The 107,644-nt window shown below is 46.2% G+C and overlaps 3 protein-coding genes across 6 annotated transcripts; 2 read left to right on the forward strand and 1 right to left on the reverse strand.

Annotated features, from left to right (window-relative positions):
- Positions 1–8,567: 8,567 nt before the first annotated feature.
- PDCD2L (programmed cell death 2 like) lies at positions 8,568–23,741 on the reverse strand. The gene is made up of 8 exons (XM_040329130.1): positions 23,585–23,741; positions 20,240–20,416; positions 18,186–18,349; positions 15,073–15,142; positions 14,657–14,994; positions 11,625–11,738; positions 9,006–9,151; positions 8,568–8,903 (listed from the first exon to the last, which is right to left on the reverse strand). The coding sequence occupies exons 2-8, from the start codon at positions 20,339–20,341 to the stop codon at positions 8,773–8,775; spliced, it is 1,065 nt and encodes a 354-aa protein (XP_040185064.1). The 5' UTR covers positions 20,342–20,416; positions 23,585–23,741; the 3' UTR covers positions 8,568–8,772.
- Positions 23,742–27,708: 3,967 nt separating this feature from the next.
- Positions 27,709–63,571, forward strand: TRADD (TNFRSF1A associated via death domain). Of its 3 annotated transcripts, none has more exons than XM_040329132.1 (5): positions 27,709–27,809; positions 54,086–54,224; positions 56,497–56,774; positions 60,852–61,041; positions 62,955–63,571. In XM_040329132.1, exons 2-5 carry the CDS (start codon positions 54,095–54,097, stop codon positions 63,248–63,250), a joined length of 894 nt encoding a protein of 297 aa, XP_040185066.1. In that variant the 5' UTR covers positions 27,709–27,809; positions 54,086–54,094; the 3' UTR covers positions 63,251–63,571. The 3 variants fall into 3 exon arrangements, with proteins under 3 accessions (XP_040185066.1, XP_040185065.1, XP_040185067.1); XM_040329131.1 differs by lacking the exon at positions 27,709–27,809 and adding an exon at positions 28,109–28,210; XM_040329133.1 differs by lacking the exon at positions 27,709–27,809 and adding an exon at positions 49,868–49,968.
- A 16,630-nt stretch (positions 63,572–80,201) lies between these two features.
- On the forward strand, positions 80,202–106,885 carry B3GNT9 (UDP-GlcNAc:betaGal beta-1,3-N-acetylglucosaminyltransferase 9). Of its 2 annotated transcripts, none has more exons than XM_040329134.1 (2): positions 80,202–80,559; positions 105,237–106,885. In XM_040329134.1, the coding sequence occupies exon 2, from the start codon at positions 105,299–105,301 to the stop codon at positions 106,607–106,609; it is 1,311 nt and encodes a 436-aa protein (XP_040185068.1). In that variant the 5' UTR covers positions 80,202–80,559; positions 105,237–105,298; the 3' UTR covers positions 106,610–106,885. The 2 variants fall into 2 exon arrangements, with proteins under 2 accessions (XP_040185068.1, XP_040185069.1); XM_040329135.1 differs by lacking the exon at positions 80,202–80,559 and adding an exon at positions 82,277–82,318.
- Positions 106,886–107,644: the final 759 nt, after the last annotated feature.

Here is a 107,644-nt window from a genome sequence, read left to right on the forward strand (position 1 = left end):
ACTTTCCCGACGTGCATTGCGGCAAATGACGTCGCAAGGACGTCATTGGCTTCAAAGTGAACGTGAATGGTGTCCAGCGCCATTCACGATTCACTTACGCAAACAACGTAAAATTTAAACTTTGACGCGGGAACAACGGGTATACGTAGCATTGGCTGCCCCTGCTATTAGCAGGAGCAGCCTTACGCGAAACCCGACGGACGGAAACGACGTAAACTGCGTACGTAGGGCTCGCGTAACGTTGTGAATCGGCGTTAGTATGCAATTTGCATACTATACGCTGACCACTACGGGAACGCCCCCTAGCGGCCATCGTAAGAATGCAGCCTACGATACGATGGCATAAGAAGCCTTATGCCATTCATATCTTAGGCTGCAGTCGGCGTATCGAGGTTCCTGAATCAGGAGCATTCGATACGCCGGGGCAAGTAAGCAATTGCGCTGCATAACTATGGTTACGCAGGCGCAATTGCTCTTTGAATCTACCCCAGTGTATGTGTGTGTGTGTGTGTGTGTGTGTTGCCCCATAATCTCCTATTGCCCGGGGCCCCATGAGTTGTCATTCCGCCCCTGTTTTTACATTAGGGTGACCAGACATCCCTGGTTTCCGCGAACAGTCCCCGGATTGAGGACACTGTCCCTGGACCAAGTCTGTCCCCGGATGGCATTTGAACAGGGGCTGGGGCAATTTCAAGGAAGGATGTAGAATGGAAAAAAAAAATCTAAATTCCCCCCCCCGCTCCTACTAGTTTAGGGGGGTGTAATTTTTCCATTATCTGCGCCCCTTTCGCCGGTACCTGCTGATCTTTATATACAAAGGCAGAACAGTGGTCTGCCTATGTAAACAAGGCAGATCGCCGTTCTGTCAGCATGGAAGACACTGATCCCGTGTTCCTGCAAAGCAATCTGCAATCTTCCCTTAGTAAAAGCACCTCCCCCACAGTGAAAAAACACTTTTAGGCACACATTTAAAGTGGATGTGGAGTTTTTTTTTTTTATGTCACAATGTAGAGAATAAGATTTCCTATCATCTGTGCCCAGTCTTGCCACACAGAGTTAATCCAGCTCTGAGAAATCCTCTTTTATTATTCAGGGAAATAAAACAGACTTCCAGCTAAAAACCAAAGTCCTTGCTTGAGTGACAGGTTATTTTACATATCTCGTGCACTAGCTTGCAGACATACACAGCTTCTGTAAAAAGTGCTCAATTCACATCCCCCTCCCCTCTTCCCTCCAGCTCTATGTATATTCTGATGGCTGTTGCATTTTCTCATGGCACTGAACTGTGACTCACCCCATATTTTGAAAACATTTAATCAAAACACAGGGGAGGGGATGTGAATTGTGCACTTTTTTTCAGAAGCAAGGACTTTGGTTTTAAGGCTGCATTCACATCTAGACGGACGAAATCGCGGCGTTTTGTCACCGCAAATCGCGGTAAAAATAGCGGCGTTTTGTACCGCGATTTGCGGCGACAAAACGCCGGTATTGTCCGCCTAGATGTGCCCCAAGATGACCCCCTCTATGGAGATGATTGCCATCTCCTAGCCGAACGCTCGAAGACGCCTGAAAAAAAGGTCCGGGACCTTTTTTCACGCGGCAGGCGACAGGCGTCCGGCGTTCGGCGTGGAGATGTGAACCATCTCCATAGAGGGACATCTGTTTTCAGCCCTCTGGCGGCAGCGGCGTAGCGCTACAGGCGTAAAAACGCCTAGGTGTGAATGGGGTCTTATCTGGAAGTCTGTTAATTTTCACTGAACAATAAAAGAGAATTGCTCAGAGCTGGATTAACTCTGTGTGGCAAGACTGGGCACAGATGATAGGAAATCTTATACTGTACATTGTGACATAAACCCTTTTATTGCCCTAGATGTTATCCCCGTCACAGCCAGTGTCATTAGTGCAGTGACAGTGCATATTTTTTTAGCACTGATCGCTGTATTAGTGTCACCCGTTCTCACAAAGCGTCACTTAGTGTCCGTTTTGTCCGCCGCAATATCTCAGTCCAGATATGATTCGTTGATCGCCGCCATTACTACTAAAAAAAAAATATATGTTCCCTGATTTTATTTTAAAAATCTGGTCACCTTATTTTACATACCTCCCAACATTTTGAGATGGGAATGAGGGACACCTACTAACAAACGTATGTAGGCATTGGGCACGCCTCCTGCCACACCCCCTTAAAGGAGAATTAACCAAAAAAATAACGTTTAATCAAATCCACAAGGACTTTTTTTTACCACTACTATTCCTTTATATTGGCTTTTAACATGTACAAATGCAACAATTAAAACATTGGATGAAAGGTTTAGCTCTGGGAAACATTTTTTTTTTTTAACCACTTAAGACCCGGACCTTTAGGCAGCTAAAGGACCCGGCCAGTTTTTGCGATTCGGCACTGCCTCGCTTTAACCGACAATTGCGCGGTCGTGCGATGTGGCTCCCAAACAAAATTTCCCACAAATAGAGCTTTCTTTTTGTGGTATTTGATCACCTCTGCGGTTTTTATTTTTTGCGCTATAAACAAAAATAGAGCGACAATTTTGAAAAAAAATTCAATATTTTTTACCTTTTGCTATAATAAATATCCACCAAAAATATATAAAAAACATTATTTTTTTCCTCAGTTTAGGCCGATACGTATTCTTCTACCTATTTTTGGTATAAAAAAAAAAAATCGCAATAAGCATTTATCGGTTGGTTTGCGCAAAATTTATAGCGTTTACAAAACGGGATAGTTTTATTGCATTTTTATAAAAAAATTTTTTTTTACTACAAATAGCGGTGATCAGCGATTTTTTTCGTGACTGCGACATTATGGCGGACACTTCGGACAATTTTGACACATTTTTGGGACCATTGTCATTTTCACAGCAAAAAATGCATTTAAAATGCATTGTTTACTGTGAAAATGACAATTGCAGTTTGGGAGTTAACCACAGGGGGGGCTAAAGGGGTTATGTATGACCTCATTTGTGTTTCTAACTGTAGGGGGGTGTGGCTGTAGGTGTGACATCATCGATTGTGTTTCCCTATAAAAGGGAACACACGATCGATGACAGCGCCACAGTGAAGAACGGGGAAGCTGTGTTTACACACGGCTCTCCCCGTTCTTCAGCTCCGGGGACCGATCGCGGGACTCCAGCGGCGATCGGGTCCGCGAGTCCCGCGGCCACAGAGCTTTCGGACCGCGTCGCGTACACGCGCCCGCAACGTATATCGGCGTGAAGGGGTCCTTAAGTGGTTAAAGATAAAAAGTGCATTTTATATAGATCAGACCAAAATGAGGGACAAATGAGGAGGAGGAGGAGGTACAGGGGGGTATTGTTCCAAATCAGAGACAGTCCCTCGAAATCAGGGACAGTTGGGAGCTATGCTTTTAGACCCCTTTCACACTGAGGCACTTTTCAGGTGTTTTACTCTCTAAAAATAGCGCCCGAAAAGCGCCTCCCATGTGTGAAAGCCTGAGTGCTTTCACACTGGGGATGACATGTGATCACCGAACATGTGCAGGGGATTAAACTCCATTACATCTAGTATTAGTTATTGCACTTGCACTTGCCTTTCTTTATACCGTCGGATTTGCCGCGGGATTCGGCCGCTAGCGGTGCAATATTAACCCCCGCTAGCGGGCGATAAAGGGTTAATACCGCCCGCGAGGCGCATTGCGGGCGGTATTACCGTGGTTTCCCATTGTTTTAAATAGGAAGGAGTGGTATACATACCGCTCCAAAGTTGCTGCTAGCAGGAGATTTTTGTCTCTCCTGCCAGCGCATCGCCTCAGTGTGGAAGCAATCGGGCTTTCACATTGAGAAGGCTGGGCAGGAGTTTTTCAGACGGTATTTAGGCGCTATTTTTAGCGCTGTACCGCCTGAAAAACTCCTCAGTGTGAAAGGGGAGGTCAGAGACACAGAAAGACACATGGATTTCTTCAGAATAACAAAAAGCTAGGAATCTGCAAAAAAAACAAACAAAAAAAAGTTGTTCTAATCCTTGCAATGTACATAGATCCTACCCGCACAAGACTTGTCCACGTGCCCCCCCCAGTGAAATGAGAACATCAGGAGCCCCATTTCCCGCTGGAGCATAGGACCGGGTAAGTATATGTTTACTGGTCACCCCTGGACAAAACGAACAGTTAATCCATGCCGTGCGGCACAGCCCACTGCATGGGAAAACGTTTTTTTTTTACCTGCAGTGGGGCTGTAAGGCAGCCTTTGTATTTCAGGGGAACCCTTAAAATAATTTTTAGGTCTCTGGGAACCCCTTATAAAATTAAATCATGGGGGGCAGGTCAGTGGGAAAAAAACACTCCCCTTTGGGCTTGTTTAGACATTTTTGATACAATGGATGTCCATTACCTCACCTATCACATTAAAATGCATTACTGATGCGTTTTCATGCCAATAAATAACACTTTCCAGGTGCCTCCTCTCTGTTGGTCTTGTATTGTATGGATTCATGTACTATCATCTTGGCTAATAGTTTTTTCTAAATGCATCTTAAATGTTACCATCTAACCTAGGGGCATTTGAAGTATGCATGAATGGAGGCATTTGCAGACTGGTAAAAGCAAGAAAAACGCTACACGCTGGATACATTTTGGCATGACATAAAAATGTGAACATTTTCATTATGAACATTATCACCCACTGCAATGCACATAACTGACACAAATAGGTAGATTCACAAAGAGTTAGGCCGGCTTATCAGTAGATAAGCCGACCTAACTGTGAATCTACGCCGGCGTTTGATTAAGCGTATGCTCAAACAGAGATATGCTTAAACAAAGCCAAGATAGGCCGGCTTGCGCCGTTCTATCTTAGCTTGCAATGTTTCTGATGGCCGCTAGATGGCGCTTCCATTGCGGCCGGCGTAGATTATGTAAATGAGGGGATACGCCGATTCACGAATGTACGCCAGGCCTACGCTGTCTAATTACGTTGTTTCCGTAAGGGATAGGCCGCCTAAAGTTAGAGCTATGCTCTAGTGGCCTAGCCAATGTTAAGTATGGCCGCCGTTCCCGCCGCAAAATTCGAACGTCGTTTGCGCAAGTCGTCCGCGAATCGGGATTTACGTCGTTTACGTCCACGTCGAAATCAATAGGCCCGTACGGCATACTTAGCCGCAATGCGCACTGGGAAATGTAGTCGCCCGGCGCATGCGCAGTGTCAAAAAACGTGAGGTCAAGCCTCATTTCCATACAACACGCCCCCCTCCAAGTCATTTGAATTAGGCGCCCTTACGCCCGCTCGTTTGAGGCTACGCCGCCATAGATTAGCAGGTAAGTGGTTTGAAAATCACTACTAGCCTAACTAATTTACGGCGGTGTAGCCTAAACAGGCTAGGCTAGGCCGTCCTAAAGATAAGCCTTTCTACGTGAATCTACCCAAAAGTGTTGACAGGCGTTGGTAAGGCTTTAAAAAACAAACAAAATATCAAACAGACGAAATCCTGCTTTCGACCATAGTATAAACTTAGCCCTACAGTGGTGGTCAGAATGCACTCCCTTCCTCTAGACCAGCGATTTTCAACCTGGGGGTCGGGACCCCCTCGGGGGTCAAATGATGATTTGCCAGGGGTCAGCAAATCCTGGGCTGTTCCTAAACCCTGCACCACTCTCCCAGCCTTCTTGCGTCTGCCCAGCAGGGCTGTCTCTGGTGCCCACTCAGCCACTTCGCAGCCACCTAGTCAGTTCACGGCATGGCTGGGGGGGCAGAGACTAGAGGTCCGCTGACTGGTGAGGATTGTGAGGTGGTAGGGGCTGAAGGAGATCCTATCTCCTGATTTCAGCCGAGGGGGTCACTGCTACGAGACACCACAAAGTCGGAGACACATTGGGTAACACAACCTGTGATTATAGTTGCCATTAAAAGTCCCCACTACAGTTCTCCGATCAGCAGATGACCTTGATCAAGCGCACCTAAGTTGGCTGATCAGAACTCGCCACTCTACACCCCCCCCCAGCATTGGCACTCATCCCATTCCCCCTCCACCAAGGAGTAAGAGAAGGAATACAAATAGAGAATTCATGGAAGGGAGAGGAAAAAAGGGGGGAGGAAGAAAGAAAAAAGGGACAGAAAGAATAAGAGGAAAAAAAACAAGAAAGTCGGCTAGAGAGGGATGGGGGGGGGGGGGGGGGGACAAGAAATTAGGATAGCGAGAGCTGAAAGGGAAAGAAAGGAGAACAAAGAGAAAAAGAGTGATACATCCTAAAATCTACCATTTGAGGTTTTAATATTGTACGAGTGGCGAGGACTCAGGGAGCGTTAAATTTCCGTGTGTTAGGGCGCAAATTACTTGTCTTGCCTTGGGTGCTGACAACACACGCTACGAAAATAATTTTACTGTTAGGGGTCCTCCAAACTTGGGAAATTTTATCAAGGGGTCACGGCACTAAAAGGTTGAGAACCACTGCTCTAGACAGTAAAAAGATCACTGGTGTCCTGGCACCGAACCCAGAACCATCTAGGTACATCAGATGGGAGTTCAATCAACCACAACTCAAGGAACGCCTAGCAATGTCTGGGGAAACCCTAGGATTCCATGGAACTCTGGTTGAAAATGGCTGGTCTAAGGACATATTCACACTTGAGCACCCCATGTTTTTCGGCTTGAGCATTGTTGTTTTAGCAAACGGAAAGCTAGTTACTACAAGGAGGAGACTGTTAGTAGGTGTTAAACATGTTACACACATTTTTTCAGATGTTCTCACTTCAAGAAGAGTTCTGCTGCCCACAGAAAAAAAATGAAAAAAGTCAAAATACTGCAGCCGACTTTTAATATTGGGACACTTACATGTCCAGGGTTCCCATGATGTGCATGAGGCCTTCGGTGTAAGCAGAGACAATAGAATATTATGAGAATCTGAGTGTTGAAGTGCTTCTGGAAACACAATTCAAATTGCTCAAAGTGGTGGTTCTGGCACTTCTGTATACTTGTAAACAGGGTTGTCCCGATACCGATAATAGTATCGGTACCAATTATTTCCCTGAGTACTTGTAATCGGTGCAAATGCTCCGATGCTTCATGCGATACCTGGGCAGTCAGGGATGATCGGTGCGGCAGGGGTGGAGTTACAAGCACCGATCTCCCTGTATAGATTTCAATAAAGCCCCCCCCCCCTTTCAGCTGCTTTAGTGAAATCTATACATCGGTGCTTGCAACTCCCCCCGATGCCGCACCGATCACTGCGGACTGTCCCCTGCATCCTCCTCCAGTCCCCCCTCCGTGCTGCTCTCCCCCTCCACGCTCCGTGTCCCCCTCCATGCTGCTGCTCTCCCCCTTCGCGACACCCTCCATTCTCCTGCTCTCCCCCCTCCGCGACACCCTCCATTCTCCTGCTCTCCCCCCTCCGTGACACCCTCCATTCTCCTGCTCTCCCCCCTCCGCGACACCCTCCATTCTCCTGCTCTCCCCCTATGCGATCAGTTCTCCTTCAGTTCTGCTGCTCTCCCCCCTCTGCGCTGCTGCTTTCCCCCCTCTGCGCTCCGTTCCTCCTCCGTCCTGCTGCTCTCCCCATCTGCGCTCCGTTCCCCCTCCGTTCTGCTGCTCTCCCCCTCTCCGCTCTGTTCCCCCTCCGTTCTGCTGCTCTCCCCCTCTGTGCTCCGTTCCCCCTCCGTTCTGCTGCTCTCCCCCTCTCCGCTCTGTTCCCCCTCCGTTCTGCTGCTCTCCCCCTCTGTGCTCCGTTCCCCCTCCGTTCTGCTGCTCTCCCCCTCTGCGCTCCGTTCCCCCTCCGTTCTGCTGCTCTCCCTCTCTGCGCTCCGTTCCCCCTCCGTTCTGCTGCTCTCCGTTCCCCCTCCGTTCTGCTGCTCTCCCCCTCTGCGCTCCGTTCCCCCTCCGCTCCTCTCCCCCTCCGCTCCTCTCCCCCTCCGCTCCTCTCCCCCTCTGCGCTCCATTCCCGCTCCGCTGCTCTCCCCCTCTGCGCTCCATTCCCCCTCCGCTCTGCTGCTCTCCCCCTCCACGCTCCGTGTCTCCCTCCATATCCTCCTCCATTCCCTCTGTTCTCGATCTGTCAGGATGGAGAGCGGCGGTAGGAGCCGCTAAACCCGGCTCCTTCCTTTTCCGAATGAACAGAGTCAGTGATCACTGACTGTCTATTCACATAACTGAAACATTGTAACCTGTGTTTACGATGCTTCAGTTTATGAATGGAGCCTCTTTTAACTGTCCATTCATTTTCAGTGCAGCTGAGGCTGCTAAGAAAGGGACTGGGGAATCTGTGTCCTTAGTCCCTTTCTCTGTCTCAAAGGGGAGATGTCAGTGGTCTGTTAAAAACCCCGATATCTCACCAAAGCCCCCCCAACAGGGCTAAAGAAAAGAAAAATGCAATAAATAATAATAATAATAATAATAATAAGTAAAAAAAATAATATGTAAATTAAAACAAAAACAAACCGACAACATACACCCCCCCCTCCTAAAAAAAAAAAAAGCAAGCATTGTAAAAAGCATAACAAAAAATTGTAAGAAAAATAAAAAAAAATTATAAAAATACTGACATATGTGCCACTGTCACATGACATAAAAAAAGTAATCGGGACAACCCTAATAAAAAAAATTCAGATGAAATTCCACTGTAGCCTTGTTTGGGTGTAATAAAGACAATTTATATTTTGTCACAGAATTCCATAGGATGACATTGGTGGAATTTACACTTTGCTTTGAAAAATAAATATATTACTTGAAGGTAGAGTTTTTTGTACAATTCCCAAATAAATAGGTTGGCAATTTGTTCGTATAGTCAGTTTTTTCTTTCTATCCTGTACACTAGTTAAAATATTTCTGGTCTGGATCCTCCTGCACGATGCAGAATTCGTGTACTGGTGTCCTATCACTTGCTTCCCAACAGCTCCTCTCACAGGTGAAAATGAGAACTGTCCCAAACTCCAACAGTAAGTCTAAAAGAAAAAAAAAAAAAAAAAAAAAAAAAAAACTTTTGATAAATCACATCCAGGTATAGACAAATACAGTTGACAACCAATGTCACTAGACTAGCTTACCAGTTTTAGCTCCCTGTAGCATTGTTACAAGAGCTGGCATTAACTGGAACTCGTATACTCTTCTGCCCCCACATCGTGGACATGGCGGAGGCTGGGATGTGGCATCCAAGGGGCTTATACATAAAGGTTGGCCATTCCAAGAGTATCTGTAGATGGGGGGGAAAGGCATCTAGTATTTGGAAAAATGACAGCATGTGGAAAAACAAGCAAGTAGACTTTTGAGAGAGGGGTTATTCGGGTACCAACTTCAGTTCTTCCCTGCCTCTAGGCCACGTTTACTATGCTGCTACTGCTAACTATTACGTTTTTCTTTAGTGATGGTTTTTAGTTTTACATAAACTAAATTCTTGTTTTGTTTATTCAAACTTATATGACAAAACAAATATGATAAAGCAAGGGTTAGTTTGACACCACAGTAAAAGCCCAATCTCCAGGAATATAAAAAATCTCCTTCTCCCAGCACACTTAAAAGGGCTGTAAAAATTTGGGATTATATCTTTATGTTAATCCCTTACCTGTGCACATTTTTGTAACAACAAATTATGTTTTTGGGGCTGCTGTTATGTGGCTAGTACCTTTGTTAAGTGAAAAATAGTGATAAAGTGCCCACCCTACCGTACTATTTTATAAAACCATCATCATACAGTGCAGGAAAGATTGCAATATCATAAACAACCACTAGATGTCACTAGCGGATTACATGGAGGTCCGCCAATTTTTTTTTTTTTTAAAGTCAGCAGCTACAGATACTGCAGCTGCTGACTTTTAAAATAAGGACACTTACCTGTCCAGCGCTCCCGCGATCTCAGCACCGAAGCCGATCTCTGCCTCGGCTCCTTGCGGGCGCCATCTTCGGTAAGGGAATCACGAAGTGAAGCCTTGCGGCTTCACTTCCTGGTTCCCTACTGCGCATACGTGACTCGCGCTGCGCAATGCCACTGGTCCCTGGGGTGCCGGACATGGCGTAGACTCCAGATAATGCAGGGGGTCTATACCCAGAAGTGGGGCCAAATGTGACACCGGAGGGGGGAGGAATCCAAAAAGAGAAAGTTCAATTTTTGGGTGGAACTCCGTAGTACCATAAATTAACGTGCTAAACATAGTGCAATCGTATAAAAAACTCTAAAGTACTTGTAAAAAGATCTACATAAACAGAACACCAGATATCTCCAGTGGACTATAAATATTTAAAAAAAAAAAAAAAGTGCAGTGCCCAAAAAATGTATATATTGTAGAAAGGGGCAGCGACCAAAAGTTTCCAATGGTGCATAATATTCCATTGATCCAACAGTAAAGTGATTAAGGGTCTTCCTGTCAGCAACACCTGTCCAAATGTATATGACCCCCCCATTACAGGAGTCCTATACAGCAGAGAAAGAAAGAAAAGGAAAGAAAAGAGAGAGCGAGAAAAGAGAGAGAGAGAGAGAGAGAGAGAGAGAGAGAGAGAGAGAGAAAACAAGAGAAAGAGACAAAAAAAGAGAAAAAAAAAAAAAAAGAGAAAAAAAAAAAAAGAGAGAGAGAAAAAAAAAGAGAGAGAGAAAAAGAAAGAGAGAGAGAGAGAAAGAGAGAGAGAGATAGGGAAAGAGAGAGAGAGAGAAAGAGAGAGCGCGAGAAAGAGAGCGCGAGAGAGAGAGAGCGCGAGAGCGAGAGAGAGAGAGAGAGCGAGAAAAAGAGCGAGAGAGAAAAAAGAGAGAAAGGAAAAAGAGAAAGGAAAAAGAGAGAAAGGAAAAAGAGAGAAAGGAAAAAGAGAGAAAGGAGAAAGAGAGAAAGGAGAAAGAGAGTGACCCCTGATGACGCTGACGAAACGCGTTCAAGGTCGAGCGTGATATGTAACTTCCGCCCTTAGTGGAACGCAGGTGGTGTCCCCGATTCCACTTTCTTTGCATTTTAATGGTACTTGTTTCAAGTGGAAATTTTTAGTGCTGTATTTTTTAATAAACCATACGTACTTCACCATAGGAGATTGTTTCTTCCTTATATTGCCTTACTGATGTCTGGAGATTTGGTGGATTTTGATCCAATTTGCCTTTGGAGTTTTCCTGGCTGAGACGAACACCGGGAGTAATCTTTTGTCAATAGGCTGTATATGACTCCTGTAATGGGGGTCATATAAATTTGGTGAGAAGGCTGTTGTGACGGGTGCTGATGGAAGAAGACCCTTAGTTAATTTACTGTTGGATCAATGGAATCTTACGCACCATTGGAAAGAGAGAGAAAGAGAGAGATATGCCTCCATGTTTTTGCATAGGAGACTCGATCTAAGCCGTTTCTGGCTTTGAGACTCCCAACAGCCGGTGGACGTTCCGGATGGTCGCTCTGTTCTCCTGATGGGACAGGAGACTGGGGCAGAGCAGCGGAAATGGGGGGGGGGGGGATGAGGGAGCCCAGCCATGACGTCAATATCCGTGGCTGAGGCTTCCAGAAGAGGAAAAGTATACCTGTCAAAGACAGGTATCCCATCCCCCGTCCCCCCCGAAAGGTGCCAATTAATGCACCGGAGCAGGGGGGGGGGGGGGGGAATCTGATGAGCGGAAGTATTGTAATTTGATGTGCAATAACACGATCCCCATCTAAGGACATGAGACCCGGCATTTCTGGTCGTTTCAAAAGGTGAATAACCTGAGAATTTGTTGCTGGCAAGGAGCGATCTTCTTCAGGAACTTGTAGAACATGAGGTCTCGACTCTCCAGGTCACTCTTCTCATATTTCTCACCCACTCCTTTCACGTCACAGCTGCAGAATAACAAGAACGTGATATTTAGAAGAAAGGTATATTGGATGTTATCAAAAGGACTGTTTGTGTATCCAATGATAATGCTGCTACATGTACTGTACATGCAAACCTATGCAGTTCAAAAATCAAATAATTGGAAATTAAATACAGTATAGATACTAAACAATCAGTTAACCACTTAAGCCCCGAACCAAAATGCAGCTAAAGGCCCAGGCCAGATTTTGCGATTCCGCACTGCGTCGCTTTAACAGACAATTGCGCGGTCGTGCGACGTGGCTCCCAAACAAAATTTACGTCCTTTTTTCCCCATAAATAGAGCTTTCTTTTGGTGGTATTTGATCACCTCTGCAGTTTTTATTTTTTGCGCTATAAACAAAAATAGAGCGACAATTTTGAAACAAAATGCAATATTTTTAACTTTTTGCTATAATAAAAAAATTTTCCTCAGTTTAAGCCGATACGTATTCTCCTACCTATTTTTGAAAAAAAAAAAAAAAAAAAAATTCGCAATAAGCGTTTATTGATTGGTTTTCGCCAAATTTATAGCGTTTACAAAATAGGGGATAGTTTTATTGCATTTTTATAAAAAAAAATTTTTTTTACTACTAATGGCGGCGATCAGCGATTTTTTTCGTGACTGCGACATTATGGCGGACACTTCGGACAATTTTGACACATTTTTGGGACCATTGTAATTTTCACAGCAAAAAGTGCATTTAAAATGCATTGTTTATTGTGAAAATGACAGTTGCAGTTTGGGAGTTAACCACAGGTGGCGCTGAAGGAGTTATGTTTCACCTAGTGTGTGTTTACAACTGTAGGGGGGTGTGGCTGTAGGTCTGACGTCATCGATTGGGTCTCCCTATAAAAGGGATCACACGATCGATGCAGCCGCCACAGTGAAGCACGGGGAAGCCGTGTTTACATACGGCTCTCCCCGTTCTTCAGCTCCGGGGAGCGATCGCGAGGGGGCGGCTAGAAACAAATAGCCGCGCACTCATCCCGGATCGCTCCCTGACGATTTCCTACCGCCGCATGTACCAGGGGGAGTCCCGATCGGACCCCCGACCCGCGGAAAGGCAGGGACGTACATGTACGCCCATCTGCCTGTACGTGCCATTCTGTGGACGTATATGTACATGCGGCGGGCGTTAAGTGGTTAATGGATACAATAATGCATGAAGGCACCTGGAGGAGCAAGACTATGTTATTTCCACCAACAAGTGTCTCTTTCACACAACGCAAGACACTTTTATAGGTTAAATCTGAACTTTACCTCGAGGCTGGGTTCACATAGGAGCATGCAGCGGCTCACAGCTGGGGTCCGGTGCGTCCCCCGTTCAGGTCAGATTTCAAACCAAATTTTTTGGCCGAGTTCAGACCTGAAAACGGATGAAGATACACAGGGTTCCTACGCAAATCGCACCGGAACCGCTGCAAAGATGTGTGAACCAGCTTCATAGAGAGTCAGTCACAATCTCCTGCTATGCGAATTGGATGTAGGGAAACCAGCATCCGATTTGTGCTAGTGTGAACCCAGCCTAAAAGGAGAAGTTCTGCTTTATGTCCTCCTCTACTATATTATCATTTTTTTATGGGGGAGTGGGTCCCCAGTTTTGATAGGTACCCGCTTCCAGTGATCCAAGTTCAGCCTCGCCCACCCCCCTCTGCCCACAGCTGTCTTGGACACTTTAAAAGGCTACAGGATCATTTACACAGTGCAGCTCACGCATGTGCAGCAGGAAGCTGGGTGTGAAGCCACAAGGAGTCACAGCTTCCCTTAGTAAACATGGTTGGCAAGGGATACGGAAACCAGTAAAAAAAAAATGTTCCAGGTGAGGACAGTGCTGGATCCCTGGGCAGGTCCTTTTATTTAAAAAGTCACCTTTTGCTTTACCAAGTTAATCTTATATCTTGATATCTATTAGGATAGGGGCACCATTTTTCACTTCTAAACATTTTTTATTCATTTTTACCTTATATTATGTACTATACTCTTCTAGGCCTGTTTGCATCACTCAGTGTGGATCGTTAACCTGACCCACCTGTGATTATACCTTATCACCAAATATTTTACTTTGGCAGCTGTGTCCTTTCCATGCCCATTATTTAGGTCATGGGTTTCTAATACTAGCAGTCTATCCATCTAGTATTCTTTTCTTTTATTTAGACTGATGCTACATGTTATCAGCCCTATACAGGGTGAATTTATCACCCTCTTATATGTACATTTCTATATACTTTATGTATTTAAATATTTACAGATTTATACCTGGACCCTGCTGGTCGTCCTAGCACCCCATTACCCGCACTTTTCATAACCAGGTGGATCTGGCTTCCACTGGTCAAGGCCCAGTATTGCCCCTGCCCATCTCGCTGGGACCTATCGGTTGGCGTACATGCAATTTTGTTTTGGCTCAGTTGTTAACAGAATTGGTAAGCACACAGTTATTTTGTTTTACCTCCTTTTTGTTATCAAGACTATTTAATGGAATACAATGTATAATGTTATGATGGACTAATGGCGTATTTTTATGTCACACACAGACCACTAAATTCAGAAAGAATAAGTTGCAAGCCCTGACGAAGCACAACAGTGCGAAACTAGTCGGCAATCTGCATATGATATTCTATTTTCATTCTTTGTAATTATTTGTGGTCATATCCATACAAGTATTGTTTTATATGGAAATATTCTATATGTAAACTAAACTTTTTTGATATTTTTCTAAACATATGTGTTGGTGTGCTTACCTTAATACCATGAATAGCATCTCACTTAAAAATCCCTATATTTGGAAGAGAATTCCTCTCTACCTTATATGTGCTTTTGTTTTATATGTAGCTGCTGACTTTTTATTTTTGAGGTGATGATCCTCTTTTAAAGAGATTTTAAATGCACAAAAATGTGTGTCACCTCTCCGAATCCTCCACGAAGGATGCCTCTTTTTTCTCATATTCCTGTAGTAGCCGACGGGCATGATGCAGATCTGCGTCCCATTCACACTCTTCCTCTTCTGCCACTGCCATATAATAAGACCGAAAGATGTCACTAGAGTCACTAGACTGTACCGTCTGAGACGCATCAGAGAGTGAAAGGTTCTGGAGCTGAGATGTCCAGTCTGTGCATAGGCTTTCTGTGGGGTCGCTTGTTCCATGTGATACTGCCGGTGCCATCAGAGATTCTGCATCATTGTCATCCATTCCCCAGTTATCAGCCTCGTCACACCAGTCTGTAGTGACCATCTTGTTTTCCTGGACAGAGAAATCTAGTTGTAACTATAGGAGCCGTACAGCATACGCTTGTAGCAAAAAAATGAAGATCTTGATTACCTGCTGTGATGGGACCTCTGCGACTTGTGGCTGATGTCCTTCAAGGCTTTGGGATCGGAATGCCACCCAACTACGTGCAAAGAAAAAAAAAAAAAGGACAACATAAGCACAGGACAAAGAAAGACCACCAGAGCGAGAAAAAGTATTTGTAGCTGCTGACTTTAAAAAAAAATAAAAATAAATTGGCGGACCTCCGCTTTAACAATATACATTGCTTGATTTGTATTTTAAACATAAAGCAACAAAGAGGTCTTAGGAGATTCTTTCCTAGAGCAAAGAACATGAAAAATGTGCCACTGTGGATTATATTGTTTAAAGTGGTTGTAAAGGATTCAGTGTGCAGCTCCCCCCTAATACTTACCTAAGCCTGATCTTAATCCAGCGATGTGCACAAGACCCAAGGCTCTCCCGGGTCTCTCCTTCCTGATTGGCTAAGATGAAGCGGCAGGAGCCATGAGCTCCCGTTGCTGTCAATCACAGACAGTGAGGCGACAGTGGGGGGGTGGGACTGAGCCACGCTCTCTGGCCCGGATTTACATACATTGGCGCATATTTATGCCTATCCAATATATGCTACGCCGACGTAGCGCAGAGAGGCAAGCACAGAATTCACAAAGCACTTGCCTCCCAAACTGCGTTGGGTTCCCTCAGCGTAAGCCGTCGTAGGTGAAAGTGGGCGTGAGCCATGCTAATGAGGCGTGACCCCATGCAAATGATGGGCCGAGTGCCATAAAACGAACAGCGCATGGGATACAGTGTGCATGCTCAGAATCATGTCGGAACTACTCCCTAAGATACGACGGATCTATGCCTACGACGTGAACGTAACCTACGCCCAGCCCTATTCACGTACTACGTAAACAACGTAAAATACGACGGCTATGTTCCCTGGTCAATACCTTAGCATGAGTTGCGCCTCATATATGGGGAATAACTTTACGCCGGACGTACGACTTACGCAAACCGCGTATATTATGCGCCGGGCGCAAGTACGTTCGTGAATCGGCGTATCTCCCTCATTTGCATATGTGCATAGAAAATCAATGGGAGCGGCAGATGCGCCCAGCGTAAATATGCGCCCACGATACGACGGCGTAGGCAAGTAACGTCGGTCGGATGAAGCCTATTTTTAAGCGTATCTCAGTTTGTGGGCACGGCGCATAGATACGACGGCGCATATTTACACTTACGCGGCGTATCTCGAGATATACCTCCTAAAACGCCTTACACCGTCCACTGCGATTCACATTTCGGGTGGACAGTAGACACAGCCAAGTGTGAAAGAAGCCTTAAAAAGCAGGATATGGTTTTAAAACGCATAGCTGGTGAAATCATGGCAAGAAAAATAATGGCCACACAGCTAAGAAAGTTTTTCGACACAGTTCTGGGCAAAGACATGAAAACACCAGGGATGCACCAATACCGAGTATTTTCACAAGTACTCATGAAAATGCTCCGATTTCCAAAACAGATATTTTGCGGTGCGATTTGCATCCATGCAAGATGAATAGGCTCACGTTGCATTGCAAAGAATGACATTTGGTTTGAACAGGAATGTTGTGCGATCCCTGTCTGAATCGCATGCGGTTAGCACACTGCTCCTGTCCGAATCCAGACTGAAATCACTATGACAAGCCTGGGCTCACACAGGAGCAGTGCAGGGAAACCACATACAATTCAGACAGGAATCGCACCGCATTCTTGTTAAAATTGCATGAGATTCTTTGCCGTGCGATTTGAGCCCATTCATTTTATATTGGCGCAAATCCCACCGCATAGTATTGCTATTCAGTATTGGCGAGTACTTGATCTAAGGTATTGGTACACCGAGGCAGTTTTCAGGCATTTTAGTGCTACAAATAGCACCTGAAAACTGCCTCCCGTGACGCCCGAGTGCTTTCACAGTGGGGCGGTGCGCTTGCGGGACATTAGAAAAAGTCCTGCAAGCTGCATCTTTGGGGCGATTTGGGAGGGCTGTATACAGTCCTCCCAAACCGCCCCTGCCCATTGCAATGAATGGGCAGCACTTCCAAAGCGCCCGAAAAGCAATTCAGAAGCGTCGCAACATGGGCATTTTTTACCCCTTCTTTTGGGGTTAAAGCAGAGTTCCACCCAAAAGTGGAACTTCCGCTTAATCCACTCCTCGCCCCCTTACATGCCACATTTGGCATGTACCGTATTTATTGGGGTATAGCGCGCTCCCGCGTATAGCGCGCACCCCTAAAGTTGCCCCGAATTCCTGTGGAAAAAAGTTTTTTTGTACTTACAGTTTTGGTGTCTTTCGCGCGGCGTCCATCGGCGGCCTCGTCGGGTGCGGCTTCGGGTGTCCTCTTCGTCGGGTCCGGCGTCCTTCTGCGGCGTCCTCCCCGCTCGTTTCCCGCGCCGAGTTTGAATACTGCGCCAACATATACAGAGCGCAGTACACTCGAGTATAGTCCAGGACGTCAGCGCGAGAGGAGCCGAGACTGCCCGACTATACACGAGTGTACTGCGCTCGGTATATGTCGGCGCAGTATTCAAACTCGGCGTGGGAAAGCGGGTATCGGCGTATATCGCGCACCCACGATTTTGCCCTGATTTTCAGGGCAAAAAAGTGTGCAGTATACGCCGATAAATACGGTATTTTTTTTTAGGGGGGGTTGGGGGCTTCAGGAGGAGTGTCCCACTTCCTCCTTCCGCCGAGGGGCTGCTAAAGCGAATAGTCTAATCGCCTTTTGGCAGCCCCTCCCTGTAGGCGATCGCCTGGGACCCGTGACAGGTCCCAGGCGATCGCCTATCCAATCGGATGGCGCAGCGCCGCTCGCGCATGCGCAGTGGGTGCCCGGCCGTGAAGCCGAAAGCTGTCACAACCAGGTTCCCACACTTAGAATAAAGACGCCGGCCGGAGCAGGTGAGTGTATGTTTATTGAAAGCCAGCAGCTACAATTTTTGTAGCTGCTGACTTTTAATAAACATTAAAAATTACTGGAACACCCCTTTAAACGCGCCCTGCTAGCAACCAAAGGGTGCAGCTTAAACAGCGCTAAAAGTGCCTCTAAAACGCATGGCGCCAACGCACGGGTGGCCCCAGTGTGAAAGGGGCTTTACAGAAATCAGTTTTCAGGAAGTATTACCTTTCAGGTTTCCCCCAGCAGGACTTCCTTCTGCATGCAAATACATGGATGACACGGTGGAAGAGCGAGCCCTCCAGGGGGCAGTATACCTGTACAACATGACACAGGGGAGCGGAGCACAGAGGACAAGCAGGGAAGGAGAGCGTCACATGCGGCGGTGGGTCCTGTAAAAGAATCAAAATGATACATGGTAACCGTCATATCAAATACATTTTATAATCCACTTTATTAAACAAAAATGTGTTTCAAACTGAACTGAATAATGTCTGAAAATGCTGCACACAGACACATTACCTCCAACTGTACACAAAGTTAGGCCTCATGCACACAGAGGGTCGGCCCATCTCTTCCAGATTCCTGGCAGCAGCGCTTTTGGCAGAAAAAAAAATGCTCTACGCACGTAAACGTGTCTAGGTGAGTCAAGCACTTGGACGTGAATTCACTTTATTGGCCAGAATACAGTCATTTATTCTGGCCACCAAAATTAATTAACACGTCTAGTGTTAACGCAACATGTTGATGGGGACAAGGGCCTCTTCCCGGCAACCGTGGGGGGTGGTTGTGAATGCCTGCGGGCAGGGGACTTATCGGAATCTGAAAGTCCCCTTTAACAAAGGGGCCCCCAGATCCTGCCCCCTTCCATGTGAATGAGTATGGGGTACATTGTACTCCTACCCATTCACCCCTAATAAAAGCAGCACAGTGTAAATAACAACAAGAGATGGTTTTTTGACAAGTCCTTTATTAAAAGTGAAGAATGTCCCCATCATAGCTCCAACATGTCTTCTTTCTCCGGTTCCACCACTGCTGTGTTCTTGCTCCGATCTTCTCCACCGCTGACCCAGTTCTCCTCCGACGCTGCATTCTGCCTTTGTGTCATCTTCGATGTCTGCCAGTCCTTATATATCCATGAGGCGGTGCAATTCGGTGATGTTGCCATAAGTCTCTGCCCCTTGTGACGTCATGTGGCGTCACAAGGGGCGGAGTGTCAAGGCAACGCCACCGGATGGCCATGGCCCATAGCTATATAAGAACTTGCAGACATCGAAGATGACACAAAGGTGGGAGCCAGAATCGGAGAAGAAACGGGTCAGCGATGAAGACAGCAGCGAAAGAGAAGACCGGAAGAATAATAGAAAGACGAAATGTTGGAGCCATGACGGGGGACATAAGTCACTTTATTAGTGTCTTGTCAAATACGGTCTCTTGTTTTTATTTACATTCCACCCTTTTTTTTTTTTAAAGAGGTGAATACCCCATACTCATTCACACAGGATCTGGGGGCCCCCTTGTTAAAGGAGGCTTCCGGTAAAGCCCCCTGCCTGCAGACGCCCACAACCACCGCCCACAATTGTTGGGAAGAGGCCCTTGTCGCCATCAACATGGGGAAAAGGTGCTTTGGGTGGGGGGGTGCAGAGTTGCCCCCAAGCACCCCCCCCCCCCCATGTTGAGGGCATGCAGCCTGGTATGGTCCAGGAAAGGGAGGGGGCGCTCGCTTGTCCCCCCTTATCCTGCATGCTCGGATAAGGGTCTGGTATGGGATTTTTATTTATTTTTTCTTATGTTTATGGCGTGGGGTTTCCCCTTACAATCCATACCAGACCCTTCGGTCTGGTATGGTCTTGGGGAGGGGGACCACATACCATCTTTTTTTTTTCCTCCCCGTTTTGGCATTGGGTTCTCCCTTAAGATTCATATCAGACTCAAAGGGCTCCCGTTCATTGAAATTAGACTTGAAGTCACAGGGCAATATCGGATCGGAAGTCGTACGACTTTCATGTCGGATCAGTGTGAAGTCTTCCTATAATAAGACTCAGCTGGCAAGTTACAAGAAGAGACGTGTAATGGGCCTGCAGAGACATTTTCTGCATTCACACATGCAGAGAATATAGCCTGAGAACATTCTTTTTTTTTTTTGTCATTCGCATTAAACTAAATTTATGTGCAGTTTCAATAGACAAACAGCTACACACACATTTTATTTTAATAAATACACCCAGCCCCTTAGCATTTTACCAGCCCATTTATTATCTTTGATAGAACGAATCACTCACCGGCAGCCCACCTATCTTGCTGACATCCCAGGAGGAAGATTTATCTTCTAAAGCTGCATCTTTAAATCCCAGGAGGACCCTCTGCTCACTGGAGAGCGCCATCACATCAGACAACAGTAAAGCCACATTTACCAGAAATCTGTGCCATCCGTTTATCAGCCGGGAAACAGAATCACACTGCAAAGAAATCACATAATAAATATGAGATGATCAAAGCAGCAGCTATAGCAATTTATACCATAAGTACATACCGTGTTTCCCCGAAAATAAGCCTGGGTCTTATATTAATTTTGGCACGGTAGGGCTTATTTTCAGGGTAGGGCTTACTATTGTGCAGTCTTCTCTACCCCTCGCCCTCTCTGCCTGACAGGAATCCCCTGTGTGAAGTAAAGTAAAATGTATTGCGTCAGGTACCTTATTATAGCGCTGCTCCTGGCTTCCATAGCCTGCCTGAGCTCTCTTCCACGAGCCAAGCTTTGCAGAGGGAGGGGGGCCGACATCCCCCACTGACAGGAGGAGATCTGAGTGCCACTCTGGGCTTCCATAGCCAGTTTAAGCTCTCTTCGCCGAGCGAGGGGGGCGGACATCCCCCACTGACAGGCAGGAGAAGGAGATCTGAGTGCCGTTCTGGGCTTCCATAGCCCGCCTGAGCTATCTTCCACAAGCTGAGCATTGCAGAAGGAGGGGGGGTGGTCGATCCTGTGATACAGCCGTCGGCCATAGCCGCTTACTGTACCACTCGGCCCCGCCCCCCGGGAAGGCCGCGTCATTGGATGTGATTGACAGCAGTGCCAGCCAATGGCTGCGCTGCTTTCAATCAACCAATGAATGAGCCGAGAAGCCTGGCAGAGAAGCAAGCGCGTTCACGGCGCGGGACCAGGACTTTCGAGGGGTCAGGTAAGTAAAGGGGGACTCGGGGAGGCCGCTAATCCGCACCTTACTGCATAAAAAGGATTAAGGTGAAAAAACGTTTACCTTTACAACCCCTCCCGGTTCACACTGGTGCACTATGCGAAATCGCATGTGATTCGCACTGCAGTACAAATCACATGCAATGCAAATTCAGCCATACAGATAGCATGGCTGAATTTGCAGCGCATTCAGACCAAACTCGCACAGGACCTTTTTTAATCCGCACCAGAATCGGATCACATGAGTGTTCACAAGTGATCCGATTCCTGTCCGAATTGACAGTTCGCACTGTGATATGCAAACTGATTTGGGGGTGTCATTTTTTTATTGACACTCCCAGGCGTTTGCATAATGCCTTGCGAGTCAGGTGCGATGTGGAAACCCGTACTGGATTTGCAGGGTTGATGCATCGCACTAGTGTGAACCGAGCAAAAAAAGGTTTTTACCTTAAAGGAGTAGTCAAGCCTGACCTTGATTGGCTGGGCTTTTCCTCTGGGTCACCAGGAGTGCAACTCGTTATGCACTCCTGTGACCAGGTTTCAGCAGAGAGCGGTCTGAAGTCCGGCGTCTGCTCTCTGCTGACATCAATGGAATCAGTCCAGGCACCGCGTCAGCCCAACAATAAAGTCTGGATCCGCCTGGTGCCTGTCTTAGCAAGCCGCTTAGAAGGCCGCTCCACCGCTCAGTGCTCCATTGAGCGTGAAGGAGAGCTGCTGATTGACAGTCAGCAGCTCTCCTCTCCGGGAGCCATCTGCGGTGTTCGATCGCTCAGTTCTCAGTGCAGAGACAGCAGGGGACAGATGCAGCATCCTACCGAAGCTGCACCCACCTAAGTATAAAAAGAGGGGGGGGGGGGAACCATACTTCAATTTTAAATGCATTCTAACCTGCATATGTGTGAACCCCCCCCCCCCCCCCCCCAAATGTGCACTACACTGCTTAGCTGCACTATAAGGATTTAGATGGGTGGTTGGCGGAGAGCTTGTGGTAGAAACATGGATCACCACCACCCATCCTCATTCTTACCAGCTCTTTACCACCTACCCTGCCAGACCTAACTGCCAATCATAGGTGGAAGAGGCGTTCCCTACATATAAATGCCCCCCCCCCCCTTTTGATTGGCTGTCGTCTTTGACTGCTTCCCGGCAGGATTGCTCTGGTGATTTTATCTGAACACACCTCAGTTCCTCTCTAGTACCTGCTATGCTCTGTATTGTCACTACCGTATTTATCGGCGTATACCGCGCACTATTTTGCCCTGAAAATCAGGGCAAAATCGTGGGTGCGCGGTATACGCCAATACCCGCTTTCCCGCCAACAGTTTGAATACTGCGCCGGCATATACCGAGCGCAGTACACTCGTGTATCGTCGGGCAGTCTCGGCGCCTCTCGCGCTGACATCCTAAACGTACAGGACGTCAGCGCGAGAGTTCCCGAGCCTGCCCGACGATACACAAGTGTACTGCGCTCGGTATATGTCGGCGCAGTATTCAAACTCGGCGCGGGAAACGAGCGGGGAGGACGCGAGGATGCCGCAGAAGGACGCCGGACCCGACGAAGAGGACCCCCTAAACCGCAGACGGACGTCGGACCCCCGAAAGCCGTAGAAGGATCCGTACTCGACGAGGCCGCCGCGCAAGACACCAAAACTGTAAGCACAAAAAAACTTTTTTTCCACAGGATTCGGGGCAACTTTAGGGGTGCGCGGTATATGCGGGAGCGCGTTATACCGCGATAAATACGGTAATTCTCCTGGAGTTAACAATTGTTTACAATAGAGGGGCCAATTTACTAAAACTGCTAAATCTTGTGCAGCTCTGTATAGGAACCAATCGGTTTCCAGGTTTTAGCCTCTGTTCATAGCGGCGCGATTAGATGGGAGCCTATTGCCAGCAACAGGTGCCTCCCCATCGGTGCGACGCTGACTTTGCGGCACCGCACCGTTTCCCAAAAGTACTCCCTGCACTCGTTTTGGCAACTTTGGGGGGCGATTTCACAAGACGTGTGTAGGAACCCGCACATATGTCTTTCCGAAATCGGATTGAAACGCGGCTTTGAAATGGCGCGCTTTCAGCTGAACTCCCACGAATGCAAAGCCGTGATCAGTGTGAACGACGGCTAATTGTCAATTAATTACACACGCTGACGTTAGAAGCTGATTGGCTACCATGTACAGCTGCATCAGTTTAAATCTCCCCCTATGCCACAGGTGTCAAACTGGCGGTCCTCCAGCTGTTTTGGAACTACAAGTCCCATGAGCATTGCAAGGCTGACAGTTGCAAGCATGACTCCCTCAGGCAGAGGCATCATGGGACTTGTAGTTCCACAACAGCTGGGGGGGACACCCCTGCGGCCTATGCTTTAGCAAGCTGTCACAAGTCTATCACTGACACGTGACAAGTAAAATCTGACTTTTATTCTAAATGTGATTACCTGAAATTCCACTTCCTTATGAGATCAGCTGCAGCTTCCATCTAGCATGACCTGTGTGCAGCAGGCCTCATCCTGACCATGTGCAGCGTGTAGCAGGTCACACAAACTTCACAGTGCCACCTAACCTCCGCCCACCACGGCTAGCAGCCTCCTGATTGGTGCTCAGTTGACAGCTCTCCCCGTCTGTTTCTTTATTGACACAAAACTGGCCTATCTGGTTTGTCACGCTCAGACCAATCAGCGAGCGGTATGTAAATCTTTTCCTGCTTTTCACACGCGCTGGGCCCGGGGAAGTAGGCGGAGCCTTGTGTATTGACCCTTTCCTTGCTGCTGTGTACAGAGTGAAAGGAGAGCAGAGAGTGTAGAAAATCCTCCTGTGTGTGTACTGATCGGGCACTGAGCTGACTGCAATACAATTCACAGTAATGATTATTTCTAATACAACCATACACTGAATAGTGTTTTAAACCCACCACATACCTTACAATCTGATTGTAAGATCTACCAATAACTACTGTAGTGCCTGATTGGCTCGATCAGGGAAGTCCTCACATTATATTAGATTGAGATCCAAGGTTGATCGTACAGATTATCGCATGTATGGGCACCAATAAATGATCAATTTATTTTCCGATCTCATTGATTGGAATAATCGATCGATAGTTGACAACCAATAGGAAAGATATAAATGGGATTTACCATCATAAGGTATTGATGACTTCTCTGTTTCCACCATGTAGCCTTTATAATCTGATCGATCGAAATTCAATTGTATTCATGAATAAACTCAGTGCAGCTGCCAATAACCGATCGCTAGTCGATAACCAACAGATAAAATATAATTGGCATTTACCATCATAAGGTAGTGATGACTTCTCTGTTTCCACCATGTAACCTTATAATCTGATTGATCGAAATCCAATTGTATTAATTAATAGACTATCTCAGTGTAGCTGCCAATAATCGATCGATATTCAACAACCAATAGGTAAAATATAATTGGAATTTATCATCATAAGGTATCAATGACTTCTCCATGTAACCGCAAAACCTGATCGATCAAAATCCAATAATTTTCATGATTAAACTATCTCAGTGCAGCCGCCAATAATCGATAATGTTCTGTCCTGGCCGATTGACTCAGATTGATGGAATCCAATGTAAACAAAGTCGATGAGAGGGGAAGTTATGGTGTCAGGGTTGATGGATTTGATCCAATCACACATGGATGACATAATATAATTGAAGTGTGTATGACCACCGCTCGGTGTGGTGCACCACTGCATCCAAAACGCATGGGAAGTAGGTTATACGGTATTCAATGGCATAATTCACACCAGTGATTGCAGTTCCAGGACTTTCCAGTAACAGAAAAAAAAATGTGCATTTTTTTCTCCACTGGACTGTACTGGAACACAGTAGAACACATCAAAAACGCACTGGAATTGAAACAAAAAAAAAAACCGCACTGGAATGCATCAAAACACACCGGACCCCAGTACAGTGAAAAAAAAAGCATCTGGAATGTATCAGAAACGCATCAAAAACACACACTGGAACGTGCCAAAAACACGCATGCAGAAACGCATCCGCATTGGATCTTGAGTGCGTTTTTGTGGTCTGAACCAACCCTAAGGCCCCTTTCAGATTACAGCGGGAGCCGCGGTGGCGGTATAACGCCGCTAAAAATAGCGGCGCTATACCACCAGAATTGCCGCGGTAATCAGCCGCGCCCGCTAGCGGTGCGGTATTAACCCCCGCTAGCGGCCGATAAAGGGTTAATACCACCCGCAATGCGCCTCTATAGAGGCGCATTGCGGGCGGTATTGCCGCGGTTTCCCATTGTTTTCAATGGGAAGGAGCGGTATACACGCCGCTCCTCTCACCGCTCCAAAGATGCTGCTGACAGGAGATTTTTTTCTCTCCTGCCAGCGCATCGCCTCAGTGTGAAAGCCCTCCGGCTTTCACATTGAGTATGCAGCGCAGGAGTTTTTCAGGCGGTATAGCAGCGCTATTTTTAGGGGTCTAAGGCTCGATTCACACCTATGCATGTTGCTTTTGAACGTTTTTGCAGTGCTTTTTGCGGTGCTTGCTGCGTTTTTTGACTTGCGTTTTTACCGCGATTTTGCCGCGATTTGCGTTTTTTTCCCCATCAATTTTAATTTTTTTTACATTTACTTTAACAACCAGCTATAAACGGGTTAAAAAAATACGCAAAATCGCGGTAAAACCGCAGGAAAAACACGGCACTTGCATTTTGGATGCGGGTCCATTGAATTCTATTGCATGCAAAACGCTGCTTTTTGCAGGAAAAAAAAGTCCCCGACCCTTTCCAAAAACGCAAAGGCACAAAAAAGCATTGATGTGAACATGTTCCATAGGAACCATGTTAAAAAATGTCCCTGCTTTTCTGCAAAACGCAAAATGCACCAAAAAAACGCATTAGTGTGAATCGAACCTAATAGCCAGTTCACACCACATGCAGTCCAGTGCATTTTTTTCTGCATCAAAAACGCATGGAAAGTTGGTTTGTCCAATGGCATAGTTCACACCAGTGCGGTCAGTTCCAGGAAAAAAGGTAGAACGTGTTGCATTTTTCCTGCACTGGACTGTACTGGAACATTGTAAATTCCGATGCGTTTTTGATGCATTAAAGTCCAGTGCAGGAAAAAATGCAGCACGTGCTACTTTTTTTCCTGGAACTGACCGCACTGGTGTGAACTATGCCATTGATGAAATACATTGAGGGCCGGTTCACACCACAAAAACGCACTCCAGATCTGTTCCACATACATTTCTGAATGTGCGTTTTTAATTCCTTTTTAATGCGTTCCGGTGTGTTTTTGATGCATTTCTGGATGCATTCCAGATGCCTTTTCTTCTTTGTTCCTGTTTTTTTTTTTTTTTCACTGTACTGGGGTCTGGTACATTTTTGATGCATTCCAGTGCGTTTTTTAATGTGTTTTACTGCGTTCCAGTACAGTCCAGTGCAGGAAAAACGCAGCATGTTCTACTTTTTTCTCTGGAACTGGAAAGCCCTGGAATTGACCGCACTGGTGTGAACTATGCCATTGGAAACCATATAACCTACTTTCCACAATGCTTTTTATTAAGCGTCCTGGTGCGTTTTTGATGCATTTTACCGCGGTCCAGTGCTGGAAAAATGCAGCATGTTCTACTTTTATCACTGGAACCGGAAAGCCCTGGACCTGACCGCACTGGTGTGAACTATGCCATTAAAAAACATATATCCTACTTTCCATGCGTTTTTTGATGCAGAAAAAAAAACTGCACTGGACTGCACGTGGTGTGAACTGGCCTAAGACTGTACCAAAAACGCACCTCCCCCATTGAAATACACTGAAATTGCATCCAAAATGCAACCGCGGTTGTATTTTGATGTTTTTTTTTTTAAGTCATATGTTCATAGATGTATGCTGATCTCAGGCATCCAGCAAACACACTGGAAACGCATCAAAAATGCATATGCGTTTTTACTACATATTTACAATGGAGCAGTGCAACCTTAGCAGCCGACCAAAAAAATAAATAAAAATCTCTGGTTTTGGTTGCTTTCCTGTATTGGTTGTATAATGTTCTGCTGTGCGATGTCTGCGAACGATCGCTGGATTTGGTTTACATTGACTACTGACGTAGAAATCGGTTGAACGCTGTAGGTGACATCAGGGCCGCCATCAGGGGCGTACAGGCAGTACACCTGTAAGGGGCCCCAGATGGCAACCCCCTTTTTTAAAAAAAAAATAATTTTTTAATAAAATATATATTTTTTTAATATATTTTTATTTGATTTTTTATTAAAGGGCCAATATTTTTTTTTTTAGGGGTCCGGAGATCCCCAGGGCCCCAGATGACAACCCCCCTTTTTTTTATTAAAAAATGTTTTATATATATTTTTCTTTATTTCTTCTTTTTTTTTAAAAGGCCCCCCCCCCCCCGCGCGTTTCTTCATTTTCGGCAGCACCCCCCCCCCCCGGTTCTCTGCTCCAGGGGGCCCATGCCTGAAGCTGTGTAAGGGCCCCCATAATTCCTGATGGCGGCCCTGGGTGACATGCGTCTTCTGACTATTGTATAGGAGTGTTTATGGAAGTAGCTGTGCCCTGGCAGTGTGAGAGTTAAGTGGGCGGTGCCGGAGTGTCACTGGTCGGGGTGTGAGCTGCATGCAAGGACGGAAGAGGTTACCCTCTGCTGGGAATTGGGAAGACAGGTAAACAAGGGGTTAAATGAGTGTATATTGGGTGTGGGGTGTTCTCTGGGTGTAGACGGGGGGGGCTCTGCGACCGCTGGGATTGCGCGATTTCCTTCCTGCACGGTGCAGGTCATAGTATTATTATGTAGCCGGTGTTGTGTAGGGATCGCCCCCTATAGTCCCATCCAGCACTTTGTACAATCGGTGCTCCCTGTGGGACTAGAAGTTCCAGAAAGTTGAGATTTGTATATGAGGAATGTGATTGGTTGTCACCGCTCAGAGCGGGGGATCTGCAATCATGACTCAGGGATTCTCATGTATACACACCATGACTTCTAGGAACAATCACACCACTGTTAGACCTTTGGCACCTCTGAGATACGCTCTGTACGTCTATGGATACTCAGATTTCCGTCCAGGTAGGTCGTTGTATAAAACTCGCGTCAACCTACAGTATGCCTTGTCATATGGTGTGGGTTGTGTCATCTCACAGGTAAAGGTGATGATCCAATGGTTTCTAAGGCCCCGTTCACACTTGTGCGACTTGTCATGCGACTTTGGACACCCCATGTTTTCCTATGAGTAACATTCATATCTGTGCGACTTTAGAATAGTTCCTGCACTACTGTGGTCTGACTTTAATGCGACTTTGAGGTCCATAGATTTCAGTGTACCATGGGTGCTCAACCCGTGGCCCTCCAGCTGTTGTGGAACTACAAGTTCCATCATGCCTCTGACAAGTTCCTAATTTTTAGAAGGATTCGAATTTGAAAATTGATCGACTGATTCTAATTCTGTGTAAATAATATCTGGTAGTTAAGGAGCGGGCCGGAATGAGGGGGGGGCCTCGGCTTCCCCCCCATGTTGAGGGCATGTGGCCTGGTATGGTTCAGGAGGGGGAGGCGCTCACTCGTTCCCCCCACCCTTCCTGATCTGCAGGCTTGGATGTGGGTCCAAGATGGATTTTGGTGTTCCCCTTATTATTAGGTCTGGTATGCGTTTTTTTATTTTTTTAAATGCAGAGATTCTTTTTTTTACATTCAGCTGTCAAGGGTGAAACCCGCTGACAGCTGAGTCATTGGTTGTTAAGGACACGGCGGCTGGCTTCCCAGCCCGCTCCTTGGCAACCAGCTATTCTTTACACAGAATTTGAATCAGTCGATCAATTTTGAAATTTGGAATTTGTTATAAAATAAAGAAACCTAAAACATTTTTCCATTCTGCATAAGTCGCAACTGGATAGAAGTTGATTGGATTGTTTTGTTTTTCATCATATCACATAGTTTGGTCAGTGGTATCTAAAATGCGTCCTGTGTGATGGATGCAATCCTATGCTTGCCTTTATCTGGCCCTCTTCCCACTGACACCAATGATGAGGCACAATTCCTACCACTGACACCAATGATGGGGCACTATTCCTCCCACTGACACCAATGATGAGGCACAATTCCTCCCACTGACACCAATGATGAGGCACAATTCCTCCCACTGACACCAATGATGAGGCACAATTCCTCCCACTGACACCAATGATGAGGCACAATTCCTCCCACTGACACCAATAACGAGGCACAATTCCTCCCACTGACACCAGTGACGGGACACTATTCCTCCCACTGACACCAATGATGGGACACTATTCCTTACACTTATACCGATGATAGGACACTATTCATTCCACTGACATCAGTGATGGGACACTATTCCTCCCACTTATACCAAGGATGGGACACTATTCATTCCACTGACACCAATGATGGGGCACAATTCCTTCCACTGACACCAGTGATAGGACACTATTCCTCCCACTGGCACCGATGATGGGACACTATTTCCCCCACTGATATCAATGATGAGGCACAATTCCTCCCACTGACACCAATGATGGGACACTATTCCTTTTACTGACACCAATGATGGGACACTATTCATTCCACTGACACCAGTGACGGGACACTATTCCTCCCACTGACACCAATGATGGGACACTATTCCCCCCACTGATATCAATGATGAGTCACAATTCCTCCCACTGACACCAATGATGGGACACTATTCCCCCCACTGACACCAATGATGGGACACTATTCCCCCCACTGACACCAATGATGGGACACAATTCCTCCCACTGACACCAGTGATGGGACACTATTCCTCCCACTGACACCAATGATGGGACACTATTCCTTCCACTGACACCAGTGATGGGACACTATTCTTTCCACTGACACCAGTGATGGGACACTATTGATCTTTTATTGAAAAGAATCAAGCAACCAATTTTATACAAAAGTAAAAAACAAAACTATAGTACAAAACTTCAAACATAAATCCAAGGAATACACATCCAGGTTCAGAATATATACAATATATACACTATACACCACCACCAAAACATTACTACAAAACTATTTACACAAAGCAGCAGAGAGGGCCTAAGAGGCACAACCCGTCACCTATGTACGCAGCCATTTATCAAAAATGTATCAAAAATAATAATCTAGGGTGATAAGAGACAGACAGCCACACCCGGGAAAGACTCCTGGCAGTCAGGGAGGCTTGAAACCCCTCCACGCCTTCAGCCAAGCCCCCTGACCCCGCTTGTCTCTCTCAAGCCCCCGAATCTTCCCCACCTCATGCACAATGTCATACACCACCACCTCAACAGGAAGGATTTTTTGCCGAATGCTGACCTGACACCGTGCGTTCCAGGTGAAATAACGGACCACTAGGCTAACTAAAAAAAGTGTATCCAAACAAAAACCTCCACCGGTACTGAATGCTCCGTACACCCACTCGACATAACCCAGCCTGGAGAGGAAAGGAACACCGAGGGCCCGCCCCACCTGTTTGTACACTTCTATGTTAAAAGGGCAACGAAGCAGAAAATGGTCCATAGTCTCCTCCTCACCTGCACACTCCTCCCGAGGACAACTACGATCCACCCCACTGCGGAATTTCAAATTGCCCCGAACATAGAGCCTCCCATGAAAGCACAACCAGGCCAGATCCCTAAATTTAGGAGGTATTCTATCCAAATTAATTAGTCTCAACCCCACCCTCAAAACTGGGCCTGGGCAATCCCTTAAGGCCAGTGGGTCATGAAAGACTTCGCTCAAGACTCGACTCATAAGGTCTTTCCTCGGAACCGATCTGAGATCTTCAGCCGACAATCGCCACTGCCGCAGTAACTTCAGGCACGGAGCTACATAGGCTGGTAGCTGACCACGATGACCCCTGCGATTCTTCACTTGGCCACCTTCTTCCCAAAGTCGCAGAAAAGGACTAAACCAAGATCTAAATATGCCTGCCCATCCAGGAGGTTCCACTGCAAGCATACTACCAATGTTAAACTTGAGAAATAGCAGTGAAAAGAAAAGAATTGGGTTGACCATACCTAAGCCACCCTCCCTCCTGGATAGGTAGGTGACATTCCTCTTGATGGGGTTCAGTCTGTTCCCCCACAGCATCTGGAAGAACACACTACTGACCCTAGCATAGAGAGACACTGGCAAGATGCAGACAAAGCTGACATACAAGAAGATCGGAATCAGGTAAGTCTTAATCAGATCAACCCTTTCCCTCATAGATAACTTCCATCTCTTCCAGTTGACCACCTTAGCATTGGCAATTTCCAGTCTGCCTTCCCAGTTTTTGAGGCCATAATCGCCGGGTCCAAATTCAATGCCTAGTATCTTAATTCTTTCCCGGGGCACTGGAAAGGTGTCCGGGAGATCAAACCCCTCACCTTCCTTTCCCATCCAGAAAACTTCGCTCTTTTCCTGATTGATCTTGGAGCCTGATGCTTCAGAATACCATGATGTCAGAGAGACCACCTCCTCCGCCTCATCCGTCCCAGTGACAATCACCGATACATCGTCCGCATAAGCAACAACCCTCAATGGCGGCTCACCCGGGAGCCCCACTGGTACCCCACACAACATGCCGCTCTCTAGCCTCCTGATGAAGGGGTCGATTGCAAACACATAGAGCAGGGGACTCAGGGGACAACCCTGGCGCACCCCGGAGCCAACCTCAAAGGACTGCCCAACCCAACCATTAACAAGAGGGAAGCTTTCTGCCCCCTTATACAAGACTTTCAGCCAATCAACAAAACCACCCGGCAGACCGTACTTACTAAGGAGCAACCACAGGTACTCATGGTTAACACGATCAAAAGCCTTTGCCTGATCCAATGTCAGCAAATACTTTCCCCAGCCTGCAGCCCTGCACCGCTCCAAGGCCTCCCGGACAGCTAACACCGCTGTGAAGGCGCTCCTACCCTGGACCGAACAGTGCTGATGGCGAGAAAGCAAAGACTCTGCTACTGACGACAGGCGCCAGAAAAATATCTTCGCCAGTATCTTTCTATCGACATTAAAAAGGCTGATGGGGCGCCAATTCTCAATCATCGAAGGATCTTTACCCTTTGACAGAAGAATCACAGCCGAGTGCCTCATGGAAGGGGATAGCACCCCCTCAGCAAGACAACTGTTAAAAACCTCTACCAAATGTGGGGCCAGAATAGACTTAAAGGCTTTGTAGAACTCAGCCGTCAAGCCATCCGGTCCGGGTGACTTTTTGATGGCAAGCTGTTCAATTGCCCTCATCACCTCTTCAACTGTGATCTCCTCTGTCAAATTCATCAATGGAACATCTCCACCATTTAGACCTGGAGTAGAGTCCAAAAAGCTTTCCATCTTGTCACGGTCAAGCTCTTTTCTTCCAAGAAGGTCGGCATAAAAGGACCTCACGACCTCCAGAATCCCTGACCTGGACTTTGTCACGGAACCTGTACTGTCCTTAAGGCCAACGACCGCTTTAACAGCTACACCTTGTTTGCAGTTCTGGTAAGGGTCAGGCGAGTGGTACTTCCCATAGTCCCTATCCAGAACCAAAGAGGCATGCCGGTCATATTGACACTTCCTGAGAAGGAGTTTCACTTCGGAGATTGCCCCAGGATCTCCTCCTCTCGAGACAAGAATATCCAGCTTCCTCCGCAAACGTTGGTAGGTCATGTATTTATTAAACTGTGTTCTATTGGCTAGGCCCCTGAAGAATCCAGCGATCCTCTTTTTGGTCAGCTCCCACCACTCAGCCTTGCTGCTACAAAAGTCCAGGAGGGTCACCTGTGCCTGAAAGAATTCCTCAAAGGATTGTCTAACATGTTCTTCCTGGAGTAGAGTCGAATTCAATCTCCAGATGCCCTTTCCTCTCTGAGGGGCGTCTGAAGCATTCAGGGCCACAGATAGCATACAGTGATCAGAGAACTCTACTGCCAGCACCACTGGGGGTGAGAAAGCAGAGGCCTCCTTCAAAAAAAACCTGTCTATCCTACTCTGACTATTACCACGATGAAAGGTGAACCCGGTGTCATCCGGGAGGTGCGCAATGTGCACATCCACAAGACCAGCATCCCTAACCATACTATTTAAAAAAACGCTATCATATCCCAGCCTGTCCTTGAAGGCCTTCCTGTCCTTGGGCCTAGTTACTGTATTAAAGTCACCTCCAAAGACCACTTGCCGGGATGTAAAAAGAAATGGCTTGATCCTTGTAAAAAGGCATTTCCTGTCCCACTTTGTGTGCGGCCCATAGATATTAATTAGGCGCAGGTCCTGCCCTCCCACAAGGACGTCTAAGACCATACATCTCCCAATCTCCACCTCAATAACCCGCCGGACAGTTACCATGCCGGTTTTAAACAACACCGCCGTAAGGCTCGGCCGCAAGAGACCAGTAAGATGGACCATACCTCCACTCTCTCTTGGCCATATGAATATCTGCCAAGGAGGTGAGCCTAGTCTCTTGCAAAAATAAAATTTCAGCATCTAATTGGCTGAACAAAAAGAAGGCCATAGAACGAGCTCTCACTGACTTAATGCTGGCGACATTTATTGTCGCCACTTTTAACGGAGGGGGAACCGCCATTTGGGTTATTGGGTGGATTGCTTCTTAGCTCCCCTCTGCTGCTCATCACCAGAAGCCTCCCTCTTTCTTGAGGCCGCCTCCAACTCCATCTCTGACTCAGAGCTCAGCTCTGAAGAAGCGCCAGATGACGAAATGTCCCACCTAGAGGACCTACGACGGGTGGAGACATGCACCGGAGCTTCCCGTCCCCGTTCCGTCCTCACCGCCTGCTTCTTCCGCCGCCCAATCTTCCTTCTCTCCTCCAGGTACTTGAGGTCAGCCTCAGAGATGCCCTCATCCCTTGTTTTTTTCTTTGAAGCGACCTTTTTAGTACCCGCTATCACTCCTGATGGGGGGGGTAAATCCGACTTAACAGGGATAGACTTCTGGGGGGTAACTGACTCAGGGGGCACAGACTTGGAAGGTTCTGACACAAGAGGAGCGGGTACAGTAGGCTGGGGGGACACAGATACAGATACAGAAGGAGTACTTACAGACACAGAAGGGGTGGTCACAGGAACTGGGGAGGGAACTGGGGAGGAAACCGGGGAGGGATCCTGAGCAGGACCAGGGGGGTCGGTCACCGCAGCGGAGGATGGTACACCAGGGGCCTCCCCCTCCATCCTGTCCAGCCTTGACATCTCATCCACTACCTCCTTCTCCATATTGTGCCAGGCCTCAGGGCATCTGCTATAAGGGTGGCCAAGTCGCAGGCACAGGTTGCACCTGATCTTCTGGGTGCAGTCCTTGGCCATATGACCCTGACCCCGACACACTGAGCATATCAAGGCCGAACAGGAGGAGCTAAGGTGCCCCCTCTCTCCACAGCGGTGGCACAGCTTCGGCTGACCAGGGTAGAACACGGTCATCCTATCCCTCCCTATGAAAGCCGAGGAGGGCAGGTGACGGACAACATTTCCATCCCTGGCCAGCCTGACTGTTACCGACCATCCCCCAGTCCAGATGTTACGCTCATCTAATATTTTACTGGGTTTGGTCAAAACCTCCCCGTAGTTCCTCAACCAGACCTCCAGATCCCTGGCAGGGACGCTCTCATTGGTGAGGATGATAGTGATCTTTTTTACTGTTGACTGCTGCGAAATCGCAACTGGGGCCAGACTTTCCCATTCGGGTCTTGACCTGCACCGGGCCTCATATCGTTCCCAGAACAGGTCAAGACCCTCTGGCTTGGTGAAACTGACTGTATACTCTCGCGTCCCTGACACATGAATAAAAGCATAGAGATCGTTAACCCCAAAACCCATTTCTAGAATTAAATCCACCACTGCACGCCTTGCAGGGGGGATTGCACCACCTTCCCATTTCAAGATGACAACATTACGTCTTGGGCCCCCAGCAGAAGCCAGAGACCCAAGACCATATCCCGGGGGGCTCGAGGTGGTAACTCGTAGAGGAAAACCCTGCTTGGGGGCGGAGCTGCCAGGGACAGAGCGCAACACCTGAGCAAAAGTGGGTTTATTGGGGCCAAGACCCCACACTGAAGTCACTTTATCTGCATGAACAGAGTTAGTATTGTCCATGCCACCTGAAATGGGACCATTGTCGATCCCACCTGAAATGGGACCATTGTCCATCCCACCTGAAATGGGACCATTGTCCATCCCACCTGAACTGGGACCATTGTCCATCCCACCTGAAATGGGACCATTGTCCATCCCACCTGAACTGGGATGATTTTTATCAGTCACACACACATTCCCATCAGGAACAGTCACTGTTGCTGCTGCAGTACCAGCTGTGTCCTGATGCTGCACTGTGGAGTCCTGAGCAGCAGTGGGGCAATCAGCTCTGGTCTCAGCATCAGGAGGGTTAATGGGCTCTGCTGGGACTTGCAGTTCCTTCACAGGAATGTCATTTTTTAAACGGATCTCTTGCTGCATTGCAGCCTCAGCAGGCACATTATTACTGCATACAGTCTGATTATTAGGCACATTATCAGGCATGGTGCTAGATGGTACAAACACAGTCTTATTCACAACATGGGGCTTAGCTGGCTTTACTTTATCAGGTACATCATCTGCAATATCTTCATCATTGAAAACCATCTGATCCCCCCGCACAGGAGACTCCATTACCTGGATCACCCTCAGCATGCCTCCTGAGTCCTGGGAAGGCATTGGGGTGCTTACCTCTCCCTGGGGGGGCAGGGGGTCAGAACTGGGGGTCTCCTCCTCCTCCACCTCCATCTTTGTCACCTTTGCAAACCTCTTGTCGTTGCAGAACTTTTCCGTGAAAGGACCATCCCTTCCTTCCATTATGGCCACGATGGTCTCCTGGTGGTCCACACGGACCTTGGCCAATTGGATCTCTGGATCCATGGATCCGCGTTTCTGGCTATGCAAGCCTTCACGTTGCCTTCGCAGGCGCTTCAGCTCCGCACGTAGCTTGTACAGCTTGTCCCTCTCCCGGTTTAGGACTTTTATCCCGGCCACCACTCGCTCCCGAATGGCCTCCGAGCCTTCATCCACAACAGGGGCAGAGAGATCACCAGCTGAGGCTTGTAGAGGGGCAGGCATGTCAGCAGATGGCCCAGGAGATGGCTGAGAGCCTCCAGCAGGGGAGGCCCCGCTGCCCTCCATGGCTTCCCCAGAAAAGGGGCCAGGAGAGCTGGGAGAGATTTCCAGGCAACTCCCTTCTCACACAGCAGCTCCAGACACACCTTCCTCCTCACACACCTGTGCTCCAATGGTGGGTGGGGCACTATTCCTCCCACTGACACCAGTGATGGGACACTATTCTTTCCACTGACACCAGTGATGGGACACTATTCATTCCACTGACATCAATGATGGGACACAATTCCTCCCACTGACACAAGTGATGGGACACTATTCCTCCCACTTATACCAAGGATGGGACACTATTCCCCCCACTGATATCAATGATGGAGCACAATTCCTCCCACTGACACCAGTGATGGGACACTATTCTTTCCACTGACACCAGTGATGGGACACTATTCATTCCACTGACACCAATGATGGGACACAATTCCTCCCACTGACACAAGTGATGGGACACTATTCCTCCCACTTATACCAAGGATGGGACACTATTCCCCCCACTGATATCAATGATGGAGCACAATTCCTCCCACTGACACCAGTGATGGGACACTATTCATTCCACTGACACCAATGATGGGACACTATTGTTCCCACTTATATCAACGATGGGACACTATTCCCCCCCACTGACACCAATGATAGGACACTATTCCCCCCACTGACACCAATGATAGGACACTATCCCCCCCCCCCACTGACACCAATGATGAGACACTACTTCTCCCACTGACACCAATGATAAGACACTATTCCTCACACTGACACCAATGATAGGACACTATTCCCCCCCCCCACTGACACCAATGATGGGACACTATCCCCCCCCCACTGACACCAATGATGAGGCACAATTCCTCCCACTGACACCAATGATGAGGCACAATTCCTCCCACTGACACCAATGATGAGGCACAATTCCTCCCCCTGACACCAATGATGAGGCACTATTCCTCCCACTGACACCAATGATAAGACACTATTCCTCACACTGACACCAATGATAGGACACTATTCCCCCCCCCCCCCACTGACACCAATGATAAGACACTATTCCTCACACTGACACCAATAATAGGACACTATCCCCCCCCCCCCCCACTGACACCAATGATGAGGCACAATTCCTCCCCCTGACACCAATGATGAGGCACAATTCCTCCCCCTGACATCAATGATGAGGCACTATTCCTCACACTGACACCAGTGATGGGGCACTATTCCTCCCACGGACACCAATGATGGGACGTTTTCTACTCCCAGCTGGCCACGGTCTGGCCCCCCTAAAGTGCAACGGACAGTAAACTGGCCCTTTGTTTAGAAGGATTGGAGATCCCTTGGTTAAACTAGATTGTACAATCAGATTGTAGTGTATATGGCCACCTTTGGGTCTCATTCACACAGGTACTGACACCTGTAGTCTGTGAATGGGCTGTGTGGTTATGTGGCGTGAGCTGCCAGGTGCTGCATGCAAACAGCCCATTCAAGTCAATGGCCGTGCAGGTAAGCAGATCCAAATGCAGACAAGATTTGTTGGGAGCCACTCGCTTACACCCACACAGCTGTCAGATTGGGAGAAGCTGTGCCCATGCAGCCACTGCATCCCCATGGACTTGAATGGGCTTACGCTCGCAACACCTGCATGGCCAATATATGCTCTATGGGTGTCAGCAAGTATGAAGGTCTAATGCCGCGTACACACCATCACTTTATGTGATGAAAAAAAATGACGTTTTTAAAAACGTCACTTTAATTGACTGTGTGTGGGGGAAAACGTTGTTTTATGTCTTGTAAAAAACGACCAAAAAAAATTGAAGCATGCTTCAATTTTATGTGTCGTTTTTCAAAAGTGCACTTTTTACTTCACAGAAATTGACCGTTTGTAGCAAAAAACGTCGTTTTCTAAGACGTTTTTTCATCCACGCATGCCCAGAAGCTACTTATGAAGCGAGCTTCAATGGTAAAACGTGGTGAACGTAACCTCACTTTGCTAGAACATTGTGAGAAAACGATGGTGTGTAGGCAACTTCGTCTTTGAAAATTGAAGTTTCAAAAACGTCATTTTTTACTTCACAGAAAGTGTCGTTTTTTTTTCATCACATAAAGTGATGGTGTGTATGCGGCATAAGACTTCCCTCGACTTTTTTGATTAGCATGATTGTTCAAGGTCCATGTCTCAGAAAGTAGACCTTCATGTTGCAGCTGTCGACTCTAAGATAATGAGAACTAAGCGATCACATGACCGATGATCGCTCAATTCCCTGTCAGTCACCGGCTCTCTGCTCTTCCAACGCTCACTGGAGCCCCACAATGTGGAAGAGATGGGAGCAGCTGGGTCATTGATCAGCAGAGCCAGCTGTCAGTCAGGCAGCTTAGGGGATCTCGACAATATTGTCAGGATTCTTCCAGAGCCTGGAGCTGCTCCACCACATCAGCAATAGCCCGCTATCAGCTGACTCTAGGTTACAAAAGTAAATCTGACCATATGTGGATCAAAATTCAGATTTAAAGCCTGCTACACACTACTAGTGTTTTTTCGAAAAAAGGAGACTGCCAGCTCCGGTCAGAGTTGCTGTACTAACTATCTGATGTTAGTACATCAATCTCCCCCTGCTGAGCTATTGTGATTTGACAGCGAACAGTGCGTGTGGCCGAATTGTGAGTGGTATGCATGGAATGCAGGGGTCAGATATGGGGGGCGCCAAAAATATGCATAGCTGCGTTGTCAGATGGACATGGAGGGAGGACGGGCGCTTTGCATGACCTCACAGCTAGCCTTAGAGAGGTCATACAATGTATTGCTTTTCATTTGTCTCCTGAGGAACAAAACTCATTAATAAAAATGGAAATTTTTAATTCTATTTAAATTGACTAAGCTGTCCGTTATCTCTCCTCTAAACACATGCATCATTTTATACCACTCTACCAATGTCATTAATGTGGCACATGCTGTAAAGATTAAGGAAGTGACTTATGCCGCGTACACACGATCATTTTTCGGCATGAAAAAAAACGCCGTTTTTTTAGCATGTCCAAAAAACGTTGTTTTTCTAACTTCATCATTAAAAACGACGTTGCCCACACACCATCGTTTTTAAAAAATTATGAAAAAAGCGCGGTGACGTACAACACGTACAACGGCACTCTAAAGGGGAAGTTCTAATCGCCTTTGGGCTGCTTTAGCTGATTCCGTGTTAGTAAAAGACGATTCGCGCTTTTTTGTCTGTTATAGCGTGATGAATGTGCTTACTCCATTATGAACGGTAGTTTTACCTGAACGAGCGCTCCCGTCTCATAACTTGCTTCTGAGCATGCGCGGGTTTAAAACGTCGTTTTAGCCCACACACGATCATTTTTTACAACCCGAAAAACATCATTTTTTAAAACGACGTTAAAAAATGCAGCATGTTCGAATTTTTTTTTTGGTCGTTTTTCAGAAGCAGAAAAACTATGTGAAGCCCACACACGATCATTTTAAATTACGTTTTTAAAAACGTCGTTTTTTTTCATGCCGAAAAATGATCGTGTGTACGCGGCAGTGTTGCCAACCGTCCGTATTTTTACGGACAGTTCTTAAAAACTGGCACTTTTTTCCCCCGTTCGTAAACGTCCATAGTTGTGGGAATGTGCCAGTAAAAATAGCAGAGATATGTACGGCTTGGAACTGCGCTTGGAGATTGGAGGCAGGGGGTGATGGTGGCTGCGGTGGCACCGCAGAGGGGGATGGAGGCAGGGGGCAATGGAGGCAGGGGGCAATGGAGGCAGGGGGAGATTGGAGGCAGGGGGTGTTGGTGGCACCGCAGAGGGGGATGGTGGCACCGCAGAGGGTGGGGGATGAAGACAGGGGTTGTTGGTGGCACCGCAGAGGGGGGTGGAGGCAGGGGGTGTTGTGACTAAATAATTTGCCCTTATTATATCGAAAATAAAATAAATATGTTTTTTTACCTTAAAGCGGGAGTTCACCCATAAAAATAAAAAAAATATGTTTTTTTACCTTAAAGCGGGAGTTCACCCATAAAACAATTTTTCCCCTTAGATTCCTGCTCGTTTTGTCTAGGGGAATCGGCTAGTTGTTTTAAAATATGAGCTGTACTTACCGTTTTCGAGATGCATCTTCTCCGTCAGCTTCCGGGTATGGTCTTCGGGAGCGGGCGTTCCTTCTTGATTGACAGTCTTCCGAGAGGCTTCCGACTGTCGCATCCATCGCGTCACTAGTAGCCGAAAGAAGCCGAACGTCGGTGCGGCTCTATACTGCGCCTGCGCACCGACGTTCGGCTTCTTTCGGAAAATCGTGACGAGATGGATGCGACCGTCGGAAGCCTTTTGGAAGACTGTCAATCAAAATAGGAACGCCCATACCCGGAAGCGGCGGAGAAGATGCATCTCGTAAACGGTAAGTACTGCTCATATTTTAAAACAACTAGCCGATTCCCCTAGACACAACGAGCAGGAATCTAAGGGGAAAAAGTGTTATGTGCAGGTGAACCCCCGCTTTAATATCTACCTTAAATCACATTGCTATTTGCCTAGCGTATTTGTTTGTAGCCTAAATACTGAAATTTGCACCTAAAAATGTAATTTAATAACTTTTGTGAAATGCCAGTAAAAACGTGGCTGCGCCAGTAAATTTTGGGTGTCGTGCCGGTAAATTTCAATCTGGTAGGTTGGCAACACTGGTACGTGGCATTAGGCCATAGCTGACCTCGTTTTTCTTGTGTGGCAAAGTCAAGGTCTACATGGGCAAATTTACTTGTGCTACTGAGAGATTTTACAACTTGTTGACAAATCGTACTTTATCGGCCCAAGCGATTTCAATGTGTTGCAAATAAGGTGACTGCAAATAAGTTTTTATGTCACTCAACAGCAAAAGATTAAAGCCTGACTGCGGGCACAATGGAGTTACTTGTGTAAAAGCAGTTGAAGACTTTGTTTGCTGAAAAGCCACCTCCCTTCATAATTGTTATCCCTAAATCCTGCAAATCTCCAGTCACGGCACACTTGCCTGAAGAAACGGCCGCCCATCATCGACGCAGTATACAGTAAATATCTCCTAAACAGTGCACGTTTAGGAGATATTTACAATACCTTTAGGTAAGCCTTATTCTTGGCTTAACTGTAGGTACAAATGTCTCAGGGAGGTTTACAACCTCTTTAACTGATTGCCGCCCAGCCGCCGCAGTTTTACGGCGGCAGGTCGGCTCGGCTGTGCAAAATCACGTAACATTACGTGATTTCGCATTTCAGCCACTAGGGGCGCGTGCCCCCTGCTCGCACCTGGTGCCGCGCGCGTACCGGGCACCCGCGATCGCTTGTTACAGAGCGAGAACCGGGGAACTGTGTGTGTAAACACACAGCTCACGGTCCTGTCAGGGGGAGAAATGACTGTTCGTCTGTTCATACAATGTATGAACAGCGATCTGTCATTTCCCCTAGTCAGTCCCACCCTCCTTCAATTAGAACACACCTAGGGAACATAATTAACCCCTTCCTCGCCCTCTAGTGTTAACCCCTTCCCTGCCAGTGACATTTTTTACAGTAATCAATGCATTTTTATAGCACTGATCGCTCTAAAAATGATAATGGTCCCAAAAATGTGTCAAAAGTGTCCAAAGTGTCCGCCATAAGGTCGCAGTACCGATAAAAATCACTGATCTCCGCCATTACTAGTAAAAAATATATATTAATAAAAATGCAATAAAACTATCCCCTATTTTTTAGACGCTATAACTTTTGCGCACACCAATTAATAAACGCTTATTGCGATTTTTTTTTTTAATTTTTTTTTTTTTACGAAAAATATGTAGAAGAATACGTATCGGCCTAAACTGAGGAAAAAATTGATTTTATATATTTTTGGGGGATATTTATTATAGCAAAAAGTAAAAAATATTCATTTTTTCCAAAATTGTCGCTCTATTTTTGTTTATAGCACAAAAAATAAAAACCGCAGAGGTGATCAAATACCACCAAAAGAAAGCTCTATTTGTGGGGAAAAAAGGACGCCAATTTTGTTTGGGAGCCACGTCGCACGACCGCGCAATTGTCAGTTAAAGTGACGCAGTGCCGAATCGCAAAAAGTGACCAGGTCATTGACCAGCAAAATGGTCCGGGGCTGAAGTGGTTAAGTGAGGTCCCCACTGTTAAAGATGAACATGCACCCCATGACAATGTACACCTTCTCTGTAATTTGCATTTAGGAGAGACACGCTGAGCCTTGTCCACATCCACCAGTCCAGCGTATCACCGCTACCTCACTCCCAGTGACAGTATGGGGTCCCGCCATAGGCGACAAGGCTGAGGTCACTGTGGGGAAATACTTAAGCTTAACCACTTAGCCTCTGAAGATTTTCCCGCCTAACGACCAGGCCATTTTTTTTGCGATACGCCACTGCGTTGCTTTATCTGACAATTGCGCGGTTGTGCGACGGTGTACCCAAACAAAATGAGCTTTCTTTTGGTGGTATTTGATCACCCCTGCAGGTTTTATTTTTTGTACTATAAACAAAAAAAGAGCGACAATTTTGTAAAAAACACTATTTTGTACTTTTTGCTATAATAAATATCCCAATTTAAAAAACAAAGGGGCAGATCCACAGAGCAAGTACGCCGGCGTATCTACTGATACGCTGGCGTACTTTCAAATTTCGTATGTCGTATCTTTAGTTTGAATCCTCAAACCAAGATACGACGGCATCTGGGTAAGATCCGACAGGCGTACATATATTTGGTAAAATAAATCGCAATAAGTGTATATTAATTGCGCAAAAGTTATAGCCCCATTAAATAGGGGATAGATGTATGTCATTATTATTATTATTTATTTATTTTTTACTAATAATGGTGACGATTTGCAATTTTTAGCGGGACTGAGACATTGCGGCGGACAGATCGGACACTTTTGATACATTTTTGGGACATTTATAAAAAGCCACCGATTACTTTATAAATGTCGCTGCCAGGGAAGGGGTTAACACTAGGGGGCGAGCAAGGGGTTAACTGTGTTCCCTATGTGTGTTCTAACTGTGAGGGGGAATGTGGCTAACTAGAGGGGGAGAGAGATCATTGTTCCTACTTAGTAGGAACACACGATCTGTCTCCTCTCCCCTGACAGAACCAGGATTTGTGTGTTTACACACACAGATCCCGGATCTCACTCTGTCACAAGGGATCACGGGTACCCGACGGTCATCGCTGGAGGCGTCTTAAAGAGCCAACGTATAGCCACATCGGTTTGTGCAGTGGAGCCACCCTACCACAGGGGAGCCAACACCTGCCTTGGGGAGCCAACCTACTGCAGACCAGGTAGGAACAAAGTTTCAAAGGTGAAAACATGACAGAGTTCAAATGCACAAGAAATCGTTCCTTCAGTACGTCCGTCCCTATTCCTATGTGCTGCCCCAGTATGCCTGTAAAGGTCGAGTCTATGTATGATGAATAGGATCCATTAGTGGTATTCCGCATTTCTGGAATGTTCAGGGACAAGCCCCAGGTCCAGATGGCCTTCTACATGACGGTAGTACTAGCGGTAGGCGTCATCCCTTCACTCGCAGGTGCAGTTCTCCGATCCTCTCTCTTACAGCCTCACCTACTAGTGATTGGCTGGAGCTGTGATGACATCACTCACGTGTGCGCTCGGGTGCCGCCGGTCACACAACAGGGCCCTAAACAAATGGCACGAGCGTCCATTCCTTAAGTGTGCATGCATCGATCACGTCAGCGGCAGCGGCGTATATAGTAAATATCTCCCAAGCGGTGAACGTTTAGGAGATATTTACTACATACACGCACATGCGCACTTGAGGAACGGCCGCTCGTGCCGTTTGTTCAGGGCCCTGTGCCATGGCCGGCGGCAATCGCAGGTCTCCTAAACTTTTCTCCTAAATTGTGAAAGTTTAGGAGATATTCACAGTACCTACAGGCAAGCCTTATTATAGGCTTACCTGTAGGTACAATTAAACAGGAATACTTTACTTCCTCTTTAAAGCAGAGACCCTGGAAAATAAAATGGGAGTAGTTATAATTTTTTTATGTCATACAATATTTTTTACATTATTTTAAACCTTTTGTCTAACTACCCTGTATTTCATATCACATAGGGGATATGAAGTTTTCTTTAATGAGATACGAAGAGTCCTTATCCTGCATGTCTCACCCGCCCGCCATTTGAGCTAATGAAGTGTGGATTGCACTCCATTAGCTTCTTCTCCAGCCACAGTGGTTGGGTAAAGTAACAGCCAAACCCAAATGTGATGTAATGCATGTCGCTTCCGGGTTCATACTAGGTAGAAGAGATCCTTCCCCTCTACCTGGTAGCACCCACCGTGGGGTTCCTGGGCTTGCAGATAGGAGCGCTGAGCCTTAGATACATGACGGGTGGACGCTTGTTACATTTGCATGCTTTTCCCACTGCTGTAGCTATTATGCCGCGTACACACAATCATTTTTCAGCATGAAAGAAAACATAGTTTTTCAGCATGTCTAAAAAACAAAGTTTTCCCAACTTCATCATGAAAACGACATTGCCTACACACCATCGTTTTTAAAAAATGCTGTAGCAAAGCGCGGTGACGTACAACACGTACGACGGCACTCTGAAGGGGAAGTTCCATTCGCCTTTGGGCTGCTTTAGCTGATTCCGTGTTAGTAAAAGACGATTCGCGTTTTTTTGTCTGTTACAGCGTGGTTACTCCATTATGAACGGTAGTTTTACCAGAACGCACGCTCCCGTCTCATAACTTGCTTCTGAGTTTATTTTGTCGTTTTAGCCCACACACGATCATTTTTTAGAACCCGAAAAACGACATTATTTAAAACGTTAAAAAATGCAGCATGTTTGAAAAAAAAAATTGCTGTTTTTCAGAAGCTGAAAAATCATGTGAAGCCCACACACGATAATTTTAAATGACGTTTTTGAAAAACGACGTTTTCTCCATGCTGAAAAATGATCGTGTGAATGCGGCATTAGTCATTTACCAATTTATTGCCTGTTTCTTTGTTTATTAATGTAGGTATTTGGCCTCCAGAGTCTCATACCATGTGTCTTCCCTTGAAGTAAAGCTTTTGCTTTGTGCAGAAGTCATGCTAAACTCCAATTATGTAGAAGGTTGTAGCTGTGGTTTGGTGAATGTGGTCTTACTCGTAAATTAGGCCATAAAATGACTACGCTAAGGCTGATTCCAGGTATTATAGTGACATTACTTCCTTGTATTATTTGTTCTCGGCTCATGTTCACTCATTCTCCCAGGAGACATCCTTCTCTACTTGAAAAGACTTAAAGGGGTTGTAAAGGTTCATGTTTTTTCACCTTAAGGCATCCTATGGCCTATGCCTTAAGGTGAAAAAACACCTGGCAATCACTCGCCCCCCAGCCCCGCCGTTTTACCTACCTGAGCCAGTTCACCTGCTCTGTGCGTCCCTGGTGTCTTCTTCTCCACGGAGTCTCTGCGTTGATTGGATAGATTGATAGCAGCGCAGCCATTGGCTCCCGTTGCTGTCAATCAAATCCAATAATAACGCACCCGCCGGGGGCGAGGCCGAGTAGTACAGTCAGCATCTATGGATGCCAAGTGGCCCTGATCGTCTCGCAGCTCCTCCCGCAATAGCTAACCCCCTCTGGAAAGCTCTCTCTCTCTGGAATTTTTTTTCAAATGTTGGCAACTATGCCAGTTGGTGATCTACTAAGTAGGCTCGGTAGTCAGACTGGGTCTACGTTTGCAGAGTGGTCCAGCAGCTCCTCCGGGGGTAGTGCCACACATACATGCTTGGAAGCAATGCTCACCAAACACAACATTAGCAGAAGGTGCCCAAAAAGTGGCGCTAAAGAGCTGAAATACTACGTAGTACGTAACAACGTTTGTGTTTGTTGGCCGACAATTGTCTTCTCACAAAAGTCTGAGGCCTTGTCTGCAGAAAAAGTAAGAGGCCTAACTTTGGTCCCTCTGGATTGCACTCTGGTTTGATGCTCTGAAATAGTGGGTCAGCAAGCCCAGACCGAGATCTACCAGTCACCTGTCCAATCTACAGGTTGCTGACCCCCAATCTGGAGTTTCTAGTTCATAAATCTTTTCTGTCAGGAAACAATAACATCAGAAATACCTTTCTTGTTTCCCTTGAGCCTGAGCTTCTTTCCTTAGAATGACGTATGCCAGGCTGCATGTCGACAACATATTTCCTCAGGTCCCCTTTGTGGAAAATGAAGAAATATCTGAAGGTTACATAAAAAGGGTTGTGAAACTCTAACTTGCTGATCAATACAGATTAGGGTCAGGGAAGTTGTGGCTTTTGTGGAACTGCAGATTTTTGAAGTCTATTAGAGGACACTAGCTAAAAACCCTCAGGCTGACGAAGGCAAGCCATACATGAGGTAGCACCCTCCTAGTTAGCTTATCAGGATGTTAGGGAAATCTAGTCATTTTTGGGCTCTCTGTAATCAGTGGAGCAGTTGTTGATTGTTTTTGGCTGTTCTGGATCTCGCAGCCTGCAGGTGTGATTGCTCGCCTCTGTTTCCCAGGTACCGTATTTATCGCGGTATAACGCGCTCCTGCGTATACCGCGCACCCCTAAAGTTGCACCCCGAAATTCCTGTAAAAAAATTTTTTATATGATTTTATTACTTACAGTTTTGGTGTCTTCCCAGCGTCCATCGTCCGGTCCGGCGTCCGTCTGCGGCCTCGATGGTGTCCTCCCGGCTTCTCCAGCGCGCGCCTCAAGTCGAGTCCCCGCTTCCCACGCTCAGTTCGAACGCCTCCGCCGACATATACCGAGTGCAGTACACTCGGGTACATTCGGCAAGGCTTGGCTTCGCTCGCGCTCACGCTCTGTGACGTTTATGCGTGAGGACGAGCGAAGCCGAGACTAGCCGAATGTACCCGAGTGTACTGCACTCGGTATATGTCGGCGGAGGCGTTCGAACTGAGCGGGGGAAGCGGCTATCGGCGTATATCGCGCACCCACGATTTCCCCCTTATTTTAAGGGGAAAATAGTGCGCGATATACGCCGATAAATACGGTACTTCTGGAACATAGAGAATTGAGCAAGGCAAATGGACAACTTGAATATTTAGTGTGCCTCATCCAATCTAAAGTGCTGTGTGACCCAGGGGCGGATCCAGGGGGGGCAACAGGGCAATTGCTCCCCCCGAGAAAATAGTGAGCGGACCGTGTGGCCGTCGGGTGAGCGGACAGGCGGGCGAGCAGAGTGGACGAACTGGTTGGCAGACGGGCGAGCAGAGTGGGTGAGCACGTCGGTAGGCAGCTGGCAAGTGAGAGGAGCGGGCGAGCAGGTGGGTAGGCGGCCGGCAAGTGAACGGAGCAGATCATTATTCGGGCTAGCAGCTGCAACTTTACCCAAAAGGGGAAGTTCCGCTTTTCTGCCTTCTTACCTCTCCCACTTTTGGAATTTTATGTTTTGGAGTGAATGGGTACCAAGTTTTAACCGGTACCTGCTCCCACTCCTGCTCAGATCACCTAGCTAACCCCCACCTATTGCCCGCAGCCTTCTTGGCCACGATCCTGGAAGGCTGCAGGACCATTCATAAAGCGCAGTGCGACTCACACATGTGCAGTTAAAAGCTGGCTGCGAAGCCGCAAGGAATCACAGCCGGCTTCCCCCAAAGACGGGCAAAGGACCAGCTCAGGTGAGGACAGCGCTGGATTCCTGGACAGGCGAGTGTTGTGTGTTTTTTTTTTTTTATAAAAGTCTGCAGCAGTATTTGCAGATCATCTGCTGATCTGAGAACTGTAGTTGGGACTTTAAATGGCAACTCTAATCACAGGTAGTGTTACTCAATGGGCCAGATTCTCAAAGGGCTTACGACGGCGCAACGCCATTTGCGCCGTCGTAAGTCCTAATCTGGCCCGGCGTATCTATGCGACTGATTCTTAGAATCAGTTACGCATAGATATCCATTAGATCTGACAGGCGTAAGGCTCTTACGCTGTCAGATCTTAGATGCAATTTTTTTTCCCGCCGCTAGGCGTCGCCGACGTTGTTTTCCCCGTCGTCTATGCAAATTAGCTATTTACGCGAGATTCCCGAACATACGCGCGGTCGACGCAGTGAATTTACAACGTTTCCGTAGCTTTTGCGACGCGTAAAGTTGCCCCTGCTATATGAGGGGCAACCAATGTTAAGTATGGCCGTCGTTCCCGCGTCGAAATTTAAAAATGTACGTCGTTTGCGTAAGTCGTCCGTGAATGGCGCTGGACGCCATTTACGTTAACGGCGAAACCAATGCACGTCGGGAAATTTTAGGGACGGCGCATGCGCAGTACGATCGGCGTGGGAACGTGCCTAATTTAAATGATCCACGCCCCCTACCTGGATCATTTGAATTAGGCGGGCTTGCGCCGGAGGATTTACGCTACGCCGCCGCAACTTTGTGAATCAAGCACTTGCCCGTAAAACTTGCGGCCGCGTAACGTAAACGAGATACGTTACGCCGCCAGAGTTTTACTCCATTCTACGAGAATCTGGCCCATTGTGTCTCCAGCTCTGTGGTGTCTCGTAGCAGTGACACCTATGACAAAATCAGGAGCTAGGGTCTCCTCCAGCCCCTCCCACTTCACATTTCTCACAAGTCAGCTGACCACTAGTCTCTGCCCCCCCCCCCCCCCCAGGCCATGCTGTGAACTGAATGGGTGGCCAAGGGCCGAATTTTCATATAGTGTATGGCCAGCATTAGAGGCGTCTCTCTTCTCTTTTATACTCTGTAGCTCTTGCTGGATTTTACTTCTAATCCCCTTGTGGAGGCTTCCATTTGTAGATGGACGTTTTATGGTTACACAACACATTGCTATAATATTTTTTATATGGACTATAAACTGAAGGACTTATGAATAAATGGTTGTGGAACAAATCATTTGAGTTTCCATTATTTCTTATGGGGAAATTTGCTTTGATATACAAGTGCTTTGGATTACAAGCATGCTTCCGTAACGAATTATGCTCGCAGTCCAAGGTTTTACTGTACGTAAGTGGTCAAGTTTTGTGAGTGATTGCTTCAGCTCACATATGATCAAGGTGCGTCCTTTACCTTTATAGCTTGTCTTTACAGAGGTCCTTTTTTCCTCGAAAATTTGCAGGCTTGGCATGTATTCATCTTCTCTGGGTTAGCTGGCTGCTCTAATGAAATAAAGCCATTGGCATGTGGAGTAGAAGCCAAAACACACATATAAATGGAAAAAAAAAATAGAAATAAATGCAACACGTTTGCTTCACATGCATCTATTATCCTGCACACAGTCAGCTGTCATTTTACACACGTTTAGAAGAAGGAAAGCAATTTGTGAATAAATTAGGGCGCTCCGCCGTAGTCATATTACCTACAGGGCTCTGCGTTCTGTGGAATCTGGGAATGTCCGGCGTGATTTACAGGAAAAGGCGCGCCTTTCCCAGCAAGGAGATGAACAGCCAATTTGTGTTTATGAGCTGAGAAATTAAAGCGGACCTTCGCCCTCAAAAAAAAAATACTTTCCCTGCCTTCTCCTCACATTTGGATAATATTAATTATCAGCTTCAGCTTGTTCAGCTAACCTTTGAAAATGACAGCTAGAAGCTGATTGGTTGCCATGCTCCAGCTTTGATAACTTGCCTCTGTGTGTGTCAGTGGGGACAGACCGAGTGTCCACTCATTTGTTCAGAGGAGCTTGCAGTCTTTCTGAGGCCTGCTCCACCTAGAAAGGTAAGAAATAGTTTTTGTTTTAATTATTTTGCGGCATTTTGTGTGATTTGGAACACATAACAAACGTATAATGGGGTTTTCTCCAATTTGACTGCAAGGCCTCATTCACACTGGACATTTTTTTTTTATCTCTCCTAGACGTCTTTCCTCCTGGCAGCAGCGTTTTGGCAGTAAAAAATGCTTGACGTTTGTAAAAGCGTGTACAGCGCTGGTCTCCCAATGATTGGGGCGCTACTGTAAATTTAGGGGTGTCTGAGTCAGGGTTTAAAATAAAAAGTGCTCATATTTCGAAACTCGCAATCTGAGGTTCCACTGTAACATGTTTTGGCCAGAATAAGTTATTCTGGCTACTGAAATTAATTAACACTCAAACTCTAAAGCTGTCATCAGACAAACCGATCGTGTCTGATGAAAAAAGACAGATGGACGGTTTTCATCGGACAAACCGATTGTGTGTGGACCCCATCGGTCTTTTTTCCCATCGGTGTAAAAAAATAGAATATGTTTTAAATTTTTCCTATGGATAAAAAACCGATAGGAAATTCCGATCTTCTGTGTGGAACTCCATCGGAGGAAAATCCATGTATGCTCAGAATCAAGTCAACGCATGCTCGGAACCATGGAACTTCTGTAATAGAAAAATAGGGCGTTCGGTCAACCGATCCCCCAAAAACAAGGGAGAAATTGACTATCACGGTACAGGTTTGAATGATGTAAATTCAGATAGTAAAAAGATATAATTGTATTAAATACAAAATATAAAATCAAAAAAACACATGAACAAATACCTATTAAAATGCATGGTCGCATTCCATGTATATCACCAGCATAATGGTCCCCAAAGAGGGAGGATCACATTGGCATAGTTGTTCACGGAAAACATCTCAACTAGTCCTCTTTGGGGACTGGTGACGTCATCACCACCCCTGTGTCCGAACGGACGGGTTGTCTTTGGTTGTGTACGGCCGACACTCCAGATTTTAGGCGCTGTACTTTACATGTTGTGAGTTCTATGGATTTTATCTAATAAACCTCCAATGGATTTTACACTATGTGAAGATTCTTGCTCAAACCATAAGTGGGTCGAATTCGATATCATTTTCTTTCGAAAAAATTATCTAAGAATTTGTATTTGAATTTAGTGGGCTGCAGCAACAAACGATTTTCGTGCGGCCACCGAATTGGAGTAATCGGGCATGTTGAACATTTTTTGAAAATCGAACGATTTTCTAATCAATAATGGGAGAATAGTGTGAGAAATGTAATCGAAAAAGAAATGTCATGTGCAAGAAAAGGAAAATTCTTGCACATGCGAAAATGCCATCCGGCCGTCTGGGGGCCAGGGTGATGATGTCAGCAAGAGCAACTTAGCCACACCCGCTGTTCGCTGTTGCACGCTATGCGCACCACATTACTACTCTCCTTGGGGCACCCAAAGGTGTCCCAGGCCTCTAAAGTGTTCAAGTTTGGCTTGAAGAAAAGGTGGCAACCCTATGTAGGCTAGGCTGACCAGACGTCCCCGTTTTCCAGGGACAGTCCCTGGATTGAGGACACTGTCCTCGGACCAAATCTGTCCTCGGTTTTGTCCCCGGATTGGTGGCGCCACTTCTGCCACAGTAGCCATGGCACTATTTTCTATTTTTGGCTGCTCAGTCTCAGGCGGTGATCGCTTCCGCTTTTCCTGGCATTTCAGCTCCGGCTGGCCCCCCCGGGAGTCAGTTTGTATCGCCTCTGTTGCCCATCCCATCAGCACTAGCTCTTCCCTCACTCCGCCATCTGTCCAATCCAACACTCCGCCTCAAATTGGTGTCCACCCAAACCCGCCCACACTCCAGCCTCCTGCAAGCAATGCTTGCACTGTGCCCAGCCTACCTGGGAGACCAGCCTTTGAGGGGAGGCATAATAGGTAGGTGAGCCACCTACTCCGTGAACATCCTTTCACTCGACCTTTTTGCTTTGCCTCTTTTCCTTCTCATTTCATTCTCCCCCCCCCCTCTGCAAACGGGGGGGGGGGGGATTGTGCAGACTGGGGGAAGAGGGATTGTGAAAATTGGGGAAAGGGGGGATTGTGCTGACTAGGGGAGGTGGATTATACTAACGGGGGTGTTGTGCAGACTGGGGGGGGGGGAATTGTGCTGACTGGGGGAAGGGGGTGATTTTGCAGACTGGGGGGATTGTGCAGACTGGGGGAAGGGGGGATTTTGCAGATGGGGGGAATGGGCAGACTGAGGGTGAGGGGGGATTGTGCAGACTGGGGGCAACACAGTGCTCTGGACGGTGATCTGAGGGGAGGCCAGTAATGTACACAGTGCTCTGAACAGTGGTTTGAGGAGCCTGTAATGTACACAGTGCTCTGGACTAGGGATGAGCCGAACACCCCCCGTTCGGTTCACACCAGAACCTTCGAACAGACTGACCGTGCGAACATTTAGAACCCCATTGACGTCTATGGGACTCGAACGTTTGAATTCAAAAGGGCTCATTTTAAAGCCTAATATGCAAGTTATTGTCGTAAAATGGGTTTGAGAACCCAGGTCTTGCCCCAGGGAACATGTATCAATGGAAAAAAAAGTTTTAAAAACTGTTTGTTTTTTCTGGAGCAGCGATTTTAATGATGCTTAAAGTGAAAAAAAAAATGAAAAATTCCTTTAAATATCGTACCTGCTGGGTGTCTATAGTATGCCTGTGAAGTGGCACGTGTTTAGAACTGTCCCTGCACAAAATGAGATTACTATAAGAAAAAAGTAATTCAAAACTGCTTGTGGCTTTAATGTAATGTCTGGTCCCTGCAATATGGATGAAAATCATTGAGAAAAATAGCACAGACACAGACAGTACACACACCACGTAGCTTTAGGTGCACACTGCAGAGGACACGGGCAGTACACACCATGTAGCTTTAGGTGCACACTGCAGAGGACACGGGCAGTACACACCACGTAGCTTTGGGTGCACACTGCAGAGGACACAGGCAGTACACACCACGTAGCTTTAGGTGCACACTGCAGAGGACACGGGCAGTACACACACCACGTAGCTTTGGGTGCACACTGCAGAGGACACAGGCAGTACACACCACGTAGCTTTAGGTGCACACTGCAGAGGACACGGGCAGTACACACACCACGTAGCTTTGGGTGCACACTGCAGAGGACACAGGCAGTACACACCACATAGCTTTAGGTGCACACTGCAGAGGAAACGGGCAGTACACACACCACATAGCTTTAGGTGCACACTGCAGAGGACACAGGCAGTACACACACCACGTAGCCTTAGGTGCACACTGCAGAGGACACAGGCAGTACACACACCACGTAGCTTTAGGTGCACACTGCAGAGGACACAGGCAGTACACCACGTGAGAATACTGCAGCTAGCACAATCACCTGCCTGCCAGTAAATTAGGACGTGCAGATCTAGCTAAACTATACAGTGTATAAATATATATACAACACCTGGGATGCATATATATCCTCTACACACTGTAACTTTAACTGACTAGCCTGCCTGCCTGCTCTATCTACCTACTAAAAATGACACTCTCTCTCTCTCTCTGTCTTCTCTCTTTTAACCACCGCAACACACTACACAAGGCCGACCTGCAGGCGGCGTTTTATAGTGTGGGACGTGTACTAAACCCCCTGAGCCATAATTGGCCAAAGCCACCCTGGCTTTGGCCAATTATGGCTCTCCGTTTTTTGCAAGTTGTGATTGGCCAAGCATGCGGGTCATAGTGCATGCTTGGCCAATCATCAGCCAGTAAATTATGGGCCGTGAAACGCAACTCGAATTTGGCGCGAACGGCCCAAAACTTTCATAATTCGACGAACGATCGAACATACGATGTTCGAGTCGAACATGAGTTCGACTCGAATACGAAGCTCATCCCTACTCTGGATGGAGCTCTGAGGGGAGGCCTGTGCACAGGCGCAAAATATTTGAGGAAAATATGCTTATAAAATAGTTTTTTACCATTTGCCAAAAAAAAAAAAAAGTCTCTGGATTTCATTTTGAAAATAAACCAGTGTGAAATACCTGCTGAACCTGGTTATTTAGGGTTATATAAACAGACAAAGTAAATTGAATAAGCTTTCTGTTGTTTTGTGTCTTTCAGGCCTCTGAGATGGCGTCACTTCCCACCGAATGGATTGGGAGTGTTTACCTCTTCATGCATACTGATCCTAACTCTCTGTGTGCGGAGTACGACACCAATAAACCCTTGATGTACAAGACACTCTGGGATGCCTTGTCAGGTAGAACAAATTAGAGCCTGTTAGCTCAAAGGACTTTTTCACGTGGGAGTAAAAAATAGGCAGTTGAGACGCAGTTTTACTGCCCTCCAACCACCCAGCTAAATTCTGCCATGGCAGCCAGAGGGAGCGGCACAAATACATATATAATAAAGTTAAAATAGCTTGATCAGGTTTGATCTAGGTCAGTGTTGGGGGCAAAGAGTCAAAGCTCAGTGGCCTGGATTCATAAAGCAATTGCGCCTGTGTAACCATAGGTTAAACAGCGCAATTGCTTACTTGCCCCGGCGTAACGAATGCTCCTGATTCAGGAACCTCGTTACGCCGACTGCAGCCTAAGATATGCGACGTCATTTGCCCCAATGCACGTCGGGAAAGTTTCCAGACGGAGCATGCGCTCTACGATCGGCGCGGGAACGCGCCTAATTTAAATGATTTCCGCCCCCTACGGGATCATTTAAATTGCACACGCTTGCGCCGGGCATTTTGCCGGCGCGCCCACGCAATTTACGGAGCTACTGCTCCGTGAACCAAGGGCAGCGCAGCAAATTTGCGGGGGCGCAGGGCAAAAACGTTGCCCTGCACCTCCGTAAAAAATGCGCAATTCTACCTGAATCCAGCCCAGTGTATTTAGCTAGGATTTTAAAAACGTGCATTTTTTTTAATTTAGTATCAGTGTCAGTGGGGAAGATTTTACAGAGGCTGGGTTCGCACTATTGTGAATTGGATGCGGGTTTTCACATCCAATTCGCAATAGCAGGAGATTTTGACTTATCTCTGCAGAGGCTCCGGTGCGAATTTGCACAGAGCAATGTGCGTCTTTTGGTCCATTTCAGGTCCGGATTCAACCATAAATTCAGGCTGAAATCGAACCGGAAATGGTGAACGGGGACGCACCGGACTCCTGCTGTAAACCGCATGAGAAGATAGTGTGAACCCGGCCTAAACCTGGAGCACTCAGAATCTGGGGCAGCTGTGTATGGTAGCCAATCGGCTTCTAACTTCAGCTTATTCAATTAATTGGTGCAATATTAATTGGTCAAATCGCATGTCAATTCGCAGCCTATTGCCAGCAATAAGAGCGTCCCAATCGGTGCAGCGCCGACTTTGCGGCACCGCGCCGATTTCCAAAAGTAGTTCCTCCACTACTTTTGGTGACTTCGGGGGCGATTTCAATAAACATATGTGCATGAACCCACACAGATGTCTTTCAAGCAGACCCAAAGTCGGACTGAAATGCGACTTTGAAATCATGGGCGTTTAGATGAACTCGCCTTGATTTCAAACCCGCCTTCGGTGTGAACGAGGGCTTAAGTTCACCTTTGCAGGTAAAAAAATGTGCATTTATTATTTTTTGTTTTAAGAGCCTGTAAAGCAGGGGGGCTCAAACTAGTGGCCCTCCAGCTGTTGCAAAACTACAAGTCCCATGAGGCATTGCAAGGCTGACAGTTACAAGCATGACACCCACAGGCAGAGGCATGATGGGACTTGTAGTTTTGCAACAGCTGGAGGGCTGCCATTTTGAGACCCCTGCTAAAGCATTGCACCAGCGATCAGCAGAACGATGGTGCCATGCTGGTCTCCTGCAGACCTGTCAATGTATAGGCTTGCTGGTACCTCGTACGAGGAAGCCGATATTCGCTGACAGGAAGAATGAACTAGCACAGTGCACACAGCAGCGTGGTAGTTCATTGAAAACTACAAGCCGACAGCCCCAAAGGCTGCTGGACCTTGTAGTTTTCTATTCACAGAGCACAGTGAATGAGTGATGTGCCCAGGTGGGCGGAACCCTGAACAGCAGCATTTTTTTTTTTTATCATTATTTTTTTTTTTTTTTTTACATTTCCTTGTTTGAGGAAGCCAATATATGCCAACAGGAAGCATGAATGAACTAGTACAGTGCTCACAGCAGCATGGTAGTTCATTGAAAACTACAAGCCGACAGCCCCAAAGGCTGCTGGACCTTGTCGTTTTCTATTCACAGAGCACAGTGAATGAGTGATGTGCCCGGGTGGGCGGAGCCCCGAACAGCCACATTTTTTTTTTTTTTATTTTGCAGCTAGCGAGTGGAGAATATTTTTCTGCCACATGCATGCATGCCATTGAAGTCAATGTGGAACACATTTTTTTTATTTCCATTAACTTTAATGGAGAAACTTGCTTTGATATGCAAGTACTTTGGATTACAAGCATTCTCCTGGAACGGATTATGCTCGTAATCTGAGGTTCCACTGTATTTGGGTATCTGTTTTGAATTGTGCTTCTCTGGTTTTAGTATTTTCCAGAAATTCAAACTCTCCAGAGATCCTAAAAGTTCTTAAAAGTGACCGACATCTAATTCTCCACCTCAAGTTCAATGGAGAAGACACCTGTCTAGGATTTCTTCGAGATTACCGGGAGAGGAGGGTTCATCTGCACATACAAGAACAGCTGAGTCGTTGTTTAGGCATAGAGTCTCTACAGGTCTTTCTGGAGCTCAAAGTGGACAACATAAAGCTGGACATGTTCCTCGATGAGGAAGAAAAATGTCTGGGACACATTTACTCATGTAAGGTAATGTGAAAAACAAGGGCCATGAATACCTTTGTCGCATTAACGTCATTTGGATAGAGTCGTCTGTCACGTCTTTTCCTGTCTGTGTCCCCATTGGGGACATTCATCCTTTGTAATTATCCTGATGACCATTCTCTACAGGACCGAAATTTAACCACTTCCAGACCGCTGCATGTACATATACGTCGGCAGAATGGCACGGACAGGCACATTGGCGTACCTGTACGTCCCTGCCTAGACGTGGGTCGGGGGTCGGGACCCCCCCCCCCCGCTACATGCGGCGGTCGGATTCCCGCGGGGAGCGATCCAGGACGAGGGCGCGGCTATTCGTTTCTAGCCGCCCCCTCACGATCGCTCCCCGGAGCTGAAAAACGGGGAGAGCCGTATGTAAACACAGCTTCCCCGTGCTTCACTGTGGCTGCTGCATCGATCGAGTGATCCCTTTTATAGTCAGACCTAAAGCCACACCCCCCTACAGTTGTAAACACACACTAGGTGAACCCTAACTCCTACAGCGCCGCCTGTGGTTAACTCCCAAACTGCAACTGTCATTTTCACAATAAACAATGCAATTTAAATGCATTTTTTGCTGTGAAAATGACAATGGTCCCAAAAATGTGTCAAAACTGTCCGAAGTGTCCGCCATAATGTCGCAGTCATGAAAAAAATCGCTGATCGCCACCATTAGTAGTAAAAAAATAAATAAAACTATCCCCTATTTTGTAAACGCTATAAATTTTGCGCAAACCAATCGATAAACGCTTATTGCGATTTTTTTTTTTACCAAAAATAGGTAGAAGAATACGTATCAGCCTAAACTGAGGGAAAAAAAATTTATATATGTTTTTGGGGGATATTTATTATAGCAAAAAGTAAAAAATATTGCATTTTTTTCAAAATCGTCGCTCTTTATTTGTTTATGGCGCAAAAAATAAAAACCGCAGAGGTGATCAAATACCACCAAAAGAAAGCTCTATTTGTGGGGAAAAAGGGACGCCAATTTTGTTTGGGAGCCACGTTGCACGACCGCGCAATTGTCTGTAAAACGACGCAGTGCCGAATTGTAAAAACCCCTTGGGTCATTTAGCAGCATATTGGTCCGGTCCTTAAGTGGTTAAAGAAAATCCTATATTTTTAGTAGTTATTGAATAGAAGAGAAATCTTCCAATGAGGCCACTTGTTGTAGGAACAATTGTCTAGGAGAAGATTTACACTCCCTTACTATAAAGCGGAAATAAACCCACCCATAAAACTGTTTCATTTACGGCACGTGCCAGGAATGTAACACTCCCATTGGTTGTGCTCTCAACCAAACTGTCAAACCATCCAATGGCTGGTGTCATAACTGATCACATGTGCAGCATCATGGCAGTTGTAGATTAAACAGAGTCAAAGATGGCTGCTTCCTTGGCTGCAGCTGCTGACTTGTAATAAATGGATACTTACCTGTTCAGCGTGCCCGCGATGTCAGCAGCCGAGGCCGAGCAATCGCACGTCTGTCGGGTGCCCCCGCCGCCATCCTCGGTGAGGGAATCAGGAAGTGAAGTGTTGCGGCTTCACTGCCCGCTTTCACTAATGTGCATGCGCGAGCCACGCGGCGCGCCCTCACTGGTCTCCACTGTCTCCTGGGACCAGTGTGTTTCCCAGAAGATAGCGGGGGGTGATGCGAAGGGGCGTGACTCCCTTGGGAGTCTATTACCAGAAGTGGGTGCAAATACCTGTATTATAAAGGTATCTGCACCCCCCTCACCCCTGAAAGGTGCCAAATGTGACACCGGAGGGGGGAGGGTTCCGAAAAGCGGAGGTTCACTTTTTGTATGGACCTCCGCTTTAAGTGATTTCTTCTTCTGATGTGCTTACGGGACAAGAAGTAAAGGGAAACCCTTCCTTATGCTGGCCATAAACGGTTTGTTTGTTTTTCGGCCAGTTGGTGGGCACAGGGACAAGGACAAGTTTTGGAAATTTTCGGCCGAATGAACGATAAATTAAAAGGTTAATGTGTTTTCCGTCCAAACTGTTTGCACTAGGTATATGTGAAAAAACAAACAAAAATGGATTCATTTATGTCCACTGAACGATTTATCGGTCATTACATGATGGTGCTATCATTTGCTCTCGTGGCAAAATGTTAATTTTTCGAAAATGGGTTTGAATTAATATTCACTATTCTTACACTGATCCTTCTCCCAGCCAATCAGGAAGTGGGTCCTGAGACAAATCACCAGATTGGCTGAAAGGACATCCTAATGGATGCCTAGGAAGAGGAGGGATGAGACGCAAGGCGAAAGCCACCTTGATCCATAGGAGGATGAGATGCCCACTGCCCGTAGAAGCACTGCCCGCCTGGTTGGCCGCCATTGCTCTCTCCACTGCTCTATTCAACTGCTTGAGGGAAGACAGTCCTGTGTAAGCTCTAGCCATATCTGCATTGGAAGTGCAATCTCAGTTTTTAGGTTCACATTATGGTTCTTGAGACTTGTTTATGTAGATGGATCTGCTTGTTCATAGTCCTTTTAGGTCTTCTGCTATGCAAGCATGTGACCAAATTTATATTTTTTTGCAATAAACTGCTGCCAATCTCTTTCAGTCTTCATTTTAGGGAGGGTTCTCCTAAAAGTAGATAGCTGCCTTCGGTTTGCACCACAATTTCTTATTCCATAGAGCGATTGTAAAGATTACATTTATTTTTAATATATATATATATATATATATATATATATAATAAGCATGTTATACTTGCCTACTCTGTGCAATAGATTTGCACAGAGCAGCCCCAAACCTTCTCTTCTCAGGCCCCCCGCCGGTGCTCTTGGCTTCTCCTCTTTTCCAAGTATCCCCATAGCAAGCAGTTTGCTATGAGCGCACTCATGCGGGCTCGATTCTGAGCTGGACCGTTAGGTAGATTCACAAAGAGTTAGGCCGGCTTATCAGTAGATAAGCCGACCTAACTCTGAATCTACGCCGGCGTTTGTTTAAGTGTATTCTCAAACAGAGATACACTTAAACAAATCTAAGATAGGCCGGCTTGCGCCGTTCTATCTCAGCTTGCCATTTTTCTTTTGTCCGCTAGATGGCGCTTCCATTGCGGCCGGCGTAGATTATGTAAATTAGGGGATACGCCGATTCACGAACGTACGCCAGGCCTACACCGTCGCATTACGTCGTTTCCGTAAGCGATAGGCCGCCTAAAGTTATTCCACCTATGAGGTGGAATAACAATGTTAAGTATGGCCGCCGTTCCCGCAGCGAGGTTCGAATTTTTTACATCGTTTGCGCAAGTCGTCCGCGAATCAGGATTTACGTCGTTTACGTACATGTCGAAATCAATAGGCCCGTACGGCCTACTTAGCCGCAATGCGCACTGGGAAATGTAGTCGCCCGGCGCATGCGCAGTGTCAAACGTCAAAAAACGTGAGGTCAAGCCTCATTTCCATACAACACGCCCCCCTCCAATTCATTTGAATCAGGCGCCCTTACGCCCGCTCGTTTTAGGCTACACCGCCGTAGATTAGCAGGTAAGTGGTTTGTGAATCACTACTAGCCTAACTAATTTACGGCGGTGTAGCCTAAAAAGGCTAGGTTAGGCCGCCCTAAAGTTAGGCGCCCCTACGTGAATCTACCTATGTGTGCGTCCATTAGGGTTGCCAACTCATCCCTTTTAAACAGAACACATATTAATTACACAGGTTCTGTGGCTGATTAAGGAGGTAATTAAACTCACTTGGTGCCTTATTTGCATTAAATTAGCCTCAGAACCTGTGTAATTAATATGTGTTCTGTTTTAAAGGGATGAGTTGGCAACCCTAGCGTCCATTGACCTACACAGTGCAGCTCAGTTCTGCCCCCACAGGATTTGATTGGCAGCAGCAGGAGCCAATGGCCTGTGAGCAGAGAGAGAGCAGCGCTTCTGCTATGGGGCACAGTCATGGATCAAGATTGGGCTCAGAAAAGTATTTGGGGGGATCTGACCATGGAAGGTTTTTGCCTTAACGCATTCTCTGCATTACTTTTAACCTTTGCAAACACTTTACCACATACATATTTATACTGATCTAAAATGACATGTTTATATTTCAGCCAAGTTACGTCAAGGATGAAGACCTTGCTGAGCTGGAAGAAAACTTCATAAATTTATCTCTGGGATCCAGTCACTCCACACAGAACAGCACCTCTTCTACCTCTCCAATAGGGAACTCAACTCCTCCCCTCCCCCTCCGCTCAATCTCATCTGAACCAAGCACATTCCATTTCCAAGGACAAGATTATGGTAAGTAGAAATGCCAGCATGTAAAACGATTATTTCACTGAGCAATATGTTCTATTTTAACTGCGCTTGTTATTTCGGCTAACAATATTTCAGAGTGTTCAGATGACATATCTGAATATCACAATGTGTATAATCTTCAACCACTTCAGCCCCGGAAGAATTGGCTGCCCAATGAACAGCCCATTTTTTGCGATTCGACACTGCGTCGCTTTAAAGCGATCAGAAAAAAAATAAAATAATAAAAAAATGTAAAGCGTGCTCATGCGCAGATGCAAACTCATGCGTGAGTAGTACGCGCATATGCAATAAGGTATCATTGCGAACATTAGAATGGGAGCGATAATTCTAGAGCTAAAGCTCCTCTAACTCTAAATGGGCAACCTGTAAAAAAAAATGAAAGTAATGCCTATGGAGATTTTTAAGTATCGTGTGTTGCCATTTCACGAGCGCTTACAATTTTAAAGCGTGACATGTTATGTATCTATTTACTCAACGTTACATAATCTTTTATACATTATCAAAAATTGGGTTATATGTTGTGTCTTTTTGCATTAAAATTCATTAAAGCGCTGCATAAATTGACAGCGCAATATAAGTACCTGAAATAAATAAATAATAAATTAATTAATTAAAGTGTATTTTTTTCAAAGAAAAATAAAAAATGCTGCACAAATATCGTGTAAAATAAAAAATTGCAACGATAGCCATTTTATTCTCTAGAGTTGCTGCTACAAAAAAAATGAAAACTATACATGTAATGTTTGGGGGTTCTAAGCTATTATCTAGCAAAAATTGATGATTTTTTAACAAAAAGTACCAGAAAAGGCTTGGTCTTCAAGCGGTAAAAATTTTACATACTAAAACGGATTCTGACCCCAGAGTGCCTGACAGTAGGACCCAGAGTGGTCTTTAACCACTTGCTTACTGGGCACATACACCCCCTTCCTGCCCAGGTGACATTTCAGCTTTCGGCACTGCTTCGCTTTAACTGACAATTGCGCGGTCGTGCGACGTGGCTCCTAAACAAAATTGACGTCCTTTTTTTCCCACAAATAGAGCTTTCTTTTGGTGGTATTTGATCACCTCTGCGGTTTTTATTTTTTGCGCTATAAACAAAAAAGAGCGACAATTTTGAAAAAAAAAAAAAATGTTTTACTTGTTGCTATAATTAATAGCCCAATTAAAAAGAAAAAAAAAATTGTTCCTCAGTCTAGGCCGATACGTATTCTTCTACATATTTTTGGTTTGCGCAAAAGTTATAGCGCCTACAAAATAGGGGACAGAATTATTATTTTTTATTATTTTTTTTTTACTAGTAATGGCGGCGATCTGCGATTTTTTTTATTGGAACTGCGACATTATGGCGGACACATCGGACACTTTTGACACATTTTTGGCATCATTCATATTTATACTGCGATCAGTACACTAATTACTGTATAAATGTGACTGGCATTGAAGGGGTTAACACTAGGGTGTGAGGGAGGGGTTAAATGTGTACCCTGCATAGTGTTTCTAACTGTGGGGGAAGGGGGCTGACTGGGGGAGGTGACCGATCTGTGTCCCTATGTACAAGGGACACAGATCGGTCTCCTCTCTCCCTGACAGGACGTGGATCTGTGTGTTTACACACACAGATCCACGTCCTTGTCTCTGTAACCGGCGATCGCGGGTGCCTGGAGGACTTTGCGGCCGCCAGGCACGCGTATCGGCATCTCAGTGATGCGGCGGGCGCGCACCCCCCAGTGGCCGTATAAAGATGGCCTCCCGGAGATTTAGAACCACACTGCGGCCGTGTATAGTCGTACGCCCGTCGGCAAGTGGGTAAATCCATGGGAGTCATCCTCTTAGGACTTTCTTGTCATTTCCATTGACTGCTTTACTAATTTCATCCTCAATTTTTATTTTTACAGCTGACAAACCTCTGACTTCAGAACACCAACAGCGGTTTGCAAATTTGGTGGGCAAGTCTTGGAAGAAGGTTGGACGGTCATTGAAGAAAAATTGCCGGGCTCTAGAAGACCCCAAAATAGACAACCTGGCCTACGAATATGACAAAGAAGGTCTTTACGAACAGGCCTATCAGTTATTGCGATGTTTTATGGATGGTGAGGGCAGGAAGGCCACATTAAATAGACTGGTGGATGCACTCGTGGAATGCGAACTGAATGTAATAGCTGAGAAACTTTTGTCTTTGGAAGAAATCTGATTGGATTAGGAATCTCTATAAGAACCCTGCTTAGTTTAGTATATCGTTTTCTCAGATGTATAGAAGGTGATCTGGAGACCAAACCTCTGCTGATGCTCTATAGCAGGGGTCTCCAAACTTTTGAAATAAAGGGCCAGTTTACTGTCCTTCAAACTTTAGGGGGGCCGGACTGTGGTCATTGAAGGCAGAAAATTCCCTGGCATGGGCGGGAGTAAACAACGCAATAATCTTGGTGGTCCATGGGAGTAAAAAATTACATTATTGGTGTCAATGGGCAAAGTAGTTTCCCATCTCTAGTGTCAGTGGGAGGAATAGTGCCCCATCATTGGTGTCAGCGGGAGGAATCGTTTCCCGAGTGTCAGATAAAAGGCAAGCAAAGGGCCACATCCGGCCCACGGGCCGCAGTTTGGAGACCCCTTGCTCTACAGCACCATTGTCTCCGGTCAAGTATCACATCATGGAATTTTATTGGCTGAACAAAATAGTAAAATTTGCCATATAATTACAGTTTATTAGGTCGTTACATCATTGCATTGTTAGATTTTTTTATATTAGGTATGTGGGAAAAATCATTTTTATTTGTTTAAAATGTTTATTCTTTTATGAAAGCAACAGTTACCTACCGAATCTGTATATACCGAAGATGTGTCATAGCATACATCTAATGTCATGTACTTCAATATAGGAAAAGTTCCCTATGTATGATCTGTGTAACTGACATTCAGGATTATTTTTAAAATGTCTTTAATAAACATCAAGCGCACTTCTTAAAAAAATAATGAAAAGATGTATAATTATGACCACAAGTATATGAAACGCACAAACTTGTGTAGCCAGATTCTGGACTGGTCAAAATATTGCAGAGATACTGAAAGGGGTTGTAAAGGTTCGAATATTATAAAAAAAAAAAATATAATACTTACCTCCACAAAGGAGACGGTTGACACATAACTGCAGCTTGTCTTGGCTGTGCAGAGGCATACCTTCTCCCTTTGCAGGCTCTACTGGTGACTGGTTCTTTGCCCTCTGCCTGCCTTTTTTTGGGCAAAGCTTCTAAGCAGTGGTGGTTCGTCCATAGAGGGCGCTGGAGCGTCGCCCCCTCTGGCTCTCGCACAGCCACTGAAATACATAGATTCATGCATTGCATGAATCTATGTATTTTCGCCGCTGACGCCCACTATTCAGATGGCTGGATGCTGAGCGCCGGCCATCTGAATAACGGCAGCTGGTTGGCTGTGTGGAAGTGCCTATCAGTGCCAGCCCTCCGGCTGTAGTCGGCTTCCTGAATGCTTATCCTCGGGACGTACCGGTGGTACGTCCCAAGGTACTGGTACTGACTGACAGGCGTCTCAGCCACTGGTACTGACTGACAGGCGTCTCAGCCAACCAGGTTCACCAGTTATTTTGCTTCCGGTAGCCTGATTGGCTGAAGCGTCATCGAGGGCGGGAGAAGACATCAATGGACGGTAGAAGCACGGCTGACCCCAGAAAGGTAAGTGCGGGGGGGGGGGCTTTTCACAGGTCACAGTGGCAGCATTTTACTGGGCACAGTGGCGACAATTGCGGGGCACAGTGGCAACAATTGATGGCACATACAGGTCACAGTGGCAGCATTTTACTGGGCACAGTGGCGACAATTTCGGGCACAGTGGCGACAATTGCGGGGCACAGTGGCTACAATTGATGGCACAGTGGCTACAATTGATGGCACAGTGGTAACAATTGATGGCACAGTGGTAACAATTGATGGGCACAGTGGTAACAATTGATGGGCACAGTGGTAACAATTGATGGCACAGTGGTGACAATTGATGGCACAGTGGCTGTGTTTGATGGCATGGCACAGTGACTGCGTTTTATGGCGGACACTTTTGACGCTATTTTGGGACCATTGTCATTTATACAGTGATCTGTGCTAAAAAAAATGCACTGATAACTGTGTAAATGACACTGGCAGGGAAGGGGTTAAGTGTGTCCTAGGGAGTGACCGCACCGATTAGGACGGTGCCATTGCCGGCAATTGCCGCCTATTTCACATCAAAACGCACCAATTTGAACCAGGGCGTAATCATCATCAGATCTACTTCAGTTACTTGCTGTGACACAGCACGATCACATTTACACTTTCAGTTATGACAATGTAATGTTACCAACTGAAGAATCAAACAGAACTCCACTTTTAGAGGGGGGGGACAGTAACATTTTAAAGCACATTTTGTAAAATGACCACTGGACAAAAATATGTAAGAAGGTATGCCTTCTGTGTTAAACATCGATTGCACCTCTGTAATAAAAACATTAGAAATCTAAGGCGAAAAATACCAAAGTTTGGTAAGATGTGGGGTCATAGCGCCCCCTACCTGCTAATTGAAAGTAGTACAGGTTTCAGTCCACTAGCGTTATGATTTCACACCACATCCATTACATTTGGCCTGCATTGAGTTGACATGCGCTGACTATTTTATTTTATTTTACGTATAGTGTTCCATGGATGTGAATTTTTTAATGCTTTTAATAATTTTTAGATAACAAAAACATTAATTTCCTTGTGCTCTATGCAAATTCCATAGACCATGTCAGGAGCGAGCAAGAAATGGTGACTACGGGCCAGATTCACAGAAGAAATACGCCAGAGTATCTACTGATACTCCGGCGTATTTTCAAATTTGCCGCGTTGTATCTTAATTTGTGATTCACAAACAAGATACGACGGCATTTGGCTAAGATCCGACAGGCTTACGGCTTCGTACGCCTTCGGATCTTAGGCTGCAATACTTCGGCCGCCGCTGGGTGGAGTTTGCGTCGTTTTCCAGCGTCGGGTATGCAAATTAGCTTTTACGGCAATCCACGAAGGTACTCGCGTGCGTTACGTCGTCGCAAGTCGTTTTTTCCCGTCGCAAAGTTAAAGCGGGAGTTCACCCAATGATGATTTTTTTTTCTCTTTTCCCCTTAGATTCCTGCTCGTTTTGTCTAGGGGAATCGGCTAGTTGTTTTAAAATATGATCCGTACTTACCGTTTTCGAGATGCATCCTCTCCGTCGCTTCCGCGTATGGGTCTTCGGGAGCGGGCGTTCCTTCTTGATTGACAGTCTTCCGAGAGGCTTCCGACGGTCGCATCCATCGCGTCACTAGTAGCCGAAAGAAGCCGAACGTCGGTGCGGCTCTATACTGCGCCTGCGCACCGACGTTCGGCTTCTTTCGGAAAATCGTGACGCGATGGATGCGACCGTCGGAAGCCTCTCGGAAGACTGTCAATCAAAATCGGAACGCCCAGTCCCGCAGCCCATACCCGAAAGCGGCGGCGAAGATGCATCTTGTAAACGGTAAGTACAGCTCATATTTTAAAACAACTAGCCGATTCCCCTAGACAAAACGAGCATCCATCTAAAGGGAAAAAATGTTATGTACGGGTGAACCCCCGCTTTAAGTCTGCTTTTTCATGGCTTAACTTTACACCAGCCATGTTAAAGTATGGCCGTCGTTCCCGCGTCAAATTGAAAAAAAAAACAATTTCCGGCGTAAGTACGATACGCACGTCGCCATTCACAAACACGTCGGGGCGCCGTAATTCCGCGCAAAGCACGGCGGGAAATTTCCAAACGGAGCATGCGCAGAACGTTCGGCGCGGGAACGCGCCTAATTTAAATGGTACACGCCCCATTTGAATTAGGCGGGCTTGCGCCGGACGGCTTTACGCTACGCCGCCGAAAGTTTACACGCAAGTGCTTGGTGAATCGGGCACTTGCGCTGAAAACTTGCGGCAGTGTAACGTAAAGACGATACGTTACGCCGCCGCATTTGTACCTGAATCTGGCCCTACATTCTTACACACAGTGGGACCATGGAGAATGAATGTAGCCACCCTCTAGCAGGAAGTCAGATTACAGCACTAAAAATTTTTTTTTTTTTTTTGAGGAGGTTGACAGTAACAGATAACGTACTTGAATATCACTTTAACCTGGAGTTTAGTGTCACTTTTAGGCTGGATTCACACCTATGCAGTTTTAGTGCTTTTTTGCAGATTTGCACTACAGTCCATTTACCATGGTTTCCTATGGAACACGTTCTGTAGTGCAAATCTGAAAAATGCAAAAAGCACTAAAAATGCATTGGTGTGAATCCAGCCTGATGCCTTGTACACACGATCGGAATTTCTGATATTCCGACCGTGTGGGGGCCCCATCTGACTTTTTTCCATCGGAGTTCAGAAATAGCTCATGTTTTATTTTTTTCCGATGGAAAAAAATTCTTTCGGAAATTCTGATTGTCTGTGTGAAACTCCGACGGAGAAAAAAAACACGCATGCTCAGAATCAAGTCAAAGCATGCTCGGAAGCATTGAACTTAATTTTTCTCGACTCATCGTAGTGTTTTACGTCACCGCGTTTTGGGCGGTCGGAATTTGGTCTGACAGCGTGTATGCAAGACAGCTTGAATGGAATTCCGGGGAAAATTCCATTGGATTTTACCCCATCGGAAATTCCGATCGTGTGTACAGGGCATTAGACACAGTCCCTTCCCTGATCCAAGTAAGAAATAATTTGGCTACAACACAAGCATTAATACAATACAATCACTGTTTTTTATTTTATTATTCACATTTTTTATTATTAATAAACACCTGGGAGTTTATAGTTTGTCACCCTAGGTAACATACATACATAGGGCTAGATTCAGAAAGAATTTACGCCGGCGTATCTATTGATACGCCGGCGCAGGTTTGAATTTACGCGGCGTATCTTCTTTCTGTATTCAGAAAGCAAGATACGCCGAAATTAGGCTAAGATCCGACTCTCGTAAGTCTCTTACGCCGTCGTATCTTAGGGTGCATATTTACGCTGGCCGCTAGGTGGCGCTGCCGTCGATTTCAGCGTAGAATATGCAAATGAGCTGGATACGCCGATTCAGAAACGTATGTGCGCCCGGCGGATTTTTTTTTACGTCATTTGCGTAAGGCTTTTTCCGGCATAACGTTACTCCTGCTATATGAGGCATAGCCAATGTTAAGTATGGACGTCGTTCCCGCGTCGAATTTTTAAAATTTTACGTCGTTTGCGTAAGTCGTTCGCGAATAGGGCTTTGCGTAAATTACGTTCACGTCGAAAGCATTGACTATTTGCGACGTGATTAGGAGCATGCGCACTGGGATACGTTCACGGCCGGCGCATGCGCCGTTTGTTAGAGACGTCATTTACGTGGGGTCATTATTTACATAAAACACGCCCACCTCTTCTCAATTTAAATTCGGCGGCTTACGCCGACAGATTTACGCTATGCCGCCGTAACTTAGGGCGCTTGTTCTTTGTGAATCCAGCCCCAGCCTCACTAAGTTACGGCGGCGTAGCGTATCTTAGATACGCTACGCCCGCACAAACTTACGGTGGGCTTTCTGAATCTAGCCCATAATTTATAGTAAAAAGAAAATCCCAAAAACAGAACATCAGCATTTATACAATCAACCTTTGCAATAATTTTATCCTACTGTGCATACAGTGGAACCTCGGATTACGAGCTTAATTCGTTCCAGGAGAATGCTCGTAATCCAAAGTAGATGTACGAAATATAAAGTATAATCAGCGCAATATAAACACATAAAACAACAAGCAGCTGAACACTAGGATTCAATTAATAAAATTCCTGAGCATAAATATAAAGTAGATAGTGCAGCGCTAAAAATCCAATAATAGAAAGTCCATAGTAGAATCTTTTCTAAAAGTGACTGGTGATGGGTAAAAATCATGCAGGTGCTGTAGAGTGGTAATGAGTAGAAACACCTCCACCAATGGTAGTAATGGCCGCTCACCTCACCAATATGACCCTCTGTTAGATAAGGTCATAAACAGCATTCCCATAAGGGTATCTCCAAAGGGGGTTAATCCAGCAGTGATATGTGATAATCTCCAAAGGAAGGTCTCCGTCCGTACTCCTCAGCTCGCGCCTCGCTCCACAACCAAGCCAGACACGCCTCCCAGCGAACTGGGAGGCGTGTCTGGCTTGGTTGTGGAGCGAGGCGCGAGCTGAGGAGTACGGACGGAGACCTTCCTTTGGAGATTATCACATATCACTGCTGGATTAACCCCCTTTGGAGATACCCTTATGGGAATGCTGTTTATGACCTTATCTAACAGAGGGTCATATTGGTGAGGTGAGCGGCCATTACTACCATTGGTGGAGGTGTTTCTACTCATTACCACTCTACAGCACCTGCATGATTTTTACCCATCACCAGTCACTTTTAGAAAAGATTCTACTATGGACTTTCTATTATTGGATTTTTAGCGCTGCACTATCTACTTTATATCGTAATCCAAAGTACTCGCATATCAAAGCGAGTTTCCCCATTGAAGTCAATGAAAATGAAAATAATTCGTTCAGCATTGACTTCAATTGCATGCAATACCGCATGTGGCCAGAGGTGGGGGGGGGCACCGGAGAGCCTCGTAAACACTCGGAAAGGCCCGAGGACAGCTCAACTGACCTTGGGAACAGTGTTTTCGAGTCTTTCCGAGCATTTCCGAACAGCGCCGATCAGCTCCGCTTGGCTCCGGCACCCCCAAACCTCAGGCTAAACGCGGTACTGCACACCGAGTTAGGATTTTTTAAAATTTTTTGCTCGTATTGCGAAACGCTCGTTAACCGCGTTACTCGCAATCCGAGGTTCTACTGTACATAAAAAAAGAAAACACACACTTGTCCAACACGTGAGAAAGGAATATACAATAATTCTGTCCATATGGCTGAGCTTTGAGCGGATTTGATCCTATCGGGGTCCAATAAGGAGGTGAGCGCCATTGCACCTGGTGAAGGGAGCCCTTATTATGGAGTGCCGTTTAATTTATGAAACAGGTTTTTACACAGTGAAGTTTGCATTGCACTTTTTCTTATAAGAAGACTTTTTCAATCCATATCACATTCATTTATTTCATCATATGTTTTTTTTTGTTTTCATCACAATTATTGGACTTTGAATATTTGTAATCAGCATTATATTATAATATTTATGATGTATTGACACATTGTTTATCCCATTTATTTATTACTCAGTTTGTAGCAGCGCTATCACAATTCCTATAATATACCAACTTGTACTAGAATTATTGCTCTCGTGCCAACGTTAGCGGCGATACTTCACATGTGTGGTTTGACCGCCGTTTACATATGTGGGTCCGACCTACGTGTGCATTCGCTTCTGCAGGGATGGGGGCACTTTAATTGTTTTCCTTTTTTTTCTATTGTTTATTTATTGATTTTTTTTTTTACACTTTCCCATAAAACATTTATTTCTGATCACTTTCATTCTTTTAACAAGGAATGTAAACATCCCTTGGTATAGAAATAGGGCATGACAGGTCCTCTTTATGGAGAGATCTCTTTAAGACCCCACATCTCTCCTCTTGTCTGGAAAGCCTGAGAAAAAAAAAAATAGATCTCAGACTTCCCAGCAAAAAACAAAAATGTTACATCTGGCCTCCGAGGGTCATAGAGATGATCTGGGACCATCTACTCCGCAGTCAGCTCTATGGTAAACCACCACCAGTGGCAAATTTATTTTCTGGCTCACCAATCGCACAGGCGAGCCGGGAGAAGCAGCGGGACGGGAGGGGGGTGCCTGTAAACAGTGACGTTGCTATGGGGTGCGGGGGGGCGGGCCGCACTGGGTGACAGCTGCCAGAGGGGTGACACCGGGGCTGCCGCCCACCGCTACATGCTGTACTGTATTGCTTCTGCTTGCAGAACTGCAGCGGAGTGAGCAAGGCACCAAGCCTTGCGGGGAAGGCTGCCTGAAACACTCCGCCATCTTAAGCTGTCCCTCTGGGATCTCCAATATCTCCGGAGGCAGCCGGAGTTGGTGGGCGGAGCTGGGGGTGTGGCTGCCTCCTCCACTCCTCCCACAGACTTCCTTACTCTAGCTCATGGGTCTTCAAACTACGGCCCTCCAGTTGTTCAGGAACTACAATTCCCATCATGCCTAGTCATGTCTGTGAATGTCAGTGTGTTACAATGCCTCATGGGATGTGTAGTTCCACAACAGCTGGATGGGCCGTAGTTTGAGGATCCCTGCAGCTGATCCCGCAGCTGGAGGAGAAAAAGGTGAGAACACAGCAGCAAGGGTGTCTTCATCTCCGGGCATGCTGTAAGTTACTGCACACTGTCTCTACCTGCCCTATGCCACCCCAACCTGCCCTACACCCCAACCTGCCCTATGCCACCTCAAACCTGCACTATGCCACCCCAACCTGCTCAATACCACCCTAACCTGCCCTATACTATCATTTGCAGGGGCCGTTTGTGGGTGCGTCCTGTGACCGTGTGCTGCCTGCAGGGCACTGGGCAGGATAGACAGGAGCGGGGGTGACACCATGTTTTGCCACAACCAGGTGACACCAACCCTAGTGACACAACTGCCTGTATGAGCAAACAAGCAGCTAAACATCTCCATCAATCCATCAGGTGTACTCACATCCAGGATGACAGAGATGCCCCTCCTGGTTGGCCATGCCCTGCACCCCCCCTAGAGCCTCCTCTCCCCGCAGCTCTCGCTCACTCTTGTCAGTCAGTCCTGGCTCAGAGAGTGCTGCTGCTGCATGACATGTGGGCGATGGATCTGCAGTACCATGCCACGCCCCAACACCAATAAAACATGCCAGCGCCACATCCTTGCAGTAAGGAAGCTGCAGGAGAGCGAAGAGTTTGCCACGTGCCGTGTGAACAGCCACACCTTTATTAAGACAAACCCCACCCATGCAGATCTCGACGGGCCTGCACATGGGGGTGGAAGGTGCAAGCATTGTTGAGAGCTGTCTATAAAACCCAATATGTGTCTATCCTCACCTATCTTTCCATTGCTATAATCACAGAAGAGCAAATAACGTGTATTACACAACAAAAAAAAACTATTGCGTATATCTGTGCAATCCATGGATAATCCGCCTCATGGCTTATAAACACAGCTCAAATAAAGAACAATACCTGTAAGAAGCACACTCAGCTTAGAGTGGTGTCAGCCCACACATTTAACCCTTTGAATACCCTAAATGTTTAACCCCTTCCCAGCCATTATACAGTGACAGTGCAGTTAGCACTGATCACTGTGTTAGTATCACCCAGTGGCGGCTGGTGCTCAATTTTTTTTTTGGGGGGGGGGGGGCAAACGGAAAAAAAATTGCAGCCTCATTGTGCCCATCAAATGCAGCCACTGTGCCATCAATTTTCACCACTGTGCCATTCCATCAAATGCACTCACTATGCCATGCCATCAAAAGCAGCCACTGTGCCATGCCATCAAACGCAGCCACTGTACCATCAATTGTCACCACTGTGCCATGCCATCAAACACAGCCACTGTGCCATGCCATCAAACACAGCCACTGTGCCATCAATTGTCGCCATTGTGCCAATTGTCACCACTGTGCCCTTTAATTGTTGCCACTGTGCCCAATGTCGCCACTGTGCCCATTGATGTCACTGTGCCCATTGTCCCCACTGTGCCAATTGTCCCCACTGTGCCCATTAACGTCACTGTGCCCTTCGTTTCCGCTGTGCCCTGTAAAATGCCCCTTTTCCCCCCCCCTGCCCGGCACTTACCTTTACTGGAGTCAGCCATCCACATCCTCGACCCTCGATGTCTTCTCCCGCCCTCAATGACAATTCAGCCAATCAGGTTACCGGTAGCCAGAACCGGCCAACCTGATTGGCTGAGACGCCTGTCAGTCTTATCCAAGGAATGCACCCCCCCGTGCGTTCCGAGGATCAGCTTACGGCAGGGGTGTCCAAACTTTTTTCAAAGAGGGCCAGATTTGATGAAGTGAATATGTGTGAGGGCCAACCATTTTTGCCTGACATTCTTTGAACCATTACAATTCGGTCTAAGTGTGTGTTCGTCTGAGCACTATACACGGCCCAAAAATAATTCTCTTGCCTTTGTGGCTGTGTGTGGTGAAGAGATGAGCTTGGGCGTGTTATTTGGATATACTGTATATATTTTATTTGTGGCCCTAACGAATCCCAGAGCGCTGCTTAGGACTAAGGATGAGCTTGGGCGTGTTATTTGGATATACCGTATTTATCAGCGTATAACACGCACAGGCTTACCATTGCCATGAATGCAGCCTCACCATTGCCATGAATGCAGCCTTACAATTGCCATGAATGCAGCCTTACCATTGCAACCAATGCAGCCTTACCATTGCAACCAATGCAGCCTCACATGTGCCATAAATTCAGCCTCACATGTGCCATAAATGCAGCCTCACATGTGCCATAAATGCAGACTTACCATTGCCATCAGTGCAGCCTGAACGATGCCTATCTGCAGCCGCAAAGGGCAGAGGGAGGGGGCGGGACGAGTGCCAACAGATTACAAACAGGAGAATGTCTTGTTTACCCTGTGGCCTCTTTAATACAAAGTCCTGCCTCCTATGATAAACAGAACAGTCGTCCAATGGCATCCCAGGAGACGGGACTTCCAAAAGAGATGCTGCTGAGTAAACAGGAGATTCTCTTCATGTTATCTGACGGAACTCGTCCTGCCCCCTCCCTGTCCCCTCCAAGGCAGCGCCAATGAATACAGTATATATCTTTTGTGGCCCTGGGGGCCACAAACAATATTTATATCCAAATCCCCAGGGGGGCCATATTAAATCAACAGGGGGGCCGCATTCGGCCCCCTGGCCTGACTTTGGACATGCCTGGCTTACGGGGACCCGAGGGCTGTACTCGGAAAGAGCTGCTGGCTCTGATAGGCACTTTTGTACAGCCAACCAGCTGCCGTTATTCAGATGGTCGGCGCTCATGTCCGGCCATCTGAATAGAACAGCGGCAGCGGCGACAATAACATAGATTTGTGCAATGCATAAATCTATTTTATTAGACTCAGTGGCGGTGAGAGCCAGAGGGGGCGGCGCACCAGCGCCCTCTATGGACGAACCGCCCCTGGTAACCCCCGGTTCCCAAAAAGTATCAACTAGTATCAGAATGTCCATCGCAATATCGCAGTCCCGCTATAAGTCGCTGATCACTGCCATTACTAGTAATAAATAAATATATAAAAATATCCCATAGTTTGTAGACATTATAACTTTTGCACAAACCAATAACATGTTTACAAAAAACATAGCAGAATAAATACATATTGAACCAAATTTATGAAGAAATTTGATTTTATCAAAAAAAATATTGCATTTTTTTTTTTTAGCAGAAAGTAAAAAATATAATTTTTTTTGTATATAAAGCAAAAAAATTAGAAACCCAGTGGTGATCAAATACCATCAAAAGAAAGCTCTATTTGTGGGGAAAAAATGATGTAAATGTTATTTGTGTACACCTTTACATGACAGCACAATTGTCAGTTAACCACTTTGATACCGGACACTTTCACCCCCTTCCTGCCCAGGCCACTTTTCAGCTTTCAGCACTTTCACACTTTGAAAGACAATTGCACGGTCATGCTACACTGTACTCATATGACATTTTTATCATTTTTTTCAAACAAATAGAGCTTTCTTTTGGTGGTATTTAATCACCACTCTGGTTTTTTATTTCTTGCTAAACAAAAAAATAGCAGAGATCTGCTGACTGTCAGTCACAGGCTCTCTGTTCTTGCCCCCCTGCGCTCACTGGAGTGCTGGGCTGTGGAGGGGGCGGGAATGGCCGGCTCAGGCTCTCAGCGACTCGCCCAGAGGCTGAGACGGGTGCCTGTCCAGGCATGTGAGCAGTGCTAGGGTTAGTGTTTGGGTCAAGGTCAGGATCAGTATTTCTTTTTTTTTTTACCGGACTTTTTTTTAAATTAGTATCAGTGTCAGTGTGTTTTAGGTAGGATAAAAATAAGAAAAATGGGCACTATTGTTTTTGGGCTGTACTGTGGGTACCAACAACAACTAACATACACATACGTGGTATCGCTGCGATAACAGGCACTGGAGAATTTAATTTAGGTTGTTCTTTGGTGGAAAGTTAAGGTAGTAGTTAACTGCTTGCTGACCGGCTCACGCCGATATACGTCAGCAGAATGGCACATACAGGCAGATTAACGTACCTGTACATCGCCTTTAAGACGCGGCATTGTGGGCGCAAGCTCCATGGGTGTGATCGCAGGTTCCGCGGACTCGATGTCCGTGGGGATACCTGCGATTGTATTATGAAGAGGAAGAACGGGGAAATGCTAATGGGGTGGATTCAAGAAGCAATTGCGCCTGTGTAACCATAGGTTACACAGCGCAATTGCTTACTTGCCCCGGCGTAACGTGTGCTCCTGATTCAGGAACCTCGTTACGCCGACTGCAGCCTAAGATCTGCGCGGCATAAGGCTCTTATGCCCGCATATCTTAGGCTGCATTCTTGCGATGGCTGCTAGGTGGCGTTCCCGTTGTGCTCTGCGTATAGTATGCAAATTGCATACTAACACCGATTCACAACGTTGCGCGAGCCCTGCGTACGCAATTTACGTCGTTTCCGTACGGTGGTTTTTGCGTAAGGCTGCCCCTGCTATTAGCAGGGGCAACCAATGTTACGGATACCCGTCGTTCCCGCGTCGCGAAATTTGAATTTTACGTACTTTGCGTAAGTGATTAGTGAATGGCGCTGGACGCCATTCACGTTCACTTTGAAGCAAATGACGTCCTTGCGACGTCATTTGCCGCAATGCACGTCGGGAAACTTTCCCGACGGAGCATGCGCTCTACGATCGTCGCGGGAACGCGCCTAATTTAAATGATTCCCGCCCCCTACGAGATCATTTAAATTGCGCGCGCTTGCGCCGGGCATTTTGCCGGCGTGCCCGCGCAATTTACGGAGCTTCTGCTCCGTGAATCGAGGGCAGCGCAAAAAAATTGCGGGGGCGCAGGGCAAAATTGTTGCCCTGCGCCTCCGTAATAAATGCGCAAATCTAGCTGAATCCAGGCCAATGTTAACAAGCATTTCCCCATTCTTCCTAGTGACAGGACACTGATCACCGCTCCCTGCTAATCGGGAGCGGTGATCAGTGTCGTGTCACACACAGCCCATCCCCCATACAGTTAGAACACATCCCTAGGACACACTTAACCCCTTCAGCGGCCCCTCCTGGTTAACACCTTCACTGCCAGTCACATTTACACAGTAATAAGTGCATATTTATAGCACTGATCGCTGTGTAAATGTGAATGGTCCCAAAATAGCGCCAAAAGTGTCCGCCATAATGTCACAGTCACAATAAAAATCGCTGATTGCCGCCGTTACTAGTAAAAAAATAAATATTAATAAAAATGCCATAATTCCCCCCCATAAAATGTTTTTTTTTTTAATATATTTTTGGGGGATATTTATTATAGAAAAAAGTAAAAAATATTGCTTTTTTTTTTTTTAAATGGTCGCTCTTTTTTTGTTTATAGCGCAAAAAATAAAAACCGCAGAGATGATCAAATACCACCAAAAGAAAGTTCTACTTGAGGTAAAAAAGGACTTTAATTTTGTTTGGGAGCCACGTCAGTTAAAGCGGCACAGTGCCGAATCGAAAAAAGTGCTCTGGTCTTTGGTCAGCCAAATGGTCTGGGGCTGAAGCGTTTATAAAAAATATTTTCACTATTTTGGGCCAGTTTTCATTTGATAATAATAAAAAATCAGGAGATATTAATAACAATTTACCACAAAAAAAAAGGCCAATTTGTCCTGAAAAAAACAAGGTATAATCCACCTGGGTGCACAAAGTAGTTGTGATGTACAGTAAAACCTTGATTTGAGAGTAACTTGGTTTGAGAGTGTTTTGCAAGACAAGCAAGATTTTTTAATACATTTTGCCTTGATATACAAGCGATGTCTTGATATAAGAGTAGCGTCATGTCACAACTGAGTATAAAAAAGAAGAGAGGAACCTCTAAGTGTAGCAATATGGTTACATTTAATGAAGGTACAACATTTAGCAACTTATTGCTACACTAAGGCCCCGTACTCACGACCAAACATGTCTGCTGAAACTGGTCTGCGGACCAGTTTCAGCAGACATGTTTGGCCGTGAGTAGGCCCGAGCGGACCATTTTCGGGCGGATCCGACAGGTTTCCAGCGGACAACTGTTTCCTGGACTTGCTTTAAAACAGTCCGCTGGAAACCTGTCCGCCCGGACATGTACGGTCGTCTGTACAGACCTACCGTACATGTCCGGCCGCCCGCCATCCCTCGCATGCGTCGAATGACTTCGACGCATGCGTGGAAGCATTTTAAAGGCAGGCTGCCCACGTCGCCGCGTCATTGTCGCGGCGACACCGCATCATCGACGCGGCGACACCGCGGACACGCCCCGCGTATTGTTTACGCGCGGACCTCTGTTCGATGGTGTGTACAGCCATCGAACAGAAGTCCCCGGGCAGTCCCCGGGCAGACATGTCCGATGAAAACGGTCCGCGGACCGGTTTCATCGGACATGTCTGCTCGTGAGTACTCGGCCTTAGAGGCGCATCTCTTCTCTTTTATACTCTGTAAAAAAAAAAGCTTTGATATACAAGTGCTTTGGATTACAAGCATGTTTCTGGAACAAATTGTGTTCGCAAATCAAAGTTTTACTGTACAATCTTTCTAACACACGTCAAAGTTGCAAAATTGTGATTAGGTATTAATATTTGTTTTACCCTTAGGTGCAAAGGGTTTAAGCTTTAACCCTTTTACTCTAAAATCAGAAAAAAAATGCTTTTACATCCAGTTAGAGACTCTCAGCTGAGCCTTTCAGTCTGCCTCTGTCCCATGAATTGCTGAATGTTCTTAGGCCTCGTACACACGATAGGATAGCCAGAGGACAACGGTCTGAAGGACCGTTGTCTTAGGTTAACCTATGAACCTGACTGATGGTCCGTCGTCAGTTAAAAAAACGATCGTGTCAGAACGTGGTGACGTAAAACACAACGACATGCTGAAAAAAACGAAGTTCAATGCTTCCAAGCATGCGTCGACTTGATTCTGAGTTTTTAACCAATGCTTTTGCATACTAACGATCGGTTTTGACCTGTCCATCGGTTAAATTTTAAAGCAAGTTCTCATTTTTTTAACCTAAGGTTAACTAACCTATGGGGCCTACACACGATCAGTTTGGACTGATGAAAACGGTCCTTCAGACCGTTGTCCTCTGGCTATCCTATCGTGTGTACAAGGCCTAAGGCCCCATACACACAAGAGAATTTATCCGCGGATACGGTCCAGCGGACCGTTTCCACGGATAAATCCTCTCAAAGATTTCCGCAGATTTCGATGCGATGGAGTGTACACACCATCGCATTGAAATCCGCGCGGAAATCCTCTGGCGATGACGTGTCGCGCCGTTGCCGCGATTATGACGCGGCGACGGGCGCGACGCTGTCATATAAGGAATTCCACGCATGCGTCAAATCATTACGACGCGTGCGGGGAATCCCTTTGGACGGATGGATCCGGTGAGTCTGTACAGACGAGCGGATCCATCCGTTGGGATGGATTCCAGCAGATGGATATGTTGTGCATGTCAGCAAATATCCGATCTGCTGGAATCCATCCCAGAGGAGATTTCTCCGCGGAAACAGATCCGCTGGCGTGTACACACCATAGGATCTATCCGCAGAAACCCATTTGCTGGGATTTATCTGCGGATGGATTCTATCGTGTGTATGGGGCCTAAGTGTCAGTTTCATTCCGGGACACTGTATTGTCCCGGAATGAAGGTGCCCGGGTCCGGGGACAGAGATGTCAATTACGGGATAATCCCGGGCAATCCGGGACACGTGGGCACCCTACTTTCAGCACCATCTTATCAGTGGAGCATTCATGAATGTTCATATGCATGTGCAAATACATTGACCGAGTTGCCCAGTGTCTGCTGCAGCACTCTGCATCCTTCCATAGGTGCACTTATATGAGCAAGAGAACACTTTGTGACATTTATCCTAGGTTTCCACTATTGCGACCTGAAAGTGCTGCGATTTTGATGCGACTTGAAGCAATGTTTGTGTATTCTTGAGGTCTATGGACCTTAAGTCGCATCAAAGTAGAACCAAAGCAGTGCAGGGACTACTTTGAAATCGCACAGATATGAACGGTACTCATTGGAAATCATGGGGTACGACTTGTCATGCGACTTTGCAGTCTCAAGTCGCACTAGTGGAAACGTAGCCTGACACTGAAACATAGTGCCAGATCCACGTAGATAGGCGTAAAATTAAGAGGGCGTAGCGTATCGTAGTTACGCTACGCCGCCGCAACTTTGAGAGGCAAGTGCTGTATTCACAAAGCACTTGCGTCTAAAGTTACGGCGGCGTAGCGGAAATGTTCCGGCGTAAGCACGCCTAAATCAAATGAGGAACAGGGGGGCGTGTTTTATGTAAACTAAGCATGACCCCACGTAAATGGCGCTTTTTTCAAACGGCGCATGCGCGCGCATGCTCAGTATCACGTTGAATTTTCAACCCTATTCGCGAACTTCCATACTTAACATTGCGTACGCCTCATAGAGCCTCATAGAACAGGGGTAACTATACGCCGGAAAAAGCCTTACGCAAACAACGTAAAAAAAGCGCCGGGCGGACGTACGTTCTGAGAATCGGGGTATCTAGCTAATTTGCATACTCTACGCGGGAATCAACGGAAGCGCCACCTAGCGGCCAGCGTAAATATGCACCTTAGATCCGACGGCGTACTAAGACGTACGTCAGTCTGATCTAGCCCACATTCAGTCGTATCTTGTTTTGTGAATACAAAACAAAGATACGCCGGCGCATTGTAGAACTTACGCGGCGTATCAATAGATACGCTGCCATAAGTTCTTCGTGGATCTGGGCCATACAGTGGATCCGAGCCCTGATTCCGAGGACCAGGTCATTATCAGAACAAAAAAGTACAAAAGGAAGACACACGAGATGCCACATTCTGTATGTAAGATCGCTATGTATTCAGACAGCCATGCAAGTCCTGTCCTGCCTCTGGCTGCCTGGCTTAAGCTCAGATTTTATTTAGGAGGAGAGTCCAAAAAGAATGCGAAAACTGAAACAACTCCAGATGTGCTTATTTGGCAGTCAGTAGCAAGACGCTCGCACACAAAGAACACCAGAGACCCCTAGAACAAGGAGAAGACCCTACAATGGAGGATCTGCCCCTCTCTGACATCTCGCTCTTATGACATGCCCAGTCTGGCCGGTGACCAGATCTTGTGTGGGGGATCCAGCGGTTGTGGCGGCTCCAGCTGTGTCCACAGTGTAGAGATTCATGTTTTCTGCCACATCACGGACAAGCCTGGACTTTGTGTATCAGAAATCCCGGAGGATCTAACCACCACACCCCCATGTGCACCTAGCAATTCTGAGCTTCCAAACATTGAGAGGGTAAGTGATCTGCCAATCATTTTATATCCAATGTGTAGATTTCTGCTTCTGAACTGTCAGCTCATAAAGCGATATGTGCGATTGTTATAGAACAGACCTGACTCCAATCATTATTCAGATCAAAACACCTGTGACGGTAAATGGTGCGGGAAAGGTGTGTTCTGTGTGCGTTTCCCACACAACTTTAAAATGCACTGTACTTGCGATTTCCATGTGAGTGCCAATTAAGTGTTAATGGATCACAAATTCAGTGCGTATGCGGGCATCATATCACATGGCACTGCCGTGTGGCGTGTTTTTTTGTGGTGCATGCTTTACTTGTCATGGGTTCTGGTGAGATTTCCAGTCATATCGCACCACACATGTGATCTGACCCTTAATCCTTGCCTGTGATACAGTGGCATCGCTTAATGCAGGGTGCAGGGGCGCCGCCCCCCCTAATTCATGTGTCCGTCCCGCACGCGATTAGAGACCACCCATCAAAAAAGGGTGGGCCCGAGCCCACCCAGTTGTGCGACAATAGCAATTAATATTCGCTATTGTCTTCTTGATTCTCCTCCCAGCCAATCAGGAAGCGGGTCACGGGCGGGTCACGGGCCTCAATAGACGTCCTCCCGTGATCGAGCTGTTCGCGTACCTCCTGCAGCGTGCGGATGGCACACTCTGTGATCGCATAGTCCTTTGGACTTGGCTGATCACAGAACAGGGTAAAGGGCCAATCACAGTGGCCCTTTACCTCGTGATCAACTGTCAACCCGCACATGCCCAGAAGCAAGTTATGCGACGGGAGGTAAAACTACCATTTATAATGGAGTAAGCACATTCATCACGCTGTAATGCCGCGTACACACGGTCGTTTTTTGTGATGAAAAAAAAAACGTCATTTAAAATGACCGTGTGTGGGGAAAACTATGTTTTATGTCTTCTGAAAAACGACAAAAAAAAATTAGAACATGCTTAAATGTTTTATGTCGTTTTTCAAAACGTCGTTTTTTGTGTCATAAAAAATGATCGCGTGTAGGCTAAAACTATGTTTAAAACAACGTTTTTAAACCCGCGCATGCTCAGAAGCAAGTTATGACGCGAGCTTGAATGGAACAGAGTGCCGCCGTACGTGCTGAACGTAACCGTGCTTTGCTAGAGCATTTTTGAAAAAACGATGGTGTGTAGGCAACGTCGTTTTTTAGAATGAAGTTTACAAGACAAAAAACGACCGTGTGTACGCGGCATTACAGACAAAAAAGCACGAATCGTCTTTTACTAACAAGTTACCAGCTAAAAGCAGCCTCAAGGCGAATAGAACTTCCCCTTTAAAGTGCCGTCGCTTTGTTCATCATTTTTCAAAAACGATGGTGTGTGGGCAACATCATTTTTAATGATGAAGTTGGAAAAATTTCATTTTTTTTCATGATAAAAAGTGATCGTGTGTACGCGGCATAATCCTGCACCAGTCCGGCACACAGGAAAGGTGTACAGTTGTAGGATGTTTAATTAAAGGGGCTGTAAAGGTTTGTTTTTTATTTTCTAAATAGCTTCCTTTAAGCTAGTGCATTGTTGGTTCACTTACCTTTTCCTTCGATTTCCCTTCTAAATGTTTTTTTCTTTGTTTTCTTTGTCTGAATTTCTCACTTTCTGTTCCTCCTCAGTAAGCTGTTCTGGCTGACTAACCACCGCTCGGATGATGGGGGCAAGTTTACTGAGGAGAAACAGGAAGTGAGAAATTCAGACAAAAAAAAGAGAAGGGAAATCGAAGGAAAAGGTAAGTGAACCAACAACGCACTAGCTTAAAGGAACCTATTTAGAAAATAAAAAACAAACCTTTACAACCCCTTTAAAGCGGGGGGTTCTCCCTAAATTTTTTTTTTCTAGCATCTCATTCAGCATAGTAGCGTGAGCTACAGTATGCCTTTATATTTATTTTTTGGCGCCGTACTCACTGTGTAATCGCGTAGTAAAGTTTCAGGGGAATGGGCGTTCCTATTCAGAGGGCTCCTGATTGACGGCCGGCTATGGCGCGTCACGCTTCACGGAAATAGCCGAAATAGGTGTTTGCTCTTCACGGCGCCTGCGCAGTCAGCTCCGATGTCTGTGCGCAGGCGCCGTATAGCACCGGGAAGAGCCGAGTCTGAAATTTTACTACGCGATTAAACAGTGAGTACGGCGCCCAAAAAAAATATAAAGGCATACTGTAGCTCGCGCTACTATGCTGAATGAGATGCTATAAAGTTGTTTTTTAGGGTGAAACACCCCTTTTAGTATTTAGGACATCATGCAGGCTGTGAAATCAAATAAGCATGTATTCATTTTTCAGTGAAGGTTCTCTTAAATGTTCTGCAAAGCTATTTGGCTGCTATTGGGGCGAAGTCATAAAAGCTGGACGGATGGAAAAGGAGATTTTGCCAACAGAAATAATACCTTTCCTTTCATGGAAATATTACACAAGATATCTGCCATGGGCAACAAATCCACTAATTCTTATTTTCTTTTTTTGATTTGCTATGAATTATCCATAGCCTTAGGACCCTTTCACACAGGGCTTTCCGTCCGGCGGACTCCACTTGCTCAGCAGGGGATCACTCCATTGATCCCCGCTATACATGCGGACGTCTCCGCTCACTGTCCCCTTGATGGGGAGATCGGATGATCCCATCTGATTCGATCTGCCAAAACGTCTGGAAATAGGGTTTCCATCCATCTGGATTCCACAGACAGGATTGGATAGCTGCTGCTAGAAATCACGGGGCCCCGTGCAGCCTACCTGGCCAGGCCCCCACCAATTTATATGTATTTTTTTTAATGTTTACAATACATTTTTTAACAGGACATGGAAGCCAACAGTGCATTGGATAGGGGGGGGGGGTGCAGTACAGTGACAGGGGGGCACATGGGGGGGGGTCAGAAGTACAGAACAGGGAAGGGGGTTGGTGCAAGGGAAGCAATTACAGGAATGATGCCCTGTGTCTGTCTCTCCCTGCAGCAAACTGACTTTCAGCAGCTGCAGAGATCCGCACAGGGCATCTTTCTGTAATTGCACCTCTGCCCGACCACACCCATTCCTCCTGCTGTTTGGGCCCCCCTGTGTGCTCGGCCCCACTACAGGAGGACTGGTGGTCGTCCTGTAGGGAGTGTCAACGCTTAAATCCGCTGCCCAATAGGAATAAATGGAGGCTCCAATTGGGCCCGCCTAAAAAAACTGACAGGCAGACCTGATCGGAAAGTCTGAGAAGAAAGGGGTCTTATAATTTGTGAATCTGTGGGGGTTTGATTTCTTGCAGGTTTGCAAAACCTTATCTTAGTAGTGAATCCTATTGAAGTTTATGGGGGTCATATATTGATATTAACGACTTCAGTCCGGGGCCATAGAAAAAAGACGGCCTCCAGGTGGCTCTATAAATCCGGGAGGCCGTCTTTTTACGACCTCGAGTCCTCCAGCCACTGGGGGGCGCGTGCATGCCGGCGGCGGCGTGCACGTGTGCCAGGCGCGTCACCGCGATGCCGATGCGCGTGCCTGGCAGCCACGATGTTTGCCAGGTACCCGCGATCGGCAGTTTTAGAGCTCCACGTCCTGTCAGGGAGAGAGGAGACTGATGCTGTGTCCCTTGTACATAGGGACACAGCATCGGTCACCTCCCCCAGTCAGTCCCCTCTCCCCCCACAGTAGGAATCACTCCCAGGATACACATTTAACCCCTTCCTCGCCCCCTAGTGTTAACTCCTTCCCTGCCAGTCACATTTATACAGTAATCAGTGCATTTTTTTTTTTTTTTTTTTTTAATCATCTTTTATTTGATTTTAAACAACAAGGAAAACAGAGATTCACGAGTACAATCCAAAGAAAAGAAAAAGGAAAAAGAAACCAAACCCGAGGGGTATTCTTCCAGTTTAACCCCCTTTGATCATATATAACAGTAATATCAATTTAATTACCCATACAAAAAAAAAAAAAACATTTCGAAAGAAAAAACCATTTCCCCATCTAATTAATCTTCATTTATAACCAGGGGGAGGAAAAACAAATTACATTTTAAATTTTCTGATCCCTGTTTCTTTCCCCTCCCTCACTCCTCAAAAGTCAGGGCTCTCACCCTGACAGTACCTTTAATATCCCGTTTCGATTCTGTCCCCTTCATGCGGGAAGCCAAAATCCCGCCATGATTGGGACATTTCCCCTGTATCTCCTTGTTTACTTTACTTAACCCCCCCCACCCGTCCCTAACCCCTCCCCAATACCCATTAAACCCCCCAAAACAAAAAAAAAACAAAAAAAAAAAAAAAAACCAAAAAAAAAAAAAAACCAAAAAAAAAAAAAAAAGCAACGCCCCTGCCTGCCTCTCCCCCCGGACCCCGCAGCAGTCATCCCACCTTCAATCTACATCCATCAAGGCTTTCCCCTCCTCCGAATATCTGAATATGTTCCATTCCGCCCACGTTTCCAAGTAGACCCTCCGCTTCTGCCTTGAGGTCCATACTAGGTCCTCCATTCTGTTCAAGTTTTCCACTCTATTAAGCCACATCTTAATAGATGGGGCCCTTGTCTGTTTCCACAGCCCTGGAATGCAAGCCCGGGCTGCGTTCAGGAGATGGCACACCACTGTTTTCCTGTAGCGCCTCACTGATATTTCCACATCCTGAAGTATGAAAAAAGACCATTCAGTTGGTAGTTGTTCCTTACAAAATCTTTGTGTAATTTCCCGGACCCTACTCCAATATCCTAGAATCTTAGGACAAGCCCAAAAAATATGCATGAGGGTTCCTCCTTCCCGCCCACACCTCCAACATCTGTCTGTCATGTCTGGAAAACATTTACTCAAAATCTCAGGGGTCCGATACCACTGAGACAAGATTTTATAATTCATCTCTTGTGTCTTTATACACATGGATGTTTCGAAAATATTCCCTATTATCTTAGTTTTTTGATCTTCTGTAAAAGGTCTTCCTAATTCCCGTTCCCACTTATTAAAGAAGGGTAACTGAGAATCCGCTGATGGAGTATTAAGTAACGCACTAATTCTTGAGAGGGAGTGCCGTAGAGTCCCCTGCCCGCTACAGTACCTCTCGAACATTGTCAGGGTTCGGCAGTACCTAACTGGTGGTTTTAAGGTGTCTAAAAAGTGGTACAGTTGTAGGGATCTCCAAAAGTCTAGTTGGTAAGGGGAGTCTGTCCTCTCCATTTCCTGCCTGGGAATCCAAACGCCCTCCCTCAGGAAATGCGATGCTTGGAACAACCCCTGTTCCATTAGCTTACTAAAGGGGCCGTTCAATGACCCTGGTACAAACTGCGGATTTCCCAAAATTGGGAAAAGGGGTGAATCCTCCGTCGATAGTATCCCCCGTACAAATAGCTTGTGTGCCACCCGCAAGGTAGGTCCTATCAGCGGATGTCTTTTCATTTCTGTTGGGAGAGCCCGGTAACACCATGCTGCCCGCTGTAGGATACTACCGCATTGGTCCTGCTCTAGCCCCGGCCATAACTTTTCTCCAGTGTGTCGGCTCCAATCAATAAGTCGACACAGTAATGTTGCTTGGTAATATCTAAAAATATCCGGGGCAGCAATTCCTCCGTCCCGTTTGGCCAGTGATATAGTATGAGCCTTAATTCTTGGGCGTTTATTTGCCCAAATAAACTTATTAATAAGAACCTGTACCTGCCTGAAGAAAGATCTGGGTATTGCTATCGGGAGGGTCTGAAAGAGGTACAGAAATTTGGGTAATATGCTCATTTTAATGATGCTGGATCTCCCCAGCCACGAGTGAAACCCCCTATGCCATCCATCCAGGAGGGCCCGTATTTTGGACAACAAGGGCAGAAAATTAAGCTTAAAAACTTGTGTTAGGTCCGCCGGTATGAGGGTTCCCAAGTATGTAAGGGCAGTGTCAGACCATTTAAATTTAAATTTTGATTTCAATATCCTTAATTCTCTCCCCGGGATCGCCACTCCCATCGCTTCCGATTTATCATAATTAATCTTGAAATTTGACCATTCGCCGTACAGACCTAATTCTTGTTCCAAATTGGGGAGGGATTCACTCGGGCTGGTCAAACTAAACATCATGTCATCAGCATAGGCTGAAATTTTATATTCTGTACCTCTCAGAGACACCCCCTTGATACCTGGGTTCAGGCGGATCCTGCTCAGTAGTGGTTCAACCGTCAGGGCAAATAAGAGTGGTGACAGGGGGCAACCCTGCCTTGTCCCATTTGATAGTTTAAAAGGTGGTGACAGTATACCATTCACTCTAACCTGTGCCGTTGGTTGTGTGTAGTTGCTTATGATCCACTGCAGCATCTTTCTCCCGAACCCCATGTGCCTTAATACTGCAAACATAAATTGCCAGTTGATCCGGTCAAATGCTTTCTCTGCATCCGTACCTAAAAAGACACATGGGGTTCGGGTGGTGCCTACCAGATGGATCAAGTTCATAGTCTTGACTGTATTGTCTCGGGCTTCCCGCAACTGCACGAATCCCACCTGGTCTTTGTGGACAAGCCCTGGTATGTTCTGCTGTATCCGCCCAGCCAAGATCTTGGCAAAGAGCTTCAGGTCTTCGTTCAACAACGAAATAGGTCTATAACTTCCACATTGGGAGGGGTCCTTTCCTTCTTTAGGAATCACCGCTATCACCGCCTTTAATGACTCGTTATGGAGGGCGCCTATATCCCCTAGGCCATTGAACAAATCTACCATAAATAAACCCAATTCAGGCATAAAAGTTCTATAATATTGAGTGGTATATCCGTCTGGTCCCGGAGCCTTCCCTCCCTTCCCCTTCTTCACTACCTGCTGCAATTCCTCTATTGTAATTGGTTTTTCCATTTCCTGGCTCGTTTCTGGTGTTAAGCTTGGGATACCTGAGGTTGCTATGTAGTTACCCATCTCCGCCTGGTCCTGAGGGTTTGTTTGCAAGTTATATAGGGAGCTGTAGAAATCCCCAAACCTCCCTGCTATCTCTCTGGGCAGCACAATTTTCTCCCCCTCTATACCCTGAATCATCGGGATGTAGGTTTTGGTCTGTTGTTCTTTTAATGCACTGGCCAATTGTTTCCCACTTTTGTTACCAAATTCATAGTTCTGCCTTTTGCCGTTTTGAATTGCCCATTTGGCCTTCTGTAAAAGTAATTCTGTAAGTTGTCTACGTGCCGCCCTTAGTTCGCGTTCCAGCACAGGGTTAGGATTATGCTTATGTTTTATCTCCAGCTTTGCAATTTCTGTCATAAGAGTTGTTACCCTCAGCTCCCTCTCTCTTTTTATCCTTGCCCCGTGTTTCATTAGAACCCCCCTTATTACCGCCTTGTGGGCCTCCCACACTACCCCCATATTACAATTTGGGGTCATGTTAGCCTCAAAATACCACCTCAATTCCTTCCGCACGTCCTCTAGTACAACCTCCTCCTGCAATAGACTTTCGTTCAATCTCCAAGACCCCGTCCCTCCTGACCACGAGTCTCCCAATGTATATTTTAGGACAATTGGTGCATGATCTGTCCACGTGATCTCGCCGATTACAACCTCTTTTACAGAGTGTAACTGATTATGTGGGATAAAATAATAATCTATGCGCGAATAACTCTTGTGCGGAATAGAATAAAAAGAATAGTCTCGTTCCCCTGGGTGCGTCAGTCTCCATACATCTGTCAACCGAGTCTGTTGCAGCATCTGCTGGACTCTCCTCCGGGTCCCCCCCATAACGGAAGATCCACCCGAAGATGTATCCAGCTTTGGATCGAGTGGCATATTCAGATCTCCACCCATTATCAACTGTCCTTCCTGGAAGTCTGCCAGTTTATCTAGAAACTTCCTCAGGAAACGGTCTTGGTATGTATTAGGGGAATAAAAGGTGGCCAGAGTTATTACCTTGCCACCTACATTCCCTTTCAGGGCCAAGTATTGGCCCCCCGGGTCTACCAAGGATTCTGTCAATGACCATGGAGTATTGTTAGATATTAAAATAGACACTCCTCCTCTTCTAGCCTCTGGATTTGTCGCATGGTATACCAACGGGAAGGGTCTACCTGAAAGAAAGGTGGGCCCGCCCGTCCTAAAGTGGGTCTCTTGTACCAGAGCAATATTGCATCCCCTTTTCTTCAAATCCTGTATTAAGATCCTCCTCTTTTCAGGTATGTTTAGACCCTTGGCGTTGATTGATATCACTACCAATGGATCCATGTCTGAAGCCAGGTCAGTGCCCACCAGGGGTACCTCAAGATTCTGTGTATTCCAGCAACCAGGACACCAGGATGAGTCACGCCGTGAGGGTCACGGGGGAGACACACAGGCAGAGAAAAAAAAAAAAAAAAAAAAAAAAAACCCCAAAAAAAACCCCCAAAAAAAAAAAAAAAAAAAAAAGAGTAAAAAAAAGAAAAAAGAAAAAAAAAAAAAAAAAAACCCCCGACCCACCTCCCTAATCTAAGCTGGTATCACCTAGCCGTGGGCAGGAGATCTTATACCCACCCCCCCCAGGGATACCACCAAGCCAAAGCTTTGGACACTCTTAACCCCCTAAACCCTGTGAGTGTTGGCCTAACAGGGGAAGATTGTTTGCGCACGCCTCAGTGAGGGAGCTCCCCGTCCCCACCCCGCTCCATACATCCACCCCTTCCAGTCTGAGAGAAAACAACAGAAAAAGAGAGAGAAAAAAATAAAAAATAGATAAAAAGAGGGGAAAAAAGAGAATTTTTCCCCTTCCCCCCTATCACCTCCCCTCTCCCTCAATCCCCCCCAAAAAAAAAGGGAGGGAGGGGGGTGAAAGGGGGAAGCCTCCCCAGACCCATAGAAACTCCAGGTAGAACTACCACATCTAGTACTAATAACAGTCACTAACTTTGCCCTGTAATGTCCTGTTAAAAAAAAAAAAAAAAAAAAAAAAAAAAGAAAGAAGGGCACATACTGTGCCTCCCAGTGCCCTCCCTCCCCGGGTGCTCCCTTCCCCTAGGTTTCTCCAAATTACTACTTCACAACTTATATTCAACCTTTAACCTTGGCCCATACTTGGGCCTTACATAACCATTATTCTCCCTACATTCGAATGGGAGTATTAATAGTTGATACTGATTGTAATTACACAATATCCAACCCCTTAATAACCCCCCAATAGTTTAATCCTGGCATCCGTGAGATCCCCCCCTAATAGATCCGAGTCATTTACATTTACCAATCCATCAGGATAGGCTCAGGAAGAGTTCAGGATGGGTTCATACTAAGTCTACAGTTCCAATCTTACCCCCCACCTCCCTCCCCATCTTTCTCTAATAGACTACCATCCCTAACCCCTTAAAAAGCCCCCCCCCGCCCCCCCCCCCCTAGTGTCCCTGTGCTCTTCATGTGCTTTCCTTTACAACCTAGGTCCCAGGTAAACTGAATTAAACAGTGTCCAAACAGAAACAGGAATATTATTTGTATACCCCCAAAGTGGGAGTGAGGGCAGAGGAGAGCATACAAACTCAGACCCCCCCCTCCCCCATCCTATGTGTTGTAATAAGTGATTCCCCCCCCCCATAATGAGAAACATGGGCAGCATGCACTCCTCTCTACCAACTTACTACCTCAGTGTCTAAAAAAAAATAAAAATAGATATAGCAAACAACGAAAAGAAAAAGTAAATAAATAAAACAAGCAAATAGACCCCCCACCCCCCCACCCCACCCCTACTACTTACTCCGAGCCTATATCACTATTTAGGTTACTAATTTCTTAGTATAGGTCGGGGATCCCCAGGATGCCAGGAAAACAAGATCGAGAGAAAAAAAAAAGGGGGGTCTGCCACTCTACCAGGATTGACACAAAAAAAAAAAAAAAGGAGAATTATGCATATAAAAGGAGAACAGTTCACTTCTGCTTTCCTGCTTTCCTGACTTCACATCATATGTTTAGGCCTTATTATATATCATTTTTATCATGATACATCCCCGTGCACCCGGTAGTACACCCTCCCCCCGTCTCCCCAACCCACCCTCCCTCCTTGAGACCCTCCCTCCCTGTGACCCCCAAAAAAAAAAAAAAAAGGGGGAAAAAAAGAGAAAAACCCCCAAACAGAACAAACCCACTACTATATCTTATACCCCCCTCCCACCTTACCCCACTTACCCCAAACCCCAAAGATTACCAATGTGTTACCCTTACCTTCCCAAAAACCCTAGTTCAGGACTTGAGCATAACCACCAAAAAAAAAAAAAAAAAAAAACACATTTGACATGACTATATATCAATTGTCTAAATGACTATCCAAACAGGGCAAGTATATACTTTCCTCAAATTATATCATCTATATACTTTCCTCTATCTTAAATCAATAATAAACCTGGCATTTCATTTTCATACCCTCCCTCCCCCGCTCTCTCGCTCAAAAAAAAAAAAGAAAAAAAAAGAAAAATCAAGGAAAAAAAAGGCCCAGGAGAGCGGGGGGAGGGGAGGACACCCAAAAAAAAAGAAAAAAAGGAAAAAACAAAAAGTTGGTCCAGTTCTACCCCAATTTCCCCCTCCCTCCTCCTCTCAAGATTCAAAGTCACTTAACATCTACTGTTCTGGGGTTCAGTTGTAGCCAGTCGGGGACCGCAAATGGTTCCATCTCCAGGAATGTGTAAAGACCTGGGAGGTCTACCCTTGAGCGAAGCCAAAAAGATACCTGTCCTTTTTTAATAAGCACTGACATCGGGAACCTCCATCTATACGACCCTCCCCAGGCCTTCACCCTGTCTAAGACGGGACGGAGCAGCGCTCGTCTATGAAGGGTGGCATTGGATAAGTCAGGTAAAATCTTCACAGTAGTTCCCTGGAAGTCAATTGGACCGGCCTCCCATGCCCTCCGAAGGATTGCCTCCCTATGTGGAAAATAATGTAGTCTACAAATTACATCCCGCGGGCGTCTACTGTCCTTTGATTTAGGGCCGAGGGCCCTATGCACTCTGTCCATCTCATAATTTACTAAGGTAGAATCGTTCATCAAGTTCTGCAAAATCCCCTTAATAATTTCTTGTAGGTCCTCCTGGTCTGCCGGTTCTGGAACACCCCGAACCCGTATGTTGTTGCGTCGATTCCTATCCTGGAGCTCTTCCAATTGCAGTTGGAGAGAGATCGACACATCCCTGTGCATATCTCTCTCACTCTCTAGCAGCCCCACCCGTGTCTCCAGGGCCTTCAGCCCGGTCTCTCCCACCGATGTACGGGCCTCTAGCTCTTTTATTTCACCCCGGACTTGTTCAAAGTCCCTAGTATGTGCCTCTTCCACTTTAATAATCAAGTCAGTAATATCGGCCCTGGTAGGGAGTGCTTGAATCAAGGTCTTCAAAACATCAATCTCACTCTTCAGCCCCCCACCCTCCCGGGGGGGGAGGGGTGCCGAGGCCCCCGGTGAGACCGCCGAAGAACGAGGACTCAGTGGCGGAGCCTGTAGAACCTCCATATCTGATCTAATGGACATTTGATACTGAGGTACAGTCCTGTTGAGGGCACCAGTTATCAGCCCCTTACCGTCCAGTACCCCGCTCTTACCTTCGGGGAGGCGACCCCCCCCCTGAATTGCCGGGAAGTACCGTTGGATCTCTTGCTGCTCTGCGGGTCTGGATGTATGAGCTGTTATCTGTGGATGTGCTGCCAAAGCCGCGTTGCGTGATGTCCGACTCTCACGTGGCCTGCCCGGGCGCATCCCTTGTATTCTCCGCCGCTACTGTCCAATCCCGTAGCAGGGATTCCCAAGATCCAAGTACCCCCCCTTCTCAGAACCACAGCAGTTATTGTCAAAGGCTGGCCAAGAGAGTCATAAAAATCTAGTACCGATAGTACTGAGTGTATTAAATGTTCCAGCTGACAGGTATATACTCAGTCCCCACACCTGCTCTCCTCTCTCCCCAACTCTCCACATAAACGCCGAGAGCTTCAGGAGCTGTCAGCACTATTTGTGCCTGACAGATAGTCTAAATTTCCAGGCAGGCGGGGACCCAGGACAAGCGGGTGTCAGCGGGTAGGCAGCAGCAAATAAACACACTATACTTCAGACCTCTTCACCTCGCTGCTATACCCCAACTCCGTCCCGCTCCACTGACCTGTCAGCTGTTTCACTGCAGTTGCTGCGGTCACACTCCGCTCTCTCTCCCGGCAATCCACGTGTGTAGCGTGAGCGGGGGGACTGCTCTGCTTCAGCGGCCGCTGCTGACAGTGTGCTGCCCAGTTTACACGATCGGTGATTCACATCCCTCACGCCGTGCTCACGCTATGCTAAGCAATCATCCACCCGATCCGGTAGCTGGTATGCGATCCCCTTAGCGCCGGCAATTTTAGTCCTGGAGCTGCGGAGGACGGGAGCTCACCATCTTACTCCCTCACTCCTCCATGCGCAAAAAAAAAAACGTAATCAGTGCATTTTTATAGCACTGTTCGCTATATAAATGTGAATGGTCCCAAAAATGTGTCAAAAGTGTCCGATGTGTCCGCCGCAATATCGCAGTCCTGACAAAATTTGCAGATCGCCGTATTACTAGTAAAAAAAAAAAAATTAAAAAAAAAAATCTGAATTCTATCCCCTATTTTGTAGACGCTATAACTTTTACGCAGTCCAATCACTATAAACTTATTGCGATTTTTTTTTTATTTTTTTTTTTACCAAAAATATGTAGAATACATATCAGCCTAAACTGAGAAAAAAAAATGTTTTTTTTTTTTTTAAAAAAAATTGAATATTTATTATAGCAAAAAGTAAAAAATATTGTGATTTTTTTTCAAAATTGTCGCTCTTTTTTTGTTTATAGCGCAAAAAATAAAAACCGCGGAGGTGATCAAATACCACTAAAAGAAAGCTCTATTTGTGGGAAAAAAAGAACATCAATTATGTTTGGGAGGCATGTCGCACGACCGCGCAATTTTAATTTAAAGCGACGCAGTGCTGAAAGCTGAAATTCCACCTGGGCAGGAAGGGGGTATATGTGCCCAGTAAGCAAGTGGTTAAATTCTGCCCATTTTCAAGGCTAATAGGCAAGATTTTGTAAAAAAAAAAAAAAGGCATAGGAAACTAGGCACTGCCCTGGGAAGAATGTGCCAATGCAAAAAAAACACAGTGGAGACAGGGTCTTGTTTATGCAGCTTTGCAGACGACATAGAAAATGCAAAAAATCTTTCAGGCTTGAGGAATGTCTTAAAGCTCTATGTTGTATTTTGTATTTATTATATATTTTTTTATAGGTATTTATATTTTTATTCCGTATGTTGGCTATTGATCAGTGCTAATTTTGGCAGCAAATTTCGATTTAGGCTCCATGTACACGGGTGACGGGACTGCTCCTAAATGTTTAAACTTGACAGATAGTAACCCACATTTAAAACGTCAGTTTTGCCGCGTTTAGCTGCGTTTTGCCGTATTTGTGTTTAGAAGCGTTTAAAATATATATATATATATATATATATATATATATATATATATATATATATATATATATATTTTAAATGGCCAAAAACACCTATAAACGAAACACTGCTAAATACAGGTTACTGTGTTTAGCCGCGTTTAGTTGCGTTTGTTGTCTGAAACGTGGAAATCTTCTGCGTCTGAACCAATTTTTTTGGCTTTCAAAGAAACGCCTAAAAATGTCAAAAAACGAGACAGTGTACATGGTCACATTGGATAACATTGAATGAGTTCAGGGAAGGTTGAAAAAAGCATCCACCTACCTGCCTCTGAACGTACGTTTAGCAGCGTCCTGTGTACATGGGGTCTTAGTTTTATGCTGCGTACACACAACCGTTTTTCGGGATGTAAAAAATGAAATTTTTAATGGTCTAGAAAAATAGTAGTTTTTTTCAACCCAAACGTTAAACCGGCCTTGCCTACATACGATCGTGAACAAAAAAATGCTCTAGCAAAGCGTGGTGGCGTACAACATGTACAACGGCACTATAAAGGGGAAGTTTCATGCGGATGGCACCACCCTTGGGGCTGCTTTAGCTGATTTCGTGTTAGTAAAAAACGATTCGCGCGTTTCAGTTTGTTACAGCGTGATAAATGTGCTTACTCCATTACGAACGCTAGTTTTACCAGAACGAGCGCTCCCGTCTCATACCTTGCTTCTAAACATGCACGTTTTTTTCACGTCGTTAAAGCCCACACACGACCATTTTTTTAAACGTTAAAAACTACAACGTTAAGGCATAAGGCATTTAGATCTGGAGATCGGCACAGTGAGGTAGGCAATGGGCACAGTGAGGTAGGCAATGGGCCTAGGGAGGTATGCAATGAGCACAGTGAGGTATGCAATGGGCACAGTGAGGTATGCAATGAGCACAGTGAGGTATGCAATGAGCACAGTGAGGTGTGTCGGAAGGGGGTCGTCTTATAAGGCTAGTATATCCCAAAACCAAATTTTTAGCTGGAAAATTAGGGGGTCGTCTTATACGCCCAGTCGCCTTATACGCCGGCAAAAACAGTAGATCCCACAATCCCACAGTCTGCAATTCAGTCGCCCATTGTCGGATTATGTAGAGTCATTCAACCCACCCCCTGTGAGCCCATGGCATCAACATGCTCCCTTGGGGTAGGTCATAAACTTGTCCTGGGCTCTTAGGAGAATGCAGTAGGGAAGGACACCACATCATTGCCATACTCTGTAGCATTCAGGACCTGTCCAGGGGGAGGAAGAAGACCCAAAAGTCATGGGAACCATACCAAAGAAAACAAAAAAAACAAAAACGTATGTTTTTGACATATGAAATACATTAATAAATCAATTAATAAATAGATAAATTAAAGTGTGCTAATATGGGGAAAGAGGGGGGATGGGAAATGGAATAGAGGAAACCTGGAGTGACTTTACCGCCTATCCATGTCGTGCGATTAGATTGGTAAAAAATTGTAATAGAATGGGCTGTTGGGGGCCAACTGTACCCACCATAAACAAGAGCCTTATGACTCCTCTTAGCATCCATGCACCGCATTCCGAATACAGTTCTCTTGCTGAATTTAGTCACAAATGTCTAGAGGGGGACAGAATAAAGTAATACAAGGACAACATTGACACAGGTCATAAATGTGGAGGTTTGTTGCCATTTTATTAACCCATTTGCTTTGGGATGTGCCCTCTAAGTGCCATTATGGTAAATATAGCCCTGCCTGGCTCCACACAAAGGCCGTCCTTTAGCTAGATTCAGGTAGGCAGGCGTATCGTTGCGGCGGCGTAGTGTATCGTGTTTACACTACGCCGCCGTAAGTTAGCGAGGCAAGTACATGATTCACAAAGTACTTGCCTGCTAAGTTACGGCGGCGTAGCGTAAATCGGGCGGGCGTAATGGCGCCTAATGCAAATTTAGCTGAGGGGGCGTGTTTTATGGTAATGGGGGGTGACCTTACGTGATTGACGTATTTTACGAATGGCGCATGCTCCATCCGTGTACATATCCCAGTGTGCATTGCGGCAAAGTACGCCGCACGGTCCTATTGGTTTCGACGTGGACGTAAATTACGTAAATCCCTATTCACGGACGAATTACGCAAACAACGTAAAATTTTCGAATTTCGACGCGGGAACGACGCCCATACTTAACGTTACTATTCCAGCTATTTGATGGAATAACTTTAGGCCTGATAATGCGTTACGTAAACGGCGTATCTTTACTGCGTTGGGCAAGCGTACGTTCGTGAATCGGCGTATCTACTAATTTACATATTCTAGGCCGACCGCAATGGAAGCGCTACTTAGCGGTCAGCCTAAAAATTACACTTTAGGATACGACGGTGTAAGACACTTACGCCGCTCGTATCTGAGCCTAATTTAAGCGTATCTGGTTTCCAGAATACGCTTAAATTTGCGTCGGCGTAGATTCCGAGTTAGGTCGGCGTATCTACTGATACGCCGGCCTAACTCTCTGTGAATCACCCCCTTGTGCTCATTTATAGAAAATAACTTTAATCCTGTTGATCTGTGAGTCATGTTGATTGTGAAAGCAGATCTGGTAGACAGATGAAAATAAAGAGCCAAGTAAACACTTATTGATGTATTGATGCTGGAAAGATCAGGGCAATGAGCTCATTGTACATAATTAGTTAAATAGACATTAGTCTTTTTAGCTACATAGAATAACAACATATAAAATATAAGTATTGGAAAAAATATATATATATTCCTACATGGAAGCACTCATTTTAAAAATAGTTCTCATATATCCTAAATATTCCTCGATATATTCTTCTCTGCAGTGTGTAGTTTTAGTAGTCCTAAATACTTACCTCACTCGATCCAGTGCTGTGCCCATCTGTAGCGGCTCTCTCCTCTCTCCCTACATTTACAGGAAAGATGGGCAGCAGCTCCCTATGGTGGCACAAGGAGAAGAGAAGGAGCCCAAAGTGTCGGTGGGGAATCCCATAAGGGTCCGGGGCTGCTCTGTGTAATACCTGCACGGAGCAGGTAAGTATAACATGTGTAGCCAGGTACTAAGGGCCAGATTCACAGCAGAGATACGACGGATCCCCGTGGGGAATCCAGCCTGGCATGTGATCCCCCCCGCTGTCTTCTGGGAAACACTGTTCCCAGGAGAGAACGGGGACTAAGGATGAGCTCCAGCGTGTTCGCATAGTACACTTGCAGAGCCCCGCCAGGAAGTCTGCACGGCGATGCGCTAATCACAGCCAGGGAGACATTTCCCGATCTCTGCAGCCGAGCATCGGGAAATGTCTCCCTGGCTGTGATTAGCACAGCGCCGTGCACACTTCCTGGCGGGCTCTGCACATGTACTATGCGAACACGCTGGAGCTCATCCTTCGCGGGGACCAGTGACAGTGCGCCGCGATCCTCGCACATGCGCTGTAGGGAATCGGGCAGTGAAGCCGCAAGGCTTCACTTCCTGATCCCCTCACCAAGGATGGCGGCGGAAGCAGCCGAGGACCGAGCGATTGCTCAGCCTTGGCTGCTGACATCGCGGGTGCGCTGGACAGGTATGTGTCCATTTTTTAAAAGTCAGCAGCTGCCGTATTGTATTTGTAGCTGCTGGCTTTTAAAAAAAAATTTGGCCGAACCTCCGCTTTAACCCGAAATTTCAGTTGACATGAACAGACGTAAGCTGGGGCACTCAGTAAGGCTGCATGCCTGGCAAAGAATCCACTAAGATGGTTTCATCTAATTGATAGGGGCAGAAATTGTACATATTTAGAAATAATGCATCCCAGAGTCATAAGCTGTAAGGAACCACATGTCCCGGAACTTCTTTGCATAACTAAGTCTGCTCCTCATCAGTCACCGGAACACTTCCCTCCCTGGTGGGGATGTCTCCCTTCTCACAGATGTGTCCCACCGAAATTATCATTAATTCTCTGTACATCACGGAGCAAAGCGTGCCCACTGTCTGTTCTATCTGTCTGCTAGGAGGGGACCCAACATTCCATTTTAGCATAGAGGATGAGTTTCAGAAATTACAGGGACATGCTCAATGCTTCATAGAACAATGATGAGGTTCTGGCACTAGAAATATTGGCCCGGATTCACGTAGATCCGCGCTTTTTTACAGTCGCCGCCGCCGCTGTAAGTCAGAGAGGCAAGTGCTGTATTCACAAAGCACTTGCCTCCTAAGTTACAGCGGCGTAGCGTAAATGGGGCCGACGTAAGCGCGCCTAATTCAAATGAGGATGAGGGGGCGTGTTTTATGTAAATTATTGGTGACCCGACGTGATTGACGTTTTTTACGAACGGTGCATGCGCCGTCCGTGTACATATCCCAGTGTGCATTGCTCCAAAGTACGCCGCAAGGACGTACAGTATTGGTTTCGACGTGAATGTAAATTACGTCCAGCCCCATTAACGGACGACTTACGCAAACGACGTAAAATTTTCAAATTTCGCGGGAACAATGGCCATACTCAACATTGGCTACGCCACCTAGGGGGCAGCTTTATCTTTACGCGGCGTATCTCTTACGGAAACGGCGTATCTTTACTGCGACGGACAAGCGTACGTTGTGAATCCGCGTATCTAGTCATTTACATATTCTACGCCGAAATCAACGGAAGCGCCACCTATCGGCCAGCGGAAAAATTGCACCCTAAGATACGACGGCGCAGGCCGTCGTATCTTAGCTAGGTTTAAGTGTATCTCAGTTTGAGCATACACTTAAACTTCCGACGGGCTTAGATTTCGAGTTACGTCGGCATATCTACTGATACGCCGGCGTAACTCTTTGTGAATCCGGCCCATTGCTTCTTAAATACAATAAGCCATAGACTTTAAATGGCCGTTTTACATCGGCGTTTGGTGTTTTATTTTTTAAGGCGGTGACAGCAAACAAGCGCCCATCCCCCCTCTCCAGCCGCTTGCTGTCTGGCACTTACCCCATCTAGGTGGCAGGTGACGGGCATCGGGCATCAGCAGCGGGCCACAGCATTGCACAGAGGCTCCTGTGTTCTTTCCTCCATCACGGCAGTCGTGCGTCTCCTCCTAGGCATCCAATAGGATTTCCTGCCCTTTCAGACAATGGGGTGATGGGTCGCAAAACCCGCTTCCTGATTCGTTGTGAGGGGGATTAGTTACAATAGCCAATATTCATTTGAGAATGCGAACAAAGCCCACCCTATTTTAAAGCCTATTAGAGCCTTTAGCTCTAATCCGGTTCTTCAAATAAAACACCCCCCATTGGAATCCATGCATCCGGTGTCTTGAAAGGGGTTGGATGCATGGACGGGGGGGTGGCGCCCATGCACCCTTAAAGGACGGGTCGCCCCTGCCGTTTTATGCATTGGAATGATCTAGCTATGGAATTATTTTTAGGTCGTGTTCAACCTCAAGAACATTTCCAATATACGCCCCTTCTTAAAAACATAGTGCCCGCCGCGCGCACATTTACGCCTACACAATGGCATGGGCAGGCAAATGGGCATACCTGTACGTCCCTTTAAATTTGACGCCCAGCGGGCGGGCGTGCGCGCGCCTCGTAAGTGCGCTTGCAGGTCCGGGAACGCGATTGCAGTCGGCAAAGGCAGAACAGGGGGATGCCTTTGTAAACAAGGCATTCCCCTGTTCTGCCTAGTGACATGTCACTGATCTACTGTTCCCTGTGATTGGGAACGGTCATCAGTGATGTGTCACTTGTAGCTCCTCCCCCTAACAGTTAGAATCACTCCCTAGGACACACGTAACCCCTTCAGCGCCACCTAGTGGTTAACCCCTTCACTGCCAGTGTCATTTTCACAGTAATCAATGTATTTTTATAGCACTGATCATTGTAAAAATGTGTCAAAAGGGTCCGATGTGTCCGGCATAAAGTCGCAGTCATGATAAAAATCACAGATCGCCGCCATTACTAGTAAAAAAAAAAAATAATAAAAATGCCATTAAACTATCCCCAATATTGTAGCCGCTATAACTTTTGCGCAAACCAATCAATATACGCTTGTTGTGATTTTCTTTACCAAAAATATATAGAAGAATACATATCGGCCTAATCTGAGAAAAAAATTGCTTTTTTAAAAGAAAATTGGGGATATTTATTATAGCAAAAATGACAAAATATTGCTTTTTTCTCAAAATTGTCTCTATTTTTGTTTATAGCGCAAAAAAAATTAACCGCAGAGGTGATCAAATGCCACCAAAAGAAAGCTCTATTTGTGAAAAAAAAGGACGTCAATTTTGTTTGGGAGCCACGTCGCACGACCGCGCAATTGTCAGTTAAAGCGACGCAGTGCCGAATCGCAAAAAGTGCTCTGGTCCAAGTGGTTAACCAATGACACCACAAAGCTTCTACAGTAATTCACTGCCCAACTATCTTCCCCTATGTCCCCAAGGCTGAAACCCCCCACCCCCAGATAAAAAATAAATCCATGGCCCTACATGCATTTCTAATCAAAACAGATAAAAAATATCAAACTTACCTGAAATTAACATTCCAGTGGGTTTAATATGATATGATTCTGTGTTTCCAGCAGTGAAGAACGCTCTGTACCCATCCCACGACCTGCCCTCGGGACAAGAAAATCAGACAGATGCGGTTTTTATTAGTAAAATATGGGCTGCAATAAAACAACAGGAAATAGAAGATCCACACAAAGCCAGGTCATCTGGGGATTTCTCCCTAAAAGTAAGCATAGCCATGACTGTACGGCTGTACTGGTAACAACAGGCGCAGGAACTCTCAGATACGAGCACCCTTCAGATCAACAGTGCAGCAAAGGCTTGGCCTAATGATCCCCAGGTCAATTCATAATAATGTTAGAACAGTATTAAGGCCTCTTGCACATGATACTCCTGATTGAGCATCTACTTTTTCAGACGTCATTTCAGGCGTTTGTTTTTGTGCGTATTTTGACGTATAAGCGTTTGCACTTATATTCTTTAACCACTTAAGACCCGGACCTTTATGCAGGTAAAGGACCTGGCCGTTTTTTGCGATTCGGCACTGCGTTGCTTTAACTGACAATTGCGATGCGGCTCCCAAACAAAATTGGCGTCCTTTTTTCCCCACAAATAGAGCTTTCTTTTGGTGGTATTTGATCACCTCGGCGGTTTTTATTTTTTGCGCTATAAACAAAAATAGAGCGACAATTTTGAAAAAAATGCAATATTTTTTACTTTTTGCTATAATAAATATCCCCCAAAAACATATATAAATTTTTTTTTTTCCTCAGTTTAGGCCGATACGTATTCTTGTACCTATTTTTGGTAAAAAAAATCGCAATAAGCGTTTATCGATTGGTTTTCGCAAAATTTATAGCGTTTACAAAATAGGGGATAGTTTTATTGCATTTTTATTATTTTTTTTTTACTACTAATGGCGGCGATCAGCGATTTTTTTCGTGACTGCGACATTATGGCGGACACTTCGGACAATTTTGACACATTTTTGGGACCATTGTCATTTTCACAGCAAAAAATGCATTTAAATTGCATTCTTTATTGTGAAAATGACAGTTGCAGTTTGGGAGTTAACCACAGGGGGCGCTGTAGGTTTTAGTGTACACTTAGTGTGTGTTTACAACTGTAGGGGGGTGTGGCTGTAGGAATGACGTCATCGATCGAGTCTCCCCTATAAAGGGGATCACTCGATCGATGCAGCGCCATAGTGAAGCACGGGGAAGCCGTGTTTACATACGGCTCTCCCCGTTCTTCAGCTCCGGGGAGCGATCGCGACGGAGCGGCTATAAACAAATAGCCGCGCCGTTGTCCCGGATCGCTCCTCGAGGGAACGCGACCGCCGCGTGTAGCGGGGGGGGGGTCCCGATCGGACCCCCGACCCACGTCTAGGCAGGGACGTACAGGTACGCCAATGTGCCTGTAGGTGCCATTCTGCCGATGTATATGTACATGCGGCGGTCGGGAAGTGGTTAATAATATTTAAAAAAAAAGAAAAAATCCGGGTCTTACTTCCTCTTTAAAAGAGATGTATGGGGTTTCCAAAAAAAAAAAAATGTATACTTACCTAGGTCGCTGCCTCTGCTCTAAGAACTGAGCAATCGAACACTGCTGATCACTCAGTTCTCCCCTCTGCTCTGAGCATAGAGCGGTGACTATTACTATTACTCTCTGCTCTGCCTCTCCAGCACCCACTGGAGCATTGGGCTGTGGAGGGGTGGGAGCAGCTGGCTCAGTCTCCCAGCGGCTCGCTGAAAGGTTGGGCCAGCTGCCTGTCCAGGCATCTGGGTGGATCCCAACTATAAAGTCAAGATCCTTCCCCAGCCTGAATTGGCTGAGTGAGGTTGGCTAAAAATGGCTCACTGGAGTGCAGAACGAACTGCACTTCTGTGATCCATAGAAGTATAGCCAAAAATGCTTTGGCCATACTTCTCCTTTAACTTTGGGCTCACAGGTAATTAATTTAATGAGACTGGTTGTCATTCAACCCAGAGGAGAACTGGTAAGGAACCAGAGAACAGTTAGGTAGATTCACGTAGGGGCGCCTAACTTTAGGGCGGCTAGCCTAGCCTTTGTAGGCTACACCGCCGTAAATTAGCTAGGCTAGTAGTGATTCTCAAACCACTTACCTGCTAATTTTCGGCAGCGTAGCCTAAAACGAGCGGGCGTAAGGGCGCCTAATTCAAATGACTTGGAGGGGGGCCTGTTGTATGGAAATGAGGCTTGACCTCACGTTTGTTGACGCTTTTTGACACTGCGCATGCGCCGGGCAACTACATTTCCCAGTGCGCATTGTGGCTAAGTAGGCCGTACGGGCCTATTGATTTCGACGTGTACGTAAACGACGTAAATCCCGATTCGCGGACGACTTGCGCAAACAACGTAAAAAATTCGAACCTCGCGGCGGGAACGGCGGCCATACTTAACATTGTTATTCCACCTCATAGGTGGAATAACTTTAGGCGGCCTATCTCTTACAGAAACGACGTAATGCGACGGTGTAGGCCTGGCGTACATTCGTGAATCGGCGTATCCCCTCATTTACATAATCTACGCCGGCCGCAATGGAAGCGCCATCTAGCGGACAACAGAAACATTGCAAGCTAAGATAGAACGGCGCAAGCCGGCCTATCTTAGCTTTGTTTAAGTGTATCTCTGTTTGAGAATACACTTAAACAAACGCCGGCGTAGATTCAGAGTTAGGTCGGCTTATCTACTGATAAGCCGGCCTAACTCTTTGTGAATCTACCTAAGTGAATTTGCTGAGGACAGTGCAGGCGTAAAGCATAGTATTGTCCTAAAAGCAGATTTTTTTTGTTTTGTTTTATTTTACATTGTGCTGAGCAATGGATTTAAAAAAAAAAAAAACTCTCACTGGAGCTGAGCTTTAACTTTATGAGTTTTCAGATCTTGATAAAATGTAGAATAGCATAAAACCAAAACATTTCCTCTAATTGAAACCACATGACCGCTCTTCATCAAAAGTAAGATTAGTGAGAATAGCCACGTCTCCTCCATATCACTGGAACAGGTCCATTGGGCAGTTGGTACACGAGTCTGAAATGTTCATCACCATTCTTCCATGTAATGCGGGAATCCCTCTTCTGGAATGGTTCGTGGCTGGCAAGCTCTACGTTTTCTCAGACGCTCGTAAAGTTCACAGTTTGGTTTTAAATCCCAGACCTAAAAAATGAATGCAAACGAACTCCTAAAAATGAAGACTTGACACAAGGGGGTATGTTTATCTTGATGGATGATACATAAAATCTAGAGGTCTTCCTAAAAGCTAATGACATTAAGCCCCGAAATGAATGATTACACATGGGGAAATATCGCGCTCTGTGCCAAGCTCTGCGCTTTTGGTTTTGTGGTCTCAGTATTTTAACAAACTCTGCTTTTTTATACGCTTCCAGGAGTTTGACAAAGACATTTCCCAGATGTTTTAGCCAAGACTGAAAATCAGCTTTCCAGGGCTGACTCATTGTAAAAAAAACACCCTTTGGGTGCCTGGGAGCCACCAAAAGGTTTTGCATATAAAATGTCTAACTTCTCATACTGTAATCATGAGACCTTTAGGGAATTGGTAAAGGGAACATGAAAGTTTATCACTGACCATTATCCAGCTTCTAACATATTTAAAACAAAAATGTACAAGAGACAACATTATCAATAGTTCATGTGACAATATGTAAGCATTAAAGGCAGGAAAGGACTGGCCATTGGGACTACAGGGAATTTCCCGGTGAGCCGATGGCTCAGTGGGCTGGCTTCAGTGACAGTGGACTGCCGCCCCCCTGTCTCTCCCTCCCCGCAGCGCTCACCTGGGGGGAACAAAGAAGCAGGGGAGGACCAGAGGAGCAGGGGGGACGACAGAGGAGCATGGGGGAGGGGACAGACAGCTGACTCAACAGCTATGGCCTGGGAGTTTCTCACTTCTTCCTAATCTTGTCCCATTTGCCCTGGGTGAAATAATGTCTAGCTTCCCCACTGGTACTGCCTATAAGAGTACCAGTACCAGTCGTTCTACTCTAATAAAGTAGTGGCTAGTGAAGGGGGAGGGGGGGCTTGGGTGGCCAGGGGGTGTGGGAGTTGTCCAGCCGCCGTGAGAGAGACCTGTCCAAGTGGGCCAGTCTGGATGAAGTCCAGGGCCAAATTTTTGTCCCAGTCCAGCCCTGATTAAAGGTGGAGCTTTTAGAGCCTATATTACTGGACCTCTTGGTTTTTCACGGATGTAGAATGATTCTTCCTAGCAGCCAAGGAATTTACACCTTATGCCACAAACACAAGCTCGGGATTTCCAAGGGCAAAAGGTCCGTTTCAAATCCTGAGTGGAAAACCGAGAACCTGCTCTCTACTTTTTTTCCCCATACACACATCGGGAAAACTCAGATGAGAGCTTTTCCTCGGGAATCCCGACTGTGTGTATGCTCCATCGGTCTTTTTCCCCCCCACAGGAAAACTGCCAAAAACGTCAGTTTTCCGCCAGGAAAAAGTCAGCCGGGAATCCAGACGGGAAAAAAGAGAGCTGATTCTCTTCCCGGACAAAAGCTCTCCTCGTAGTTTTCACGTTGGAAAACCTGGTCGTGTGTATGGGGCATTAGTATGTTCATAACATGGCCACTATACCGCTATGGTGAATACAGGCAGTAATTTTTAAGAGCAACGACCGGAGTGAGGATCATCTTTTCTTCATTACTCTACCTAGCCAGCGACTGTGGATCGAGCGCCCGGGAACCTTGCTTTCTATGTGATGTATGGGTAGCAGCACTGACTTTTTTGTTAATATCCATTGGTTAATAACAATACATACTGTATATATAATTCATGAATGTTTAACAAATATTGTTCTAATTCATGTTCTTTGTTTCAGATGGGATCATACAAACTTCTATATGATACAAGTACGTAACAATTAAAAACGTCCAGGTAAAAATGAGAGTTCGTCTTAAAGGGGATATTCTCTGCACCCTTTTTCTCTTCATCGCTCTATGTACATTATTCTACACTTTGATGAGACCAACGTCAAAAATATCCCCTGTTAAACCAAAAAAGGCAAAGATTGTATCCAAAACTGCAAAGCCGAGGAAGTTTTTGGAGACAAACGAAAGGGCGAGTAGTGCTAGGCTTCTCTCAGAAGCATACCATGTAGACGAAGATATTGAGGAGAAAAAGCCTACTGATCAGGCTGCAGTTACACCACCAGTGTTTGACTTCCATCAGTATCTCAAGAGTAAGGACCAGCGAAACTTCACCCTGCTGATCAACCAACCAAATAAATGTTCCAAACCCCCAGGAGATTCCTTCCTCCTCATTGCTGTAAAGTCGATTGTGGAAGAATTTGACCGGCGAGAGAGTGTGCGCAAGACCTGGGGTCGAGAAGGGGTGATTAATGGGGCAAGGGTTCGAAGAGTGTTCCTTCTGGGAACGCCCAGGAATAAATCTGCTGTGTCGATGTGGGAGTCGCTCATGCAACAGGAAAGCCATTACTACAAGGATATCCTACTTTGGGATTTTCTTGACACTTTTTTTAACTTGACACTGAAAGAGATTCACTTCCTTAGCTGGGCAGAACAATTCTGCGGCAACGTTAAGTTTGTATTCAAAGGAGACACTGATGTTTTTGTTAATGTAGAGAATCTGATTAGTTACTCACAGACACAAGATCCTTCCAAAGACTTGTTTGTTGGTGATATTATAAATCATGCTAAGCCTATACGATCAAAGAAGAGTAAATACTACATACCGGAGACAATGTACGGATTAGGCATGTACCCAGCATATGCGGGTGGGGGAGGATTCCTAATGTCAGGCGTGACCATGAAGAGACTATCCAAATCCTGCAGCGAGGTGGAGCTCTTCCCCATAGATGATGTCTATCTTGGCATGTGCTTACAGAGAGTCAACATCACGCCAGTGCTACATGAAGGGTTTAAAACGTTTGGAATTACCAAGCCCTCGGCGGCCCCCAACCTGCAAACATTTGATCCTTGCTTCTACCGGGACTTGATGGTGGTACATAGCCTAAAGCCTGCAGAGATCTGGCTTATGTGGAATCTGCTTCACAGTCAACAACCACCATGTTCTCAGAGACAGAGGATAAAGAAACTTTTTCATTGGAGGAAGAAGAAGGCAAAGCAAGCAATAAATGCAGTTACAAACAAAAAAAGGAGCACAGAGGTTCCAGATACAGGCTCACAGAATCAAATATTGGAAATGTTGGGACTAAAAAAACAATACGATTAAAGGACTAAGGTAACGGGGTCTGGAACACAAATTAGTTACAGGCCCTGATTACTCAAGATCTTCCTAGGTCATGGTGACAAAATGGGCAGGGTACCATTCATTAGTGGGTGGTATTCACATTACCTTGATTGAAAGTTGGAATTGGCCATGTGGTTTCCACATTTGTTCGAGGAACTGGAATGTTTGCAACCATGCAGTTGTAACAAAACCTAGAGGAAAAAAAAATGCTTGGGGCCAGATTCTGGTAGGAGCGTGTATGTTTGCGGCGGCGTAACGTATGCGATTTACGTTACGCCGCCACCACTTAGACGGGCAAGTGCTGTATTCTCAAAGCACTTACTCCGTAAGTTGCGGCGGCGTAGCATAAATCGGCCGGCGTAAGCCCGCCTAATTCAAATGTGGGACAGGGGGGCGTGTTTTATGTTAATCTTCTGTGACCCGACGTGATTGACGTCCGTGGAAATCTCCCAGTGTGCATTGCTCCTAATACGCCGCAAGGACGTATTGGTTTTGACGTGGACGTAAATTACGTCCAGCCCCATTCACGGACGAGTTACGCAAACGGCGCAAAATTTTAAAATTTTGTAGTGGGAACGACGGCCATACTTAACATTGGTATGCCGCACTTACGTCACCATATAGCAGGGGCAACTATACGCCGGGAAAAGCCTAATGTAAACGGCGGAAATTTACTGCGTCGGCCGCGCGTACGTTTGGGAATTCGCGTATCTTGCTTATTTACATATTTTGCCGCGTAAATCAGCATACACGCCCCTAGCGGTCAGCTTAAAAATGCAGTGACGTTCCGACAGCGTAAAAGACTTATGCCTGTCAGATCTAACAGATATCTATGCGTAACTGATTCTAAGAATCAGGCGCATAGATACGACCGGCCGGACGCAGAGATACGACGGCGTATCTGGAGATACGCCGTTGTATCTCCTCTAAGAATCTGGCTGTTGGTCTTCTAAACGGTTTGGCAAAATGATAAGTGGAATCGGAGCGTTTAATACAGGCACACCCACTTCCTTCTTT

The sequence above is a fragment of the Rana temporaria genome, chromosome 11, assembly GCF_905171775.1.
Source record: "Rana temporaria chromosome 11, aRanTem1.1, whole genome shotgun sequence".
Lineage (NCBI taxonomy): Eukaryota > Metazoa > Chordata > Amphibia > Anura > Ranidae > Rana > Rana temporaria.

Excerpts from the sequence above, each read along its gene's own strand:
- PDCD2L (XM_040329130.1), bottom strand. The coding sequence starts at position 20,341 with ATGGCGCTCTCCAGTGAGCAGAGGGTCCTCCTGGGATTTAAAGATGCA. Across the intron at positions 18,350-20,239 it reads GCAAGATAGGTGGGCTGCCG|GACCCACCGCCGCATGTGAC; the intron begins GTGAGTGATTCG and ends ATTCTTTTACAG. Across the intron at positions 11,739-14,656 it reads TTCGTGGAGGATTCGGAGAG|CTGTGACGTGAAAGGAGTGG; the intron begins GTGACACACATT and ends GTTATTCTGCAG.
- TRADD (XM_040329131.1), top strand. The coding sequence starts at position 28,187 with ATGGATACTCAGATTTCCGTCCAG. Across the intron at positions 28,211-54,085 it reads ATACTCAGATTTCCGTCCAG|GCCTCTGAGATGGCGTCACT; the intron begins GTAGGTCGTTGT and ends TGTGTCTTTCAG. Across the intron at positions 54,225-56,496 it reads ACTCTGGGATGCCTTGTCAG|TATTTTCCAGAAATTCAAAC; the intron begins GTAGAACAAATT and ends CTCTGGTTTTAG.
- B3GNT9 (XM_040329134.1), top strand. The coding sequence starts at position 105,299 with ATGAGAGTTCGTCTTAAAGGGGATATTCTCTGCACCCTTTTTCTCTTC.